This window comes from Seriola dumerili, unplaced genomic scaffold (genome assembly GCF_002260705.1).
Source record: "Seriola dumerili isolate Sdu_G_001 unplaced genomic scaffold, Sdu_1.0 BDQW01000040.1, whole genome shotgun sequence".
NCBI classification, from domain to species: Eukaryota; Metazoa; Chordata; class Actinopteri; order Carangiformes; family Carangidae; genus Seriola; species Seriola dumerili.
Window position 1 is genome coordinate 145317 of NW_019174295.1, and position 144179 is coordinate 289495.

Below are 144179 nucleotides of genomic sequence, written 5' to 3' on the forward strand. Positions count from 1 at the left end.
TTTACTTTATATTGAAAATGATAATAAACAGAGGGCATATTATCGTCAATCGTTAAAGTGTATGCAAATGAATACATCATTTCATTTGGAAAGATATATTCAAACTAGCTTCAGCATTTTGAATAAGAAAAAAAAATTTGAATATAATTTTTTTAAAAACACTTTATTTTGAAAATCATAACGGAAATCAGTATGTTGTAAATAATTTTCTGCTTTACACTTGTTCCTGTTGATGCCCTACGGTACACCTCTGTCACTGACTGCCACCTGTTGCCACAGTGATGCAAACACATGGTTTCACCAGGTGAGTACAGGTGAAAAGGGAGTTTTTAAATTTTACTATGATTATGATTATGATTATGATTATGATTATGATTATGATTATGATTATTATTATTATCATCTTCAATCCTTAAGTAAATTCGTTTTGCGGTGCGGTCACTAAACACATTCTCATAAATAAAACAACAGCAGATCAAACCAAACACAGAAACACTACTACCATTTCTGTATATTAAAAAAGTCATCCTTTATGGTGATAAGGACCTGTTCTTTGTACGTGTATAACTGAATTATCTGTAAGATAATTCCTCTTTGTGTTGATACATTGATGTAAACCTTTTCAAATTAAAGCTGAGACTTGGCACTAGAGTTTAATTACTAGGAGCACAGTCTCGTTGATAAAGTATTGTAAATACTGGTGGTGACCTCAAAGTTTCACCATGAGTTTCAACATGTTTAAATATGAGTTCCAACTTGTTTCGATATGAGATTAAAGTTTCAATATGAGCTTCAATATGAGGAAGAGGAAATTGATAGACAAGGTTTCATAATACATCTGGAATATTTCATTTTGACGTAATGGTGTGTAGGTTATACACACAGACAAGGGCGTAGGTTTGGATATGGATATAGGGACATGTCCTTACCAATAGTTAAGGAGGACAAAATTGTTCTAACAATATTTGAGTGAACTTGTTCGCACTATGTTTAGAGTGAAGTCATATTACACAGTGGTACCCAATGTCACCAGAAAAATGTCAACTGATGTTATTTAACCATGTTAGCCAGTGTTGACTAGCAAGCTAACCCAGTCTTCTGTCTTCTGTACAATATCAGTCAGGTTGGGTATCAAAGTATGAGTTTAATTTCTGTTGAAATATCCCAAGAAAATGTGACCATGAATACTATGACTTTTACATGCCTTAATATACTATGATATTTTTATGGCTTCCTATAACTATGACGTCTTTTGTGACTTACTGTACTATGATGTTTTTATGTCTTGCTATATTATGACATTTTTGTGCCTTACCTTACATTGATGTTTTTATTCCTTACTATACTATGATTAATTTATTCTGTGCTGCAGTGGTTACAACTGCCTGTGTAAAGTTTGCATGTTCTCCCTGTACTCTGGCTTGCTCCTGCATTCCAAGCAATGCACATTAGGTTTATTGGCGACTCTAAAACCTAACTATACAATGACACTTGTATGACATTTTATGCCTTACTATGATGTTATTAGGCATTACTATAATGCTTTTATGACCTTTTATGCCTTCCTACACTATGACATTTTTATGACTTTCTGTGCCTTCATATATTATGACTTTTTTTTATGACTTTTTAGGCCTTACTATATTATGAAGTTTTTTTTTACTTTTTAGGCCTTACTATACTATGACGTTTTTTATGACTTTTTAGGCCTTACTATACTATGATGTTTTTATGACTTTTTATGCCTTACTATACTATGACTTTTTATACCTTACTATACTATGACTTTTTATGACTTTTTATGCCTTACTATACTATGACTTTTTATACCTTACTATACTATGACTTTTTATGACTTTTTATGCCTTACTATACTATGACTTTTTATACCTTACTATACTATGACTTTTTATGACTTTTTATGCCTTACTATACTATGACTTTTTATACCTTACTATACTATGACTTTTTATGACTTTTTATGCCTTACTATACTATGACTTTTTATACCTTACTATACTATGACTTTTTATGACTTTTTATGCCTTACTATACTATGACTTTTTATACCTTACTATACTATGACTTTTTATGACTTTTTATGCCTTACTATACTATGACTTTTTATACCTTACTATACTATGACTTTTTATGACTTTTTATGCCTTACTATACTATGACTTTTTATACCTTACTATACTATGACTTTTTATGACTTTTTATGCCTTACTATACTATGACTTTTTATACCTTACTATACTATGACTTTTTATGACTTTTTATGCCTTACTATACTATGACTTTTTATACCTTACTATACTATGACTTTTTATGACTTTTTATGCCTTACTATACTATGACTTTTTATACCTTACTATACTATGACTTTTTATGACTTTTTATGCCTTACTATACTATGACTTTTTATACCTTACTATACTATGACTTTTTATGACTTTTTATGCCTTACTATACTATGACTTTTTATACCTTACTATACTATGACTTTTTATGACTTTTTATGCCTTACTATACTATGACTTTTTATACCTTACTATACTATGACTTTTTATGACTTTTTATGCCTTACTATACTATGACTTTTTATACCTTACTATACTATGACTTTTTATGACTTTTTATGCCTTACTATACTATGACTTTTTATACCTTACTATACTATGACTTTTTATGACTTTTTATGCCTTACTATACTATGACTTTTTATACCTTACTATACTATGACTTTTTATGACTTTTTATGCCTTACTATACTATGACTTTTTATACCTTACTATACTATGACTTTTTATGACTTTTTATGCCTTACTATACTATGACTTTTTATACCTTACTATACTATGACTTTTTATGACTTTTTATGCCTTACTATACTATGACTTTTTATACCTTACTATACTATGACTTTTTATGACTTTTTATGCCTTACTATACTATGACTTTTTATACCTTACTATACTATGACTTTTTATGACTTTTTATGCCTTACTATACTATGACTTTTTATACCTTACTATACTATGACTTTTTATGACTTTTTATGCCTTACTATACTATGACTTTTTATACCTTACTATACTATGACTTTTTATGACTTTTTATGCCTTACTATACTATGACTTTTTATACCTTACTATACTATGACTTTTTATGACTTTTTATGCCTTACTATACTATGACTTTTTATACCTTACTATACTATGACTTTTTATGACTTTTTATGCCTTACTATACTATGACATTTTTATGACTTTTTATGCATTAGTATACTATGACGTTTTTATGACTTTGTAGGCCTTACTATACTATGACGTTTTTTATGACTTTTTAGGCCTTACTATACTATGATGTTTTTATGACTTTTATACTATGACGTTTTTATGCCTTTTTGCGCCTTACTATACTATGACGTTTTTTATGACTTTTTAGGCCTTACAATACTATGAAGTTTTTATAACATTTTATGCCTTACTGTACTATGATGTTTTTATGACTTTTTGCGCCTTACTATACTATGACTTTTTATACCTTACTATACTATGACTTTTTATACCTTACTATACTATGACTTTTTATACCTTACTATACTATGACTTTTTATACCTTACTATACTATGACTTTTTATACCTTACTATACTATGACTTTTTATACCTTACTATACTATGACTTTTTATACCTTACTATACTATGACTTTTTATACCTTACTATACTATGACGTTTTTATGACTTTTTAGGCCTTACTATACTATCACATTTTTATGACTTTTTAGGCCTTACTATATTATGAAGTTTTTTTTTACTTTTTAGGCCTTACTATACTATGAAGTTTTTTTTTACTTTTTAGGCCTTACTATTCTATGACGTTTTTATGACTTTTTGCGCCTTACTATACTTTGACGTTTTTATGACTTTTTATGCCTTAGTATACTATGATGTTTTTATGACTTTTTGCGCCTTACAATACTATGACATTTTTATGACTTTTTATGCCTTACTATACTATGACTTTTTATACCTTACTATACTATGACTTTTTATGACTTTTTATGCCTTACTATACTATGATGTTTTTATAATTTTTTGTCCCTTACTATACTATGACATTTTTATGACTTTTTATGCCTTACTATACTATGAGTTTTTGTCCCTTACAATACTATGAAATTTTTATGACTTTTTATGCCTTACTATACTATGACGTTTTTATGACTTTTTGCGCCTTACTATACTATGATGTTTTTATGACTTTGTGTGCCTTACTATACTATGACATTTTTATAACATTTTATGCCTTACTGTACTATGATGTTTTTATGACTTTTTATGCCTCACTATACTATGACGTTTTAAAGACTTTTTATGCCATACAATACTATGACGTTTTTATAACATTTTATTCCATACAATACTATGACGTTTTTTATGACTTTTTATTCCTTACAATACTATGACGTTTTTTATGACTTTTTAGGCCTTACTATACTATGATGTTTTTATGACTTTTTGGGCCTTACTATACTATGATGTTTTTATGACTTTTTAGGTCTTACTATACTATGCTGTTTTTATGACTTTGTGTGCCTTACTATACTATGACGTTTTTAAGACTTTTTGTGCCTTACTTTATTATGACGTTTTCATGACACTTCATGCCTTACTCTGCTATGCTGTTTCTAGGACTTTTTGTACCTAACTATACAATGACATTTTCATCACTTATTATGTCTTACTATACTAAGTTGTTTTAATGCCTTACTATACTACGATATTTTAATGACTTTTTATGACCCTCTTAAGAAAAATGTCCAGGGGACCACGCAGAGTAACATAAAGTTCCTGAGGTGATTTTAAGTGGCTTCCCTCTCCTGACTTATCTCCACACCTGTGACTCATCATTTCATCAAGCCTTCAGTACAAATACCTCAGCTGACAATCCACTCATCGCCAGATTGTTCAGTCTACATTACAGTAGCCTGCTCTTGGCCACTTTAACTCCTGGGAAGATCTCACAGTGCTCAGTTATAGTTTGTTTTGGCTATTTTTGCTATTTTTTTCTCTCCTGTCTTCAGTACTCTCGAGCCAGCCTCTGCTTGTCAAACCACCTCACCAGAAGATCCTCCGGCCTCCATTCCAGCCATGGCACCAGTCGACTCTGCCACTGCTTTCAACCCCCCTCTCTGCCAGTCTCTAGCCCACAACCGCCACCAGCCTTCCCTTTTCTCACTGTTGTTTTCATTAAAACCACTTTTTCACCCCTCACCTCTGTCTGTCTGCTTTCGGGTCCAGGAAACTGTCACAACTATACTATAACATTTTATGCCTTACTATATCATGACATTTTTGTGACATTTTGTGCCTTAGTATACTATGATGTTCTTATGACTTTTTATGCCTTAGTATACTATGCCGTTTTTATGCCTTACTGTACTACATCTTTTTTATGACTTTGTTACAACCCTCTTAAGAAAAATGTCCAGGGGAACACACAGAGTAACATAAAGTTCCCAAGGTGATTCTAACCAACCACAACAACAAAGAAAAGAAAGCAAAGAGGCTTAGACACATGGCAAGTGAAACAGGAGTTGGTGTTTAATATCAGAATAACACAAGAAAATGCAAAAAAATTACTAACATTAGATTAAGGGAAGCAAAAAGAAACAAACATTGGGGTCTCCAAGACCAAAATAACAGACCACAACAACACAACAGATAAGTAGGCAGCTTGGTGGCCAAAAAAGGGCCAAAACACCAGTTCTTAGAGGCTGATATACATGTCCAGTGATGAGGAAGTGGTGAACAGCTGACAGTTGTCTGGCACAGACTCCAGGTGAGTTGGTTCAGGACTCCAGTGAGGGAAAAAGTGGAGGGCATGACAGACCTGCAACACACTTGGAGAACAAAACAACCCAGAATATCAATGGATGTAACTGGCTTTTTATGCCTTACTATGCTATGACATTTTTATGACTTTTTGTCCCTTACTATGCTATGACATTTTTATGACTTTTTGTCCCTTACTATACTATGACGTTTTTATGACTTTTATGCCTTTCTATACTATTACATTTTTATGACTTTTGTGACTTACTATACTATGACATTTTCATGACATTTTTATGACTTTTTGTCCCTTACTATACTATGATGTTTTTATTACTTTTTGTCCCTTACTATACTATGACATTTTTATGACTTTTTATGCCTTACTATACTATGACTTTTTATGCCTTACTATACTATGACATTTTTATGCCTTACTATGACTTTTCATGCCTTACTATACTATGACATTTTTATGCCTTACTATACTATGACATTTTTATGACTTTTTATGCCTTACTATACTATGATATTTTTATGCCTTACTATACTATGACATTTTTATGCCTTACTATACTATGACATTTTTATGACTTTTTATGCCTTACTATACTATGACATTTTTATGACTTTTTGTCCCTTACTATAATATGATGTTTTTATTACTTTTTGTCCCTTACTATACTATGACATTTTTATGACTTTTTATGCCTTACTATACTATGACTTTTTATGCCTTACTATACTATGACTTTTTATGCCTTACTATACTATGACTTTTTATGCCTTACTATACTATGACTTTTTATGCCTTACTATACTATGACTTTTTATGCCTTACTATACTATGACTTTTTATGCCTTACTATACTATGACTTTTTATGCCTTACTATACTATGACTTTTTATGCCTTACTATACTATGACTTTTTATGCCTTACTATACTATGACTTTTTATGCCTTACTATACTATGACTTTTTATGCCTTACTATACTATGACTTTTTATGCCTTACTATACTATGACTTTTTATGCCTTACTATACTATGACTTTTTATGCCTTACTATACTATGACTTTTTATGCCTTACTATACTATGACTTTTTATGCCTTACTATACTATGACTTTTTATGCCTTACTATACTATGACTTTTTATGCCTTACTATACTATGACTTTTTATGCCTTACTATACTATGACTTTTTATGCCTTACTATACTATGACTTTTTATGCCTTACTATACTATGACTTTTTATGCCTTACTATACTATGACTTTTTATGCCTTACTATACTATGACTTTTTATGCCTTACTATACTATGACTTTTTATGCCTTACTATACTATGACTTTTTATGCCTTACTATACTATGACTTTTTATGCCTTACTATACTATGACTTTTTATGCCTTACTATACTATGACTTTTTATGCCTTACTATACTATGACTTTTTATGCCTTACTATACTATGACTTTTTATGCCTTACTATACTATGACTTTTTATGCCTTACTATACTATGACTTTTTATGCCTTACTATACTATGACTTTTTATGCCTTACTATACTATGACTTTTTATGCCTTACTATACTATGACTTTTTATGCCTTACTATACTATGACTTTTTATGCCTTACTATACTATGACTTTTTATGCCTTACTATACTATGACTTTTTATGCCTTACTATACTATGACTTTTTATGCCTTACTATACTATGACTTTTTATGCCTTACTATACTATGACTTTTTATGCCTTACTATACTATGACTTTTTATGCCTTACTATACTATGACTTTTTATGCCTTACTATACTATGACTTTTTATGCCTTACTATACTATGACTTTTTATGCCTTACTATACTATGACTTTTTATGCCTTACTATACTATGACTTTTTATGCCTTACTATACTATGACTTTTTATGCCTTACTATACTATGACTTTTTATGCCTTACTATACTATGACTTTTTATGCCTTACTATACTATGACTTTTTATGCCTTACTATACTATGACTTTTTATGCCTTACTATACTATGACTTTTTATGCCTTACTATACTATGACTTTTTATGCCTTACTATACTATGACTTTTTATGCCTTACTATACTATGACTTTTTATGCCTTACTATACTATGACTTTTTATGCCTTACTATACTATGACTTTTTATGCCTTACTATACTATGACTTTTTATGCCTTACTATACTATGACTTTTTATGCCTTACTATACTATGACTTTTTATGCCTTACTATACTATGACTTTTTATGCCTTACTATACTATGACTTTTTATGCCTTACTATACTATGACTTTTTATGCCTTACTATACTATGACTTTTTATGCCTTACTATACTATGACTTTTTATGCCTTACTATACTATGACTTTTTATGCCTTACTATACTATGACTTTTTATGCCTTACTATACTATGACTTTTTATGCCTTACTATACTATGACTTTTTATGCCTTACTATACTATGACTTTTTATGCCTTACTATACTATGACTTTTTATGCCTTACTATACTATGACTTTTTATGCCTTACTATACTATGACTTTTTATGCCTTACTATACTATGACTTTTTATGCCTTACTATACTATGACTTTTTATGCCTTACTATACTATGACTTTTTATGCCTTACTATACTATGACTTTTTATGCCTTACTATACTATGACTTTTTATGCCTTACTATACTATGACTTTTTATGCCTTACTATACTATGACTTTTTATGCCTTACTATACTATGACTTTTTATGCCTTACTATACTATGACATTTTAATGACTTTTTGGTCTTACTATACTATGACATCTTTAGGACTTTTTGGTCTTACTATACTATGACATTTTTACGACTTTTTGTGCCTTATTATACTATGACATTTTTATGCCTTACTATACTATGACATTTTCATGACTTTTTGTCCCTTACTATACTATGACATTTTTATGACTTTTTACACCTTACTATACTATGACATTTCTATGTATTTTTGTGACTTACTATACTTTGACATTTTTATGACTTTTTGTGCCTTACTATACTATGACATTTTTATTCCTTACTATACTATGACATTTTTATGACTTTTTACGCCTTACTATACTATGACATTTCTATGTATTTTTGTGACTTACTATACTTTGACATTTTTAAGACTTTTTATGCCTTACTATACTATGACATTTTTATGCCTTACTATACTATGACATTTTTATGACTTTTTGTGCCTTACTATACAATGACTTTTTATGCCTTACTATACTATGACATTCTTATGACTTTTTGTCCCTTAGTATACTATGACATTTTTATGACTTTTTATGCCTTACTATACTATGACATTTTTATGACTTTTTATGCCTTACTATACTATGACATTTTTATGCCTTACTATACTATGACATTTTTATGACTTTATGCCTTACTATACTATGACATTTTTATGACTTTTTATGCCTTACTATACTATGACATTTTTATGCCTTACTATACTATGACATTTTTATGACTTTTTGGTCTTACTATACTATGACATTTTTAAGACTTTTTATGCCTTACTATACTATGACCTTTTCATGATTTTGAGGCTTTACTATACTATGACATTTTTGTCCCTAACTATACTACAACATTTTTATGACGGTTTTCGCCTTACTATACTATGATATTTTTATGACATTTTATGCCTTTCTATTGTCAAGGCCTCATTTCGTAATGGAATTTTTTCATGGTCTAATCGTTAGTTACACAATTCAATTACAGATTCTATGATCAACTTTATCTTTCAGTGTCAGTGACAAAAAACTCTGTCAGAAGTTGACAGAGGGATTTCCCCCTCCATTGTACAAGTACATCTGTCCAGATCTTAGCACTTGAAATTTCAAGTATATACTTGTGTAGTTTGTGAAGAAGAAACAGCGTTTCATATTACAGTCTATAACTACAACTATAAAGTAGCTACAATCTCAAAAATTACCATATTATTAAGTTGACACACTAACAAGTATCAACAAAAAATTAACATCAACAAGTAGAGTCACTGGGAGCCACTTTTTGAAGCACTTGGATTTTTCTGCATTTTAACTTCTTTACAGCCCCAACTTTAAGAGCCCTGTAATGACTAAAATAAACTTCAAGACATCATATTTAATATTTGGTGTCAAATATTTTAAAGTCTCAAGATAGAGGGGGTTTGTAAAATCCTTGAGGCAAATTTGTAATTTTGGGTTCAAAAACTCTCTTCTGGATTGTTTCAGAGGCTCTTTGTGTTCAGCCTGGTCTTCAGTCAGTCCGTGAAACACATGACAAGAAAAACTTTCCCCCTGTAATGTTGTGAAATAATAAGATGTGCAAGGAAGATATATATTGCCACTACTGTGGTAATTGGTTGTGTGGAAGGTTCTTGGAAAAGTTGTCAAAGTGAAACTGCGGGAATTTTTTTCACCCTGGACTGAAGCAATTATTCTGTCTGCACCCTGCCCAAACAGGTTCAACCACTTCAAAATAAAGAACTGCATTTCCTGTTACAACTTCCAAAACATTCTGAGCATCATTGCCCCTTCAGGAAACTTAAAGGAATATTCAACAATGCTTATTTCCCCTTCTTAAAGAGTTATGTGAGAGGATCGATGCCACTCTCATAATATTACAAAAGATGCGAAGCTACAGCAAAGAGACAGTTTAACTTAGTATAAAGACAATCGCTGGAAACAGCTAGTCTGGCTTCGTCTAACGGAACAAAAAAGAAAATTTTGTTTCATTTGTCCATGTTTTGAGATATTCATATCCATATAGATTTAGTATTAGTAGCATTAGTACCATAAATCTACTCTATAGCAAGAGCTGAGATTAACCGTCGCGCTTTTATTTTGAAGGCTAACCCGCCCCGTTTCCTGTTTGACAGTGAGGGGTTTAACGCGGCCGCGTGAGTCAACTGCACTTTGACGCCGAGAAGTAGGGAGACCGGGTAAAGTTATCTCCCTCAGGAGGAACGGTTTGTACCTTAAGGTCAAACCGTCGGTGTGACGCCGAGCAACCGGAGGAATGGCCGACCTGTGGGTTTCCTTGACGGTGCTGGGAGCTGCGGTGCTCCTCAGCGAGGCGACACGCCGAACCGCGGCGCGTCTGTTCCCCGGAGCTTATTGGATTTACCTGCTGGAAGCGGCGTCCACCTTCCAGCTCTGCTGCTGCACTCATGAACTCAAACTGCTGGGCGAAACGGCCCGGCTGGAGCTGCCGCTGAGCCTGGCCCTAACCTACACTATGACGGTCATCCACCTCCTAACTTTCCGGGGGGCGACGTGTAACCCCAGCGGGGCTCTGGAGAGCGTTTGCCGCGGTACCAGCACCGGCAAGGCGGCCGTCATCCTCATAGCCTGCCAGTTCGCAGCTGCGGTAGCCGCGCAGTTTTTCGCAGCCTCCGTGTGGTCGCTGGGTCTGTCCGACATCCACGTAAGGCACCAGAGGTTCGGCTTCAGATGTTTCGACCCCCTCGGAGGGACCGTGCTGGAGGCCGCGGCCGTGGAGCTGGCCTGTGCGTTCATAGTCCAGGCTGCGGCCATGCATGTGCACAAAGTGGACGAAAAACTCCGAGTCCACTGCATCGCTGCTGTCATCACCGCGCTGGTTTACACAGGTGTGTTGATTAACGGCGGGTTAAACGCCACCATGTCTGAAACAAAGGAGTATTGGATATTATTTAATTCTGTCATGCACCACACACACACACACTGGCTTTTCCAAGTTTTGTGGAGATTTCAGTTCAACTGAGATTAAAATTGCCCTTAAAGAAAGTCCTGCAGTCATGACACCTTGTCTTGTGCAGGAATCCTGAGTCAGAAATCAAGTTTTTTAGAAATGTCAGTGTTGAAATTGTGCCAACATGGTGCTCATCAGTAAATACTCACATTACCAAAAGCTCTTTACACAGGGTCATGTGTTTCAGCACAAGAGCACTGTTTGTTCACTGGTTGGTTTCCCAGAAAGAACTCTGTTATTTGAATGTAATTATAGGGAAAATAGTAATACTTAGAGTACAAGTGTCAGAGGAAAAGCCATATTAAAAAGCTGATTTTTAAGATATATTTAACTGTACTTGACTGTAGATATATTTCCAATGAAGCGTCTCAGATCTTTGTCACAGCAGGTTTCATCACAGATGAAGAGACTCGGTCAAATTGATGCTGTTTCATGTTTCACACCTGACCCTCTGCTGTTTTCCTCCCCCGCTGCAGGTGGGAGTATTTCAGGGGCTGTTTTTAACCCCGTCCTGGCCTTCTCCATCCAGTTCCCCTGCAGTGGTCACACCTACCTGGAGTACTGCTTTGTCTACTGGCTAGGACCAATCCTAGGTAAGGAGCCAGAGTGACAGATAATGGGTACATCCCAGTACACACACTTGTGGTATTTGGGAGTTGGGAGTGCTGAAGCATCATATTTCTGGTAATTGCCACTGACGCCCATCTTCCCCTAGAAGCATGTGGAGGTATATCAGAGACACAGTGGATCAATACTCATACAATACAAAACATTTTAACTTGTTTTCAATGATTCATACCTGAAATATCTTTGCTAGAAGTCCGACTGGCTCCCGTTTGTCCACCACAGTAACCTCCTGTGTTTCTCCACATGTGGTCCCAGGTGTGGCGAGCTGCATCCTGCTGTTTGAGAAGGTCATCCCCTTCCTCTCTGGAAAAAGCACCATTGGGCTGGACGTCCCTGCTGCCCAGAAACAGAAGACACAGTAGCAGTGACGTGCGGACGGGCCAGAGTTTAAGTTTTTTTTTTTTAAGCTTTTTATTCCCTGTGTCTGAGAATAATACCAGCGTAAATAGTTTTTTTCCCCCTTGTCATTAACACTTACGACGGCAGCACATTAAGTCCAGTCATGACTCGTACTGCACTTGTGCTACAACGTGGCTGTTGTCTGCAGCTCCTGCTGTCTGTTGTACGGCAGGTTTACCACACACATAACGATATCAGAGTGAACAGCACTTGTACTGATGTTTTCCCAACATATGCTAACCTAATTATGATGCTAATATGTAGCATAGGGGGGTGGGGGGGGTTACAGACAACGTGCTCAAATCAAAGATAGAACAGTTAATGTTGTCGGCTTCCTAGCTGGTGTCTGAAGTGATATTACAAACAATTTTACCAATCAAATTACAGTATTGACACTTGACAATATCAGTCAGAACCAAAAAGTTAATGCCAAGGATAGCTGCTGATTTTTCATAAAAAATATTTTTTATAGTTGTCATGAAAGATTTAAGGATATGCAAGCTTATAAATGCACCTGTACTTAAGTTTTGCCAAATGTTTTTCACATGGAGACTGTGAGAAGCACAACACTAAAGAAGAAGTGAATGTAAGCAAGTGTTACTGTTGAAATGGAGAGTTGCTACATCATTACTTTATGTGAGACTACACCAAATGGGAAACAACATGAAGACGGCTGAAAGCACTGTGGTTTGCAAAACGGGCTGGTTGCACAAATCACCTTAAGTCTCCTCCTAAGGTTTCCTTAAAATGTTAGTATTTAAGCTTTTCTCCTTATCTTAGTCTTTAACTTCAGGAATCACTTAAAGTCAGTTAAATTGTTGCACAAAAGACCAAAGTTCACCGAGGTGAAGTTCCCGTCGAAACTACAGGAGGATGTGATAGCAGCTTCTTTAACGTTACGAGCTTCCCAAAAGTGATAACAGGTATCACAAGTGCTAATGTCAGCAAATCAATGGTCTCCATGGAAACAGTATAATTTTACTGCCGTTAATTTCTTAACTTTTTTCGTTCACTGAGGAAACCTTTTGAGAGATTCTGTGCAAACCAGAAACTTAACCAAAGCACAGCTAAAGGACGCAGAGCAAAAGAAGAATAGAGGTGGTTTTTAAAAGCAGAGGAGTAGAACATTACAGCCACTTAAATTAGTCATTTTCTCTGTGCAGTTTGGTTGATCTATGAGCTTAAAAAGTTTCAGTAAATATCTTCAGTTTTGCAAGCAGGGTGCTTCCAGATGTATTTGTGTTGTTTCTGTCAGCCCTTTTTATTTTCACTGCACGACATAAAATAAGCGCACAAAGTGGGACAGAAGACATGTTTTTTCAAGTGACATTCCTAAAAAAAAGAGAGAAAGATAAACACTATAGCCAAACCTGATGAAAGGCATGTTTTTATTATTACACTAATTCATAATCTTTTAAATCCCACAGTCCTGAAGCACAGTTATTTTAAAGGTGAAGTGAGACAGCACAAAAGGTTGTAAGGTTTGGTCCGTGTACTTTGCACAATTATCATAGCTTTACACTTTCAGGTGTCTAATTGCACAGAATATTTTTTTCTAGCGCACTTGGTACGTAAACACAAGTTAAAGAAAACTGGATTTCACTGTGAACTCTGTGACGCTGACACTGAGTTTTCCCTCTTAAGTTTAGTTGACCAAAGCTTATACTGTTGAATCTTTGTTTTCCTGCATAAATCATGTTTGACTGTTTGTTCTGCTGCAGGTGATAATTTACTGTTTATCATTAATATTGACAAAGAGTTGAAAGTATACTACTGTAATATTTGCATTGGGATTTTAATAATATTCTGTAGTTTTTGGGGGTTTTTTTCTCTGTCAGAACTGCACAAACTTCCATTTCTCTGTGAACCAAGGACAAGGTCATTTACAGCTTTAAATACCTCGAGAGTCTGGATGTCATAATGTGTTGAGACTTGATGATTATGTTGAGAATGTGAATAAAAATTGATTTTCTCTTACATTTCTGACTCAGTGTCTCAGTAAAATGTTGTAATTCAAATTCGTTTCTAAAATTTACTGTTATTTTCAATATAGCAATATTTTGATTAAAAACAGTTTTTATATGATTGTCATTGCTTGGTTTATGCTCAATAAATCACTCATCAATTGAAGCCACTTACAGAACCCCCCCCCCCCCCCCCCCCCTAGACCACAATCTGTTAGTCCGCTTCTTAATACTTAATACCATTGGCTCCTACTGAAGAGGTAAATCTTTTAATTAAAAAAAGTAAATGAAGTAAAAAGGAGGAAATGGTGCATTTGTTGGGGAGTTTACTGATGCTAACAGAGGAGCTCTATGGGACAGAGGAATAAGAAACTATCAGGCTTTGGATACCTTAGACAATACTTGATCAAATACAACTGTGCAATACAAACTGTATTTGTAATTATTTAACATTTATGTTATATTGACCAGGGATGTTTAGTTTTGTTTTATTCCTCCAGGAGGTTTAGATGATCCCAAAGAGGAAAAACCCATAAAATCCCGTCCACCTCTAGAGCACCTGTTACTTTGGCCTACATGGCATCTGTTACATAACATGACCTTTGTGCCCTCTCCTCCCCCCTCCTCATGTCGACTGACTCAACAAAATACCAAGCTCACTCTGCAGCATAGATAACATTCAACACATAAACAACATGGGACAAACATGAGACATGGTTGACAGGGATGTGTCAAGAGGTTGTTGATTTTGAACATTACTCTTACTTACACACTTGCACCACTGTCAGTCTTATGTTACATGCATAGCATTGTAATTGTGGGTATGTTAGCATGCTCATGTTAGCATTTAGCTCAAACCAACGCTGTGATATATTAATTTAGTCAGTATTAAACTAATGACATTCTATTAGCATTTAGCAACTGTTAGCATGCTAACAAGCTAAATTAAGATGGTGAACATGGCAAATATACTAACTTAAACCTTTTCTTTAAAAAAAAAGAATATTACTTTGTATTATCTGAGTCAATACTAGGATTCATAAATATATTCATGTAGAAATACACAGCATTGTTATTACAAATATGTTAGCTTGCTATCATTAGCGTATAGCTAAAAACACTATTCTCAAGTACATAAACAAAGCCGCTGGTGTAGCTGACTGTTGGTCAAAGAAAATGTTTTCCAGTGTATGAGTGTTTTTCAGTGATGATGCAACAAAAACAAATCCACTATTTAAAAAAGAAAAAATCATGAATTAATTGGTAAGAATGGATTTAAAAATCCTGTATTTAAAAATCATAAGATCATCCAAAACACTGGATGATCGCTCCACATCAAAAGTCACACAAGAGTGACATGAGGATTAAAACCCATTTTATTATGACAAATGTACAAGATCAGATTCATAAGAAATAACAGTAAAGTTAACAAAAATGTAAGGAGCAGACAAAACACCAACAACCAGTCTACTAGGGTCTATACACAGTGGACAGGGTGTCTTTCCTCCCAGATTCATCATGAGGTAAATAGGAAACTCTGTTAACACTTCAGTTATTGGCACTGACTTAAATCCTCTCTTAACCCCATCGCAGCCTTTTTGTCGCTCCTCTCTCCTCCGTTCCTGTGCAGGTCTTGCTACTGGTTATTTCATAACCGTGAGATACATATTAATACATTCTCCTTATCTCTGTGGAGAGTATAAAATGGGGTTACTTAACAGCACAGACATCCACATTCCTGTACTCTGACTCAAACCACCAGAACACACACTTCTATTAGTAGAATTGGGTTTGCTATATTCTGTCCGACTAATCTAAAAGCTAAATAATGTGTATAGAAGCCTATGTTGTGTGCACTGCAAGCAGCACATATAGGTTTTGTCTTGAAAGTCATGTTTTGGCCATAGCCGGTATCAAAACGGTATGATAAATAGAGTGGTTTATCCTCTGTGAAGACCATGCTGAGACTAATTTACAAAATATTTTACATGTTCTCTCTTTAATCAGATTCAGCTGTCCTAGATTATTTTCTACGATAAGTCCCCATCTCCCCAAGTTTTTCTGTAACATGCCTTTAGTAGGTCAGCGCATGCTTACCAATGCAGTTTCACTGCAAACGACAAGATATCCTGCAGCATCTACTTCACGAGTCCTTCAGCACTAATGCAACAGGTCAGGAGATAACAGACATCCTTAAAACATGCCAAAGTTTTCTGGTTTTGTTACAAAAAATGTTCCATTTGTGCCAATATTAGTTCCCTACAAAAGAAAACTATTAGAAACTCATGCAATCCCAAAGAATTGCCCAATATATTTTTCCATGATTAAAAAAATGCCTCTAAATATATTACAGCAAAAACTACAGATATACACACAGACTGGTTCCAGCAGAGGTCAGTGAAGTCATTGGTTTGTTTTTCTTTTTCTGTCCATTTCCCTCCGTCCAAAAACCGCATCCTGATGCTTCAAAACTAATTATTTCATGTCAAGGTGTTTTATTTTTCACAATCTTGATCTGGGCTGAGGTCTTAAAGGACCCAAACGTCAACTCAAGATTATGAAAAAAAGAGGATTTGAATAGAAACATAGATTTTGTACATAGGAAGATCCGGGGGAATAGAATAAAAAACAAAAATGAAAAGAAAAAAAGGGTTGTTGTGGAGCTGAGTGTTATTTTAGTTAATAAAAGCCAGGGGTCTGCAGGTTTTTGAACCTTCTATGAAGGATAATGTACAAAGAAAATAAGACACTTTACATTTCAGACAGAGACAACAACAAATAAATGTTAAGATATACAAAAAATACATCATTATTTAAAAAAAAAAAAAAATCACAAAAGTTAACATAGATGTAATGCGGGGAAGCTAGACTAGATCTCAATTAGGAAGGACAAGATAGTTTTACTTCTGATTCTGTTTCCCCAAACAAATTGGGAGGTCACCACTGATACTGATGGCAGCGCACAGAGTTAAAATAATTATATATGTTTACAATATACAAAAGCTACTCTATCACTCAACAAAAAAGTCCAAGGGGAGGGCTGAGAAATAAAGGCTGGTCAACTGGTTGATCACATATATACATTCACACCTTCACATGATGCAAGGGGTTGAATATATATATATATATATGATATATATATATATATATATATATATATATATATATTTTTATATATGCATAACACTTCAGTATCCAGGGTAGAGAACTGGGAATAACGTGTTTTTTTCATCTACAATAACCAGAGCACACACACCAATATCCTAGCTGGGGTGTGTGAAGGGTTAGCTTATCTTATATGTGATCCAAGTGGACCCGATCACCCCCCCCCCCGAAAAAGATTAATAAATAGTCTCATCCAAAGCTTTCGCAAATTAAAAGGAAAATAAGCCAGAACAGTTTAAAACAAAAGTTTTACATTAAGGGAAGTTGCTTTGTGGAGGAGAGTGAGATGAGGAGATTGATACCACTCTTAAATAAGAAGCTTCAGTCACCTACCGACACATGTAGTGTTGTTAATTTGTTAATTAACATGTTAAATCTGTACAAAACTGTAAATATGAAAAAGACAAGATGTGACTTTGTTTTCACCTTGGGAGGGGGGGAGAAGATATTATCAAATTTTCATGATACAAATGTTAAATGTCAAAAATATCACAGAAAACAGTATTAAATACTGAACAGTGTTCAATACTGCAGCTTTGTTGGACTCGATTCAAAATGTAGGAGGTTGGTTGGTTTAATTTAAAAATGGCCGACCAGAAATTACTTACCCCACTGGAATTTGATTGACAACCACTGTCGTTATTTGCTTGTAGTTGGCAGAATTTAGTATTTCTTTTGAACAAAGTGGATTATATTCTAGAGCATGAAAAATTTAGGATTAAACATCTCAGTGCTCACCAGCCTCAGGATATTGTTAAAGACCAAACAGCTGGTAAAAATGATTGTGCATTTAAAGTGAAACTGCTAAGTTAGCTTACCAAATAAGCTGTTTTTTTTGCCTCTTCAGGGATGATACCTGGGGAAGACCTCAGATTATCACCTGTATTAAAAGGTGAAAAAATAGCAAATTATCTCATTGTAACATTGTGTCCAAAGCTGCTTTTTCACACCTAAAAATGCTACTGACTGTGCCACAGTGCAGCGCTATTGGGCTTACCGCCTTTAAACTAGCTTCAGTTTACCAACTAGCTACTGTTAGCATAGCAAGTCATAGCCGCAGCAGGCAGACAAGCAGACTGGTTCTCCCTCTGGTCCTGCTGTGGCTGCTCTCACCAGTAGAAAGGTGCTCCCTTGTACCGAATCAAAAGTAAAATCAGTCACTGTGCTAAGCTAAGCTAAGCGGCTGCTGGCTGTACCTTCATATTTAACAGACGGACATGAGAGCGGTATCAGTCTTCTCATCCAACACAGCCAGAAAGCCAATAAGAATATTTATCAAAATGTGAAATCTTTGCAGGATAAAAAGGTAAAACCAAGATTAATTTTGATGCCCAGAACTTTGTCAGTTATGGAATGCCTTGCTTTACTCCCATAAAACGTTAAGTCCAAGTCATTCAAATAAACAACACATCTTCAACTATTTTCTACACAATAAACAACTTCAGTGCCAATTTTCCCTACATGTAGATGGGTAACGGAGCAAAACTTGTAGAAATCTTGAACATGACAATAAAAAAATTAAAAAACAAAAAGGAGACAAGAGAAATGATGAGTGACACGTTACTAGAGGAAGGAGCTGGTTTGGCAGTGGAGCTGGATGATGTGGGTGGTTTGCAGGTAAAATGATTATTACCAAACTAATGAGACTTGATAAGTTGGTGCCCGTATTCATTATTGTACAATCCCACAGTGACAGCATTCGACTGGCGACAGATCCAGTTCTTACTGTGCCGGAGATTGTTGAGAATCAAGCTCCAGATGACACAAGTAAAAAGGACGACAAGGAAGTGTTGGTGGGGGAGGGAATAATAAAGTTAAGCAATATAAAAATACAATACCACAAAAAATGAAACAGTACACCATTTTGTTTTTACAATTGTTCATTATTGCAGACGTAGTCCACTAGGTCTGTGACTCCTAACAGGTCGTCTTCGTCATCCTCCTGCGTCGCCATCTCCTGGCCAACCAGACCGTTTGGTGCAATGGCGGCGGCTGGTGTGGCGCTGATGTTTTTGGGCGGCTCCATATTTGGGATGAGGCCTGGAGCGGCAGGGGCAGCAGGCCGGCTGATGAAGCCCTCCAGGCTCTTTATTGGGCTCTGTCCGTTGCTAGGTGGCACCTCCACCACATTGCTGTCCAATGGATTTGTTCCCTTTGACTCCTCCTCTGCTTTCTTCTCCTTTGGTTTCTCCTCCTCTTCCTCGTCGTCATCGTCCGAGTCGATGCGGTTCACCCGCTTTCGGATGGGACGATCCTCCTCCGACGAGTCGTCCGAGTCATCGTCCGAGTCGTCGTCCTCGGACGCTCTCCTGCGTTTTAGTGCAAGACGTCTGCGTCGCTGCCGCGAGTCTTCCTCTGAGGAGTCGGCTCTCCTCTTCACCCTCTGATCCCTCGACTCCTCGTCAGAGTCTCTAGAGAAACTCGCTGGAAAAAGAAAACAAGGAACACCTTCAACTGCCTGTAGCTCTGTCACCAACACCCTGATATACTAAATGTATTTATGCAAATAAGATGATTATTTAGAAAATATTTCTGCCAACACCAGGAGTGATAGAAATATCACCTCTATCCTAACGTTGTATTGTAATATTGTGTATGATGATATCGTTGGATCAGTTTCCTCAATTTTAATGGCGTCAAGAGTCAAAGTGTATTAAGCCTAAACAAAGAAAAATCAGCCTGGAGTATTTGTCAAGTAATTTCACACTGCAAACACGTCTGTGTGACTTAATGTGTAACATGATGTGTCAATACACGATCAGACAGAGCTGCTATAAAATGTCATATAAAGATTTGTATTTGGAGCTTTAGGGGCTGTGAGGAGCGGGCAAACTTTCTCTTCATGACCGTTTGGTTTGGTAACCTGACCTCAGTTGAAGACAGAATAACAGCCTGCATTAATAACAACATTTCTTTAGTTTGTTTTTTTAATTTTCCAAGAAATTTTAACAGTCGTTAAAGACAAGTAGTGGCTCTGCCGTTAATTCAGTTCAAAGGTTTCATGTCAAGTGATTCTGAAAGTCTCTGTCCATGGTACTGAAATGGTTCGTGAATTATTTCTAAGCGAGAAGATAAATTATTTCATCTGTAAGGATTTCATGACTCTGAGAAGAGGCAAGGAAAGGGGGACGGGACTTTCTATGTTCGTGCCAATACATTAGAAAAAGGTATTATTATTATTATTATTATTACTAGCATGTGTGACATCAAAACAAAAGGTCAAAATGTCGTTTTAATAGTGTGCGGCGTGTTTCTGACTGACCCTCGCTTTCTGAGCTGTCCTGGCGACGTCTGGGTTTCATTTTTGCCCGGTTGGTTTCTGCCTGAGATCCGTCAGACTCCGACGTCTCACAGTAGTTCACCTTCTTCTTCTGACTCCGCCGAGACCGCCGTCGACTCACGTCAAGATCACTGTCGCTGAACTCACTGGAGCCTTCAGTCACTGGACACAAACAAAACAAGAACAACGGGTTACAAAATAATAAGGATATTCTGGTCGAAAGGACGTAGACTCCTCTGCAGTGGAGTGTACATGTTGCTTGTGTGCTGCTAGAAACACTAGTAATTGTTTAGAAATGGCCTTTTGTAAGTTTCCAGAGCCCAACAAGAAGAGAAGATGTTTGAATGTTTTCATAATAAATTATTTTAATAATCTGTTGATTATTTAAAATGTTGTGGATTCATTTTCTGATTCAGTTTTTTGTAGTTTCAGCTCTAGTTTCATGCTAATAGACTGAAATCGGTTTGTCCTGATTGGTGCAGAGTAACAGTAACATGCCAAGAAAACAGTGGTGTGATAGACAGAGGGGAGCCAGAAATCCAGACTAGGGGTCAGTTTATTGTGTCTCAGGTCTAGTTCTTCAGACGTGCTGTCCGACCACTTTAGAAATCAAACGTGTTTCAGACGTCCACGCTGGAAGGCAAGTTGAAAAGCTGCCTGTGAAGTTGAGGTGGAGATGAAATATAGTTCAAAAAATGGGGACAACACAGTCTCTCCGGATAGACATTCACAGTGTTGCACTCAGTTGCTCATATTAAAAGTGACAGAAATAGTTGTGTAACAAATGAAAAAAAAAAAAGAAAAAAAAAAAAGAGTCTGGCTCCTCTCTCACCTCTGGCTGAGGCGCTGGCACCTGGCCAATCACGGCGTGAAGTGGGTGTGAATGTTGGATCCTCGATTTTGGAAAGTTACAGAAATGGGTGGACAAACAACCCCGAATCCGACATCGGAAAAAAGTGTGGGTGGGATGGGTTTTTTTGTGTGACGCTATTCATCCATTCAATCAGCAGTCATGAGTCATGACATTTATGTAAACTGTGACGTGAACAGCTACACTCTGTAATACAGCCACGGCTGTCGCTGTCGCAGAGCCATAACAAGTTAACATCTCCGGTTACGACGAGTGAAGCTGTGAGGGTCGACTGAAAAGCGAGTCTATCCCTGAAAATCCATCAGCAAAATAAAATCTAGATTTTATTTATTGGCTACATGGTCCAGCCCTCGTTTAAAGTGTACAGAAATAGATGGTTGCCAGCTGCACAGCGGCAGTTGACAGTGCAACGTGCCGTCTGGATTCAATGTTCATCTTCATGGTGGTTTCTACAATTTCCCTTCTGTCTGTCTATATTTATTTATCTATATGTATTTATGTATAACAGAGAGGGGGGAAAGTGAAGTAGAACCTGACAAACATAAATCTATATACCTATTTCATCTTCTTCATCCTCCTCGTCTGACTCTTCTTCTTCATCGTCCGAGTACCCTCTTGGTCTCCGCCGCTTCCGGGAGCTTCGTCGCCGCTTCGGTGGCTTCTTGCTCCGCGAAGATGTACGATGCTTCCCGCTGCCGTTGCTGCCGAAGTCGCTGTCGTTGGAGTCCGCCTCCGATTCACCCTCCGATTCGTTCTCCGACACTACAAACTCTTCTTCTGAGCTGCATGCAAAAAACAAACAAAAAACATACATGTAAATAAATGTAAATGCATCTTTTAAAGTCAAACTCTACTGTCAGTGAAGTTGTGTCTGTTCTTACCTTTCACTGAGGCGAAACTCCTCCTCGCTCTCCTCCTCGTCCACCGTGCTGTCGCTGTCCAGGTCATTGAGTCGCCGGCGCTTCTTCTTGCGCTGACCAGCGCTGGGTCGTGGCGGGCGGCCGTTCTCCTTACCCTCCTCCCCTGCTTGAAGGATGGCGGACATATCCTTCCCTCTGTGGCCTGTGATGTTGGCCATGTCTTTACCCCGACCTGCTCCTGCAGACAATGAACACCCGTCATCAACACCTTAAAGAAAGAACACTTTCTCTTATCTTAAAGGAATAGTTTGACATGTTGCTTATTCACATTCTTGCTGAGATCTTTGTACGTTAAATATGAAGCTATACAGCTGATTAGCTTAGCTTAGCATAAAGACTGTAAACATGGGGAAACGGCTTCGCCTATAAGCACCTCTAAAGCTCACTAATTAACACATCCCATTTTGTTCGATTAAAATGTACAAAAATTACAAAATGACAAAAATGAAATGTTGCGGTCCTTCAGGAGTTATTATGTCTCTCATCTAACTCTCCACAAGAAAGCATATTTATCTTATTTCAATGCACAACTATTGCTTTAAATCACTTTCCCCACAGTAAAAAGTCATGTCTTCCTACCTCCGCCCTCTGCTTCTTTGATGTCTTCTTCAATCGCCTCCTCGATCGCCTCATCAAATTCATCAAATCTGTAAAATTAAAATTAGCACAGACAAGGATCACATTTCACGAGTGGTTGAGCACATTGTGCTTCTCGAGTACATCAGCTGTCTCCTGCTAAGAGAATTTAAAGCCTGCTCAAACTCTGTGCCAAAACCTGACCGTAGGAAACTCGCTGAATCGCTCCAAGTGAAAAGAAAACACAGCATGCTTAATAAGCACCGGGGTACTAACAAGGTTCATTACGCTTGTCAGATGTGATAGTAGACGGGATACAGTCACCCCCTGCAGGAGGAAGGGATGTGTCAAGTGTTATGGATCAAATAGTTTCCTGTTAACTGAGAACTTTCTGAAAGTCTCAGCGGTTGTTTGGCAGATGTTGACAACATTTATTGTCACTGTAGATTAACACATACAAACATATATAACACTACATGGCATTATATTATTCATATTACTATATAATATCATAGGCTATTTCATGAACTTACTATGCGTACTTATACCTACTTACACTACTACACACATCAGTCACACTAAGTCTCATCTTACAAGAATCACTGAATCTTAAAGACAGACAAAAATCAGAAATATGTCTCAGTGCACAAACCTGTAGCTGATGGTTTTCTTCGCCCTCGTTGACCTTCGACCCCAGCTCTTACTTCGTTTTGTTTCTTTCTTCTCTTTGATTATGATCTCTGGCTTTTCCTCCTCTACCTCCACCTGTGTGACAGCGACAGTTTGTCATTCACGGTGCAAACATCAACTGGTGAATATTTTTCCGTCTCATTTCAAAAGGTGTACAAACACACGTTGCACTCACCGAGGGCGTGATGATGTTTTCAACACTGATTCCGACATAAATAAGACGCTCTTTCCTGGAGGAGATAATACACATGAAGAAGACTTAGAGCTTCATTTCAATGTCAATAAAATGCATAACTTTAACATAAGACATTTTAACCTGAACCAATATACTGTTTGTTGTACAAATAATTTGCATATGTCTTTTAATTTTCAAATGTTGGCAGCACTGCAAGACTTTTAATGTGAAGGAGCTGCAATTTCACAGTAAAAGCACTGATTAGAGTTAATCTAAATCTACAAGGAGTGGGCAGAATAATCAGAACATTATAATATAAAGAAATTCAAACAAATATTATGGCCTACAACGGTGTTTCCCAACCCCTTTGGGCTCAAGTCCACTTGTGACTTTGCATCACAGGTTATAGACAAAGGATTTTTCTTTTTCAGGTAGTCTAATTCGAAGGATTTTCTTCTTCTCTTCTTTTTTTTTTCCACAATAAAACAAGCCAGAATGAGAGAAAGGCAAGAAAAAATAAACTTAATCTTGTGAAACTTTATTCTGCTTTCCTTTATTCCCTTTAATCGTCTGGTGACCCCTCAGATTTATCTGTGGACTTCTGCGAGGGGACACAATATCGAAGCTGGGAACCACTGTCCTTAACAATTACCACTGAGTTGAATCGACCCCTCTGACAACAGACACTAATTTAACAATTTGACAAAACGTGGTAAAAAGACGTGGAGCAGGAAACGGAGAAACAGTTAAACCCAAACAGGAGTTAGGAATGAGTAACAGAAGGTATCATTTGCTGCTGGGTGTCACTGTTACAGCTCCTATCACCATATAAAGCACAAGATGTCTCACCTCCTCTCAGCCCGTTCCTTCTTCTTCAAAGCAGCGTCGAGGTTTTGCAGCTGCTCTTCTAGTTTGTCGCAGAGCTGCTTCTGCAGCGGGGAACAAGGATGAAAACATTAAAGCTATGTTGACATTTCATTTACTCTTTCATATCTCTCTTTTTTCTTTTTTTTCTCCTGGTACGTACATGTTGACACGGTGGACAGAACCACTCTCCGTCGGGGATGATCATGAGTGGAGGCCTCAGACAAGCTGTGTGGTAGCCGCTGTCACACGAGTCACAAAGTAAGATCTACAAAGCAGATGTGGACAGATGTTACCATCAATTCTTACTTATTACAAAGTTATTAACACATCTAAATTAAAAAAAATATATATATCTGAAATATTCCTCCACAAATTTTCTGTAAGTTTGGCAAATAAATACTAAATAGAATGAATAAATAAAACCAGTCAGCGCTTTGGCAAATTCAAAATGCTTCATTGTTTCAGCTGCAAACAAAACTAACCCAAAATTAATCTCGAGTGCATGTGTATTGATTTTGGCTGCAGAATGTATTATCTCAGCACTGTGATATTCAGCATCTGTACCCAGTTAACGGTGCCCATCTCACAATCTGAAGCTCTGTGCTTGGATGTTAGTTGCCGAACTGCAACTTTGGAGCCGTAGTGGTTCACCTCTAACTAACTGGAGCGCTTCCATGACTTCAAACTAAGCCGTGGAAGAGCTCCATCTGCGAGTCACATAACTTTGTTTATGGAGAAAAATAATTGGACTTTTACTCCTGGAATTGGGGGCGCCAAAAATAACTCCTACCACTCTCCTGCAACTCCATTAGTCTGTCTGCCAAAAATGTTAAACCCAGTGTGAAAAATCTTTCTGTGTCTGTGTTACTGTTAATTCCAAATGCTGAGCTCCATATGAAAATCACCAATTCGGTCCTACTAAGAAACACTGCAAAAATGAGACCCTTTGTTCAGCCTAAGTCATCCACGCTCTGTGCTTTTGCTGTTGTCGTCTTTCTGTTGATGGCCTTCTCTTGATTTTTTATAACTTTTACTTGTTTTATTGTATATTGTATAGTTTTCTCTGTCTCTTCTATTTTCTTTCTGAACACCACCTGCTAATTAATTAAAAACACACAAGTGCGAAATACAGATTTGAACTATGAGATGTTGTGAGATCCTGTGGGGACCCACCAGCTCGGGGTGATTTGGAAGACCACAATGTTTGCAAGGGTCGTCGTTGGGAGGTAGGTCGTCGTCTGAGGATGTCGAGGAGTCTGAGCTCCGCCTTTCTCGGTTCCGGTTCCGCCTCTTTCTGCTCCGCTCGACCTTGTAGTCTTCGTCGCTGTCGTCCTCATCCTCACTCTCCTCCTCGTCGCTGGACTCCTCGTCGCTGTTGTCTTCCTCATCTTCAGAGCCTTTCTTTTTACGGCGCGTTCGAGTGTTGGACCACCGGACCTTCCGTCTCTTTCTCCCCTTTAAACAAACACAACATGTTCAGCTCAGTGAATCTTATTTGCTTCACAACTCAAGCAGCTGATAACCACTTCGATATTCATGTGTTCATGTCAGTGCGCTATCAGAGTCGACTTGAGAAACACAGTCGAGTCAAAGCGTGATCCGTGAATCCGTCACAGGCGAAGGTCTGACGACAGAGCTTCTCCACTCAGAGAACACAAATAATTTCCAAACATGAATTTTGTAAAAACGTGTGATGAATTTGTAATAAATCCAGAAACGTGGTGGGCTTCACAGAGCAGAGCCCGTCGGATCAGAACCACCTGCAGGCAGGACGTGTTTAGAAAGGTGTTGATTGGCTGTGGCGTCATTTTGAAAGGATGTAGTTTGTGCTGCTGTTGGATTATATAACATTATAGTGAGATGTTTCTAACAACTCTCATTGATATAAAAGGGGGCGTGGGCAAAATAAGAGACACCTGTCTAATATAATGCAATACAATCCTATAGCAACTGAGTGCATGTCTCTGCCATGGAAATTAAACAGAAGATTTAATGAGTGAAGTCATAATCTCTCTGAGACATGTGGGCAATGAATTTTAATGTGGTTGTATCACCTCAACATTTTATTTTGAAAATGTTTCAAAAGCTGAAATATGGCTGCATATATTGTGAATATTGCCACCTGGTGAGCAGTGTTACCTTAGGTTTGGTTTGACCCTCCTGATCCGCCTTTTTCTCTCTTGGTTTCTTCTGTACAACCTTCACCACCTCCTCCTCCTCCTCCTCCTCGTCCTCCTCGTCTTTTTCCTTCTCGGCTTTGTTGTCCTCGCGTTTCTCAGCCGCCGGAGCGGCCTGCGATTTCTCCATCTTCCTGTCGTGGATCTCCACGGCCTTTGGCGTCGGTCTAGAGATCCTCGGCGATCTCCGAAGAGATCTCCCCGTGTTCGTGTCGGACTCTGAATCCGCCTGCCTCTCCTCTCTATGAAGCTCAGCTTTCCTTCGGTGGGCCGGGGGCTTGACTCTCCGACGAACACCCTCCACCTGAGCGCCTGCCGGAGCTCCGCCACCGTTTGCCACCTCTTTTTTTGTCGCAGACTCCTCTTCTTCATTTTTGCTTTTGCTTTCCTTGTCAGAGGGTTTATCAGCGGACGGTTCTTTGCTGGGGCGGACCGGTTTTTCGGTTTCCGCCTGGGGTTCGGCGTCAGCGTCTTTGCTCGCGTTTTGGGAGCCGGATTTCTCCTTTTTGGTCGAGGCTTCGCTCTCTCTACGAGCATGTTTCTCCTTCTTTGCTCTATCAGTTTTTGAGGGTTTATCTACCGTAGAATCCTCTTTACTTTCTTTGTCTTGACTCAGGTGTTTCTCACTGTCCTTTGCAAGTTTCTCATCGTCTTTATCTTTTTCACCTCCCTTGTCAGCATCCTTTTTACTTTCTGATGATGGACGCTCTTCCTCGATTTGTTCGGGCTGTTTGTCAGACACCTTTTCCTCTTTTTTATCAGATTTTTTACCAGTTTCTTCGGAGGCTTTCGTCTTCTCAGCTGGACTGGATGATTTATCTTTCCCTTCAGATGCTTCCTCTGTCGTCTTATGTTCGACAGAGTTCATCTCAGTTTTGTCATCCTCTTGTGGCTTTGTCAGATCCTGTTTAACGGCCTCTGCCTCTGCCTCGGTTGGCCCTGACGTTAAGTCGCTTATCTTGGTAACATCACGTATCGTACTGTCTTCACAGTTGACACTTTTCTTTGTATCCTGAGGCTTTTCCATCTTTTCAGGCTTTTCCGTTTTTTCCGTCTTTTCTGTTTTTTCAGGCTTTTCCATCTTTTCAGGCTTTTCAGGTTTCTCTGAGGCTGCGCTTGTTTTCTCTGGAGTCACCTCTGTGTCTTTTCTGTTATCGGGCTTCTCGGCAGGTTTACACGATTCGGGTTTATCTACCTTTTCAACAACTGAAGACGCCGCACTCTCCTTGACGTCGGGTGTTTCCTCTGATTTCTCACTGACTGACGGCCTGTCGGCTTTTTTAATGACAGTAGATGTTTGACTGACATCTTGAGTCTCTGTATCGTCGCCGTCTTTTACCATCTCTGTCTTTTTAATCACAGATGGCGATACAGTGTTTTCAGAGTCATCAGATTTCTCTGGGGGACCCTCGCCAGCAGGCTGCGCCTCTGTTGTTTTAATGACGTCTGGCTTCTTTTTCGGTGCCGAGTCATCAGATTTTTCTACATTAGTATCAGATGTTTCCGTTTCTTTAGCAGCTTTATCACTAACTTCTGTTTTCTTCATGTCTGTTACAGCCTCTGTCCTCTCTGCCGTCTTAGTTTCTTCAGCCTGACTGGGCTCTGATGTGTCCATGTCTACACAGGCTGGTTTTCCCCCTGCATCTTTTGATTCAGCCTCTTTGGATGTGACTTCATGATTTAAATTTAGGTTGTCTGAGTCATCCGTTGTTAATGTTTTATCAGGTTCCTTTAATGCGGTCTTCTCGTCGACAGTACAAGACTCTTCTGTATTGGCTGGTTTCTCTTTGACTCCTTCAGACTTTTCATGATTAGAAGACTTCTCAAGTGCATTATTTACATCTTTAGGTAAAGGTGGCGACTCTGCTTTCGGTGGCGGGGGAGACTCGTGTGCTTCCTTCTTCTCTGTTGCTGCGGTGCTTTCCTTTTCTACCTGCAACGCTGGATCTTTCTTATCCGAGTCCGTTTGTTGTGACGCGACCGCCTCTTTGATCTTCTGTGCACTGCAGGCTTCGTCTTTCTTATCTTTCGCGCCCTCCTTGTCTGTGGACGGGGAGTCGTTTTCTCTCACTTCTACAGATTTACCTGCGGCTGCTTCGGTCTCCTTCTCTTTGTCGACGGCGGCGTCTTTTAGTGACTCGCTCAATTGACTCTGGACATCTTTCTCTGACGCAGGTTTAATTTCACCGTTAACATGATCATTTACGCTCTGTGCTTTCTTTGTCTGATCAGGAGTCGCGTCCGCTTTAGGAGCGTCCTTGACCTGAGAAACAGATGGGATTTGTACTATGATAGCACTGTTTTTTTCAAAGTCTTCACTAAACTTCATTCCTCTTTTTTTCAAAGGGATTTTAGCCTGCTGGTCGTTCTTCAGAGCCTGCTGGATCTCCTCCGCACTGCTCCTCTTGGCCTCCTCTCCCTTTTCTGCCTTTACTGATAAACACGGTGTTTCAGGGGCGGCTTCACTTGTTGCTGTGCTTGTTTTAGTGTCCGACACCTCCACTGGCTCTTCTTTGATGTTCTGGGCTTTTGCGCTGACGTTTTCTGAATGGAGCTCCGCTTCAGCTCTGCCTTCGACGATGCCATTCAGGGACGATTTGGCCTCAGACGCTTCTGGTTTCAAGTTATCTTTCTGTGTTACTTTCTCACTGTTTTCTGTCTTTGGTGAGACTGGGCGGGCAGCCTTGTTGGAGTCTTTGCTGTCTTCATCTGATGTTACGTCAGTCTTTTTAACTTCACCTGTAATACAAATAAAAGATCAAATGAAGAAGATCAGGGCTGGAAATCTTTGGGAATTTGATTCAGAAACAATATTTTGATTCAAACAATTGTGTTTTAAAGGCAGCAGAAATGGCAGTTAGGCTTCTGACGCAGCAGTGATTATTACTGCTCTCAGTGATTCACACTGTGACCAAACTAAAAATGCAAAACCTAAAACGTTCTAAAAATAAAAAATGGTAAACTGTGACAAAACCATAAAAGAAAAGTGACAGTAATAAATAAAATAAGCTGAGATAAGTAATTTAAAAGAGTTTTACCACCTTCTGATTTGTCTTCATCGTCTTCACTGTCGGGTTTGGTTTGTTGTTTTTGCTCTTCGTCCTTTTTCAACAGCGCAGGGTCGATTTGTGTCTTGAGCAGAGCCACAACCTCAGCCAAGTCGTTTCTATCTCTGCAGGGAGAAAGGTGTGGAGGAACAACACAAGAGTAAATAACACGGTGTACCTGCTTTTATTGAGAACATTAACATTTAAAGTTCATTTCATTCACCGGTGCCTGCAGCGTATTTTTTTTTTTTTCCTCCATGAAAACATCTTTTGCCCGTTTACCTGACGATGCATTTCCACGTCGACTCGTCCAGGTCGTCCTGCTCCTCCACATAAACGCGCACGTTGTCGTCTTGGTCCAGTTGAAACCAGTACATCTGCCCGTCTTTGTCTCGCCCAATTGGCTGCAGACGCATCTTATCCGGGTCCTCCTCATTGATGGCGGTTTTAAACTTCACATTTTCATCAAACTGACTCTCGCACAAATACTGGAGAAAAAAAAAAAAAGAAAGGCAGAGAATGATTCTTTATACCACACCAGTTATCACAAGATGTACTGTACATAATTATCTTCATTGGTTTCGGTAAAATGCAACATACTTAAACTGCGGGAGAGAGAAAACTAAAGTATAGAAACAATTATTGTTGCTGAATGGACGATTCACGGCAGGCAAAGAGGCAAAGATAAGTTAAGATCTGATAGTAAATGTTAATTTCACTGTCAAGAACATTCATTAACAGTCTAGAAGATGTGTTGCCAATTAAGCTGATTATTTTTACTGGTTTATTTGCATTTCTACAGGCAAACAGAATTATTCTATTAATAAAGTTAAACATATGTTGCTGTTTTGACACCGGGCTGCTCACATCCGGAGGCAGGATTTTACACCACAAGCTGTTTATAAATCCTTCACAAAGTTTTTTAGTAACTCCTCAATCTAGTGATTCGTGAATATGCTTTAAAGTGACAGCCCTGGCGTTTTATCATTAACTTACTCTCTCGTTCACTCACTCACTACCGAACTGGGTGAGCAGTGAATTGAGATTTAGGACACTTACTAATCATCATCACTTTGTGTCATCGTTGCAGGTTTTGGCGGCACGTGGCTGTAATCTCGTCTCATCAACAAAATGCTGCACGGTTCAGGGCTTTATATGGTGGATAAATTTCACATTCGGACGCTCAAATAAAATGGCGGATGTGACGACCCTCTCCACCCTGTTGCTTCCCGTGTGTGGGGGCTTCCCTTTGCAGGAAGGTAGGTAGGCAGGTGGGTGTTGCGAATGGTTGTCAGTACCTGGCGCGCTTTGGTTTTGGTTGGCGTTTGGTTTGTGTTGTTTCTGTTGCGCCACCATCCAACCTTGCACTCGCACACTTCTCCACTCATGCACTCACTCACTCACACAGCTGATCCTACAGATGACATACGCCACTGTTAGTTTAAGTTCTCCTCTTAGATTTTTTTTTTTTTTTTTTTTAAAGAAAACATTTGTTAATTGGCTTGTTTGTGTGCGCCTCTCTCTTCTGTCATGGCCGTGCAGCTCAAATCAACAGGCCACCATTGTTAAGCAAGAACTTACTTTAAGTATCCCCGTCTTGGACTCCAACGGCATCTCCTTGTATCCTTTTTCTTCGAGTTCCCATGCCCATGTTGTGTTGAACTCCTGACACACCTGCAAGGAAAACAAGAAATTAGATATTTAATTTTACAAATCAAGGGGTTAATTTTTTTTTTCTGTTTTTTGGTAGCATTTTAAGACTTATTCATACAGACTCACACATTTATGGTGGTCCGGTCAAAGTGTGTTGTAACTTGTAACCTTGACGCTCTGCCATCTTTGTTGTAGTGTCAACATCGTTTCATACTAATCCATCAAAACTCAACAGTTACCAAAGTTATATCAACACCTCTGAACGTCACAGGCTTCACAGTTGTAAAAGATATCGTCTCCACATGGTGAAGAAAACTTATGTCCAATTCCATAAATACACGCTTCAGTGTTACAGTAATTGTAAGCAGAGATTCAACAGACAGTCAGAGTGTCCCATGAGGGTTTGAATTCAGATACTTCATCTCTGGTCTAAAAGCTGCACAAATCAATATTTTTCATATCAACTATGGTTCAAATGGCTGATGTGAAAGGTGGCTTGTAGTAATGAGCCCACAGAGACTCATCACTCGACTGTAGTTCACCTAGATCCTTGTTTTGGTTTCGTCTGAATCGTAGTTTGCTCAGAAGCATTGCGTACATATGTTTAATAAATACAAAAACTGCAAATTAAATATTTACCTTGACTAGATACTTCTCCCATCTGTCTGCTGACACCGACTTGCCGATCTTCCTCAGCAGCTTGACGTGAAGATCAACCAGCAGCTTCGGGACTGAGGAAAGAGTCGACAAAGTGGTTAGTGTCTAAAACCAATTTCAGATATAACTTGTTGAGAACCGTTTGTGAGAGAGATAATGATCTTTATCCTTCTCCCAGCCCTCAAATATTCCTTTTACACAATAATATTCCATAGAAACGCAGATGTAACATGGTACAACAGTAATGCAAAAAATAATAATAATAATAATTTCAGTATCATATGGTTTTCCCTTCCCAGCCAAAATAAGCTTGAGATCATCAGCTTGATATCAGTGAGTTGATTTGTGTCCACTCATATAGAAAGACTCCATAATGATAATAATAATAATAATAATAATAATAATAATAAAAATAATAATAATAATAATAATTATTATTATTATTATTATTAAAAAGCATCTAAAAAAAAACAGGTAAATTTCACGATATAGGGATTATCTTCCCTACCCACACCACACTGGACCAGGTCTAGGTCAAAAACCACTGCACATATACTTGGCAAATCTGGACTAAATTACCAAGAAGAACGTAAAGACTGTTTCAGATTCATGAAAACAAAACATACTAATTGAAAAAACAAAACACACACAGACAGGGCAACTTCGCTGTTCTTCATCTGGTCTGTTTAAAAAAACTCTAAAACACACAAAACATTTTAACAATATTTTACAATATAATGATTTTTCATCACAATGGACCAGGTCTAGATCAAAAACCACTATACCTATTAAGTCTGACCCTATTAACCCCAAGAAGCTCCAGACTGTTTACAATCTAGTTTCAGATTTGTGAAACCTCCTTCACAAATAGTAATGCAGATGTCAATGTGAGGTGAAAATTATTGGACACTTGGCGCATGCGCAAAGCAACAACTGTATAAAAAACTGTCAAGTCAAACACAATAAGAAGGATAAACGGAAGTACACCGACTTTAACCTAATTTACACCTACAAGAAGCCTAATCTGTGGCGTATACCTGCCAACAAAGGTGTGGAAATCACACAAGTGTGCACGAAAGAGTTACTAAATGCACAGCGAAGCAATAAATGTGGATTAAATCATGACAGGATCATCTTTTAGGTGCCAAAATACGTTTTGTTTTGAAAGCTTGGACCGGATGTGCTCGTTGTTGCAGGTGGCTTGGCAGAAGCAGTGCGAAACACTACATGACAAAATATTTTAACTGTAAATAAAGTGCACAATTTCATGTCTGTCTCACACAACGACACCTTTACCGATTAACGACCGCAATCAACTATGAGTTGCATGAATTATCACTTCCTTTGCCGCCTCGTAGACACTGTTTTCTCCGCACATTTGTGTCCTGTGTTGTGTTACGAAGAGCGTTACAGTGGCAGATAAAGGCAGCTTGGAAAAAATTAAGCCCAATTCAAAAGCTAAAAAGTGACAGAAAACCTCGACTAATTCGGCACCTTCGCACTTGGAGAACCGTTAAATTACACACAGACACATTTTCCACTTCGAAGAGCAGCTCTGGGACGCAGTTAACTCACATTTAAGTAAAGAAGAAGGTTAGAAAACCACACAATAACACACAACTAGCTAACATAGCTGCTAGCCTGCTAGCACGGTACCATTATCATTAAAGCGGCGGTGAAGTCTGGGGGGTGTTTCTGCCCTACCTGAGGATGTGTCCTGCAGATATCTCTCCAGCTGAGGAAAAGTGAGCTCCGGTAAGTCCAGCAACGCTCCGTACCGCTCGAGGAAGGAGCAAATGACGGCGTAATTCGGACACAAACCGGGGGAAGAACTCGCCGTTGCCGCCGAAGCAGCCATCTTTTCCACACCACTGTCAAGCTAGCCGGAATCAATCCAACTGCTTCCGGTGTTAACAAAATAAAACGTCGGACAAAAGAAAAACAAACAAACGAAGAAAAATAAATGAATGAATGAATGAATGAATGAATGAATGAACGAATGAATGAATGAAAAAATAAACTCAATTGCTACAAGTAAAGTTGAAAAGTAAATTTCCCTCACTTTTACTCCTCACAGACCTAAGACTTGTGGTAGGAAATTGAAATACTTGAGTAAAGTACAAATACTTCAAAACTGTATTCAAGTGTTGTACTTCAGTAAATGTACTTCACTAATTTACAACACTGAGTTAATGCAGATATCAGAGCGTTTGCTCATTATCTAGACTAATACTGTATACAGCTGTGGTCCATCCTGCGGCTGTCCCATAGACATGGGACAAGATGGGTCAATAACAGCAGCAGTATTTGTATTAAATTGTATTAAATGTATTTACAACAGCTTATCCATCTAAACCTAAACATTATTGATAATTAATACTGATGCTTTAATGTGTACACAGCATGTTACTGTCATAGCTGCTTAAAGTGGAGCTAGTTTTAACACATTTATATACACTACTGTATTTGAATACGCTATTTTATTTATGTACAATTCAAAGGAAAGTATTGTACTTCTTATTCCGCTACATTTATCTGACAGTTACCTCACAAATTAAGATTTTACATATAAAACACAAAAGCATGCTCATGAAATATGATGCTTTGTAATAGGTCAAACTACCCAACAGAAAATACTAAGAGATTAATCGGTGTGTAAAATGTGAATATTTTCTGGTTTCCTTCATTTTCTATGACAGTAAATTGAATATCTTTGGGTTTAAGAGTGTGGATCAGAAGACATCATTCGGCAGATTAATCAATAATGAAAATAATCTAAAATTGCAGCCGTAGTTACTTTATTTAGATGGCTGCAGACTCCACTATTTGGTTACTGTTTGAAAGTCTGAGTCAAAAACAGACAATTTTTGCGTCTGCGATGAACTCATTGATGAAGTTATTTGCTTTACACACAAGAATTGCTTAAGACTGAGCGTTTAAGAGCTCTCAGTGCTTTGAGCTGAACCAGTGGTTCAGAAAATGAACTCCAACCTGCAACATCTAATTTTTTGTCTTCTTCTTTCACATTGATATTTGACACATGGTTGTTATAATAAAATATTGATTATAGCTGCTTTAAACTGCTGAGAAAAGCTGTAACACAACAGAATTCATCAAAGACAAAAAGGAGCGAAAGTTAAAACTGTGACATAATTCAAACAGAGTCTTGTTCATTTTATGTAAGCTATCTTTATTTCACATTTATTTGTACACAATAAATACAGTTAAACATCCACTGGTGTGTAAATATGTCGCTCGACAGCCTCTGCAGAGCTTACATTGTAAAACGTGGGCAGTTTGTCACTGAGTTTCAGATTCAGACTCAACGAGGAACCAAAACCAGTAGCAAGTTAACAAAAACAACTTCTCTGTTGGGAAAAGAGATCTTTCTTTTTTCTTTTTTTTCTTCTTTCCTTTTGTTAATACAACAGGGTAAATGCAAACTTCAAAAATAAGTTTGATGTCATTCAGATCTCAAGGAGATCAACGAGAACACAGCAACATGGCTGACAGATATCTCTTTTTCCTCTGATCGAATCGAACTACGGTTTAATAGGTTTTTATCCTAATTCTAAAAAAACAAAAACAAAAAAAACAAAACAAAACAAAAACAAAAAAGAAAAAACAAAAGCTGTGCTATTATTTATACAGATATCCATCTCCAAGCTCTCTGTAAACTATTAATATTTCAAAAACAATACGATCAAAAGGTCATATCTCAATCTCAATCAAAGACACTACAATGGCTATTTAAGGCTAAATAACGCAAGAGCCGATAAAAGAAAAGTATTCATACCAATATAGCTGGTAAACAAAACGTCAAACAAGAAATATTGAACAAACAATGTAGCATCCACAATACTGAAAAGGAATAAGAAGACATCAAAAAGTGCTTCACTATGACAGTATAAGATTTTTTTTTATTTTTTTTTTTTAATTGGACTAGCTAGCAGCTCAGGATGGTTTCCTCCTTAAAAATAAAGGCGTGTTTAAACTGCACATTACCTCAGTGTCAACTGTCACCAACTGCAACCTGCTCCTCAACAAACCACCAGCAAAACTTTACTGGCAACATTAGAGTCATAATAACATTTCTAGATCTTTATTTTACAACACGAGGAGAAAAAAAAAAAAAAAAAGTTAGACTATGCATGTACGCGCTACTTTTCTCCCTTAAATGTTCAGGAATTTCTCAGCATTTTGGTGCAAAGAAAACTAATATAAAGAAGCAGGGTTTAAAAATTAACCATAAAATGTAAAAGGATCTATTATTTTGTTCAAACGTTTCTAGGAGATTCCCCCTACCGACACAACAATCACTCAACTAAAAATTGCCACTTTTCCCTTGTTTGTGTAACCGTGTGCAGTTACAGTCCGTGTGTGTGTTCGAGGAGAGGACCAGCCTCGCCCGCTGCTGGCGTTTTGATCGAGTGTGGAGACAACCAGACATTTGGTTTTGCGTTGGGAGCTTAACGTGCTGCGACGTCCTGCCAAATATCAACTCTGTTGCATAGAAGTAATCCAATTGTGAAAGCTGTCGACAGCTGGACATCAGTTCATGGAAATACGAGAGAAAGAGCCACACAGTCATTGATATAGTGAGACGTAGCGGTCGGATACGTTTGAAATCATTATTATTATTATTATTATTATTATTAATAATAATATTTCCAATATCGATGAATTTACCACAGAAAAAAAAGACTCATAATTCTGGTTTTGAATATGATCTCATTATTGTGTGAATGTGGCTGTAAGACGTGATGTTGAAGTAATAGTTCGACACATCTCCGCTTTCTTACAAAGAGTTAGACGAGAAGGTCGACGCCCCTCTCGTGTCTCTGTCTGTTTAACATGAAGCTGGAGCCAGGAGGCGATTAGCTTAGTTTAGCTTAGCATAAAGACTGGAAACAGGGGGAAACGGCTAGCCTGACTCTCTCCACAGTTACAGACCTATTAACGCCTCTTAAAGTGTTTTTTGATTCATAAATAAATCAAATCAGTAAAATGGGTGTCAAATTACACCAAAGTAGATTTGATGATGTTTTAAATGCTGGTATGACGAGATACCGAGCTGTTTTAAAGGCATTTTAAACTAATCTCCTCACGGCTCCAGGTCCACACTTATCACACAGACATCATCTTCTCTTCTGATACTCTGCAACAAAAACTTCCCAAAATATCAAACTATTCCTTTAAAACGCTTGTGTCCAGTAGCTGATAATGATCTGTAGTTAATTTCTTACATTAACAGGTTTTACTGTACTTTTGTCGTCACATTATCTGGCACAGTGTCACTATATCAATTTGAATAGTGTGTGTGTTTTTACCAGGACTGATGCTTGAAGCCGGTGACAGTGAATATTCTGTGTAATTATCAACACACTTGTTTAGGACTGAAATAATTCATGTCTTAGTAGAAGAGCTGGACAATAAGGACAAGAAGGTGTGTACTTTTTAATAAACATTATATAATATTGGTCCTATTGATCGGTCTTATTCGAATACGAGACAAACTCTGTGTGAGGGACTAAAGAGAAATTGGGAACAGGAGAGGAAGTTAAACAAGAAAGGCACAATATTCCTCCGCAGCACACTGACCCAACGAGGACAGAGCGGAGGGCCTCTCCCGGCCTCCGGGCGTCTTCAGGGGAAGTTTACGTTTCCTCAGGTTTCCTTTGGGAGTGCGTTTAGAGGCGCAGAGCCGCCAAGTCCCAGCTGCTTTGAACAGAGCCATCGCTGCCACCGCCACCGCCGCCGCCGCCACCACCAGGGCGCCGCCTTCACACCAGCGTGATCTCCACCTCCTCCCTCCGCTTCACCTGCCCACGAGGATGCTGCTTCGGGGGCGGAGGAGCAGCACGAACCTGGACACACGATGGCTCAGTTAAATACAGCTAAAAATGTTTGTGTCAACACTTTGTATTTGATTTAATGTGAAGTGGAGGAAAAAAAACAAAACAAACTGAATCCGTCTCCACCTCTTTGATCCAGACTGAAATAACTCAACAAGTATTTGATAAATTAATTGCTTTTATTTGCTTAAATGATTAACATCAGAGCAGACTCCCTCTCTGCGTAGCTGCATTATTAATCATACAACTCGTCATTTTGTGGTTTATTTTCATTTCAATTTACTTTTATCCTAAAATCAGTTGGATGAAATCTTAAATTTAAATTAAAAAGCAGCTCAGTCTTGGTCTGAACTAAAACCAGATGTTCACAACATTTTCATCAACTACTCTTATAATGACTAAAGAAAGGTTTATATGTCTACAAGTGTTTGTGTTGACTAAAACTACACTGAAATATTTCTGGTTTTCTAAAATATCCAGAGTTTTGATCGACTAAAAACTGACTAAAAATTGACTAAAAATAAAAAAGATAAAGTTGACAAAACATGGACATGGAGTTTACTCACAGGTCGAATGGTTCCTGATCCACTCTCTGGGTATTTGGGGGGTTGTGGGGAGCCTTGCGCTGGACCTGAGGATGACACAGATAACCGTTCAGCTGAGTTACCTCATCGCCGTTAAACTCTCCTTCCAGATATCACACTCCCTTCCAAATACTTCCATGGATCTTACTCTGAAAGGGGCTTTTGTGGGGGGCTGGTGGCGGCCTGTGATGGCCGTTGTGATAGGCGGGTGGTCGGCCGATGGGAGAGGCTGTAGCGCTGCAGGGACTCGCCAGAGGGGAGGACATGGTGGGCGTCTGAAGGGGGCTGCTGTGGAGGGGCCCCGGCTGGAAGGGACTGCGAGGGGATCGGTCGCACTGGGCCAAAGTGGAAGGAGAGGCCTTGAACACAGAAATACAGAAATTTACAGGTAAAAATACGAAACTTTGGGGTGAGAGATCGTAAATTAACTGGTTAAATAACTGATTTTAAAACCACTGGTGGAACTATATTTGAGAGGCGTGTATTTCCTGTTATTCTCCCACCTATAAGTTAAGAAGGAGTGCAGATGAATTAAAGAATTGTACGTATAATATGTATAATAATGGAGCATCAAACATACCTGCGCACTGCCGTCTCTTTGTCCGTCTCCGTTCTCGCTGGCGCCGGCGAGATCCTCCACCAGAACGGCGGGGAAGACGCCGACGACGCCGTTGAACTCTCCCTCCCAGAAACCGTCGTCCTCGTGGGTCTCTCTGCTCAGGATGCGGATGATGGCGCCCTCCGGAAACGACAACTCGTCGTCCGTTTGCCCCGCGTAGTCGTACAAGGCCTTCGCGAACGACACTGCGAGAACGACGGGAAAAGTTCAGAAACTACAACGTAGCGCAACATGGTGCAAATGTTTGGACACCTCTGAGGAAATGACATATTTTGTTGATTTTTGAAGTGAAAAAACATTTTTCTTTAAACTCTTACTTTTTATTTCATGAACTTTAAAAACTGAAACAGTAACTGCAGCATGTGAAAAGTTTGGACATCCTACTGAGTCAGTACGTGCCCCCCCCCTTCTCTCCCCCTGCAGATACCACAGCAGATAACACTTCTTGCAGCAGCAAAGAGTCTCTCTGTTCTTGATGAAAGTTTCAACCTCTCTTTTCCTGCCTCAACTTTTAGATATTTTTAGTTTGTCTCGCACTCAGCATGTTTAACAACCACCCACAGATTTCCAGTGATGCTCAGGTCAGAGGAACTGTGAGGACTTTTCCAAAAGCTCCGGCTCGTGTTTCTTGAAGCGGCTCGTGGTGGATTTTGAGTTTCTCTTTTCAGTTTCATATGCATTTGAATCAATTCTTCCATTCCTAATGTCTGCATTAACTTCTTTTCACATCACGGATCAACAAAAATATTTAGTACAAGCGTCCCTCACCGCTGGAGTCTCCGTTGACAGACCCGGTTGGTAGTTCAGTTTCAGGTTCAGTGGAGTTACTGGAGGAGTGGGATCGGGCGTCGAGCGCAGCCAGAGACTGCAGCATACTCAGCAGGCTGTTGGAGGAAGGCAGCTGCAAGTATTTCTCTGGGACGTAGCCCACCTGCCCGCTGCGGTTTCTGGCCTGGAAACGCAGAAAATAAATACTACCGATGATGACGAAGGATTGGAAACAAACAACGAGCTGAAACACTGAAATATGTGTCTGTGGAGATGTAGTGTACCTTGACCCAGTCCTCCATGTCTCCATCATCAATGACCTCCAAGATTTCCTGCTCCTCGATGGTCAGTTCATCTGGCTGAGACGCCTAAAGACAAACAAACAAACAAACAAACAAACAAACAGTCAGTTTGTTTGCATGAAAATAAGGTGAAGCAGGAAGTAGCAGCTAAACGAGAGTGAAAAAGTCACTCGATCACCTGTAGGTCGGTGTCCTTTCAAACACCCTAATATTAACAAAGTGAATTCGACACTCTCTCACGTCATCACTTCAATAACAGTCTCATTACTAGAACACGACAAAGACGTCTCTTTATCAGTGTATATATATATAAATGGAAGCATTTGTCGGTGGTGTCAAGTTTAAACCTGCAGGAAGTGATTTTGGTTTTTTTTTTTTGGCCACTTGGTGGCGACGGAAACAAGTTATCAACCCTGTAAAGTCGAGGGGAAGACATCGACTACAGTCACTTAAAAAAGGTTTGCAGGGGTTTTAAGATGATTTGCAACATTGCCAATTACACTAAGGATCATTTTCACTATCGATTATTCTGCTTAACGTTTTTAGTGATTAATCAATTAATAATTTCTTTCTACAAAACATCACAAAACTATGTAAAAATGCATTTCACAATATCTTAAGAGTGCATTGATATGTCATTAAATATCTCGTTTCGTCTGTCCAACAAAACAAAACAAAAAAACATTCTATTTACATTTATTTAAGATCAAGAAAAGCAGAAAAAAAAAAGATCTGTGGCATTTCTGGCTTGAAAATGACTTAAATATTTAAATTAGCTGCAGATGAAGAAGTTATGTGTTGTAATAACAGCAGGTTAAAGTTTGTGCACAGTTTGTATCCCGCTGGCACCTTGTAGGAGTAGAGCACTTTGCAGGTGAGGGGATAGTTTTTCAAGGTGCTGGAGGGACTGGAGCTGCTGTCGTCCAACACTTCGCCACTGTCCTCCATCTCCTCCTCGTCCTCTCGATCCAGATCCGCTGTCCCCTGCAGGAATGATAACAGCTAGATAATCTGTACTCTGCTCCTAACATGTAGATAAGGTTTGGACATTCGTGCTTGGTGCGTCTTACAGAGAGCGAAGGGTCGTGGGTGCTGAGGTTGTTCCAGCGCTCGTTCTCCAGCTCCTCCATCACCTGGTTCATCGCGCTCTTCAGCCACGTTTCGACAGCAACTCCCGCCTGCCGCAGCAAGTCCAGGCGGGCCTCTGCTTTCACCTTCACCGTCTGCCGTCACAAAATAAAACACAGAACAAACATGATAACGCTGCTATACGTTATTGACAAACGCAGAAGATACGCCACCTTTTTTGTCTCGGTTTGTTTCTGGTTGTGGGAAAACTGCCGGTAAAACTCGGCTGTGGATTAAACAACCGAAACATAGATCGCCTTAAGAGGAGGGTATTGCTCCGCCTCCAACCCGACACTGGCAACCACAGTATTTTCCGACAGTATTTAAGTGATTTTATCATAAAATTCCCCGTTAAATGGATCTTCTGTCAACAAATCACTTTTATAAGAGTGATGTATAAATATTTGATAAAAAACAGAAATGTTTGAACCAACTGCAATAAAAGTCAGTGCACCCCTTCACTTGTGAGATTCTACTTGTTTTCTTTTTAACAATATTTTCTATGTTATTTTGATTGGACAGATTCGATCCTCCTGGACACGGACGATTTCCGTCTTACACGAATCTGTAGAGAGATGTTTGATTCTTTTCAGCTGCTCTTTGCCGGAGGGTTTGTTGCTCTACCTTCTCCTTTATAAAACACCACTGCTATTGGATTCAAATCCGGGGGAAACACTCAGCGCGGTCATGGTTTTCAGTTCTTTACAAACTCACTGTGTGATTTTTGCAGTGTGTTTTGGGATCATTGCCACGTTGGGAAATTCCTCTTCTGCCAAGCCGCTTGAGTCCGGGACTCATCTCTTCCATCAGTATTGCGGTTATGCAAACTTATATTCAGAGTGCCGTCTATAAATGTCGTCTCTCTAACATCCTTTTACACTTTTGCATCCTCACTGTGCCGTCCCTGCGGTAGTCCGGGCCGGGTCCACAGCGAACGTGCTGGATCCCATCTGATCCAAACAAGTTTATTTTGGTTTCATCCGACCAAAGAATGTGCTGCCAAAAACTTTAATCTCACAGTTTTGTGAACAATGGTTTTCTTCTTGGACGCCGTCTGTAGAGGTCGACTTCATGCACTGTCTGCTCAGTCACAGAAACGCAAATTTCCACAGATAATCCCCGCGCCAAGTTAGAAACACTAACCTATCAGTTTTTCAGTGGAAGTTTTCGTAAATAGAAAATTGTATGTGGCGTCATTTTTTTTTTTTTTCGTGGACGACCACTGCGTTCCTATAACCTCCTAACCACTGCTGCAAGCGTGCTCCGGCTCATGTTCAGTGTCCTACTGATGCTCTCACAATCGGGTTTGTTCAGGCAGTTCCTCTCCTTGTGGAGATGTGTTGCATTAGACACAACCTGGGCTCAAAGTGAGAAAGCTGCAGTGTTCACAGGTTATTTTATAACACAAAGTCACAGGTTTAATCACTTTTGTAGCATTTAGGTTGTGCAGTAAAAACTCTTTATATATTTATGTAAAGATCAAATACCCTCCACTTCAACTTAAAAATAAAACAGTTATTATAAGATGGTACACATTTGAATCCTTTAGCATTTTAGTGATATTGCACAGGGGTTTTGTTGCATACTGTATCTGGTTCATCTGGTCATTATTAGATTGCCTCCTGAGCAATACACAGTCAGCAGATGGATTTAATTTGTAGTTCCGCTTTTAAAATTCATGCTCAAATCACTCATCAACTATCACAGAAAAATGTAAATACAGAAAGGTTTTCCCCCTCTGGAGCAGAATAAATCTCTCCACTGAAACCCAGGATGATAAAAACCCTGACGCTCATTCACCGTCTCAGGGTTTTAACGAATGATTATCTTCATTATTGATTCATCTTAAGAATCTTTTCTCAGTTAACAGATTGATCCTTTGGTCTAGAAAGCACCAGGCAACATAGAAAAACGCAATTCCCTCATACGTCTTGTTTTGTGTGACCATCAGTCCAAAACACAAAGACATTCAATTTAGGAAAAGTGTGAATTCTCATATGTAAGTGCACAAAACCAAGAACTCAACTGATTAACTGATCATCTAAAGAGCTGCAGATTTATCTTCTGTTTACTGACTAATCAATTAATCGAGTAATCGTTGCAGCAATGAATACTTGGATTATTACACTCTAATGTGTCATTTCAGCTTTTACACCAGCAGGTGGCGCGCTGGAGCCACCTTCAGTAATAAGACGGTGATTGAGAAAACAGAGAAACCCACTTCTTACTCCATCTCACACACACACACACACACACACACACACACACACACACACACACACACACACGTTACCTCTGCCCTCCGGAGACTCTGCCTGGCCACCTCCATCTTCGTCTCCAGCTCACTGTTGTTCTGCTCTGACGACTCCTGCGTCCCATATTCCTCCAGCGCCTTAAAGAAAATAAAAAATAAATCTCACATTAACAAAATTGTCTGAGCATCATCAGAAATAAAATAAAAATAGAAATAAAATAGAGACATTATCTGAGAGTGAGTCATTTCCTCATTTCTGGAAACAGAAACGTCGGATCCTGGTGTGCTGGAAACATGAAGGTAATGTGATGTAGTGGATGTATTGCTTCATCGCCTCTTCCTTCACACGCGGTGGATTGTTTTATGATCTCCGGGTTTAATATTATCAAACTGATCTGCTTTGTTGTTTTAAGGCCAAATTCCAGTTCACTGACAAAAGCTTCCTGTTGGTCTTTAACCACTCAGTTGAACTCTACGACAACTTTACAGTAAAATATTATGACACATCTGATTAACTGTGTGTTATACACTCAGATCGACTGGTGACGCAGAGGCAGATGTTTTCAAATGCCGTCATTTTTAGGATGAAATATTTTACATGATTGCATTATAAATTATATTTATAACAGCGTTTCTGTTTAATTCTGACTTTGTGGCTCATTGTGTGTCATCTATTTAATAATGTTGTTGTCTCATCTTGGCCAGGAAGGAGATTACTAATCTTTACTAGACGAGTAAATAAATGTTAAAGAAAAGAGTAAATGTTATTTTTTGGTTTCTACACATATATTTATATATAAAAAATATTGTTTCCACTATCAGAGATCCTGTTACCTCAAGATCCCTTTGTTCTGTTCCTGGTGCGTCGTTTCCTCGCTGCACAAGGAAATGATGGTGTTATCTTTAATGGATTATGGACTGATTTATTGCCTGATAACATCCTTGTAAAAAAAAAAAAACTTGGCAGGTTACTTGTTCTTTACGGCTTTGTGCTGATTGTTCTGCCTGATTTGTAAACGTTATTTGAAAAGTCACAGGCAGGTAAAACGATTTCAGAGCTAAATCCTCGAGGGGAGAAACTGAGGAGACCAAGTTTCGTGTCGACCACTTGAAACTTAAAACAAGAGGCACCCGGATTGCCTTATGTCCCGCCGTGACCTGTGGAAACAATAATTGTTGCATGTGCAAAAGTTTGGGCCCTACCGCGTCAATAATACCCCCCCCCCCTTGCAGAGATCACAGGTTTTCTTGCACACACAGCATGTTTAAAATCTCGCCGCAGATCTTCAGTGATGTTCAGGTCAGAGGACTGACAGCTTGTGTTTCTTGAGGTAGCTCAGTGTGGATTTTGAGGTCTGCTTTGGATCATTGTCCTGTTGTAGTAGCCAGGCTCTTCTCACTTTTACTTTCTTGGTGAACTTCATGACATTTGCCTCCAGAATCTGCCGATATTTAGTTGAATCCACTCTTCCCTTTTGTCGCATGTTTTAATTTGTCGTATGATGGTGGTATAATGTTTTTTTTTACTCATATTAATATTCTCTTTGTATTTATTTCTGTGTGTTCTTATAAATGATATAAAAAATTAACTTTTGCAGCATTAATTCTTCTTAGGGGGTCTTTGTAATATCTCTGCAGGGACTACAGACCTTTTGACCGTCTCTTGACACACGTATATTAATGCGCAGTGTTCCTGTTAAACAAAGTAATAGCTTCACTGTGTCACTGAGTGACTATCATGTGTACAGGATGTGGAGGCTTTATCTCTGGCAGTGAAGCTTGCCCACAACATTATCTCTTCATCGTTTTCATCTGGTTCTCACCCTCTGTGTGTGGATGACGCTCTTGTATTCTCGCGCCACGCGACTCGCCCATTTCCTCGCCTCCTTATCCAGGCTGTGCTCCTCCGCCGTCCCACTCTCCTTCTGCAGCTGCATCACCTACAAACGCAGAGAGAGAGAGAGAGAGAGAGAGAGAGAGAAACGGGGCCGGTGAACGAAGGGAAGATAAAGGAGAAGAACAGAACAAGACCATAACAATACTTATGTACCAAGATAACAGAGATACTGTCTATCAAGCTGCTGATATATGACGGTTGAGACTCTTGTTTTGACTCTTGATTTGTTACAGTGAACAGACAGAAATATTACTTAATGCATTTTTAATCATTGCTTCTCACCAGAACACCTTTAAGACGCCCTTGTGGTTTCCTAAATGCCGCCAGTGTAAGTTATATTTACCATTTCTGTTACGTCGATGTGGCAACTTCCTCTTTACATATTACACGGGCCAAGTTTAAAAAGCGTATTCTGAGAGAGATATTCACAGGGCCGGAGCTTGAATAGAGCATTTGTCTCAGCATCAGCACCACATCTTTTACATGTACGAACCCTGAAGACCCGTAATGTAAAGAAACATCAGGCGGCTCTCAATTATGTAAGAGGGGGAGGGAGCACCGAGAAACAGCGTCACTCAGTCCGTGGAGGCATGTTGGTGGGTTAAGTAAAAAGTGAACGTGTTTGCCAATATGCTATTTATACATTCAGCAGATACGGATTAACACTATCATTCATTTGGAGTCGTGTTTCCAACCAAGAAAACACCACAAGACCAATTTCACTCTCTCTTTTTTTTTTTTTTTAAACTCTGCTTTGGTCTGCGCCAAGATCCTGAGGGAAATATCTGCTAAATACTTTTATACTGTTCACCAGCTGGGCTCGGATGTTTCCTGCCAGACGTTCGGTGCTATGTTTCTAAGATAAAGTTGATTCATCAGTGGAAAAAAAAAGAAAGAAAAAAAGGCAGCTATCTGCTGCTGGAATGAGGTTGATGAGAGTGGTGCGTCGACCCAAAACAGTAAAACTGTGATGTGTAAAACTGAAACAAAACAAAACAATGACTATTACTAAAACAACCAAAAGCCTTTAAGGTGTTACTTTCATTTCCATCAAAGTTTAGCCTGAGTCTCCGATCTGGTCCGAGCCAGTCACAGCTTTGTAGGCAAGATTAACAACGGGATCATCACAGTCTCACGCTGGATCCAGAAACATTAGCTACACCCGGAAGAGAGACTGTTTTAAAGCAAAATAACTGCTAAGCTACCAGCTGCTAGCAGCTGCAGCTTCTGAGCCAACTGAAAATGATGACGGCAGGATGGATGCGTGACTTTCTACTGGCTGTTTAGGGCAAAACAAGACATGCACGGCACATCCTGAACAGCTGTTTGAAAGGTGAAATACTTTACGATGAGTCAGTTCCTTATATTTCTAGTTAAGGAGCAACATGAGCTTTCATCTGGAGTCCGGTTTCTGGGCACCTTGCAAACGCAAGTCCAATACTCGCTCCGTTTTAGCTCTAGTTTTTGGTCTCTACCGCTCTCCTGAGGGAAATATTTGTCTCTTCAGCTGCTAAATGCTTCACCGGCTTCTCTCTAGACGTGTCAGTCTGCTGTTCGGTGATGAGCAGGAGGGCTACAGTGGGTGACAGTGAACCTAAACACTGAATTTACAAACCGGTCATCGTCACCGTTATTATAAAAACATGGGATATAGCTGCTTTAAAGATTAAAACACATCCCTAAACTTTGAGTTAAGAGGTTTCCACATGACAACAGTAGTGTGTGCGCATTTGTGTATGGAGGGAAAAGGGCTGGGGTGGGGAGGGTCAGCGCACTCTGATGAGGCCCACTCACAATGCCTCCTTTTCACAGATGGGCCGTTCACAGGGCCCGGCCTACCTCCTGCCCCTCCCTCCCAGTTCAGCTCTATTCCTTACCGGATCCCTCTGTCTGGTGCAAGTGGTATGGGGAGGGAGGGAGGGGAGGAGGAGGAGGAGGAGGGTGGTGGTGGTGGTGGTGGTGGTGGGGGGGGACTGGGCTCTCCACCACTAATGTTTTCTTTAGGAACAGGCTGCTGCTTGTTTGACTTCCAATGAAAACAACGCCGGCGTTTGCAGTTTGAACAAATTGTCCAGTGTTGTCCCGAGGAGCAGAGGGCCAGTGCAGAGGAGAAAGGGACCTGCGGCTTGGAAAGACGTATGTGTGACATGGACATTACATTACATCCATGTGCAGCAGCCATCAGTAAATCACTGGCAAATATAGTCACCAGGGGCGTCTTAAAAGGCCGATAATAAAATATCTTTGGACTGAAGTTGACATTTATGCTGATATTTAATGTTTGTTTTATAGAAAGCAAAATATGCAATAAATGACCCGTATGGGTGGAGAACTGTCAGAAATAGATTTGAGTCCACGTGGAGACAATAAAGGCTTCATGAACAGGTGTGCAAAAGTGCAGTGCGGAACAGATTGCACTCGAATTAGCGCCTGTGACTCAGGTGGGATTTGACACGGTGCACAAGCTGTTGTACGATGCAAATTTAACACACAAAACCTGACTTTTATAGCCCCAAGTATTTAAACATGGCAGCAGGGAGAGCAGATTTTGATACGCCCAAGGCAGGAGATTCAGGCTGAAAACAACACTGCATTGAAAAATAAACACACAGGGGGGGGATACATTAGTGGAGGCCAGTAAGTCCAGTTTAAGTAACAGATCCATGAATTTCCGTGAAACTTATCAGATGCCAAAACGCTCCACAGCAGTTTATACTTTATAGCACTGCTTGGAAAGATTTTACAACCCTGGAAAGTTGTTACCGTTCACGTTATTTCATCAGTTGTGTTGCAGCAAGGAGGTGAACAGCGGAGTTGTGTCATTCATGTTCATGTGAATTTGCGTGCGTTTAATTGGCCATTGTAGCACCTTGCTGGATGACGTGGCACTGATGTTGACTGGCCTCCCTCATGGAAATGAAGGAGGCGTTGGAAGCGTCAACTCTTCTAGATAACAATTCAAATTAAAAAGGCCAATACCGTGTGTTTGCAAACCGGTCAAAGTTCACGTCCGGTTGTGCATGAGGTTAGTGGAAAAGACTTAAAAATGAGGATGTGTGGACAGAGACGTAAGACTCTTATGACTCAGACAAGAGATGACACAGGTGTGCACTGCATGTAGAACGTTCCAAGAACAATTCAAATGGAAAAACCTTCATTAATTATCACTACATCCATCCGTATTTGACATTAAACAAAGTCGTTGAAAAAAAAAAAAAAAAAAAAAAAAAAGGGAAAGTACTACACTCAACTACAAATTAAAAGCAGGGATTATCTGTTGGGCAGGTTCGTCTAATTTTTCACATTCTTATGTCTTAAGCAACCAGAACAAACTATAAACAAAAAGCCCAAAATAGCGCAGCACTGAGGAGATGTGCAATAATGATTTTTTTTTTTTTAACGGCAGCTCGCAGCTTTGTGAGGCTGTACGACACCAACACGCTGATGTCAAGCAGGTATAATGTTTACCATGTTCATATGGTAATAAATGCTTTAGGCTCATTTCAAGTGGGAGAACAGTGTTATATTAGTGCTGCACGATACGCAAAAAAGAATCATAATGATTATTTTGGCAGATATTGCGATTTAAATTGGAATGGTTGCTTTTTCATTTAATTTTCACACATAAAAAAAAAAAATAAAATGATAATGATGTGATTTTTGTTGTTTCTTGTACCAAACAAACATGTTTCCTTACATCTGAAGTATATAGTATATATTTCGATTAATTGTGCAGCCCTAGTGTTGTATAAGTTCTCCACATCTATGTGAGTAACAATACATGTGATATAAAAATAAATATAAGTGGAGTTTCTGACTAAATATCCATTTATATTATCCCTCCGCCTTTTTGTATTAAACATTATAGTGTGTTTGCATTAAACACTGAACACAGATTGGGAATATCATTATTTTCATGACCAAATATCTGCAAAACTAGTAAGAGACCAAATTAAAATTTTGACCTAAAGTTCATCCTGAGGGGAACATGAATGTCTGAATCAAACTTCATGGTAATGCATCCAGTGAATCCACATCCCGCTCAGTCATCAGGATGCCCATGAACTATTTGTTCCACTTGAACTGATTTAGTCTAAACAAATTAAACTGTCAACTCTTGAGCTTTGTTAAACGTCGGACAGATTGTTCCACTGACCCAGCTCCTCCGGTTTGTTTTAATTGCAGTGTTTTACATCGGTGGTTCCCAAACTGAGGGTCAGGGCCCTTCAAAAGAGGTCGCAAGATAAACTTGAGCAGTCATGAGGAGAAAAATGTCAGGAGGAAACTTTGAAAAAATTTCTTTTCAAACTTTTCTTTCACAATTCCTGTTTTCATGGGTCACACTGGGTAGTTCCAACATTTTTCAAGCCTTTCTAAACTTGAACATATTGAGGGAAACAAATCACATTGTTGAACCGCTCTCGACAGAAATATTCAGCTTGCTGTTTCTTGGTTGAGGAACTGCCTCCCTGAAAGATCCCGAGCTGTATTTGTTGATGGTGTAAATTCTAACATCTTAAGGATCCGTAAAGCTGTACAGCAGGGATCTGTCATAGGACCACTACTGTTCTCCCCTGCACATTTATAATATCATTCATAATATCATGTTCATGCAGTTAATACAATTTTATATTCAGCAGCTTCCTCTTGCGTCCAATTGATTCCCTGGTCTTACAACAAGCTCTTATTGATCTCAAACTGGTGTTAAACCAAGACAAAACAAGCTCCCAAACATTGACATTGTATTGATTTTCTACTCTGTCATGTCTTTGCCACGTCACTGTTTACAGAGATGTGGTATCAGTAGGTTATTTTTGGCAACCTAAAAGCAAGACTTTTAAAATAAATAACCAAGTGTTAGATAACTACAGTAGCTGACTGCCAACAGCTCGTGACACGTAAAGCTGAGCACAAGTGGATTGTACTGCAGGAATGGTATGAAAAAGTTTTCTATGGATTTTTTGGTACCGGTTCACAGTGGAAAACAGCTGTTGTCCTCCATGACAGATGAAGCAACAGTATGAATTTTTCCACAATTTAAAACAAATGATGGTCCAGATGTGACAGTCAGAAGTGGAAGAGGTTTTGATTTCTGTGGATGTCGAGATAGTGTGTTGTCTTTGTTGCCATTAGTGTCTCATAGAAAACACAAGACACCATGGACAACTGTATGTAACACACCATCTGCTGCATCAGCAACTTTGAGCTGTGATAATCACCAAAAAGATATTGATCGCTTGTGAATCTACATCCATGTTAAACAAGTCTGGGGACCAAAGGACAAAGGGAGAAAGACAGAGAAAACCTCTCTCTTGTGTTGTACAGTTCACATCTGACATTTTATTCATTGAGCAATAAATAAATGCAACAATAAAACATCAGGATTTACCGTATCCGAGTCGATGGGCTGGTATGAGAAGTCCGGGGCTTGTTGAAACATGGGATTCTTCTGTGCAAACAGCTGCTGGTGAAACTCCTGCAGCACCTACACGTGTGTTTTTCAGGGGAAAAGAAAAGAAGGAAAAAGTTTAAAGTCAAGAAACAACAACTCTATGTGCACACATAATGCAAAATAAAAATAAAAACTTTTTGCCTTTATTGTGAAAAGTTGCTCAGTGTTTCTAGTTTCACAGTAGACCAGCAGCAGTTAGTGCAAAGCAGACAAGACTAAAAAGGTGGGGCCAATTTAAAAAAAAGATTTGTATCGGATGCCCCCCAGTTTAATATATCTTTATCTGCAAAACCTCAGTTCACCACTTCAGACAAATATTTGCCTCCGGCGGCTGACATTTAGTAGCTCATTTAACCAAATCTATTTCAGCGTGCAGATAAAACGCCTAAACATGAAATTTGTTATTGATTGTGTCCAATACGTTTCAGGGCGGCAGCAGTAGATGCGTGACATTATTCAGCAGGACTGCATGTAAAATGAAGGCAGTATGCAGCTGTGAAACACTATGAGCAAGTACTGAAAACAAAAAACAAACAGCTAATGCAGCAAACCCAGTATATTTCACTTTCAGCCCTGTATCATATTCTTATCATATCCCTACATTAACTTAGAAACACTCTGATAGGGTTCATTTTACAGTTAGCATAACATACTTGTGTGTGATTTGTGACATAAACAGTATAATATCTTACACACTATGCACTAGTATTTTATACTGCATAAATAACAGCAGTATTTCAAATTATTCTTATAAGATTTCTCCTCAGCTGCAGAGTTTATTATTTTTTTCCATGATATCAAACAGAGTCTCAGTTAAATAAGGTAGTGAGTGCGTTCAAAGGTTCTCAAGATAAAAGGGGAACATAGGTGGAATATTCCCAATGCATATCCTGTTATCAGTTCCTTATTTAGTGTCTTTATCCACATTTATCTTCACTTTAATCTATCACTTCATTTAACAACATAGATTCTGTTATTCGGCGAGGAATAGTGAGTTTATCATATTTCTCTCATGATATCAGGACCGTCAGTTTTTTGCGTTCTGTTTGTCTGCTTCAGTCAAAACTGAAATATCTGTGAACACACCCTGTCCAGCAGTGTGGACCAGTAAAAACAAGAAAAGCCTGAGGCTACAGAATTAAAGAGTGATGCAAAAAAACAAAAACAAAGGATTTTACTAAATAACAAAAGTCCTCTGGAGAAACATATTGGAGCTGATATCTTGTTCCCATTAGACAACTGGAACCAGAGGAGGAGAAAGTATTTAGATTTCTATTTGCTGTGATGAGAAATAGATTTTGAAACTGACCACAAAACACAACGTATTAAAGAAATTATCACATTCATGGGCGCTAATCAAAATGTCACTTTACACAGAGCGCACTTGAGATCTGTTCCAGGGGGTTTGTGTTGACACAGGAAGCACATGGGCTGAAAGAAATGTGAGCTCTGTTGAAAACCCCTCTCCACCCCACTGCTTCTCTCTCTTAATGATTTGTTCATATTCCTGCCTGTGCAGAAACAAAATGCCGCCGCAGCTCCAGAGAAAGAGGCAGGATGACCCGAACACAAACAGACTCAAGGAGGCCGGCGGCTCCAGAGCTTGTAACCGAGGAGCACCCGAGTAACTCAAACCATTTCAATTAATTAGCAGTCGGCGAGGCGGCAGAGTTCAGCTCCTCCAACATTCACAGAGAGTCTGAGTGATACTGATGGATTAGAGACGTCCTGAACCTGCCGCAGGATCTGAGCTGATCCGGGCGCATTTTAATGGATCAGCTACAATAAACCTGATCAAATGATCCGATCCTTCCTTTACTGTATTCGACTGTGTTTTGTCCTGCTCAGCCTGCTAGAGCTGCAAAGCTAATCTACTTTACGACAGCAGGTCTCGACAGTGCGAATATTTCATTGTGTATGTGAATGACAATTAAGAGTAACTCTGAGTTTTAACAACCAGATGGGTAAAATACATGGATTTGCTAAAGTCAGAACTTTATTAATCCCAAAGGAAAATTTGCTTATTATTAACATTTTCTGCCGAACCAAACCGTCACATTAAAGGAGCAGCTTCTCGCTAATAAACATTAACTTTAAGCCGGCAACTTACTATTATTTTCATTATCAATTAATCTGCAGACCATTCTCTTGATTAATCAATTCTGTTTGATGTTTCGATCTGTAAAATTACTGTCACAGTTACATTTTACAATAAAACAGAGACAACCAGGAAATACTCACTCTGAAAATAGTTGGTTCATTTTCAATCAGTCAATCGACGAATCGTTACAGCTCTAGTTAATTCCATGAATAACTTGACGACAGGCTAAAATTAAACTCGTCTAGTCTGGTTCAAGTAGCACAGGTGAGAGAGAAGACATGAAGTACATTTAGTCCAGTGGGTTTGAAGACTTACCCCATTTGAGCTGTTCAACAGCTGGTTGAAGGTGTTGTGTACAGCCTGGTAGGTCTCCAGCTCAGTCTGACACAGTGACACCAGGTAATCTTTTACCTGCTCGTAGATTCTGCCGTCTAAGACCTGCAGACCACGACAGACACACGTTTTTAGCTTTACAGTACGTATCCCACCGTCCACCCTCTCCTACTCCGAGAGCGAGTCCTCACCTTGATGCAGTCCATGAGGTCCGTGTCGTAGTAGCGCTGCTGGTGAGCGTTAGCGGCCGCTAGTGTGAGAAGGTAGTCGTTTCTGGCGTGCGTGGCTTTGGAGTTACACTCGCTCCTCTTGGCTTTCAGCTGAAACACAGAGGATCACACCGCTGACTGACTGTGGAAACCAGAATGTGGAGCAGATTATTGGATGTAAAGATCTCACACCTTTACACTGGCCCGCTGAAGACTGGATCTGGACTGGAAGAGACTTAGCTTGGACCTGAACACAAGAAAAGACAGACGATCAGCACATCAGCAAATTTTGGACAAATTCTTGAAAGTTGGGAGAAAAGCAAGAAGGTTCACTGTTCGCAGAAGACTTAAAACAGTAGACAGGGTCAGTTTTCCCGTTATTTAACCCACATTAATTAATTTAGGTTTAATATGGAGACAACACAGAGAAAAGTGAACTTAAAAATCGCACGTTTCTGCAGAATAATAACAGTTTTTGCAGTTTTTTTCGACGTGTAGATTTAGTGTAAATCCTTATGAGTGTCTGATTGCTTCTGGAGAAATATGATCTTCACGTATAACCAGGTTACTGTTTCAAGTGGCAGCTGAATGAAAGGGGAGATCAATACACCGAGCGATGCCTTCTCACTTCTAAAACAAGTCCCAGTCAAACTGACTGAAAACAGCTTACATAAGTCAGTTTCCACTGTTGAACATTTGACTATTTGTTAAATTCATACACTTTTTCGCCATGAGGGAAAAACACTGTTCTCACTGGACTGGTCTTCATCTCACAGACACACAAAGAAAAACAGAACAGAAAACTGAAAGCAGCATCCTCTTTCACTACTGCAGTTAAATACAGGAAAGTTAAAACAGATTTACAGCAACCAGGTTATTACAGTCCATGTAAACATGTTCTGATTAGCCAAGTAACCCGGTTTCTCTGAGTGACCTCGTTACTGGTTAAGCGCGTGTAAACGTGCTAATTAGCATGAGAGCTGCAACACACACATGTGGGAAGTGTCACAACAGAGAAGAGGGTGAAGTAATTTTGTGTAAAAACATTTTTAAGCCCATCAACACTGAGATTAAATTATCCAACTTTACGGTCTTGCACCCTCGTGACCTGCAGTCTCTGGAACGGTTTAATTCTGCAGACATTTGGAAGGTTGAGGCAAACACACCTGGAAGTTAATACCCGTGTGTGTGTGTGTGTGTGTGTGTGTGTGTGTGTGTGTGTGTGTGTGTGTGTGTGTGTGTGTTTACACATAAAGTAGTATTTGTAGTATTAGAATAAATGCCAATCCAGCTACTAATCCTTTCCAACAGCAAAACTTCACAGAGCTGTGTCTGGGCTCTATAATAAACTTTCCTGACGGGCAGAAAAATGTCTGCAATGTGGTGAGTCAAAGTGCCAGCTGTTCATGTTGTGCCAGGACAAAGTGTTGAGAATGAGGGGGAGAGGAGAACGCTCCCTCAAAACCAGCAACAACAGTCTGAACGTTAGTTGTTTGACGACTATTTTCACAATCAATTATCACCCTGAACTCGAGAGTAAGTTTCGCTTATTGTTACTTCCCTTGTGTGTTTGAAACGTCACTGCAGAGTCATGTTTTTTCGCAGAGACTGAAGCTACAACAGCGTTTTCACGTTCATCTGCTGAGGAGGGGAAGTACGAGCATGATTTGTGACATCACAACTAATTTGGAAACCAACCGTGGTACAACAGGCAACTTACACAAGCGTGATGTGGAAACATGAAGCCTCCGGCGCACAAACACTGACAGACGACTTGTTTCAGTGAACTAGGAGAAATCGTGTATCCAACAGTTTGAAAAGCAAATCATTTGGATATTTATAGATTCTTGATTTTCCAATGAGGGAGAAGGAGTAGATGTAATTTGAAAAATAAATAAATAAATAACCAAGTAATTGAATTTTTATGGAGAAACCATATCATACACAAACTATAATTAAAAACAGAGACTATTTATATGTCTTTAAACATGTTTGGAGAGGATATTTAACCAATTAATTGTATGGAGTATGAAACGTCAAAAAACTGTAAGTAAATAAATAAATAAATAAATTTTCAAATTGGTCGTTTTGTCCGACCAACCGTCCAAAACCTAAATTTATATTGTTTATTATAATTAACGACAAGGAAAAGCAACAAACCCTCACACTTGAGTTGCTAGAACCATCAAACGTTTGGCCTTTTCTGTTTATCAGATGATTTTCAGCTCTAGTTGTTTGCGTAATGTATTTGCTCCGAGGCGCTTCCAGTGACAGTTTTACAGGCCAATATTAGTCCAGAGATTAAACAAGATTCAACGTCAACTGATTGGTATTTGAGCTGCAACCATTAGTTGATTTGAACTGATCTGAACAGAAAATTAAATCAGGAATTGTTTTGATAACAGATTAATCATTTAAGTCAATTTTCAAGTAAAAATGTCACAGATTTTATGGCTCCGGCTTCTCTGATGTGAAGATTTACCGCTTTTATTAGACTTTACTTTGTGCTCTGGAAAATCATCTGATGTTTACACTTGAAACGTTAGCTTGTAGAGCTGTGAATAACACCCCCATAATAATAATTTGGATCGTACTTGGCGTCCAGCTCTGCCTTCTCCCTGACAGCCTGTGCCATCGTCTCAGCCTCCTGGTATTTCTTCCTGCTCTTCGTCAGCTCCTTCACCGACTCCTGCAGCTCAGCTTGGACCACTGTCAGCTGTTCGATACACTGAGGACAACAAGTTGGAGACACACGACAAAAAAAGAGAAAAATTTACATGTATGCAAATAACTTTTCCCCCGAAATGCAACTCCTGAAAAATATGCAAACACCTCTTAATAATATCTACAGAACGTGTGGCGTGAGTAATGCCGGCGTGGCATGCGCTATAGAGGAGCAACGATAGCATCTCCCGAAGGGTGAGGGTGAACAAGAGCAGCATTGTGGGCTGCAGGCGGTGGAACGCGGCCAGCAGAAACCAGAGAGCAGCACTGGTTACGTTTCAGCACTGAGTCACGGCAGCCTCGGACCTTATGATCAGGGAAACACGCTTAAACCTCCAGACGCCACCGTGCAGTAAATTGCTGATTATTTATGACGAGAGCAGCTGCTGCGACTTCTGCCCTCCACTGGCAGATTGCTTATCACAAAGCTTATCAGTAATACGCTGGTCGTTTACACTGAGCTCCTGCTGTAAACGAGTCTGAAGTGACACTGAAAGGAGGACAAAGAACGTGTAAATATGTCCGCTACTACTAACAATAATAACTCAGTCATTATGGCTTTCAGTGGAGCTCAGTCACGGCTCTGTTGCAGGTCTAATATCAACAGATACAGATATATCGTTTTGCTCTGCTTGTATAAACACACACAGTATCTCTCTTTTTATAAAAACCATGACAGCCTCGCCCAGAGTGTTGTCATTAACCTGTATTTTATCAGTGCCGGGGAATGACTGATTATTAACAGGTAGTCACTGTTAACTCACTATTTTATATTTGAGTAGTTTAGAGGCTTACCCACAAATCAGTCTGACTGGTATATTAGCCGATATTACCTCAGCAGATACAACTGTATTAGAATATATGTGACAAGATAAATGACATGAAACTGAAGTCGAGAAATGCCAACTCTAGTTCAGTTATCTGACAACAGAAACAGAAAAACAGGTAAATAAAGCTGCACTGAAACACTGAAGTTTAACAGACTGTCACTCTCCCTTCTCTCGCTCAGATTTCTCCCTAAACACAAACATGAAAAACAAATTTTGCTGTGTATGTGTTGAAACAACTTTGATAGCAACTGAGATGTATGATTAAATATTAATCTTAAATCAATTAGCAATAAATCCAGGCGTTTATTCAGCACACAGAATGCGTCTGTTTTCACAAATCTGGTTGCAAATCTGTCTTTGTTTTCCAGGACTACAAGACAATCAGGATCCAGTCCAGAGGGTTTTAGTGATGCAAATGAAGTTGTTTGGTAACTGACGGAGGAGGAATAACTTGTGCAGCTCTGGTGCACTTTACCAGCTTAGTTACAACAATAACAGTTTATGTAGCTTTCTAACAACTATTCATAACTTCCACAAACACGCAGACGACTCTCATGAATGAAATATAAGTGAGGGTTTTGCTCATTTTTAACCCAGGTCATTGAATTATAAGTGGATCAGATAAATGCTACTGCATCTTGTTATATGAGAGAAATCAGTGGCGCCTCTCTCTTCCTGTTGCTACACACTGAGACTGAGACTGAAACAAACAAACAAAAAAAAAAACGTCTCTTTTCATTGTCACCTCCAGGGGCTTCTTCCACAGACTGCTTAATGACTTAGTGATGTTCGGGAGACGTGAAGATTACGTACACATCTTTTTAACATCTGGCTAAAACGTGTCTCACAATCGGATTTCAATCTGTCTGGAATTCCTCTTGGATGCTTCGCTTTTATGACACTGGATAGCTATTCAATCTGCCCGAGACGCATAAAGTGGCTAAATGTACGCGGGGCGTTCGGACCAAAAACTTTTAAACACTGTAAAAAGATCATCCTGACATTTATACGATTCTGGGTAAAGCTTTAAACAGCTTAATTCATCCCAATAAAATGAAACCAAACACCTGAACGAATCTGAAATGTTATGATATACGCAGCTCTGGTCCAAAATAATGTCAGTGTTATGTTTCAAAACCCATTTTGTCAGACCTTCCATCAGATTCAGACCGACTTCCCTATTGCTCATACTGGGGAAAAAAAAAGAAAAGACACACACTGGATGACATCAGTGGAGCCGTGCACATGGTTGTGTGTATTATAATAAAAAAAAGAAAAAGAAAAGAAGGACACAGGTGACTGAAACCTGAGCAGCGATGTAAGATTGACCTGCATTACCTTCCTCAGCTGCTGCTCCTTCTGCAGTCTGGCCGTCTTGGCCGGATCGGCAACCTGGACTTTGTAGTTGTCGCAAGTGCTGATTCTGGACTGGGTGACCTGGACTGTGCCCTCCAAATAGGCCCTCCATACACAATACATGTTCCTAAAGAAATCGGAAACACAAATACACACGGGTTCTTTCACACAACAGGTCTGAGATTATTGTCTCACTCTGACGAATTTAAGTTTTCGATCACTTTGGAGCTACGGCTGCACGATTATATCAAAACAAGATCACGGGCCTCTAAGAAATCAGACTTATGTGATATCGATTCTGCAGTGTTGACATTAGAGTTGTTTTGAGTGAGTCAAGTGTTTGTTTTGATTCTTCCAATGAGTCAAAACAAACACTTCTGATTTCCTCCCTAAGCTCCGTCAATTACTCCATGTGACGAATCGTTTTCTTGATTAATTCTTTTGTATATAACATTTCAGAAAGTAGTGAAAAATCTTTGTTTAGGAGAAAGGAAAAACATTTAAGAAGCTGCAACCAGCAAATTCTCATATTTTTGCAAAAATAATTATGCAATTATATAAAAAAAAATTGCTGCCAATTAATTTTGTGTCCCTCAACTCTAAAACAACACTAACATATACGGTGGAGAAAGAAAAAGCTTTTTAGGAACAACAACAAACACTGTGTCAGCGTCTTGAAATATTTTTTTCATGACGGAAAAAGTTGTTCTTAATAATTGAGGGAGAAAAATCAAGAACACAAATCTGAGAAGTGACTAATGGTTGCTGGTTATTTTCTTGATGAATTGTTTGGTCTACTATGAGAAAACAGTGAAAAACACACATCTCAAAACCCAAAAATATTCAGTTTACTACAACGTAAAAACAAGAAAAGGCAGCAAAGTTTCACATGTGAGAACCTGACTCCGTCACGTTTTAGCTTAAAAAGATTATTTAAACAATGAATTAACTGATCGTTCCAACTCTAAATACAATGAATGTTTGATTTGACACTGAAAATGTTAAATTCAAGAAAACAACAGGAAAGAGTTCGAACAATCGTCCCAATCGTCGAGGACTTTACCTGTGGTCTGCTTGTTCTTCTGTCAGACTGTCTGGCCATTCCCTCTTTAGATACTGGTTTGCCAGCTTCTGGAGGGCCTGCAAGAGCAGAGCAAAGAGACAAAAGCGAGGATGACCTTTCAACCTTTGACACCGACACACATTTCCTGCGTCTCATCTTCACATGGGACGTGCTCGAAAGACTGTGACCCCCCCCTGACCTTGTCCCTATAAACCACCAGGCGGCCAGAGCGTGAAGACAGAAGCATAAGGAGACACTTTATTCTTTCATCCAAACATAGGAGCAGTAAAGTCAAGACCCCCCCCCCCCCACACACACACACACCAGATACACCAGATACACCAAACCAATTCAAAATACACACTCATTAAAAAGTACTTTCTGGTCACAGTCAGTTGCTCTTTCAGTGTGATTCAACGCTGCATGGACTCGTTCACCTGTTTAGAGGTCGGCTCACTTGCTGGTTTTTTTTTTTTCTGGTTTAGGTTCAATTTTGGAAGAAAAAAAAAAAAAGAAAAAAAAAAGTAATTCATTTAAACCACATTCACCCTTGGAGATATATTAGGTTGCTCCACCTCGGGCCAGCAGTGAGGTTAACCTTTGAAGAACCAGAAATAGTGGGACAGAGTAAACAGCAGGAGACACACACACACACACACACACACACACTACACCACACACACACACACACACACACACACACACACACACACACACACACACACACACACACACACACACACACACACAAAAAGGAGGATATCTGGATGAGTGTATTTTTGTTATGTCAAATAATTCACTTCTTCTGAAAGAACTTAAATATTTTAAGCACTCTGCAGATGATCTAAATTGAATTGATTTACAATCACAGATTGACGATTGACGTCTTGCTAAGAATTTTAAAAAAAGGTTATAAACGCTTCTTTTTTATGCCGCCGCACCGCGCATATTATTTTTGGGTTGTCCGTCCATTCGTCCCATTCTCGTGGACACGATATCTCACTCTAATTTGGCACAAACATTCACAAGGACTCAAGGATGAACTGATTAGATTTTGGTGGTCAAAAGGTCAAAGGTCAAGGTTAATGTGACCTCACGAAACACCTTTTAACACCTTTTATGACACGATTTCACACAAAATGTTTAATATTTTATGTGACTCTGGATAAACAGGGATGTAATCTGAAACTAGTCTGAGTGGGCGGAGTTTTATTCTGTCTCTTGAAATTTCTCTAACTTTACGAAAGTCAGGGGAAGGCCGAAATGGCCAAATATATTACAACATTTACAACTCTGAAATATGTGGGGAAAGGCCATTCCAGATAGAAAAATGGTTTTCCACCTCATGATATCAATTTTAATTAAAAAAAAAAAAAGACACCACTTATTTATTTTTTGAGCCTTTTGTTTGTTTTGTTTTTTTATTGCTCACTCAAGTGTTTTTTTTTCTTTTTTCTTTTAGGCCCCAACAAGTGCCCATCAAGGAAATGAGCCCATCTATCCTTCCTCTGTCCACGGTGAAAAGACAACCCTGTTAAGCTGAACTCGTTGGTCTTGGTGATCTTGGTGCCAGAGCTTCCAAGCCGCTACAAACCCGTCCATTGTGGGACTCAGATAGAAAGAGAATCGCCAAACTGAGCTAGCCTAGCGGACGCGCCTGAATAGTGTGATGGGAGGGGGGCAAGGGAAGGGGAGGAGGAGGAGGAGGGATGCGAGGACGCCAGAGGAAGAGCCGCACAGAGGAGGACATTTTAATCACACAGTGTGATTTGAATAGCAATCGGCTAATGGCTAAAGCAGCTTGCAGGTGTAAGAGACCCAGAAAAAGGCGCGTAAAGAGAAGAGATTCAAAAAAAGGAAAAGAAAAAGAGGGGTTTGTAACGAAGGGGAACGAAGTGTTCCAGAGACACTCTGACCCACTTTGATTCAACCATTGGCAGCGGGTGTCTAATTGATCACATAACTAGCAGGCAGAACAACCCGGACACACAGAACACCTTTCAATGAAGACATTTTCTTCATTTTAAGGGCTGCAACAAACACTTATTTTCAATTATCAATTAATCTAAGGGTTATTTCTCAACAAATCAGTCAAATGTTTTGTCAATCAAATGTTAGAAAACTGGGGAAAAGGTCCATTCCAATGTCCCACAGCCAAGATGATGTCTTAATGTCTTTTTTTTGTCCAATCAGAAGGAAATTTAAGAAGCTGCAACCAGCAAATGTTTCGGTATTTTACCTGAAAAGTTACTCACAATATCATCTAGTACATAAATTTTTCTATCGATCGACTGATCAGTTCAACGAATTGTTTGTATTGAAACTATAGTGAAATAAACTGAGATACAACACACAATGCCTTCATAGATCAACAGATATCATCTCATCCCGCTTCGATAAAGACTCACAACATACTAATTAAGCAGAAGAGGACAGAACTATGTCTCATTGCTCTGTTCTTACAAAATCTGCCTTTCAAAACAACAGTATAACTTGGGCATGCATATCCAATAAAACACACATGCACAGTGTTACAAAAGCTAGCCTGCAGGCTGCACATGCTTAAGCCCGACTGTTCTTTTTCTATTCTTTTCTTTCCTAGACCTCAAAATAGGTGACTAACATTTCATATATGTGAAGAGGAAAGGTCATTTAAGTTAATTTAGAAAGGAAAACAAGCATTGCCTTTCCATTGTTTATTCTCCTCCTAGTACGTTTATGAACCAGCTGATAACTACAGTGATGATTCAGCTGCCAGACACATGCTCACAATTTTAAATGGACGATGTAGCCAATTAGGAATTAGTCCAAGAGGGTGTGTACCATAAAAAAAATGTGAGCCCAAACACAGTTCAACTCATGGTAATAATTACAGATGCATTATTGTGCTGGATCAATGAAATTATTTTTGTTACAGTACTCTCCAGGGTTCTCCGATATGTGCAGAGGTTACTGCAGTGCTCCTGCTTCTCTTTCCTCGTCCTGAGACAACGTAAATCTTTTATGCCAGGTGACATGATAACATGGACGCAGCCGAGCCGTTTAAATAATGCACAAACAGGTATCAGAGATTTTACAACAGCAGGAGTCAGAAAGAGTAGCTTCTCTTCACAGGAAGACGAGTACAAAGCTTAAAATCTAAGTAAGACTTTGACTGGCTGTGATCAATTTGAGGTGTATGATTAACCTCATGTGAATGCAACCCCATGATTTCTGTTTAGATACATGCTGTATTTAATGTAACGTAATGTATTTAAGATGGGGGGTTTCAAAAAGCAAGATTACAAGTTAAACCTTCGGTAAATCAGGCTTATTTATTGTAAGTGTTTTCTACGAACGCTCTTAAGTTTCTACATGTGATTCCAAAAGCAGCAAAAGCCTCCAAAGGTCGGCTGTCTGTGGTGGTGAATGTGACACTGAATACGCTGCAATAAAAGTTTGCATACAGCCCAGACTGTGAATATTTGGGAGAGTTACACAAATTTTTTGCTCTTCTGGCTCATTTGAGGCAGATTTCTCGCAATAAGCCCTGGATTTCTGAGCCGCCTGTATGAAACACCCCTCAGGACCAGGGCCCTGCTCTTCAGATGCAGCATAACACTCTGTTATCAGGCTAAAATAATCCTGGTAATTCTCAGTTCTAATGTGGAACTTATGAAGGATGCTTGAGGACCTCTGGTTGAAGTTATTTTGCGCTCGTGCTTTCAATTAAAGCAAAAATGAGTAGAGATTTGAAACCATGATCAGTGCTCATGTTTGGCTGCGTGCTGATCATGTGATTGCACTTACATGAAGCAGCATCCAAGACGGCAACGGATTCACAACCATAAGTCTGATTTCTTTGTGCTACACATTGTTTCCGCACTTAAATAACAGCTGTGAATGTGTGTTACACCATGAGTTAAGTTGGTGCATGACTTGTGGGGTTCTCCCCAATGGACAGGCAAGGAACTTCCAAGAGTGAATCATGAGGAAAACATGAAACACTGATGTCTCTTATAAAAGTTATAAAAACAACAATTTTCAGTAAAGCGAGTTCAGAGGTTTTAGTATTCGAATTACGAATTCCCATTTCATTCCCATGTCAAATTAAATGCCAATGAAGTTTTACTGCATGTTGTCATCTAAAAATCATAATTATATCAACATTTGATTTAATTATATCTCTAAGAGAGCGAGCCATCTGTCTCTAAAAATAAGTTCATGTGACCATGATGCAGCTAAGTATCAATGGCTTTAAGGGATAGTTCGGGTGATTTGACGTGGGGTTGTGTGAGGTAGTCATGCCTGGTAAGTGTATTACCTGCACTAGATTCAGATCAGCGCGCTGCACGTAATGTAATGTGTCACTTTCCTTTGCCACTACATTTTGAGTGCGCTCTGTAGGTGCTCGTGCGTAGGAATACGGTAGTTCGGCGGTTGAAAAATGTAGTGCCAAAGGAAAGCGCTGTTTTCACCGGAAGATAAACCGCTGAAAATATCCCGGATGTTGGATTGTTTCAGTCAACAAGCAGTGCACTGATCTGAATCTACAGCAGGTAACACACCGACTCTGCATGAGCACTTCACACAACGCCACGTCAAATAACCCGAACTGTCCCTTTAAGGACTTGTTGCCCTGAAAACAGTTCCAGATGAATTTTTAAAAGCAGCTTCAAAGAACCAAAAAAAAAAAAAAAAAATCCAGACTCGTCTCCAATTGTCAAACATTATATCCACGTATGAAGAACCGGAGCCCGAACGCACATGGGCAAACAAGACACGCAAGGCTGCTAGTGGGATAACGACAGACGTGCCCCATCTCTTCACAGTGGTGGTGGACATTCCTCACACGGCTGCAAAACCTGAACACAGCCAAGGAGGAGAGAGGGACTCTGAGACCGGCTATTGACGTCTTCAGGAAGCTGTGGGCAGAAAACAACACAGCGAGGAGGAAACGAGCCGGCGGATCGCTCTCTCTGTTGTGGTGTTTTTCTTCTCTGCGGCTGGTTACGATTCATGAGTTATCTCGCCACATGAGAACGGCGAGCTTTCTTAGGCCCACATCCTCAACCTCACTGTCACATGGTGTCCTTTAGAGGACAATGTCATTAAAAAAAAACAAAAAGAAAAAAAACTAAACGTATTTTTAGAAACGCAAATGACAAGGCAGGGAAGTGAGGATGTTGACAAGCATCAATCACACGGTGAGAAAAGACCACATGCAGTCGAGTTCAGATTTACTTACCTGGGCGTAGTCTCTCTCCACAGCTGCCCTCTTTTGGCTAAAACTCCTGAGGAGAAGGAAAAAAGTGAATGTGAATGATAGTAAAGCTTCAAATCTCAACAAAGGATGAGACTGTAAAACAACATATTTCTATGTAGCACGAAACCTAATAAGTGTATTTCACACAATGTTAAGGTAAAGTTCAGATACCTCATACAATATATTTCTTTCACCTTTCTTTGATTTATAGGGATATTTTGGGGGGGGGGGGGGTTTATGCGTTTATTAATGAGGAGACAGATCACAGGGAAAGTGGGAACGATAGAGAACGTGAAGCAACAGAGACTTGAACCAGGGACATTGCAGTTCATGATCAGCGTCTTTAAGCCAGAGATCACCAGGTTGCCTCAGCCAAAGGTTTTTATATTCATCACCATAATTCTGGCTATGATTACAGTACAAATACATTTTTCAAACTGGCAAACTGACTTGTCACACAGAAATGGAAAATGACTTAAATTTCAGAACACGTTCTCAACTACAAAATCCCAATAGAAAAACAAAATACTCCCAGTAAAACCAACACAGAATCGTACATCGTACATGTAACAGAGAGCCACCGTGGTACAGTGGTGTGTTGCTGCCCCGCTAAAACACAGTTTCCCTCGCCAAACACAACACGGCTGCGGTCCTGATGTCAGGTGGTCCGTGCCACCAAACACCCACATCCAACAGGAAATCAGTTGAGCTGTAACTTTAAAAAGTATAACCGTCATAACTCAAGAGGGTGTAAGTATCTTGTCTCTCCATGATAACAATGTCATTATCGTGAGTTTGTTCTCCTTCACATCAACCCCCGTCCCAAAACGAAATCGTCTGTGAGTCAGCGAGGAAAGTCCAGTTGTCTGTCAAAGCCAATTGTTTATAATTTCCGTATAATTTCCGCTTGTTTTCCCTCTTCCTGTGATGCTTAACATGGATGTTTGTAATGACGCAGTCTGACAAAAGTCCTCACTGAGGACTAAACAATTTACTGCGGCTACAGTAGCTGAGGGATTTGCTTTTACTGCCTCTTCTATGATGGATTTCCCTCTGCGTCATCATGAAATGTTGATGCAAAACAGTGATTTTATAAAGAAGCACTTTTCGATTCTCACAAACCGGTAATTTTTTTTTTTTTTTTTTTTTTTTTTAAATAGCTGAAAATGTTTGGCTGGTTTCGTAAATACATATACAACATGTTGAGATATGTGAGGCATGCCAGTAAATATTGTTTTTATACTTGCATTTAACTGTCACAGGGTTGATTTACAATAACAGTAACAAGCTAAATTGCACTGCAAGTTAAATTTACACAAAAGTCTAAGAAAAGAAGAGAGGTCAGTGCCCTGGGAAAAACTTGACGGCAGCCAAATCATCATTAAGTCATTAAACATGTCCAGACTCGACTGTCGTGCTCCACCCGGGCTCTAAACAATCTGTTGTACTTCCTGGGAGCTTCCCTCTCTTCCTTCGCTCCCTTCCTCTTGTCTACATTTCCATGGCCCCCCTCTCTTCCACTGACCCCCGCCCCCCCGCCCCCATCCTCCACGTTCACTTCCTGTCATTTTCCCCAAACAGAGCTTTTGCTGACAACCAGATGCAATTTCCAGTTTGCTGAATCATTTCTCGTCTGAGATCAGGGACTGACCCTTGCGAATTCTCCACCGGGCAAGTTTCACATTGTGTCTGGCAGAGTAATGTTACTGAGCCTCCCACAGCGAGCGATTCGGGGCAGTCAGAACATCTGGCAGCTCTCTATGACCTTAACATCCAGCTGTTTGGAGGTTCAGAGCTCTGCCACCAACCACAGACAGGAAGTGGGGAGCCAGGAGGCTGTCAACTCAACCCAACACTAAGGCTGAAAATGCAACCACAACCTTTGGCTTTTCAACCCGTAACATGCCTACGCATCTGAACACAGTGTTAAAGCTGTCTGTCTGTCTCTTAAAACCAGTGTCTACTCGGCCTGATCCTCCAATTTTAAGACTAATACACTCCCATCTTTGGATTTAAGAGGCTGATAGCTGTTCTTCAAATGTCCAACAATGTTCAGACAATCACCGAACACTATAACTAAACAAACGGAGAAATATTCTTATTTAAAAATCAAAGGGGCGACGGAGAGATAGTGCAGAATGAATCGATTCTACAAGGACGTAAGAAAACAAACTTCATCCGATGGTAGGCGGATAACACCAACTGTCTGGCTTTTAATTGAATGTAAGCATAAACAAGTGTGACCCTTTAATTAACTGTTGTAGGATGTTTCAACATAAAGACCAAAATGACCGTATTGGCCGGAATATAACACGCTTTTTTGTTTGTTTGTTTGTTTGTTTGTTTGGAAAGAGCGGAGGTCATATGACATCCGAGGACAACAACAGCAGATAACAACACCAGCTTCTTCTTCTAGGCTCGATGTTGCTAAGGCTAGCCAGCTTCGTTAAGTCTCGTTATCGCACATCATTAGCGCAACAAGTGTTTTATTAAACCCACTTTAAGCAATGAGAGTTTGTCATGGTTTGTGTTTGACAACAAGGGCTGAATTTTTCCACTAAAAGAAACCTTTCGTACATTTGGAAATAACGCTTATTTTCATGGTGTAGACATTTCACACATTATACAAAAACAGAATCAGGAGTTCACTGAAATAATTTGACGTAGTAGACGCATATCGAAATAATTGTGACTGACGGGAGAATGTGAGTGATGGAAAAGTAACACAAATTTACATTCTGCTTTAATGCGTTATAAGTTGTTTTACTTATTGTTTCACTTTTACAAGAGAAAAAGTACGAGGACTCGCTGTTGGTTTAGAAACTTAGAAACTCCTCCACCGGGATCAGTCAATGTTTTGTTCCCTCAGAAAGTTTTTTTTTTTTTCTTCTTCTTTCCAAACACAGGTGTTGGGAAAGGAGGGTCCGTTTTATATTCTGGCAAACACGGTACTCTTCGCTCCACCTCGTCTACGCGACTACAGATTGACCTCTGACTGCTCACCTCAGGTCTTCCAGGAGGTCACATTCTGTCTGGTGTTTGATGTGTAATCTGCTCATCTGCTCTGCATGAGTGTGTTTGAGCTCCTGGGTGACCCGGACCTGAAGGAGAAGAAGCAGAAAACACGCCGCATTAGAAAGGAACCCGGAGCGTCGCACACCTCTCTCTCCTTCAGCTGACACACAGACACCGAGAGAGGGGATTTCTCACATTTGTAAAAACCACAGAGCCGTTTGACGAAGTGTCCCTCGCAGGTACAACGGCGACTCTCGAGGCCTGTGTTGATTCAGCTGAGCTCATAATTGGTATTAGTGAAAATGAGCTCTACTCATTATCACACAACTCTGACCAGATGAGAGTCAAGTCTCTCTGGGTTTCTAATTGGCCATTAGATAAATTATGAAGTGCAGTGACCAGGTCTCATTACTGACAGCTCGGAGACTTGTCAACAGTCGTTTGTTTTTTTTCTTCCCTATTTCAATCAGGAGTCAGATTGCAGTTAAATACTCGAGTACTTTACTCTAACTAGAGCAAAGATTAAAAAGAAAAACATTAATCATCAACTATTCTATTAGTTGTGGTCTTTTCATAGAGTTTGCTAACAATAAGAAAAATGTAGAACATTTCACATCCTTTTACATCCCCAACCTTCAGCCTGTCAATCACAGATCAAACAGTTACTGCAGCTGGTGGTGGATATCAACCTTGGAGTGCTGCAGATATTTTTAAACCACTGAGCAGTGCTCAGTCACAGTTGGTACTCATTAGTCAGGAAGAAATATGTTTTTATTAAGATTAGAGATTAAACAATTAGTCAATTAATCCCTTAATTGATCGACAGAAAAAAAATAATCAGCGGCAGCTATTTTAATGATCTTTGAAGTAATTTCCAGGCTGCGTTTTTGTCTTACACGATAGTAAACTGAATATTTGTAAAACAATCAATTTCATGAAATGCTCTTTGCTTTTAGGAAATTGTTTTCTGATGTTTTATAGATCAAGCAACTCATTGATTATGAGACAGGACTCATCAGATTGATCAACAATGAAAATAATCATTAGCTGCAGCCCTAATCAAGTTTTGTTAAAATGTTTAGAACACCTTTTAGTCCATATGGCACAAACAGGAATAGATAGAAACAGCTTGTTAGAGTCTGCTTTAAGCCTACTTCAAAACAAATACAATGGGTCATTGCCAGTAGCATATATACACACACACACACACACATATATATCTATATATCTTTATATAGAGAGATGTATATGTATATATATCGACAGAGACCTAGCGACACCTGAAACTGAACTGTTCCCAGTCCAAAATGTAGTACACGTGATAAACAACAACATAAGGGCGAAGCACGATGAACACAAAATTAAAAACAGGTGAATTACATTTGCAAATTAAATACTTGAAGTCACAAGGGCGACTTCACTCACCCTCTCACGGTAAGAGATTATGCAGTAAATATATCTTGAATATTTTAAATATTTTGTGGCTTTGTGACGATTGAACGAGGCTAAACATCTTATCTTCAAGTACTGGTGAAAATGAGCTCTAGTCATTATCAAGCAGCATCTCTGGCCAGGTGAGAGCGAGTCTCTCTGGGTTTCTAATTGGCTGTTAGATAAACTATGAAGCGCAGTGACCAGGTGTCATTACTGATAACTGGGACAGCTGTCAACAGGAAATCACTTTATGATCCTTATTTTCTTCATGATCCAGATCAGAGTTCAATAATCTCAACTAGAATGAAGATGTAGATATTAAAAAATTGTGACTTGAACACTTCACTGGGCTAAAAACTTTAAAATAAATGTCATGTCACAAGCAAACTTAAATCACAACTCACTGAAATCGCAGCTAAAATCTAGGTCTGTTAAAATACCTACAGCTGGAAACACCAATCAATGTCAGCCAAGGCAGAGAGGCAGGGCATCTGCTTTAACTTCATGATATTCACAGGAAACTATCAATGCACTTTTAGGGAAAAAACACAGATTTATAAGTATTTCTTCGGGCATTGTGGAGATCAATAAAAAAAAATGTCCATAAACATATTTAAAACAGCCCATGTATGTTTTTGACATTTAACAAAACATGCATTATTTGTTTGCAATTAACAGCATAGTATTTTCAAAACGTACTGGGGAAGAAATAGTCAATTTTCTGTGCTGCTGAGCCATGTTATTGAAATATGATCCCACATCAACATTTTTTCGCACAGAAACCAGACTTTGCTGAAATTTGTGTTTTTGCGTTTATTTCTCCAACTAAAACACTCAAAAACAAATCGTGTACTCCTGGACTGAGTCTGTTATTTTAAGCTATAAATACTCTTTGACGACAACGATTGTTTTTCTTCTTTTCCACCAGACTTCCCTTGCACACCAAACTACATAGAAAAATCTGTCATTTTGCTGTTCCGCAGCGTCAAAACACACTTTAAAGACAGATCATGGCTTCATTTTATATCTTTTTATTGAATATAAATCCACTATCAAAATCGGCATAGACAAAAAAAACGTAACTTTTATTTACTTTAAGTAAAATCGTAACTTTTTTGCCCGCTATTGCAGCAATCCTTCTCCTCTCAACTTGGAAGTCAGACCGCCGATGGCACTGGGACCGCTGTGAAGCAAAGTGGTATTTACTTGAACTTAAGAGTTGCTCTGTGGATCATTTGTGCGCCGATGTAACACAACACCTCGGTGAAGTTGTTTCTTACAATATGTTAAATTTTTTTCCAAGCGGTGCGAGCTTCACCGACACACAGATAGCGGGTTATAGTGTCAGATTTTCTGGCCGTGTTTGGCAGGACATTCGAGAGGGAACGAGGGGCACGTTAACGGAGCTATTCCCCCTAAAAATTGTGGCACATGGGACTTTTTTTTTTTTTTTTTTTTAACAAGTTTTCTCCCTTTGCTGCTATTTAAAGAAACAGCAGAGGCGAATTAAACTTGTAAGGCAACACGGTAAGCACACATTCGCAGAATAAAAAAAGGTAAGTTCATCGTTTAAACCAGCCGACCAGCAACAAAGCGTACACTTTCAACCATTAAATATGCACCAGTTCGTCGAGAGCGTTTCCAGACAAGTAACGTTAGCTTTGGAGGCTACGACGGGGAAAAACTCACCTTTCTCGGTGGGGGTTGCATCCTTATTTCTTGACATAAAAACTATACAAAAGATGAAAGTTTATCTGGAAAAGTTTGTGCAAATGTCTCGGGAAAAATGATAACACAAGGAGGATATTTCAGCCCGGGTCAAGCGGCCATGGCGAGTCCAGTAAGTAGTAAGTTGAGTCCCGTTGAAAACACTGTGGCCCCAGGGAACAGAAAACATTAGCGTCAAGCACGCCACAATAGAACAACGCACTTCCTGTCACATTCTCAAAATAAAAGCCTCGAGCCGTCTGAATAAAGTGCTACTTCCGTACATAATATCCAAAATAAAAGTATTCGCAAAGATTTTATAACCATTATCATAATTATATTATAGTTACATATATATACATACATATGTATATAATTTATTATGAAATTGTGAGATTTATGATGAATGGTGGCACTTTTGCAACGATTTACCTCTGTCATTTTCTAATCCTTGTCCAATCTTTTGATAGAATGATGTTTTAAAGTAGAAACAAATGTGTTCTTTACCTAATTATCTAGATGACGGTGTGTGTGCTGACTCAGGGTTTTTTATTCACCAACTACACTTATTTCTGTGGCTCCATGATTGGATAATTTAGCCAGCATCAATGTGTATATATGAAATTTTATTCAAGTTGTCCTTTCCTCTGACACACCTGCTGCATATTCACAATTTTTTTTTCTGCAAGATTTTAATTGCCATTTATCCTCCAAAAAGAATTGGGGAAAAAGATTTTGGTAAGAGAGACTCACAAGCCATTCTTACAAATACAAATCATATTGATCCAGCTTAATGTCTCACATTATGCTTTTTACTCTCCCTTTATTACAGCAACCTTAAGCTTCAATATCTTCCTGTGTAAACCTGTATAATAATGTACCATGTTAGTTGTGTTCATAGTATACCACTGTTACAGACTAGAATGACCTTTTATTGACTGAGTGAAGATCTGCTCACCAAATCATCTTTGACAGGGAGCCCTCTAGTGGTCATGTCCTGTTTACAAACTTAGATCAATTTAAATATGTTTTTATGTGATGATCTTTTGTATATTGTCAGTCATACTTATCAAACCCTAACCCAAGCCAAAAACTACCATTTGATGAAGGTTTTTATCTGTAGGAGAGAGGAAAACACTAGGAGTCAGATGCATAGTCCTATTTTCTGCCATATTCTCATTTATTGACTAATATTTTCTGTTGGTAAATACTGTTAAAAATTGCATTTCCCTGACATGGTTTCTCTTTACCACAAAGACTTGAGCTTGTTATAGACAGCTTTTATTGCCATTTTAACTGTATTGAATTGGAGGCTGGATGGTGTAGTGTGGTAGACATGAGTAAAATCACTGCACTTTCAACTGTATATTCTGTGTTCAATTTTGATGCTAAAAAACAAATTTAACTTAAGATCCACTCACTAGCTTTTATCCCCTGAGCTTTAAACAACTTCTAAAAGTCTTCCTCAGCAGCTGGAGTTTGCTGAGACTGAGTAATCTCCATCATGACCAGATGTTGTCATCACATAACAGTGAAAATACCCAGCAGGACAATCTGCACCTAATACAATGTAATCATTTACACTGATTTGTATTCTTATTTTACACTTACGGGCAGTTGTTAGTTTTATTTAATTCATAAATATTGCAAACACAAACAGGAGCTATGTCGCAGACTTGATCCCCATCTCCTAATCTTCAACTAAAATCACTAAGGAGCTGCTGATTTCCCCATGTTGCTCTTTAAACAATAAGTAAAACCTTTTTCAAGTTCCGTCTTATATTTCTACCCACATTTCATTGTACATGTTCCTCTAATTATGCCCAGCTTCCTCCCACCCTGCCTGTTATTGTGTTGGCATCCTGGACTTGTTCACTCAATCTCAAAAACAGATCAGAGATTAACAAGGTTCGACCACAGGTATATATAATGTCTGTTGATTTTTAAACTGGATGTAGTTAAATAATGTTAATCGTGTAAAAGCATATTTCTACAAAAATTTTTTTTTTATACTGTCAATGTTAAGGCTGGTTTATCCAAGTGTGGCCAAATTTATCCATCAACCATAAATCCTTTATTTCTTATATAACTCACAGTCTTTCCACATACCCCCTGACAGCTGTAGAAGCCCCCCCCCCAGGATACAAGTACCCCTGGTTGGGACTTTGTAGGCTACATGACTTTGTAATCACCAATTTTAATCACAATAATATCTTTTTCTCTGTAATCATATCTAAAATAACAATCTAATCCTAATTTCTAATCCTCAAGAGGAAAATATCATTTGTAGATATGAGTTAGGTGTATAATAACAGGTTTCCCCTCACATCCCTTACACATATTTTATGTATGCACTAAGGTCTAACCAAAACACAACGTAGACACAGTCCTACATGCAAAACATCCAAATACCAACTTGTAGAACCTGTTTAGAAGCCAGGAACAGAAAGATTATTTCACAACCCAACAAAACATCTTTATTTTTTTCATTTAACCTTTCAGTTTTGTACTACAGCAGAAAAATCTTCAAGGTGATTTTGCAGCTATAAAGCATTGTGGTGTTTTATCCTCTCACTGCCTTTAAGTGGATGCATTTCTGCAAGAGGAAATGTGCAGCTGTGGTAGAGGATGCCACATTTGAATGCAATGCCACAGTTCAGAAAGGCAAATCAAGAGTTAGAAGGAAAATGATGTTGGCGTCAGTGCTGTTAGAAAACAATCAAATATTCTCATCTGGAACTGGTGAATCAAATTCCTATTGTTGATTAATTTTCTGCTGATCAACTAATCAATTAACTATTTCAACTCTAATTAGTAGTGAATGTGATAGTACACATGGTTGACTAAACAAGACCAAAATATATTTGGTACAGGGTTCATGTTGATGTTATTAGGCTATTACTCATGAAACACAGTTGAAATTGTACTTAAAGTACAATGTAGTAACTCATACTGACATAAATGTAAGAGGTGTCCCTCCTCTCTGACTGGTCCTGTGTGGTCACATGACAAGCCTCTGTTTTTAATAAGACTCAAGTTTACAGAAATATGACTAAGGCTCCCTGGGCAGTTTTCAAAATAAAATACATTTTCACAACGACACCATATTTTCTTGTGAGCGGATCAACAGTTTGTCATTTCTTGTTCAGGTTCAACTTATTCCAGTCACCCCTATTTCGTCCAATGTATTATACAAAGTGCTGCATACTGTATGACTACAAAATGCTTTGAACAACAGTAACTTCAATCTGCAAAAGAATACAGTAGAATTAAATTTTTGCAATGCTTTCCAAGTCACTCACTCACTCACTCACTCACGCACACACACACACACACACACACACACACACACACACACACATATATATATTGTAGGCAGTGCTGATCGGACAAAAAAGACATTTGAAGATGAGAAAGGACAATGGACATTTTCCCCCGGTTTTTGACATTATAAACTAAATAAAGGATTCATCAAGAAAATAATCAGATCAATTTACGATGACAAACATGTAAGACGCATCCCTAAACATGTATATAGCAGACAAAGTCTTCTGTGTTTAAAATACTAACTCAAACTTTTCATGTGGAGCCGAATTAAAACTTTTATTTTGAAGGACGGCACCGTGCATCCGGTCTCGCTACGTCTTTCTGTTTGGGTTAACTCAGCTTTCCATTTGACCGTCAGTTTACCGATTTGACCTGCGTTTAATTTAAAAAAGAAACTGAGACATGCAAGTTTGTTCACACTGTTGTTGTTTTCGATCTACACGGCGGCTCGGAACTGTTCGCTTAGCCGACTAGCTAGCTAGTTAGCCCGCAGCAATGTCAACGTGGCGGAGGCTGCACGTGAAGGTGCGGACGGCTCACGGACTACTTGCCTCCTCCAGACGCGTGACAGACCGGCACACACGGCTGCTCGGAAATGTAACGTTGTATCAGAGCCTGAGTACGGGCAGACCTCTCCGCAACGACTTCTTCAAAGGTGGGGGAACATCAAGGGGAAAGTGCTTGTTTACTCTGACATACGGAGAAGACGTCAATATGACTTAACGTTACCTTCAGAAACCCCCCAAATTATGTAATGTTGTGTTTACCACAAATATAGTCAACTTGTATGTCACAACTGAAACTCTAATGAAATATTAGAAACCTATCTACAATTCGGCTTGTATGTAATCTTCCAAGATTATTTTTAATGTCAATTTTCACAGCTGATCCCGCTGCACCTTACACGCCAGTACGTCATTTGGCGGACGATTTAAATTTAACATTAGAAGTTTTATCAAAATGTTTTTCTAATATGTGAATTGCTATATATGCCGAATTAGAGAGTGGTAGCTAAAGATGCAGAAAATATGTTGCGTTGTAAAGTGTGAGTTAAAATATCCAACATAATGATGAAGGGAGAATAAAATTTCTGCTTTTCTGCCTCAGATCTGGAGGCCGAGCTGGCAGCCATGAGGAAGAGGGCGGCGGACGCGCTGCCCGGGAGCAGCTGGACCCCCTTCGAGCTCAACCCGCACCTTCCTCCGGAGAGGGCCGACATTGTGATCGTTGGCGGCGGCGTGGTGGGCTGGTCCATCGCCTACTGGCTGAAGCAGAAGGAGAGGGTGCGAGGAGCGCTGAAAGTTGTCGTGGTGGAGAAGGACCCAACGGTGAGGGGACCCAGTATTGTAAATTCTAGCTGTGTCATTTTTATTTCCATCCATAATTTACAGCCCATTTCCATAATTGAATCAGCTTGAAGGAGGGCAAACAGGAATAATGAATTAAAACCACCCTATCATTAATCCTTGTTGTCAACAAAGACGTACATCCAACTTTGTGAAAGAGAGAGAAATGAAGAGGGAAAAAACAGTAATATACAGTTGCTGAAGTAATGATGCAGCAGGATGACAGAACAGAGTATCTCCATAAATATGTGCAGGCATATGAGATTGCTGAGCTACAGTTTTATGATTTTGAAATGACATTTCATATAATCTAATTTTGTCATTTGTCATTTTGAGTCAAATGTTGAATATAAGTCTTAAAGGGCAGTCTGCTGTCATACAAAGAAAAAAAGTTCTATCTATTAAAGGTGGAATAGCAGATTTGGTGTTAATGAGGGTCCTGTGGGCCGAAATACGGGCTGAACAGCTTTTAAGGCATCCTTGGTGTTGACATTAGCTCAGCGATAAGCAGCATAATATACACCAGGCTTCTGCTCCTACACATTTCCTTATTAACTGCCTCCTCCTACATGGAGCGCCATAGGAAATCATTCCTGCCTACAGCAATCAGACTATATAATGCATCTCTATGACTCATCCAAACACCCTTGCACTCTCACACCTGCACAGTCCATATGAATATATTTATTTATGTACCTCTCATTTTTAATGCATTCTTGAATCCTGTGTATTTTTTGTCTGTGTCTTTGTATTTCATTCTATCTATTTATTTATTTATTTATTTATTTATTCTCTCCAGTACTCCCAGGCCTCCACCGTGCTCTCTGCTGGGGGGATCCGACAGCAGTTCTCCCTGCCTGAGAACATCCAACTCTCCCTGGCCTCCGCAGACTTCATGAGGAACATCAATGTAGGTCACACACTGAAGTCACTTGTGTTGTTGGAGCCTCTCTCAGCTCACTGCACACTGGCAATGAATGACAATGCCTCAAATCATTAAATCTGACAGCGACACACGGTGCTCACAGTGTATGTTACGTTAATATGTGAGCATGAGCACCTTGTGTGCCCGCTGTTTGACCAACACCAGTTACTGATATTGTTTTTTTGTCTAACGTTACACAACAATTACACCATACTATCAATATATATATATTAGAATATGTAGAATGACAAGTATACTGTAAATGTAGAACATCAAAACCAAGTTATTTCATATATAGAAATAGATATTGTGTCCTGTAGTTGAAAGAGTGCTCTCTGTGGTTTGCAAAGAAGAGAACTGCAAAACTAAATATTTGCAGTAAAAGCTGAATTTTTAAATAAAATTAAAATAAACTTATAAAATATTTAGTTAAGCTAAATAAGTTAGTTCTGACTTTATAATGCAATCCAACATAACAACACCACAAACTTTATCCGGATCTTAATTTTTACAGTCTTTTCTTTTGAAAAATACCCACTTAAACCACTTCTGATAAATCTCACCTTTGTATCACCTGTCAAATTAGTGTCGCTTCTCACCAACTGTGAAGTATCAGTGGGTGTTTTCAGCCCTGCAGCCTCAGGGGGGCAGTAATGAGCCCATTACGGTTTTCGCTTCACTTCTTGGAGCTTTTCCACTGAACCCTCTGGGACTGTCTCCCACGCAACATCTGTCTGTACAACAGGTACAAAATCTGCCTACCAGCACCTCTGAATCTCCCCAATTAAAATAATACATCTCATTTGTTTAAAAATGATTCTACAGTGGGGAGCAGTAACTTCTCGGCTAAGCCATAGTTAGGCCAAGAAATATGCAAGTTAGTTCAGTTAAGCTAGCTGGACTATTGGCTGTAGCCTTATATTTAACAGACTCCTATGAGAAATGTCGAACTTTTCCTTTAATGACCCTGTTGTCTTTGCTCTATCACCACCCTGAGGACAGATTTAGTTTTAATAGTCCCAGCACTGCTACAGCTCTCAGGAGCACACACTGTACATGTGTTTGCTGGAGGCAATATGATGCAAGCCCTTTACATGATTTTTAAATCTTACCAGTCACACTCCTGTCTCCTCGCAGGAACACCTCGACGTGTTGAACGAAGACCCCGTGGACCTGCAGTTCAACCAATCAGGATACCTCTTCCTGGCCAGTGAGAATGTGGCTCACATCATGGAGGAGAACTACAGCACCCAGAGGTGCCGACTCCTTTACATTCAGTAGAACTGTGTGATATCAAAACGATTGTAATCAATTCCACCTGGGTGAAGTGCTCACAGAGAACATTTCCATTCAGAAATTCAAGTAGCAGGCTTTCACTGGCAGAGCTGAGGCTTCAGGGAGGCAGTTTAGTGTCAATCATTTATCTAATTGTGATTCCAGGTATGCTGGAGCCAAAGTTTCACTTCTCTCTCCCACACAACTGAAGGACAAATTTCCATGGATAAACACAGATGGTGTGGTGCTTGCTTCCTACGGTGAGTGCAAATAAAAGATGACCAGCTATTTAGTTACATGTTGTAGGTGTGAGAGTACGAGGTGTATGGGATTTCATATAATATTGCAGAGCTGGCTGCAAGTGTTTGTTAAATCTGTGCCTTACGAACCATAGGAAGTCAAATCTTACATTCAGCATTAATCTGAAATGGATGCCACATTGTAGTTGCTTATTTAGAGAACAAGTTTTTGATCACTTCAAGGTCTTCTTCATATTATTATGACCCCAGTAAGTCTGATGTGTGGGCAGCACTGACTTTCATCTCCACTTTGTCCTGCCCTCCAGGGCTGGAGAACGAGGGCTGGTTTGACCCCTGGACTCTGCTGAACGCCTTCAGAAGAAAGGCCATCTCAATGGGAGTCATCCAGTGCTGTGGAGAAGTTACAGGTTTGTTACGGCCTCCAGACACAAAAACCTCCAGATGTACATGACCATGGATGAAGTTTAATTCTGCTTGTTTTTAACATGGGTCTTTAGAATATTAGTAGCACTTAACATGTCAAAATAGCAACAATCTAATATGTTTGTCTTTATAGAAACAGGGTAGACAAGGTGCACTAGAGAAATCATAAGGAGAATTTATTACCACATTGACAAGGGCAGACAGTGAAGATGCATAGGTGCAAAGTAATCAATGCTAGCTTTGTTCTTGTTGTTTACACTCCTGGGTCTGTATTTAAACAAGCAAGCAAACACTGGCATTGATTTCAGCTGGAATAACTGTTTGAAAAGATTCCTCTGACGTACTGTGTCTCCTAGTTTGATTAATTCAGGCCGCGATACGTGCAAAAAATAAATAAATAAATAGATAAAGAAAGAAAAGAAAAAAAGTGTGTTACAACCTGTCAGAAGGTTTGATTAATGTGCAAATAATGGGCTTAAACTACCAGACTCTGACTGACACATTACTGTTTCAGCTAGTGCACTATTCATCATGACCAATGATAGGTTGACGTGATGTGTCTCAGAAGGCGTGTGCCATCTGGGATATTTTAACCAACTCAAGAACATTTTTAAGTTATAAGAAATGTGACAAATGGGAGTAAAAGTGAAGAATTTTTACTTCCATTAACTTGAGTTCAGAATTTTAGCAGTTTGATAAATTCAGGCCCGGGACTTTATACGAGTACAGATCCTAAGGCAGTGGCATCATTTTAAAAGTGAATATTTTATGTTCTGGTATCTGGTCAAATGTAATTTAATTGACATGCAGTAACTTGTCTGACAGTTTTACATAGAGGATTGATAGAAATGTATAAAATCTGACATCTACACCACTGGATGCACATTGAGTCTTTTTTACCATGTGGTCTTCCTTTAGGACTTTGTGAATGCAGAATGAGGTTATTGATGTGTTTTCAACAGCTGCTGGCTGATGATGATGTTTCTCTTCCGCAGATTTTCAATACACAGTAAACGTGATGACAAATGCTGCTGGTGACAACGTGGAGTTCAGGAGAATAAAATCTGTCAAAGTAAGTGCAGCTATGAGTGTAAGTCTACATCTTTGACAACAGTATAAACAAGTGTTACCAAAAACCCTTTTTCATGTTTAGTTAACGTTCTGTTTGATCGCCAACGTGTCAGGACAGTTTTCGTCTTTATACTCACTCAGATTAATAAATAACAGGGTTGGTGAAGCAACACATTTACTTTTCTAAACTCAGTTTTTTCAAAAAGCAGAATTAAAATTTTTTCAGTTGTTTATTTATGTGTTTATCAGCACTCACTCGAAGAAAATACAAGATTAAAATATAAAAATAGTTTATAAACATGCAGGGCAATAACAAGAAAACTAAAAATATCATACAGGACATAATTATACTACATTATTATGAATAAGGAAAAAACTTGGTCTACTACTAAGTGGTTATTTTTTATCATCAGTGAATCTTTTTTTCAAATTAATTAATTAATAGATTATCTTATAACAAACCAATCAGAAGTTGCAGGAGCCCACGGTGACGTCTTCAAATAATTGTTTTGTTTGACCAACGGAGCAAAACTAAAAGATAAAGATATACTGAAAGATATTTAGTTTACAATGATATATTTGTCACTTCGGCTTGATAAATGACTTTATCAACTGATTGATTTAACATCTCTCTATCGATTAATTAAAATTGTCTGATATACTTAGTCCTCTTTTATATTCTTCCCATTTGGCCATCCTTATATCTCTAATTTGGTGTAAAAAAAAAAATGTATATATATATATATAAAAATTTAAAAAAATTCCAGAAAGCATTAGAAGCGTTCTGAATTTGCATATTCGTATACTAAACTGCTACTGGTACTATGACATGAAAGTTTTTCATTTTTCAACTTGTAAAATGTAACATCTCTTTGAAGTCTCTTGGTTGGGTTGATATGGCTAATCCTCCTTCAAAGAGCCACAGGAGCCGCATAGTGTTGTAACTGATGGGATATTGGCTGGTGTCGAGCAGGTGCAGATGCCTCACAGCCTGGAGTACCAGCCAATGGAATGTGCCATTGTGGTGAATGCAGCGGGAGCCTTTTCTGGTAAAGTGGCAGAGATGCTGGGAATTGGCTTCGGCCCCAAAGACACCATCGCTGGAATTCCTGTGCCCGTTGAGCCTCGGAAAAGGTGGGGCATTGACTTAATGGGCATATTTTTCCTTTAAATAACAACCCGAGTGCTGTGAAAATGTGTAGTTTTCTTTGGAAGGGGCTGCCTGGGCCTCATGCGGTGCAGTTCATTAGTATTCTGACAGTTTTATCTGGACTCCACACTACAGTAAATTGGAAAACTGTCTAACTTCATAGTGCCGGCTGTCGGCTTTAATTTGAGTGTGTTTGCTTCCACATCCAGTGAACTGTGTGAGAATCGTGGCCCCTTTTTTAAACACACCACTAAAGGTAAAAATGTGATTTGAAAACGCTTAAACACACCATTAAGTTAGCACTTTAACCTCAGAGTCACTGCTGGAGAAAAGCCAAAGCAACCAAACACCTCATTTTCCCAAAACATCCAGGTAGAATTTAGTCATTCTCTCCATACACAGTATTTACAGGTTTTTCTGCATGGTTCTCCAAGTTAAATTTAAGACTCTTCAAGGCCGTTTTAAATACCTCAGAATGTAAAAAAATAAGGCTGAGCTTGAGCATGAACTGAGATGAGCCGTCACAATTTGCTCTGAAAATGAACCAATAATTCAAAAGCGTCACAGTTGTCCAGACGAGTGAATAATAACAGTTTTCTGATCCACGCTTCAGTTTTGTTAGAGACAGAGAAGAGCGTTCATTTTTACCCCCTCAGTCTTACATTGAGAACATTAATATCGTATTACGCCCCAGTGAGCCAGTTCCAACTGAGAGGCACATGCTGGAAATTCAATGTCACGTTTAATTGGAAGGATATTGTGAGGAGAAAACCCAGCTTTGTTTGCATAACATAACTCAATGGAAACACAGACAATTAGCAATTGTGCTTTGTCAACTTTTTTAAAAGAAAAGAGAAAAAAAAACACCTCTATTTTGCGCAAAACTGCAATGGAAACCCGGGAGATACATTTCCTCCGGTGGTTGCAGCAAGGACTACAAGTTACAACCCATCATAGCTTCCAATACAAGACTACAGAAGCCATAGTCAGCAGGGCAGCCAGGACAATGATCGCTGCCCAGCTGAATCATATGAGCTGATATCTGTGGTGAAGGAAATTAAGGGTGTTTTTTGGTTTTGTTGATCTTCTGGCACAAGACAATTAAGTTGGCCTGTTTTGTGAAGACTGAACGCAACTTTTTGAAAAAAGCTCCTGACCTTCCAAGACATCTCAATTAATAGCTTATATATAAATACATGGAGAGGGGTCCAAAAGACTGATACCACTTTCCCACACTGTATATCTGGTAAATTTAATACAAATTTATCCTGTCATTTGTCCTGTATCTGTTCCTTGTATTTTGCTCAAACCCAGCTTCAGCTTCTCTGTAAAACCTTCATTAAATCCTTCCTCACGCTGCCCCAAGGAGCTCTCTGGATGATCCAAGTGCTGTTGTATAAGACAAGAGTAAAACCTCAGGGAAATCACTAAAACTGTTTTCATGCCAAAAACTCCAACACTTAAATTAAATTAACCCAGTGGTAGCATGAAATACTTTATCAGCAGCTTCAAGGGCAGGAAAGTACAGTTTAACAGGATTATACTGTACGCAATATCACTTAATGTTGAAGCCTGTACAACTCTTTTTCAGGTATGTGTATGTAGTCCACTGTCCTGATGGTCCAGGTCTAGACACTCCATTCCTGATTGATTACTCTGGGGTTTACTTCAGAAGAGAGGGCTTAGGAGGGAACTACATCGCTGGGGCATCACCTGAAGAGGTTTGTTGTATCTCTAAGTTATTTCCCCTCCCACCTGAGCATAAACAGTTTGATGGATGACCCAATTGTTTTTTCGATTTGTCTCTCCGCAGGCGGAGGAGCCAGATATCAGTAATCTGGAGGTGGACCACCAGTTTTTTGAGGAAAAGATTTGGCCCAGTTTGGCCTATCGTGTTCCTGCTTTCGAGAGACTGAAGGTGAGGGTTGGGACACTTTGCTTTACAACTGCAGCACACAGTTCATTAACAAGTGAAACCAGATACAATTTAACTGTTTTATGGGTCCATTACTGGAGCATTTGAAGCCATCAAACAATGCAACATGAAGTTGACACTGGTCCCTGTTCTCTTTTTTCCTCTCCTCAGGTGACCAGTGCATGGGCAGGTTTCTACGACTACAACACCTTCGACCAGAACGGCATCATCGGTATGCACCCTCTGGTCAATAACATGTACTTTGCCACCGGCTTCAGCGGCCACGGCCTGCAACACTCCCCCGCGGTGGGTCGTGCTGTGGCAGAACTGATCTTGGATGGAAACTTTAAAACGTTGGACTTGAGCGAACTCAGCTTCAAACGGATTCTGGCGCAGGAGCCCATGCTGGAAAGGAACATCGTGTAGATGATCCAAACTTGGTCTTATTTTCATAGCTGTGAACATTATTCCTGTCAGTAATAATAACATTGTACTCAACATTGCAATTGCTGAGATCTGGGAATGATCGAGACTGTTTTCCTAAGGAAAGCGACAGCATCGGTGTCAAGACTTCTCAAAGCCAAAGCAATTATGATTCTTCATAGTGTGACATCGGTGTACACCCTTTGGTCCACAGAGGGATGATGGGTCAACAAAATGTCAGACTTCAACACTAGAGATCGCTGTTCGTGCCCCGTTTCGTTCCTCTGAGTTAGACATGTCGTCATCCTCCGGCAGCCAACACTAGCTGGAATCCTGTATGAGAGGAGCAGTCGACCAGACTTGAGTTCATGTATTGATTGACAGCCGTGAGCTCCCACTGCTGATGTTGGCCTTCTCTGATTGGTTCGAAGTAGTCATCCAGTTGTCAAAGTAGTCTCAAAGTAGTTTCAACCCAACCACAATCATTTTCCAAAGTCAGAAAACAGTTTCATTTTTGCAGCAGTGATACGTGTCGCTCTGATGGGCAGTTACAGTTAATTTTGTTGTTTCATGTCACCTTTTTCAGCTTTTACATACTGACCATTGTAGTTATCAGCAATTCCCATTCTGTGAACTCAAGTTGATTTCTAATGATATTTATGTACCATTTTATTTTCTTATAAAATGCCCTTTGCACTTGTCTTGACTTGAAAGTCTTTTCAGTGGAGGTCATGGAAAAGTGTTTCGGAGAGGTAGATAGTTGCTGACGATTCAGTTCCATCCATGTAGTCTCACTTAGTTTTAGACATTGTTCATGATACACTGGTCCAGGGCTGAGTGACTGTTGGAGGAATCCATTGATGTATTGAGAGGTAGCTACATTTACCTTTAACAGATGAGATGAAAGACGGGACTTGGTTTGGTTTCCTGTGTAGAGTACTACTGACTTCAGTGAGTACAGCAGTTTCATAACCGATAGAAATTATTACAAAAATTTCAAAAACAAGACTCAAGTTGTAGTAAAGAGGGCTTGTCCTTAATTTTTTCTTTTGTTATCAGTATATTTAATAGCCTGTACATCTCTCAGGACAAAGGTTTTGGTGACGTTTGGCTTTTCAAGGATGATATGATGACGATAATGTTTATATAATCGATCAGCATGTCACATTGGAGACCTGGAAGCCTTTTCTGAAGTTCTTCAGTTGTTCTATGAGGTTAGTATTAACGTGGAGGAAGATGTTTTCTGAAGAAGTCGGTTAAAAGAAAATACTGTAAAGGAGGAGCTGCATCTTCATTTAAAGAACTGTTTGCTGACAAGAAAAAGCCGTTACATGTGTGGGTGATGGGGAGGGGGGTGAGCCAACCCCTGATACAGTATAAACTAATTACCAAAATCCTGAGTTCTGCTTTGCAGATTTCCACTGAAGCTTGGTGTGTGGTGCAATACATTTGAAAACATCAGAGACAACTTTGTTTTCAGATGCAGTTTATGCATGTACGATGCATAATGTATACTCTATTACAGTATAATGCAATCCAGTACAATAGCTTTACAATGCAATGTTCAGTTTTTGATAAACCTCACTAATGTATTGACTTAAATTACACTTTAATGTATTTGTTAGTTTCTGGTACTTTTTAAATTGGGGGGGTTATTATTGCATCACACTTTTTATGATTTACTCGTGAATCAATAATTGCTGAGTATTCATATACATGAATATGATCACATTTTATTAATAATAAACATTTTTATAGAAAAACTGGCTTCAGTTGTGTCATCTATGTCTTCTATAGGTGTTACTACTCACACAGATGAGAGATCAGATCCAGTTTATTGTAAATGCATCGTACAACAAATACAATGAAAACGTAGCTGCCTGGCGGTGGAAGTAAAAGGTCTCCGTAAATTTAAATTTTTTGTAAGAAACTCGATACTTCATTTTGAAATTTAAAGAGTTCTGAACACTGCTACAAAAACTACTTTCCCCATTTAGAGCACTGAAATATCTTACTCTATCTGGATTCATGCGGTTTCCTCTGACAGTAGGAGTGCTGTTTCGTTTTCTGAAGAAGACTCAAACGAGAAAATGACCCAGTTTTCCTCAATATGATTTACAGTCAGGAAACCAAAACATAAGGCAAGTATTTGATCTTCACGTGTGGGTGGTTCTTCTGGTAACACTGGAACCCATGTAAAAATAAGAGTTTGTCATATTTTACTTGTTTGATTCGTTGTAGAAAAAAACATTTAATAAAATCAGTCAACAACAGATATTTTCAGGGGGGAAGTATATAAATTCATTTCGATGGTTTTTAAAGTACTGCATATGAGGCATTGTACGATATTACAGGTATTTCAAAGAGTTAAGGTGTCGTATAGAAACCGAGCACCAGATGGTGCCATTTCTGTGGTGATTTTTATGTCAAGTAGCCGGCGTGGAGCATCACAACACTCCACACACTGAAGGCAAATTGTCTTTGCAAAATGTGATTTGGGAGTCAAAGAGTGATTATGTTAAGTCGGTAACGGTCTCTAAGAACAGAACAGATCAGGTCCTGTATCTTTAGTATTTTAGTAATTCAAAGAACAAGCCAGTAATGGATTTGTTCATTCTAAATCTATTTTAAAAAATTAGCCTTTCACATTGGAATATGAAAATGTCCCAATGGAATGAAAATGCCATATGTGGCTGTTATAACTGAAATACTCTAATCCAAAGAGGTAAAATAAGATGTTCCTGTAGAACATGAGTAATAAAAGCACCTAATTCAAGACTGATACCCTTACAATATTAATGTCTTTTAACGTCCTGGATGTACGCTGGATTAGTGAGGTGCATGCATATTAAACTGTGATGTCAGTTGGTCTGAGCCATGAGGTTACAATGTTTATCCAATATTAGTGTTGACAAGCTTGGCTGATGAAGCTGTCAAATTTAATACTGTAACTCCACACATATTTATTTGGATCATGTTTAGCATACCAACATTTTTTCTGCTCTCCGGATCAACTTAAATCCCAAATGTGTTCATTAAAGCCGTGTCTTTGTTTTTTTCACAGAGTCATGACTTTCTGTAAAGCCCTAAATTATGACAAATAATAAGCAGAAATGTATTAGATCAATCTCCAAAAGGGGAAAACACTGAATATTAGAATACACTTCCAGGGATGAGTTTTCAGGATACTTCAGTCTGTTTTTCTCAAATTATTTCAGTGGTGGAAGAAGTTTTCAGATCCTTCACTCAAGTAAAAGTAAAAACACAACGATGTAGAAGTACTCCATTACAAATAAAGTCCTGCATTCAAAATCCGAAGTAAAGGTACAGAAATATTATCAGTAAAAAAATTAACCATGTGTATGTTGCACTAATTATTTGACATTTTGGGAAATTTGCTTTCTTCCAGAGAGTTAGATGTACATAAATGCCAGTTTTCATCATGTTTTCTACATTGTTTTCCACCATTTGATGTTTGACTGGTGCTGTTCTAATTACATAACAGTAGTGTATGAAAATCTGCATAAATTCACACTTTATTTTTTCAATCTTTTTTGGAAATTTGATTAAAAAAAAAAGTGCTAAATTTGGTTGAAAACCTATCTATAGACATCTGAAATGTGACAAGGTGCCTCAACTGCACACGGCACACAGAGGAAAAAAAGGTAAAGTAACTGCTGCCGACAGATAAATGTAGTGGAGTTAGTATTTACCCTGAGATGTAATGGAGTAGAACTATTAAGTAACATTAAATAGAAATACTCAAGTAAAGTTAAGGTGGCTTATTTGGGATTTTACAAACAATTAAAAATCGTTTTGTGTAGGTATGCTTTAACATAAACTGGGTGTGGGTTGTGGTTTTCTCTTGCAAATAAACATTCATTTCTGAACCCTCCTGCCCATATCACACATAGTGAGACCAGACTCCTCCACTTCCCCCACATCTTAATTTCCTGCAGCAATATGCAACGCATTAGCAAAACCCAAAAATGTAAGAGTGAAACCCGAAGAACATAGTCATCAGCAAAACCACAACAGATTTACTAGAGGAACGGTGTCTTTATTTTTGAAGAAAGTGTGAAAGTACCACTGCAAAAAATCCCCTCACACTTACCCCTCATAGGCACTGAAGTGGATTATGTTTGCATTACAGAGACATAAAAAAAAGTTATGTCTGCCCACACTAAGCAGCACTTCTGAAGCTAAGGTAAACTCTCCTCCTCTTACAGCTCTGACCACAACCACAAAATTAAACTATCTGGGCTTTAAAAACTGAAATGAGCATTACATGAATCCGACAAATCATCTCCTGAAATGTTAAATTAAAAACATCAGAGTTCAGATTACAGGTTCTTTAGATTTTTAGTGTTGCAGATAATACTGAAAATTAAAAAGCTACTCCTCTTTGATGAATGTCACGTTGGATAAACATTTTATCAGCTGTGCGGTAGGCAAAGCGCTATATTTGAATTATGTTATAGTGACAGTGGAATATGCTCTGCATCTCAAGAAGGAAACCTCCCTTTCAGCTCAAAGTGCAGAATTAGCCATTAGCATTGAGCGATCTGGTCAGAGTTGTGGATTTTAATAAGGTGGTGGGTAGTTGTGCACAGAGACAGGCGAGGGAGAAATGCCTCATCAGGCTTTTTGTCAGGCATTGAGTTAAATTGAGCTTCGGTGTGTAACAAGTGAGACAGCAGTGCACACGGTTGTGAATGGAAACTGCATGATAGTTAAATACTTAAATCTTGTATTGACAACTGACATGGTTCATTTTGTGTTTAATTTTGCCTATAGTAGCCATGCTGCTAGGTCTATTTAGTGTACACATCTAGACTCTAAACTTTTCCTTTAAAGAGTTTGTAATATATTGTCTGAAGTTCTTAAATTTACAGCTTGTGCTCAAAACACACATATTTATTGATGCACCTGACCAGAGACCACTGTGTAAGTTCCTATAGTGGCCTGTAAGATTCTTGCAGGGTCCCTGCAGTTGAATCAATAAAGCAGGAACACTGTCTGCATCTTGAATCATCCCATCTTTCCATCATTTACATGCAACTAATGGCATCTGCATCCATCGCTGGGAGGCATCTTATCAATTCAAGACCTCTCTCATATCATAGCAGATCCTGGAAATATGCTCCACAGATATGAAAACGCTCCTTCTGCAGCCAGCAGGCTACGGCAAAGACACTTTGTCCCCGCAGCTCTTCATTTTGATGCAAATGTGAGGCAGCCTTGCAGGTTTGAAGGGGGAGGGGAATTGGGACCAGGGGAAATGCAATTGAGGGATTTCTTTGTGAGGCCCGACGCAAATCCCAAATGTTCTCAGGGTTGAAAACAAAAACAGCATGGGTGCTCCACCGGGTACGTTAGCCCCTTCAATAGATGCACCTTCTGCCACACAAAAGCACTGAGGGCTTTCACGCCAAACTGTGCTTCAGGAATATTCCGCTCCTCATGATGGAAATTTACAAATCCAAAAAAACTGCAGCCATCATGAATCCAGCGCTGATCAAGTCCCTGGTTGTGTTATAAGACTTTTTTAGTGGTGTGATGAAGGGAGTCGCCCTGTCAGTCAGGGAGAACTAACGCCCACTGGGAGATCTCTGGCTGGCTCCTGTGTCTGTGTGAAGCCAGTGTACATGGTGGCATGTGGCTGGGATTAAGAAATTTCACTGTGGATTAAAATCTTTCCAACGCCTCCATGGCCACTTGCGTCTGAAGTTCCAGGAGAGGTCCAGTGAACAGTCTGGGTCCATGGTCTCAGTTCGCAGGTACGTTCAAACAAAGTTTTTTTTCTGCTAAAGTTGTAAAACTTTACTTTTACTATACTTTGAGTGTGTTTTGAAGTTTTGAGACATCTTTCTATTCAGTTCTATAACAGTATTTCCTTTAGTTAAGGATAAGACAGAAATGTTGCTTAAACATTTTATATAATTAAGAGACAACACATAATTGTGAAAATGCTTCTTTCTCTAGTTTTCTTGACTGTATGTATCTGGTAATGAGGATTTGGGTTAGTTAATTTAGTAAATTAATTTAACTTTTATGTCATCAGAAACTTTGTTGTTAACAAAAGATATATAATAGGTTATTAATAAGATTAATATGTGATAACCTTTTTATTTTTTTACAAAATAAGCAAGTTTCTTGAATCTCTATTGAGTCTAATCAGTAGCTGTTATGTAACGCTCAAAGTGAACCACGTGGTACATGCTGCACAGTACAATAACTACTCTCAAATAACATACTACATTAATCTGTCTTTATTGGGTTTGTCATATCCTGTTGTAGGTCGGTACTGAACAAATGTACTTCTATTGTAATGAAGAAAAAGGAATTTTAGATGTCATTGATTCACTGCCTGTTTATTTGCATGCTCTGACCGACATGTACAACTGTATTCTCGTTTGTGAAATGGATGTTATTCAACAATGTCTCCCATTAATCACTTGAACAAACAAATGCATTTAGTGGTTACCATTTTCCTGCAAAATAAAACAACAGAAACATCAGACACATTGTCGTACTAAACTGCAGAATCAAACGTTAATGCACCTGTTCTGTGTTGAAGTCTGTTTTCCCTCTGAATAGTGTTTCCTGTGTACTGCTGTTTTATGGCTGGTTGGGATGGGTACTAAGGTTGGGTTCAGGACAAAGGATAAGCCTGGCGATACTCTATATTTTTATTACTTTTAAAAAGTATTAGTATTATTACTATCAGCCCCAGGACCATTACTTCCTACTGAAGGTGTGACACTCTAAAAAAACAGGTCACGAATATATTTTCATCTTTTAAAAAGGTTTAGTTATTTCCAAACACAGCTGGATACTGTAGTGTTACTCAGACAGGAATAAATAGTGCATTTGTTTGGGATTTTTTTTTTTTTTTTTACTATTTTCAGCTGTGGATTAATACAAACTTAGTGCAGTAGTGAGTATTTATGGCAGCAAGACGGTGAATGTGGAACTGACTGAAAATAAAACAGTGCCCATGTTCATGTTAATGAAGGAACATGTCACCCAGTGTGACAGTGTGATGATTGATGCGTTTTTGGAGATAATGCAGACAAGGCTTGTTTGTTGGATCAATTCATTGTTAATTTTGGTCTTTTGATGGTATTTTCTGACTTAGAAATATAGAATATCACAGACTTACAGGTATGGGGACAGTTCGAAAGGAAAACAGTCACGACACTTTAAACAGATTCCTCTGGCTTAACTTTGTGGTCATTAAAGTGAATTGAATTTAATAATAATAATAATGATAATAATAATCATATATGTGAAAATATTTAAGGCTCAAGGAGCTGCTCTCTTCTTCTTCCTTTTTATTCCCCCGCTAAAGATTTTTTCCTTATCTGAACCAAGAGTTTAAAGATAGCGAGTGTCGTACGCTGTACGGATTGTGAAGCCCTCTGAGGCAAGTTTGTGATTTTTGGGAAAACTGACTTGACTGGTATTAGATAAGTTTTTGCTCTGAATTACGTAGATACAGCTTTGCACTAATCTTTGCCTTTGTTTCCTCCAGCTCCAGGATGTTCCAGCTCCCCCGGGGTCACATGAAGCCAGCTGGACACCGAAGTTGCAAAACCCGCCTGGTCACCAAAGACGGGCGCTGCAACATTGAGTTTGGCAACATTGAGTACAGTAACCACTTTGCGTACCTAGTGGACTTCTGGACCACCTTCGTGGAGATCCGCTGGCGCTTTGTTCTTCTCCTGTTTGTGGCTTCATTCACAGGCAGCTGGTTTATTTTCAGCCTGCTATGGTACTGGATCGCAAAGAGCAACGGGGATCTGACTGGACAGAACCGTACAGACGGACACGTCCAGTGTATAGACAATGTTAACGGCCTCACGACGGCGTTCCTCTACTCCTTAGAGACCCAAACCACTATTGGGTATGGTGGTAGGGCACTGACTGGGCACTGTGCTGGCACAGTGGCTCTAATTATCATCCAGTCTCTAATTGGAGTCTTCATCAACTGTTTCATGTGTGGCGTCATCTTGGCCAAGATCTCCTTACCCAAAAAAAGGGCGAAGACTGTCACCTTCAGCAACACAGCTGTCATCTGTTTGAAGAAAGGCAGTCTCTGTCTCCTGATCAGAGTGGCCAACCTTCGAAAGACCTTATTGATCGGCAGCCAGATCTACGGCAAGCTGCTCAGGACAACAATCACACCAGATGGAGAGACCATCATTCTGGACCAGGTGAACATTGACTTTATGGTTGACGCTGGTAAGGATAACTTGTTTTTTGTTTGCCCTATGACCCTCTACCACGTGATTGACCGATCGAGCCCATTCTACGAGCTTTCGGCCGACACGCTCCCCCAGCAGGACTTTGAGTTGGTGGTCTTTTTGGACGGGACGGCCGAGTCCACCAGCTCCTCCTGTCAAGTCCGAACCTCCTACATCCCACAGGAGATTCAGTGGGGGTACAGTTTTCTGCCCATCGTCTCCCGCACTAAGACAGGAAAGTATCGCGTGGATTTCTCAAACTTTTCCAAAAGCGTCCGGGTCACCACGCCACACTGCATCCACTGCTTCGAGACCGACACAGACCAGAGAAACCACAACAGCCACAACCAGCAGAAGACTGGGATCGACAACATGGGGTTTCAGGTGATTGACATTCACGATTTTGTTGATATCACTAAAATGTGAATGAGCAGGAGAGGAACTTGTACTCAGACTGAAAGTAAAGTGAATCAGGATGTGGGACATATGTATGAAAAAGTTTGAAAAACATTTGGTATTTCCTTTTAAGCAAACTTTCACTGTTAGTCAGACTATCTTTGCACAAAAATGAAGAAATATTGGGTCACACTGCTTCTTCCAGTGAACATCTGAATTACTGTCAACTCTTATGCCTTGAGCAGCGACAACACTCAAAGTTGTTCAACTGTGTGGATAAAAATTAAGACATGGGCAAGAGCTAAGCTGTTCATTTCAATCAAAGCGTCTTTGGGACTTGTGACTTTGTCTAGGTAATGTGTGGAAGCCAGAGGAAGAGGGATTGAAGTTTTGACGCGTAGAAAATGAAAGGGGTAAAATACTGGATGGCACAGTGGGTACTTCTTGAGGAGATTAGGGCCTGAGCCTGTTATAATGAAAAACTGTGTGCTATAAAGGCCGGGGGAGGACAAAAAAGTAGGACAGGCCTTTTGAGTTTTCTCATTATTCATCCTAATTTGCTAACTTTATGGTGTTTTTTTTTTTTGTCATGTTGACACATCTTGTGTGCCTTGATAATTAGGAAACTGTGAATGTAGCTGCTAAATGCGATGATTATAATTTTGACCAGTCTACATTTTGTAGATCATACCGTGTAACACTGAAACTTGTTCTCAGGGAAAGTTAACATCTTTAGTTGGAATAAACCTTTTTTTTTCATAATGAAACCAGCTTACTGTTATTTCCTCTTCTTCTTCTTCTTTTGTTATTCTCCACACTGAATATTTCATTAGCATCTGCTGGAGGTACATCAGAATTTTTATTATTTTAGAGTTAGCATTTATTCTGCTACACTAGCATATTTCAGAGGGAAGTTTTCATTTTTTGTGACATTGTGGGAATTTTTTTGTGTCAACCTATCGGTCAGAAATAAGAAAACAATCAAATATGAATATATACAGTACATGGATGAAAAGCTGTATAGGACTGTATAATACATTATGAACATGAACAATGGTGTAACACAAATGAAGTTCCTTTTTTAATTAAAAGTACCAAAGCATAAATGTGAAAATACATTGTAAGTAAAACACCTGCATTCAGATATTGATTCAAATAAAAGTAGGAGGTATTATCAGCAAAACATACTTGAATATTAAATGTACTAATGCAGAAAAAAGTAAATGTATATATTATATCACTGAAATAATTGTTGCTGGTGCATTAGTGTTTAAGCAGCATTTTGATACTGTAGCTGCGTCTAGGTGGAGCTCATTTTGATCACTTTGTGCTGTTGGTAACTTAATTCTATAACAATATGTCATACTTTCTAAGATTATTATAAATTATGTAAAATCTTAATCTGCAAGATAACAAGTTCCTATAGATGTCAGATAAATTTTGCAAAAAGTAAAACATACAAAATTTACAACTGAAATATAGTAAAGCAGAGGTTTTGAATACTACGATACAAAAATAAAATAAAAAGTACAAGTATCTAAAACTGGTAGTTATGCACAAACCATTCAGTGACCCCTATGGATGGTGGCCTTGTCATCCTGTTTCTCCACTCATTTATTCAGGTTTTTCCTTTAATTTGTCACCCATCTGTATATATACACCAACATAAATAGCAACTGAGTGTATTGTGACAAAAATAGTCAAAAATGACCCTTTACTGCATGTCTCTTCTCCCATTCTCTCTCCCCTATTTCCTGTCTCTCTCATTGTCAAATAACGGCATAAAAATTCCCAAATAACTTTAAAAAATAAAACATGGAACAACACTCACAGAGGCCATAATACAGCATAATGAGTACTTTTACTTTGGATACTTCAAGTACATTTTGCTGGTGATACTTTTAGCTCTTTCAAAGAAGGTCTCTTACTTCTACATTGTAGTATTGCTACTTTTATTTGTGTAAAGGATCTGTATACTGCACTCATCTGTTGCCCATGGTGAATTTTGAATGTTGTCACCATTGTCAGAAGTAATTACACATCTACAGCAAAAAGATAAAACAAATTCTCCCCAAAAATGTCTGGGGGGGGGAAACGTTAATAATGACTTCAACATTCAATATCTCTGTAAAAGAGATGGCTCAGCATGATTGTCATATCGACATATTCTCAGAGATTTCAAAGTATTAAACAGTGGAGAAATGTGACTTTGCATTTGAGAGTTAAATCAGCACTTCTCTGACACAGTCTCAAAAAACCCTGAAGTTTATTCACTTCATAAAAGGTTTTATTGTATCTCTTGTGTTGGATTTCATTAGACTAGACTGATGTGCAGCGATGTGTTTTCTAAGATCACATGCAGAATTGTGCTGATGTAGCTACGGACTATAAACATTCATGTATGTTTACATCTATGGCCAAGATGCTTCCAACAGAGGCTGTGTTGTTCTCACTATGAAGCAAGAGATGAACTAAGAGGTTCTAAGGTCGGATTAAAGAAGCATTAAGAGATTTCTGATGCAAATACACTGCGTACATTGTTAGTAAGTATACAATACGCTGCAACTACCTGCTGCTGCGAACACTGATGTTTGGATAAAGGGTTCATCAGTTTGTTTATGATTCAAAATGTGTAGTTTCCTGAGCAGATACAATGGTTATCTGACAAACTGCCATTCTGCATAATTAATACTTACACATATTTCAATGCTAATACTTTTGTACTTTTACTCATGTAAAATCAAAAAAATTTCAAATGGAAAAATTTGACACCTCTACTTACACTAGATTCTAGATCACAAATATATGATCAACGTATAAAATATGATCCAGTTTTCATAGCTATAACTACTTTTAGTCTTATTTAATTACAAATGGTCCCTTGACATAAAATTAATCAGCAACTTATTTGATGATCAATTAATGGTTTTGGTTCACTTTTCAGGAAAAAAAATAACACCAATTTTTGTGGTTCCAGCTTCTCAAATGATACAAATATTTTATGTCTGTCTTTTATGATCGTAAGCTGAATAATCTTTTGGTTTTAGACTGTGGTTTGGACATAGATATCACCTTAAGCTTATTGAATTTGTCAGTTAATCAAGACAGAAAAATAATCATTAGTTACTGTCATAGTATAAAGTTAAAATGAGCTCGCTCTTGACCAACAACGCTAAAATGCTTCCTGCATGTTTATGCATCACTGCTGATGATCTAATAATATAACATCGAATAATAAAACACTAACAGCAGCCAATCTTACCTAATTGCTTTTGAAATTTTGCTGATAATACTTTTGTACTTTTACTTCAGCAGCTGGAGTATTTTTACATGGCTATATTTCTACTTTTAACCACAGCTGGTTGTTATTTTCAGTATTACAGGGAATGAAAGTATTCAGTATGAGCCAGTGGGGACTCATCCTGATGATTCAGCGGTGTAAGACTTGTATCATGTAAACACAGCATCCTTGCTTGTTACGCACCACAATCCCTGTCTGTCTCCACTATTACATAAAGGTGGTAAACAAATGCGATAAAAAGAAAAAAAAAAAAATCTGTGACAGCTGGCCTGGCCACTAGAGAGCATCAGAGTGCTACTATGATTATGACTCACATAAAAAATATTATAATAAACAATTAATTCTGCAATAAAGATGTTTTTCCAAACTGTCCCAGTTCTGCCAGCAGTCTCTCTTTCATATGCACAGGCATGTTTGAAAAGGTTCAGCCTACAAACTTTTGATGTTCCCACTTTTCCCCAGTGCCCTGCAGTTTACTGATGACAGCAGACAGCAGCAACAAAACAACCCCTGATAAAAAACCATCTACTGCATCGTGTTGGAGTGATGGACCTTGTTATTTAGCAGCAGCGTGTCTCTGAGGGTGTTCCAGCAGGGAGTCAGGTTGTTCATTTAAGACTGGCTCTAGCATTTTTCTCAGTGAGAGAGAGACTTCTGAAATGGCTTTCATCCCATTTGGATTTACATAGGCCGAGTTAACTGGGCTTCATCTGCATAACAATGAACAGAACTGTTGAGAGGGATTGGCACAGTGAGTCTGAAGCAGCCGAAAAGAAAAAAAATAAGCCAGATGGAGATGAGAGGACTGAGTGGAGGATACAGCAGTATTTGTTAATCTGAAAGAGCCAAGGGCTGGTAGACTGATAACAATCACACTTTATCCCCCATGTGGTGGAGACGGGGTAAATATCCACTCCAGACTGTAACTATTTGGACAGTTGCACATTTTTCAGGCTCTGTGTTTCAGCACATTCGGTTTGAAGTAAATTAAGAACACTGCAATACAGACAGAACTGTGTGGGAGATAAAGTCCTTTTTGTTACGGAGCAGATGGTACCAGCACAGGCAGGGAGGACCTTTAATTGATCTTTAATAGATCTAATAAGGAGGACAGATGGAGGGATAACAGGTAGGCAGGCAGGTACAGACAACAGGTTACTCCAGGCGAGTACCAGGTCCATACGGAAACATGCAGGAACATAAGCAGAAGATCTCAAGTTTGTTTGCTTCGGTCAGATTCAGTTGATGAGTTTGTAAACTTGGAGCATTTTCCCCTTGGTTTGGTTTGCTTTCACACGGAGAAAAATTTCAGTGGACCAAAACGCCAAAACAAATCATACCAAGGGGGAAAAAAGAACGGTTTAACTGGACTAAACAGTGCAGGTGTGAAAACACCCTCCCAAGGAGCTGGTGGAAATGGCTGGTTTAAGTACTGGCTGGGATAACGAGGAAAGTGGGAAAAGGTGTGTGTGCAGGACAGGTGGATCTGGCAGTCAGGTGACTAGGATGGGGAGGAAAGTCTGAGGACATCTGATAGGTGGATTGAGAGTGACAGGATTGGGAAGACCTAAATATCCAATGTTGAGACAGGAATCGTGACAGCAGGATGGTAGGTCCAGTGGAAGGAGCGAGAAGAAGACTAAATGCTTTTAACACATAGTGTCCAAAGTTTATGGGTTCAAAAATAATTGGACAGATATGCATGAAGTCATACTAAATTCTATTTGCATTTTTTTTTAAAACACCTTTGCAATTGATGTCTGCCTGAAGTTTGCGAGGTCTCTGTTTTTAGTTTGGTCTTCAGCAGGTGGATTGAAATCAGGAGAAAGACTCAAGTCAGTCAAGGATATTCTGCCTCTTCACCCTGAAAAGCTCCTTGGTTGCTTTGGCCATATAGTTAGGATTGTTGTTCTGCTGAATGATGAAATATCTTGCAATGAGTTTTGATGCATTTGGCTGAATCTGAGCACACACAATGCTCCTGAATACCTCTGCATTCAATTCCATTGCTTCATCATCAGTGAATTCATCAATAAATGCCAGTGAGCCCCTTCCATTGGCAGCCACACTTGCTCAAGCCAGAAGAGAAGCAGCACCATGTCTGACAGATGAGGCGGTGGCTTTGGGTCATGAGCTATTCCTTTTTTTTCATTATCATTTTGATAGCAGTTTATTTTTGTTCCAGGACTCTACTGGTTTCTTTTTGTATAGAATAGAAAGAAGAGCTGAAGAAGCCTCTTGAATGAGAGGTGAAGTATCTGCAATCATGTCTAGTTGCCCTCTATTCAACTGTTGTTGTATAAGGGTGACCTGAATGATTCAGACATCTTTCTTTTAGTATGTCTTTGCGAACTGCAACCTTGCCTTTCTGTTTTTGAGGCTTACCAGAGGGTTGCATCCTCTGAGGTTGTGGTCATGAAGTCTTCTCTTGATCACTGACAGGAAAACATGTCTTTCTACATCCTGGAGCGCATTCTTGATTTTATCTCTCTGATAGATTTTGGCTTTTTTTTTTTTTAAGCCTCATTATTATCTTCTGATAAAATCTGTCCACAGACAGATAGACATATTTAAACACCTGCCAAAGTACTAAAGTACTGCCTCGTCTCCATAACCACATTTTGCCATGACTACAAACAAACACACACACACACACACACAAGATGAAAACAATACCAGTCTCACGTTATTGTGGTTGGTAAAAATAGTGTATAGTATAGTGCAATGTGCAGTATACCATAGACTGAATACCAGTTGTATTAAAGTGACAAAAGTTTTTTGAAAGGAAAAGTAATCTACACAGTTCTCAAAATATAACTATTTTCTCATAATATGCAAATTAAATTTTGCATATTAAATTTTTGCTCAGGAAAATTATAACTTTCACATAACATTATGACATTTCCTAAAATTTTATACTTTATTATGATAAAATTTGTTTACGTAACAGTTGCCCTAATATTCCACATTAGTTCTGACTAATTCAGTGGGGCTAAATTTGTACATATCCTTCATAAAATGGAAACTGACAAACTTTCCCCCTTTGCTTTTCCACGAGCTATTAATGAGATTATAATAAGTTTCACCGCTACTCCTATTAGAAAAGTCACTGCCAGGAAACGTGTAATTTGTTTGCATTATCAAAAATTTCTTTCTGACTGCTAGCTTTAGTGTTAGCAAGATGGCTACCGCTCTCAGCCTGGCTACTGTCCAAAGAGACAACCATAAGAATCCTAAGTTTGAACTGCGAACGTCGACCTCAGTGCTATGATAAGAGCAAAGTAAACACCTGGTTGGATTATAAGTAGTCTGTTTTTGTTACTTACCGATCTAGTTGAATTAAAGCCAACTGAATGCCTGGTTTCGACCCTTAAGTCCCGGAGCTCTCTCCATAGTCGGACTGACCACAGGGATCACCGGGACAAATCCCGATGGCCCGCCGCATCGGTGAACCGTTGCAAAAACCATGAAGTCGATCTCAGCGGAAAAGTCCATGGCTGAATGGCTGTAACACATCATGGCTGTCTCCATCGAGTGAACACCAGTCCGAGATTCGTTCTTGTTTTACCTCGGTTTCTGTCACTCTCCCTCTTCTCCTTCTTTACCGCTAACGACAACTGGGCTCTCTCTCGTTTACTGCTGTAGTTTCTACTGTTTCTCCGGTTGTTCCACCGTCCGCCATTTCCGCTACTTTGGTCGCGCAGTGACAAGTGCACTTCTTTTGTGCCGTAAATCGATCCTTCATTTTTCAGCAAAATTTCATGGCCAGTTATTTTAATTGTTTTTATTAATCTTTTATTAATTATCATGTTAGAAATACAAAATAAGGCAAAAAAAGTAAAAAAGTAAAAAAAAAAGTATATTAATATGTTAAATTAAAAACATTTCTTTTACATTATTTAGATAATGTTCGAATACAGGATTCTGCTTCCTTTTTAAAGGTACAAAAAGGTACATATATAGATACTTGGCTAGTAATATAATGAGGTTGCACAGAAAAGTTAGTTTTCTAATTCTCTTCTATAATTTATGAAGCCAAACAATACATCCTTTAAGCAAAGCACAAAAGCATCTTAGAATTAGTCCAAAATTAAATGAAGAAAGAATTGTATGGTGAAAGTGAATGTTTAAAAGCAATGGTTTCATTGTTCTATAGCCATCACACTGTACAATCAACATTTATTTCAATATAAGTTAAAACAAAAAGGTTGTCTATTGTCACTTTAACTTTATTATATTTCATCATATTTAATGAATTATTTAAAGCTTTTGGTGTCCCTTTTTTTTTACTATGTATAAAACCACAGCAGTTACAGGAGAAATTCCATAGACAAGAAAAATTACAATAATATCTAAAAAGTAATGGATAAAACTACTTGACTTAAGCTCAGGACAAACTAGAAGACAAGTTCAATCACAGTGACAAATGTATTTTATTGACAACTCGTGGATCCATATGGGAGGCAAATGGAAGTCATGTAAACATGTTGATTAAGGTCACTTGAATGCTAGAGTACTGGCAGGACACACATTGTGGAAGAAGAGATGTTATTACACCGAAAGTCTTTTTTAATAGAATGTCACCATGATCATTTTAGTAGATTGCTTATATAAAGCTGAGCATGCATAAGGACTTTCCCAGCAGCCTCCATTTAACCTGCTAAAGCAATTAATTAGGGTCAGAGAAAATGTATCGACTGCACAACCTTTCTTACAGAATAACATTTAGGAAATTTCCATCACATCCTTCCAATCGATCATGTTTTACACAGCAGAGGCCTCGGAGATAAACAGTGATTATGTGCAGAAGTATGCTGTATATCACTCTTCCAAGATGATTTCGAAGTTCATCCAGTTCATCCTCAGAGGAAAATTAATTTCAAAATCACACTTAATGGCGATCCATCCAATAATTGTAGAGAATTACAGAGTATATAACAAAACTGACAGCATATTATTAAAGTTTATACACTATTACATTACAGCAGCAACTGGTTTGCAGTTCCACACCTCTGAGATGACCTGACAGTGAGCATAATGTGCAGCATCCGAGCCAGACACTTTTTTGGCTGACATAAAAACCCCCACAACATGCTGACAGACACACAGTGCTTACATATTATTGCCCTTTGGCTAAAGTGTTGGAAAACAGTTGCTTATTTACACCTCTCACAGACACAGAGCAACATTAGCATTCATTTTAAATCATGTCTCTCAACTCCAGTGTAATGTCTCCTTTTAGTTTTGGTTTGGTCTTGAGTAAAATATCCAGGTCTGGTTGTGTAAGTTTTCTACTTAAGTGTGACACTTAAGGTTTTATTTCTCCTTAGCTGAGGGAGTTACTTGAGGGCATTGCACAGTTAAAAGGTTTCCCTAGTTAAGTACAAAGTTAAGTATTTTTACAGCAATGATGGACATTTTACAGCGGTAAAATTCTACCATTTCCATGGAGACTGTTGATTTGTTGCCATTAGCACTTTGTTACATTAAAGAAGCCACTATCTCATCCTCCTTTGGTTGCTAAGGTCTTTTATGCAACAATTTAACTGACTTTAAGAGATCCCTTAATTATAAGACTAAGATAAGGAGAAAACCTTAAATACTGTTTTTATTTTAAGAAAACCATAACTCAGACTTGAAGGAAACTCTTAACTTGAGGTGTTTTGTGCAACTGTTTTTACTTAAAGAAAGCTGTAACTCAGACTTTTTGTGCCACAGGCCCCTGGTTAAGAGATTTTGACATTTCGAAATCCTCTGGCTTGTTAAAGCTCCAGAGACAGGGTAAAAAAAAATGCTGCACAACCCCCTTTACACTATTGTTCTTGAAATTATGTCTCCACTGAATAGGTTCAACACACACATACACACACACACACACACACACACCAGTTTTTGCTCCTTGTGTTTCAGTAAATCAGATGTTCAGGCGGCGTCTCAGTCGACCAGCTGGTCAGCTGCCAGCAAAAATGTTCATCACATTTGTGGTCGAGCAGCTACTCAACCACAAATGTGATGAACATTCACAGAGAGAAGCTGATTATGGCCTAATGTACTTGATATAAATATTTTAGCATGATTTTTGCTCAGCTGCTTCTTAAAGACTGCTTTAATAATGTCCCACAGGAAGCGCTTAAGGCTACATATAATAAATTATGTCTAAATATACAGTGGTTTTAAATCAAAACATAATTTCTCCCCGAATGACACGACGTACAAAACCCAAATCTAATAGAAACTGTTCTGTTTGAAGCGTTTTTATTGGTTTTTGTCCCACTTTAGAGAACAGACGAGGTTACCGTGCTCAGGGTCACCACAGGAGGTCTGTGAATTTCTCTCCCAGCTGGACCAGTTATATAAACCATTGACCCTCCAGTCGCACACCTGCTGCCTTTGAGACAAGTGCTTTTAATCTTTCCCCTATCTAACAGTTATTGCCTCTGTAAATCTGAACTAATGTGGCTTTACTTTTATAGTTTGCCTCCTGAAAAAAAAAAAAAAAAGAAGGAATCCATGGACAGGTTTACTGGTGATGGGTTTGATTTGTGCGTTATTGTCTCATTTAAATGTAGTGTGTTTTTGGACGTCAGATGTAGCTACATTCAGGAATCACTTCCTGAAACCGAGCGTCTGAGGTCTGGGTTTCTGGAGAGCTGTGTGCTGTCGCTGAGGCTGCGCTCGCTGCTGTTCGGTCAGTGAATGCCTCCAAATTGTAGGGCTGCCTGCTTGTTAAACTGCAGAGTCTTATTGTCTGTTTGTACATGTGTTAAACACAAAGGCTGTGACATGTGGTCGTGGAGGTTTTGGAGTTGTTTTAAGGCACATTTGATGGAACTGACGGTAATTACTTTTTCAATGAGTAATGAGTAACTGATTACAGTTAAAGTGACTTACCCAGCACTGTAGATTGTAAACACATGAACATGACTCCCTCCTGTGACAGAGTCGTACTCAAAACAAACCAACGCAGAACTGGAGACATTTGTCTTTTTTTATTCCATTCTTCCTTGTCGAAACTTGGCGTCTACATTACCCACAATGCAGCTAGATTGCCAACACTTCTGTGAGAGGTTTGGGTTTGTTATGTGAGAAGTGGCTAATGCAGCCTCGAGCCCCAAGCACAGATGCAGAGCAGGCTACAGAAGTCTGGTTAACTCACTGCTTTCTAACAAGATATTTTCCGTTTTAAACTTTGTAGTCTTCGGCCCCGAACGACACTGATTCATGTGACATCACTTGAGGACATTCATCGGTTCCCTCTGGAGACATAAAAAGATTCACTTAACTTTTGTAACTATGTCCATCTGTCCCATTCTTTCCCACTCTCAAAGGTCAAAGACCAGTGTGACCTCATAAAACGCGATAATGGCCTTGTGAATGCGATATCTCGAGAACACAAAAACAACCGCGAGATGTTAGTTCTAGTTTTAACATCGTTGGAGTTCCCCTTTAATTATCTCAGGACCCTTCAAATCAATCCTGTGACCACGTGTGGGGTCCCAACCCACATGTTACCACTGTGTCTTTGCTACTTAGCAGTAATTTTATTTTAATCACATTTCAGATGCGTTTGCTGCTTCCTCTGTTTCGCTCTGAGGTGTGTGTGACTTCTCCTGTGTATTTGTAACCTACTTAACTTTTAGTGAAGTGCTTTCTTAACTCACAGTTTGAACAGCAGCCCAGCACATAAATAAGGATTTATTTCCAGCACTTAGTACTTAGTTTTGACAGTGTTGACAGAGTGTATCACAACAAGAGTTGTTCCATTATATAATGTTGATGAGTACAGCTGATATCCTGTCCATCATGTGTGCGTGGACTGTGACATTTTCATCTTTAACAAAGCGCTGCGACTCCAAAGCTTCAGTTTCAAGAGTCTGGAAAATATAAAAGCTTTAGATGGTTTAGTGCAATTACTTTGATTTGGAAAGTAGCCACCACAGCACAGTAGAGCCATGTGTTGTGCAGCACAAAGCCTGTCTGACCAGCCTCGAGTGACAACATGTATTCAGGATCACAGCGCTGATGTTTTGTGCATACATAAACATAAAACTGTAACACAGTAAAAACCACATTAACATTTTCTGTTCATAGACATCTTGATACTGGCAGCGCGGATTTTCCCAAAGGCTCAAGAGTCTTTGTACCATTTTTGTCCTTTAACCACCAGTTGTGCCTCAGTGTGTCACGCTGACTCGTTCTTTCATGAGGAATTCAACCATTTTATTCTCATTGTCTTCCTATAAACCCACAAACAATTTACATGAGGCCCCTGCAGTATCGTTAACCATCATTTTAATTTGAAAAGACGGTTGAAAAGGAGAATACCAGCCACTTATTACATCACCAAAATGAAAGAAAAAAACAAAACAAAAACACAATGCATTCAAATGTTAAATTGGTGATTTCCTCCTCTTAGTGTAATCAGGTTGAAGATCAGAAATTCTCACTAGGTAACATTTCCTTCCTTCAGGCCGTTTTATTCTGAAAGCCTCTGACAGCCACGTGGGTCCAGTCACACACACTGTAGAGCAGCTGCTGAGCACATGAGCTGATGTGGCTCCGTGCAGCGATGAAAATGAGTCGACTTGGATATTATTAGCTCATCTTCACTCACTGCAGCGCTGATCGGCTTTGACATCGCTCAGAATCATCTGGTACGAGCGCCTGCAGCCACACAGCTCCTTCATCTGAGACACCGCGATGCAAATCATCTCAAATGTTTGAGGGGCGTTTGGCTCAGCGAGTGGCTGCACTTGATTTCAATTTAAATATTGAAAGCAACATTCATTTATCTGTTTTATCACTGCTCTTTTTTTTCTCTTTTTTTTTTGTAAGAAGGCTGCTGGGATGAGTCCCTGATAGAAAAGACACACAATATAATAGACTGGACAAACAAAACCACAGTTGCAGAAACAAGCACTTTACATTTTGAGATATTTCAAACACACAAGTGTCCAATCTTAAATGAATCATCTGGGCCTGAATAAAATGAGTTTTGGTTAAGGTGGATTCAGACAGCACTGTTACAAAAAAGTCAGGTAACGCTTCATTTTACAGGTCCCGTGTTTCCAGATCATTTCCTAAAACTTGGCTCCAGGATATTTGCGTTTTTAAAGAAAAAAAACGAAGATATTATGTAGTAGGTAAGTGAAAAATAGTTCATACACAGACGTCAATAATTCTTGATTAGGTGTGAAATCAGGTAGAAACAAGTTTCTTTTGTTGGAATATGAACTGCTGTTTGTTCAGTTACCTGTTCTGTAACATGTCGTCTTGTGCTGGATTATGTTTGAAAGAAAAAAAAGGTGAGATTTTACATTATGTTGTGTTTTACTTGTTGCTCGTATTTGTCTGAAACACAAATCGATGCAGCTACATGCAATTCAACCAATATAGAATGAACGTCAAATATGACAAGCAGCAACTGTGACTGCAAATAACACTTTCCCCACTTCCTTTATAATCAGCACCAAACTGCATTGGCCTGTGTTTGTCATTTGCAGCTAAATACCAGGTAATTGTTTAGGAAATTAGGAATTGAGGAAAGTTTCCAGGAAATGATCTGGAAAACACGGGCCCTGTGAAATTAAGCCAACAATAACAGTATTACAAACTTTTTATTATTATTATTACAACATTCGGTCAAATCTCAATGCAACAATGGAATGTCGAGGGTGACTTGGTGTCACCATTGTGGTCATGGTTAGAGTCTCTCTGGCATGCACCTGTAAAGGTGTGTGTGTGTGTGTGGGGTTAACATGTGATCCATAGGTACGACGTCCCCGGGTCCAACTGTGCTACAGGTTAAGGAGCAGCACTGCATTTCTTTCCTCTAAAGACCCTGAGTGGACACAGAACTGCATGTTTGGTTGGAGCCAGTGCCCAGTTACATCAAAGGTTCACGTCCTGTGTCTGTACTGTCAATATGAAGCTACAGCCGTTAGCTTAGCTTAGCATAAATACTGGAAACAAGTAGAAACAGCTAGCCTGGCTCGTCCTCACAGCACCTCTAAAGTTCACTGACACGTTATGTCTTGTTTATTTAATCTGCACAAGTATTTTTTAATAAAAAAATGGCAAAACGAGGTGCTGACGTGTGGATTTTTGTTATCGTCAGGCAGAGCCAAGCTAGCAGTTTCCCTCTGCTTGCTGTCTTTATGCTAAGCTAAGCTAACTGTCTCCTGGTAACTTCATATTTACTGTACAGATGTGTGATTAATCTTTTCTCAGAAGTTAAGGGACTTGCAAGAAAATCTCAAACAGATGTGAGTTAAAATTTTTTCATTACAAAATCAAACTTGTTTTCTGTTGTTGAACTAATAGTTCGCACATTTAAAAGACCGAGTGTCCTTCACTGATTTTGTAAGAGACTGTGAGTAAAACCCTGTGGTCGAAGGCATGATATGAAATAAAAAAGTAAAAACAATAAAAAGGACAGTTAAAAACAGGTTGAGTTGGACAAAGGAGGAGAAAGAGTTTCTCCAAAAATATCATCCAAACAACATGGTGAAGCCTCCACTGGGTTTTAACTGTTACAAAACACCATTTTGGCACATTTACATCTTGTTGACCAATAAAAACAGGTTCCTTAACTGTATTTCTCTATTTTTCTTTTACCGTTTAGGATAACTTTTATTATCAGAGTATTTTTATACCAACACTGTACTCACCAGTGTAACTGCTGAGATCTGTCGACATGGCAACACAACAATCAGACGGGTTGTAAATGTAAAAGTTTGGGTGATAAGTTTATTGAACTTGTGACCTGGAGCTTTGTTGAGAACCCGTCTGATTGTCTGACGGCTCGTTTTTCTTGCCTCGTCCGATTTTGTTTTTGTTGTTAAATTGATTTGTTGAACTGTTGATCTGATAAAACTTTCATTTTCTGACATTTTATGGACCAAACAAGGAATTATTAATTGAGTATGAAGACAATCCAGGTTAGTGGGTCGGTTTGGTAGCTTCACTTTCCGAGTAATGAGTGAAACATATATTTTTTTGGGAATGTCCTTATGTGTACGACGTGGATGCAGCTGAAGAAATAATATCATATAATATCTGGATTATTTTTTACCAAGATGTTTTTCATCTCCTGGCACTGCCACATCGTGTTCGTGATGTAGCTGCATGTACAGATCTCAGCAGTTGACTTTGAGTCTTATTTGACAGAAATGATGAAAAACTAGACGCTGTAAAAAAAATAAAAAATAAAAAATAAAAAATAAAAATTGGAGCTACCCTTTAAAGAAATCCTCAGAGCCTTGAAATTGATTTACAGTTCGACTTATTTAAAGACATTTCATGAGAAAATGACATAAGTTAAATTAGAACAACTCTTTTCTTTACAATATTTTCTTAAAATGTTTTATGCAACTGGGCACCGGCCTGCAAAAGGCATTTTCATGTACTTTGTCAAGCTGTAGTAAGCATGCACTTATGAGTTATTAATGAGCAAAATGTGTGTTCAAGAGCACAACCAGTAAAACTACAATCCAGAGATTTTCCCTTTAAACGCTGAAAGATGGATGATGAGAAAAAAAAAATGAAAAGAGAGGAGCAAAATGGGAAGAACCTCCTTATGCTCGACTGTGGACTTGCAGAGCGCTGGCGTTTTCTCATAGAGATTAAATTCCCCTCACTCTGCACCTCAGTTTTGGGGGGAGAAATAAAAAACCGGTGGCTGCCACGAAAGGAGCAGCAGCTCCTCATTTAGCACGGTAAACAAGAAGCTTTGAAGTCAGCCATTTAAAATAGGATTTACATGAATAAATAAATCGCTCACTGATGTGCGAGCTGCAACACTGTTCGTGAAATCGCACAAGAAGGCAGAAGGCTTTGGGTAATCGTCTGTGATGCTAACACACACACATGACACTGCAAATACTATTGACAGGTTATAGTCTGGGAATTATTAATAAATACCACCTGCTCTGCTTTACAGTACGTCTTTGTTTAAACTCTGCAATGATCTCATATTAGCATTCATTATCTTGGATCTCACCAAGGATGAATGTCTTTGCCTCATGTGATGGATGACAAACAGTGAGAGTTTATATTGAACACTTTATTGATGTCATCGTTCATTGAGATGAGGCATCTCACAAAGCCTCTTGCTGTATGAATGAACAATGAGATCCTTTTTTTGTTTTGTTTTTTTTTTTTATTTGTGTCACACGCCTCAGTATAAAAAATATAATAAAATTAAAAATAATAATGAAAACGCTCGTGTCCTCACGAGGGATGGGGCTCGATAGCATTTTATTGAATTCAAATCCACAATCTGAATCCTCCTGAATCCCTTAGTGAATCTCATCTTATCTCATGTGAGTAAAGAATAAAAGATGAAGTGAAGTGAGTGGCAGCTGGATTAACCTGAGCAGCAGAACATAAGAAATGTTAATCAAAAGGTATCTCACACATTTACTTAACGACTGTCGTTTACTGTACTTCACCAGCTAATTAGTCCAAATATTGAAGCTGCTACCTACAGACGAGTCCGACTTGTAGACAAGCTGAACCTTAAAGATTTGATTCTTTAAGTGCCTTTGCCAAGAAATATGTCCAGGAGATGCTGTAGATATTGAAATTTCATCATCAGATACCATTAGATTAAAATGAAGGTTTTAATCTATAAAATTAAAAACGCATTTTATCCAGTTTTTCTTTTTTTTTTTTGTTAGACGGTTAACAAGGTGTCTGTTCCTCTGCTGAAATTCTACTTTTAAAGTTTTGTGCGTTTCTAATTTAGCTTTTCTTCTGATTACAAAGCATCTTAATGCATGTTTGATGATTTAAATAATGAGTTAGAAAATGCTTCCTGCTGAGCTTTGCTACTTTCACATCCACATTGTAGAGCTCGGACAGAAGTGGTGCGTTAATGAGATTTTGCCCCTAAGCCTTTGTCATAATAAGAGATATCAGACTGGTGTTTCGAGGCTGAGTAACAGTAACACTGTCAGTGTAAACGTCTTCATTTCCACTGCAGTAACAGCAGCAGCACATAAGGAAGCACGTCAATCAGCTGCCAGATTCTTTTATAAAGCTGCTTTTGTGTTAGACGTAGATCTAACCAACCACAAGGTGTGAACAGCTGCCTGAAATCTGCACTAATCTAAGATCTGTTATAGTAGCTGCTTCCTGCGTCTGAAAATTTTTAGATGTCAAATTGAAGAATGTGGAATGAATTACAAGCACTGCTGCAGAAACGTTGCTCTCTGTTGATGTTTTGAGGTATTTGTAATTTGTAATCTGTTGAAAAGGCTCTTGTGTTGTTTTAGGTTGTTGAATTATTTTACATGATTGTGTTAGAAAATGTTTCATTTTGATTTTGTGACATATTTTGTGTGATCTGACTGTGTCACTGCTGCTTGTCTTGTAAAAGTAAATGTCCTCACATTAATACTGACACCAAGTGATGTAACACAGTCAACGTTACCCTTATTCTGTTCCTGTATGTGTCGTTTTTCCACTGCACAAAGGAGATTATGACGTTATTTAATAAATGATGAACTGATTTATGGTCTTCAAACTTCCTTCGCTCTGTACTTTTCATCGTTCTTTTACTGTGATGTGAGATTCGTGAGCGTCGGACCTTAACGACTGTAACTTTCACTGGATCCAAAACGGACCCGGCTATCGAGACCCACCCCCGGTCCTCCCTGTCTCTGTGTGCCGCCTCTCTCTCTCTCTCTCTCTCTGCTCTGCTCGCTTCCCTCTGGTGGTTACATTTATGTGTCATGGATGGAGAACAGAAACGGACGTCTGCAGTGCTGCCTGTCTCTGGATCAGTCTTTGCTTACATGATTGTGACAGCCACTGTTTGGTTCCCCGCTTGGAAGACCTCTCAAACCGGCCATTCTTCATCCTCCACCTCTTCCTCCTCCTTCTCCTCCTCCCCCCTTCCTCGAGCTTATCGGTACGGCGGCTCGGGCTGTTGAGGGTTCGGCCTGTAAAGCTGCTGCACTCTCACCGGCCGCCCGTTAGCCGGCCAGCCCCCCGATAGCTGTCCGATGACCCTGAGGCCGACCGGCTGGCCGTGTCCTGGAAGCGGGGTGCTGGGGCTGAGGATGTGGGTCTGTCCCAGCTGAGGTTCGGGTGGGGGGGTACTACTTTGATGGACTGGGGCTGAGGCAGGGGGAGAAACGGGGTAATGAGGGAGGAGGATGGCCGGCGTGAGGCCGTAGCGGACCTGGAACACTCTTAAAGGTCCTTGCGCTACGAAGCCGTTGGGCCGGTGCGGCTCCTGAACCTGCTCCGAGTCCTTCCTCACCTCCGGGACTCTACTCTCCTCCTTGGTTTTGCTCGGCTGCCGCTTGGCTTGAGCGATCTCCTGCATCTTCTCCGCTTGCGCCCGGCGGATATGATACGTCTTCCTGGAGCTTTGGAAGGAGTCCAAGAACTCATCCAGGCTTACGTTCCCCTCCATGAACTTCTCCAGCAGCTCCTGTGAAGCAGGGCAGACAAATAAACCGGCATCAGCAGACAGGACAACACACAAAGGGAGGTCCAACCGCGGGGAGCCGTTCAAACAAACTCCTCTGAGTATAAAGAGGATTTAATCAGCTCTGGGATGTTTACCCACGAACTTTGGCACAGTTTGGCGGCTACAATATTTCACTGTAAGACCATTTTACACAGCTAACAATGATCCATGTGCGGCAACTGTTACATTTGGCCGAGCTTGAAAGCCGTGTGATCCGTCTCTGTATGTGTTCCCAGGATGTGAGGAGCTGAGTCTGGTTGAGCTGAACACCGAGAGCAGAAGTTATATTTGTGAAGTAAATCACTGCATTAACCACAGTAACTGTTTCAAAGCCAGTTCTGCACTGGACCGGACCCAGTGTAGAACTGGACTGGGACTGAAGAGAAGCAGATTGATGTATTCACATTTTGGATTCAGATTAAATTCAGCGTGAGGCTTGTGGCCAAAATACGAAGTTTTTCAGAGTTTTTTTCAGTCATACTGGTCACAGAATGATGGAGACCAGTACAGACATTTATGAATTCATTGACATTTATGCCACATTTTTGTCAGTTCTTCCCAGCTGCACATCATAATTCCTAGTAACATTCCCTGGACCTTGTTAAGCAGTAGAGAACTGTTGGGTGGATTAATAGATCAATCAACAGTTCAATCAGCAGCGAGCGTCCCGCAGCGCAATCCACCGTCAAAACAGTCTCACTTTTAAAATCACATGCCAAAAAACAGTGAAAGTAAGTTCCAGTGAAATTTAGGACTTTTTAATTCCTCCTAAAGACCCTTTTAAAAAGGAATTTAATATGATGCTTTATAAGACTTTTTAAACCCTGCAGATACCCTGAATGTAACGCTCCATGTGTCTTTGATTCAGTCTATTTAGACGCACTTCTGTAACCGGATAATGTCGACTTTCTGCAGTAACGTAAAGTAGAGCGACACTGTTCACACAGCTTTATTTCTGCTGGTGGAACCTGGACTGTAAAAAAGAAAAAGTGGAGTAAGTTTAGGCTTTGAGTTTGTCCAAGTCGAGCAGCTTTCACATGTTCACTGTAACCCTGACCTTCTCTTGACCTGACCTGCAGGATCTGTATGTGTGAACAAAAACGTCCCGATCCTTTGAATCAGATATTAAACAGCCTTTGCCCTGAGAACTCCCCAGAACCGAGTCCTCGATTGAGGCGATACGTGAACAGAGCAGGTCATTGTCCTCTGAATTCACCACGAGGGAACGGCAGTGTTCACGGTGTTCGTGTTGATGACGCACCTCCTGCACGATCTACTCAGGTGTCACCGTCACATAAACTAAACAGAGTACTTCCACCAGGTGAGAACACGTCTCACACGGACATCCTCCTGTTGTGTGCTGCATGTGTGAAAGGGCAACTGTCAACTGTAGTCTACTCTCCAGACGATCCAGTCCGCACACTGCTCAGAGTTCATGTGTGAAGAGTTAAATAATATCTTATATATCACGCCTGTGTATCATGAATATTGTATATGGAGAGAACGATAATAAATTAAATTATTCAAATGAAGCCACATCTTATTTGAAAGTGAAACTGGCACAACAAAGTGTCTGTGAAAGTCAGACACATTTCCACAGGAAGGAAATCAGTTTAACTACATCTCTTGTTTATACGACGTGTTATAGATCAGGCTACTGTAAAGAAAGGTGACATATTGAACCCAAATAAACTCAGTTTACTACCACATAAACACAAATAAAAGCCTTAAATGATTAATCGATTGTTATCATGGTTGCCACTGATTTTTCAGTCGATTGACTAATGGATTATTTCAGCTCCATATATGTTCTGTACGTCTGCTGTAACCTAATTTCTCCCGGTGACCTGGTTTCTTCTGCACATTATACACATTATACTGAATGGGAAACATTCTGTTCACCTGTCACAAGTGATGGAAATATCTTGAATCAAGTGTAAATTGTCTCGATACTATAGATCTGTTTCACATGGTTTTGTTTCGAGATACAAAGCATCAAAAAAAAATTGGGAACAAATGGAGTTTCTTTTCACCGATTTAAAGAATAGGGCAGTTGTTAATCTATATTTCTCATATTGTTAATAAACGTCTGCTCGTCAAACCCATTCATAATAATAATAATAATAATAATAATAATAACTTTATTAACAAAGTTAACAAAATGCTTTACAAGAAAAGGAAAACCAGACCAAACAAAAAGGAATAAAATCATATAAATAAAACAGATCAGATTTGGGATTTCCACACATTCATTCCCACTAAAGATGTAATTCTTTAAAAACACCTCACTAAATTGTAATTTCACTTTAATAAAAAAGGCTCAGTTATTTCATAAAACAGCTGGGCAATGTAGTTTTTAGCAGACTTTAGCAGCATTTGTTGGGGACTATTTTCAGCTGCGGATTAATACACATTTACTGCTCTACTTCTACGGCGTGGGACTGACATTTGTTAGTGTAGTAAAATATCGCCAGACTTACTCTTTAAGAAAAGACGCTTTGAAGCTTCAATCTGAGACCAAATATTAATGCAGATGTTTGTTGGAGTGTAAACTCTCACCCGGCCTTGTTTACTGTTCTTGCATTAATTGACACTGGCCCTGGTTAACAGCACCATGTGATTGGTGGAGTTTCTGCTTTATTACCTCTCCTCCCACTGCGTCTTCCCCCACCGTGACGTGCGAGATTCTCCATCTGGCACGGACGCCATTAAATAACCTCAGGTTGCTGTGAATTTATTGGCCTCACCGTCAATAGACAACAGCTGTTACAGGCACAGCTCGTTTATTTTCATGTGGGGTACACAAACAGTCATCTGCATCCAAGTGTCATGTTCTTACTTTGTAATACAAACAAAGTGTACGAGTGCGTGAAATCAAATAAAAATGTAGCACAAAGCCACAGCTGAATCTTGACGTTCATTAATAATAAACTTGCAGCTTCGCTTTGAGTTTGTCTGACAATTAACCACGACTAGATTTTTATCTAAGGACATTAAGTTCTTCCTTCAGTGTTTTGACACAAGCTTGATGCGTCTCTCGCCTCCGTCTTTGGTGCAGAAACATTTCTACACTACGTCTAAGAAGTAGCTCGTTAAGATCTTGCAGCTGCACTTTTGCTGATTTTCTCTTGGTTAATATTGACGTTTATGGAGGGGAATAAATTGCAGATACAAGTACAGCCAGAACAGTTAGTCTATCAATCATTCAGTGTATTGAGAAAAATTAACTGGCCTATGTTTTTATAAGCAATTTATCATTTTAGTCACGTTTCCTGCAAAGATGTCAAATATTTGCCGGTTCCAGCTTCTCAAATGTGAGTATCTGCCACTTTTATTTGAGTTACATGACGGTAAACTGAGTATATTTGGGTTTTTGGACAAGACACTTCAATATGTCACATTTTGGCATATTATAAAATTCAGCAGATTAATCAACGATGATCAAAACTTCTACTTAAGTATGACACTTAAAGGTTTAATTTCTCCTTAGCTGAGCGAGTTACTTAAGAGTGTTGCATAAAATCTCTTAAAAAGGTTTCCTTAGTTAAGGAGCAATTTACAGCAGTGAAAGATTTTACAGAGGTTAAATTCTACAGTTGATGGTTAAGGTATTTTTGTGCAGCAATTAAACTGACTTTAAGTGATTCCTGAAGTTTAAGACTAAGATAAGGAGAAAACCTTAAAAACTTAAGTGAACATTTTAAGTAAATCTCATCTTTTACCTTTTACTATTCATGCTGGGTTGTTACTGCTTTAAGAAAATATTTATATATTTATATTGCCTGTATTTAATGAATTGATCTCTATAAAGACAAACAGGCAGACAGGGTGCACTGTCATGTCTCTGATATTGTGTTTTTGTTGATGAAAATGTTATTAAACTTGGTTAAAACTTTGCCCTGAAGAAGCATTTATTCAGATTAGTGCAGAGAAGTTTTAACAGTTTATGTCAACAAAATGTATCCTTATCAAAATCCAGTTATTTTTTTATTTCACCGGTTTCTTACTGTTTACTTGCACTCTCTTCATTACAGTAACCTGATCAGTTTGACGTCATATAAACGGAAAATCTGCTTTCCTTTATTCGATTAAGGAAATGAGAGAAGCCCAGTGCTGCAGCAGGATCTCTACTGGGAAATCCTTAATTATTAGGCCTTAAATACAGTGAACCAGTTAGTGTGTGAATGACAAAGACCACTACAGGGAAAAGCATCAGTCCCCTCTTGGCTGCAGTCCAGCAGCTTAAACACATAATCAGCAGACCCTTGAGAAGATGAGGCTGTGAACTAGAGTTAAAGCCTAAACCAACCCGATCTGTGTGCCCTCAGCTCAGCTCATATCTGCGCAAATAAAGTAAAACGAGCTCTGTCTGAAGGCTGGAGGGGGATTTGAACCGCAGCGAGTGATTCAAACGAGCGCCGAGGACAACAACAAGTTTAAATTGCCTTTTCCTTCATCAGATATCTTTGTTCATGTTGGTACCTGACAAGGAATCCTCCTAATAAAGGAAGCTTGTTTGACTTTAGGCAACAGAGGAAGAAGAAGAAGCTGTTGGCCAGAGTCTTCAAAGGCAAGGATTTCCTCCTGACACAGAGGCCAAAACAAAAAAAACAAAAACAAAAAACAAACGTCACAGCACCACCGCAGTGAGTATATCCAAATTCTGAAAGATGTTCAGCAAACTGCTGTATTTGACGATGTTGCTGAAGAATTATCCCAAAAATCAAGGCGGTTTTCCACTGAACCAATAAAGACCCTCTGAGGGTTTAATCTGAAATGTCTGAGATCAGAGGTGATAGTCACAGAACACAGAGACTGCAGAGAGAAGTCTTTGTCTTTGTGTTGAAGTCTACTAAATCACAGAGCTTTGCTTTAACATACACCTACTCACTGAGGAATTTCACTTTGAGGATTATTTCATCATAAAATAATTGTAAAAAAATCACGTTATTTTTAAAAAGGACATTATATATCCTACATATATCCTATCCTTGCACCCAGGTGTTTTCTCAGTGTTCATTCCGTGTGGTCGTTTGGCTGGTGCTGGCTGGACCTTAATCAATCAGTGGACGGCCACTTTAAAGACTGAGTCATGGACGTATTGATTGGAGCCATGTGAGGTGGGGGGAGGTGCGCTGAGCGGATCAATCTGAGCCCTGAGCAGCAGCGTGGGTTTCATCTGTGAACAAGACTCCCTCACTGCGCTGATCAAGGCCAAAGGAACAGGGAAGACTTATACAGGCTCTGTGCATCACGTTCACAGAGGTGAATGTTATGAATTATTGTGAGACTGCAGCTCAAGCTCTCTGTGTCGACTGCAGACCATAAAGGGAGAGATAAATCATTGTGCTGCTCGGACATAAACACTGTTTCACTCCAACAAGGATGTCCTCACGTTTACTTGTGTGTTTACACAGTGCATACCAGGAATATGTCAGACACTGACAGTATACACACACGGTGACATGATTTGATCTTTAAAGTACAGTTGAAAGCTGCTGTTTTTGCAACTAAACTCATCGTTAAAGTGATTTTCAAATTCATTGTTAATATTGTCAATATCTTTTTTATCCTTTAGCCTCCAAACTTCTGACTGGGACTGTTGATTTTAAGCCGTTTAAAGTTATAATCCCTCAGATCTTCATCATATCAAACCCAGTCTTTGATATTATTCATGGCTCTCTCATTAGTTACCTCTCTACAGAACAGTTTGCTTTGTCTGTTCTTCCACTGCTGGATTCAAACGGCCCGGACATGGACTGGGAATTCAAAAGACACAAGTTTGTACTGGACGAAATTTGAAAAACAAGCTGGTTGATTCGCACATTATTTGTGCACATGCACTTATGTCGTGTTTAGACTTATCTAGTCAAGCTGAACAGTCGGCTCTTGAAATTTTGAAGAGAACGATTTGTGTTGGTGCAGGTAAAGGTGCGGCTGCAGATATTCCTAAAGAAGATATCAAATTTTCATTGTGTAATGTAAATGATGTGTTGCTCGTCTTCTTCTTTAACAGACTGGAGCCTTTAACCTAATAAGTGTTCGTATTTGTATTTCCTGTATTTAATGAATATCTTAAGGTGCACTATTATGAAACTAAAAAACATACTTATGTATAAATTTCCCCTTTTCAGGAGCTAAGTTTTGCTCAAAAGAGAAAAAAAAGTTCATCCATACACAGAGACTGATATCTTATTAATAAAAACAGCCTGGTGTCTGTGGTTTGATTCTGCCTGCAAACCCTTCATTGATTGCCGTATCTCTTCTCTGCTCATGTTTCCTGTCTCCCTCTGCACTTTCATCTATCACATAGAGGCAAAAACGCCAGAAAATTATCTTTAAAAAAAAAAAAAAAAAGAAAATCCACCTATAATCCACCATGAGCTGACTGAGCATGCGATTATGACTGATGCTCTCAGAGATACACTCACTAAACCAAAAACCAACAATGTCTATGAAGATATTTGAGGAACACATAATTAAAAGATAGTTTTCTTTGTCCAAAAATCTCGACAGCGCACAGAGTGAGCTCAGAATTGTGTGTGTGCTAGCTGTGCACAAAACTTGTCATGTCAGTACATGCATGTCAGAGAATCGGCGCAGCTTTGTGATGGAAGCCTACAGGCGAGTGTCAGCGAGCTCGCGCAGGTGAATACGTAAATATGAACTTGCAGCTTTTGTGCTGTGCTGTTTGTTTTGTTGCTGAAGTGAAGCTACAGTCATGATCTCATTATGATCATCCGTTCACAGCTTGGTTTATCACACACTCATAAATGCATTGAGGTCAAAAGGTGAATTATTTTGTCGTAGGCTGGTCAGGGTTTGATGGCTTTCCTGACAAGTATAAATAATTTTTTTTTTTTTAATCCTTTTCAGTGAAAACTATTTCAAAAACTGTGAAGAAGATGATCCACAGTGAGCCGGATATTGTTTTTCAAAACAAGTTTTTTCAAAATGTTGTTTTGCCAAGGAGCACAAACAAAATGTTTATCTCCACTGTGGTAGAGGCAAACATCACAAAACCCTCTGCAAATAAAACCAAAGCTTCAGTCTCTTCATGGATAGATGGCACTGAGGGTTTGTTGTGATTTAACACTGTAATGTAGAAGCCAAGAAGGAAAATTAATATCTACTCTAAGCTGCTCATGTGAGCATGTGATGTTTTCAGGCCTGGTGATTATCGCTTTGGAACATTGTGCCTGTAAGTGACATTTGCCTTTATTCACAAGGCTGCACATTTCTGGTTTTGAATCAACCTGCGACGGAAACTGATCAACGGTGATTCACGTAGAACTGTCTGGGATCAGCACACCGACAGCTGATCTGTTCAAGCAGGCAGGAGCATTTAGTCACCTGCAGCAGTGGCTGCCGACTTTGTTGCTTTGGGATCCCTTAAAAGAATAGTTCAACATTTTGGGAAACGTTTGCTTTTTTGCTGAGAGTTAGATGGAAAGATTGATCCCACTTTCATGTATGAAGCTACAGCTAGCAGCCGATTAGCTTAGCATAGCTCAAAGACTGGCAACAGAGGGGAAACTGCTAGCCTGGCCAAAGGTAACACAATCTGTCAAGCAGCATCTGTAAAGCTCATTAATATATACATCATTTATTTAATTTGGACAAAACAGTCCAAATAAAACAGCGGCCTTAATATGGACACAAGCTTTGAGCAGTTCAAACAAAGAGTGGTTTTTCCTACTCAGACTGTGTCATCTGAAGAAAATTTAAAAGCCTGAAAAGCTGAAATTATCTCCTATTTCACAGGAAACGGTTCATTTTTCATCTTAATCATCCTGTGACCCCTCAGATTTATCTCGGGGTCTCTTATCTCTTTGTAAGGATCCACTGATCTACAGTTTATGTTAATATCCATTTAAAACACGGTCGCTTTTTCACTACTTCCCTTCCTCCAGTTTTCTAGAGGAGTCAGAAAAATACACTCACTAGAATGCTTTTATTCAAACCAAAACATTTAAAGTCTGTCTTCAGTATTTAGTGGCACTGGCACACTCTCTGAACTAGCGCTGCTTCATTCCCAAGGGAAATCTAAACCTACTCTAAGAAGCAGAGGATGGAAACAGAGAAAACTCTTTTTGCTCCTATCTCCCGAAAGCTGTCACATCTGAACACAGAACTGACAGAACACATGTACAGTACATATATATATATATATATATATATATATATAAAAATATAAGAGTTTCTGTAGAGGCTGCTATGATGGAAGCAGGTTTGATTCCTCTCAGATGTCGGTAGATTGCTCACTGTATGTATATTCCTCATGTCTTTAGGGATCAGATTGCACAGAAGTGGGTGGGCTGTCAGCTAGACAGCAGGCTTTTCAGGAACCATCCACAACAGTGCTGCCAACATGATGAAAGACCGTTTTATTCTCAGCAAGGAAAAGAAAAAGAAGAAAGAAGCTCTAGTTTAGGAGCTGTTGTTTTTGTTTTGTGTTGTCTTTTTTACCTCTGAATGCTCCTCAGCACGTGCCACCTCTTCCTGCAGGAGGTTCTGCACCGTCTGCAGGCCGTTCTTCTGGACGCGAGCGTCTGCAACGACAGAGAGACATCACTGATGAATGCGGAGGGAGGAAGATGAGGTATGACTTCACTGGAAGAGAAAAAAATCCAGTAACCAAGTAACCGCAGCAGTGAAAATTATTTTCCAAATCACAAAGAGCCTTCAGGGTATGTGCTGACGAGGAGATGGTGGTGATGGGCTGGACAGTTGTTGGCTAGAAAAAAGGGAAAACAGGGGCTGTAAATATTCAACTTTGAGCTATTTCGGGAGGCTGGTCTTAGTTTGGTTTGACCACGGAGTCTCATTTTTGCCATCTCCTCATATTACTTTCTCAGATACACCATTTAGATTTTCTCCTGTTTGCAGCAAAATGATCGATAAAGCTTCAAGATACAAATAATTACGGATAAGTGTTTCAATTAAGCTGACTTTTCACAGAGCTGTCTTTGACATTATATTCCGCCAAGGAGCTCATTGTTCATGTACGTACACACACACGCACACACACACACATACACACATTTTAATTATTTATGTCCATGTCAATACAATAAAAAATGCAGTAAGCCTTAAACAAAAAAGATTCAACAGCAGCAGCAGCAGCAGCTCACAAACCATGAGAAACTGCCTCAACTAAATTCTGCCACCGAACATTCAGACCAGCTCGTATCAACATTAGATCAGGAACCAGCAAGCAGTGACATGATGGCTGAACTTTGTCACTGTGACACGTTCAGTCAGCAACCTGAGAGGAGACGATGATGAAAACTGAAAGCTCCCAATTTTTCTCTAAAGAATAATTCCATGTTTTCTTACAACTTGAGGCTTATTTTTGTAGTTTTTCACCATCATTTCTATCAGTTCATAGATAGTTGTCTATAAACCCATCACAAATAGAAGCTGATAATATCCAATTCTACACTTTTAATGGTGCCACTACAAATATAGACAAAACAAAATAACAACAAGGCTCAAGTTGTAGCACACAGACTAACTCATGGCATCATAGTAAGACTTTGAAAACCCCCTGTAATAAAGACATAAACTACCCTGGAGCATAATTATTAATAGAAAATAAGAATATTTATCTTGGCAATGTTGAAGGTAATGAAAGCCCAAACTATGACAATAAGACCCAAGTTGTAATAAAATGAAATCATCCATTAAGAGGTGGCTTTTAATTGGATTTCTGGTGGCTTCGTGTTTGCTTATGTAATAATAAAAATAAAAACCCCTACACTTGCTTACATACAGGAAACACCATTAATGCCATGTCTAACTGACACCCTCCGGATACAAGCAGAAGTGTACACATCCTGCCTGATAAATATGTATGTAGTGCAGCGCACACACACAGCATGTGTTCACCTCCTGGGGATGGCGGTCGGTCATCATTACTAACAGGCTTTGACCCAGCTGACTGCAGAGTGTGTCTTGTCGCTGCAAGAAATGCTGTGGTAGCCACACTAACCCCCCCCCCCTCACACAAGTCAGACTGGGTTCAGTGGAAACTGTGGGGCAAATAAAGGTCACAGTAATGACTCTAATAACTCTAAGCCCTCGGGGGAAATCTCTACCCCCCATCTCAACAGATAGAGAGAAAATGGACAACGTGTGCAGGCAGCTGCATTTCCACTCAAGATGTTCTTCTTTAAATGTTCCCTGGTGTCACTGAAGTACGCTAATGCAGTTTCTTTCGCAGTCAAATAATTCACCCAGATCTTTGGAGGAGATAAATTCACTTAAAAAAGAAGAAGCTTCCTGAGCAGAAAACATTACGGCTGCAACAAACCTCTTCTCTGATGCTGCCCAGTATGTTCTGCTTACTTTAACGCCATCACCTTAGCATTAATAATCCATTATTCTAGTGTTCTGGCCACTGTTGTGTGAACATCGACTCTGTTGTAGTAAAAAAGCGAGCGTGCACTAAGGAATGGCCTTGCTCATGACCTCACACTGCACATGCTGGGAGATGGGGGTGTAATGCGAGGTGACAGCCAGGAAAACAAATACTCCTAGAGCAGCTGTATGTGCCCTACATTTTAGGGAGGTGGGGAATGACGTGGGGGGGGCGGGGGCGGTGGAGCTGGAGGCTCATGCTAACGAGTGAATGGTGTTGGTGATGGAGTAACACATTTTGCCTGGGAGCAGATATGAGACGATGAGGAGCCGAGGCGAACACACTGCTGCTGCTGCTGCTGCCGCCTGGGAGAGGAAACAGAGTGGGCGACAGTTTGACTGTAAAATAATTCCTAAAAAGCTCCCTTTGATTTAAGAACTGACCCTCTGCACTGTTAAAAAAAAGAAAACGCTGAGAAAACTCAAGGCAACAAACTTATGTTTATTAAAACCTGTCAAAAGAAGCGACGACAGAGGAACTTTCTGACACCTCGGACATGTATAAAATCTTTAGAGACACACAGTGGAAATTTTTCATAATAGAAATAAGAAGGATTTCTGGGAAATTTTAAGCTTATGAATGCTGGGAAGTATATTTATATTAAATGGTTTCATACAGATATGTTCAAATTTTAGTTTTAATAGGAATGTAACTTATCAAGGTGAACAGGATTGGGTTAGATATTTCTTCTAATGTAAAATATATTTATAAATTGGAGCCGTTTCATTTTCTTTCTCTTGCCCTTTGAGATGAACCGTGCCATTGCCTGTTGCCAGCCCCGATTTCATGTTTCAGTCCTGTGCTGTGACCCGGCTCCAGCCTGGACCGACCACACCAAACATGTTTCAAAAATCATGCGGTTGGGCTGTGACAAGTCTGCCGTAAATAAAAAGCTGAAGAGACTGTTCCCGACAATAAAATAATCGGATCGACTGTCAGGCACGGACGTCCCTAAAGCACCGACTGTCAAGGTGTCCGGTCTGGTCAGGTTCAGAGTCGGCATTAAAATCCTCCACGGTGATCTGAGACAATGTGGAGTCAAAACCTACAGTGTGTTCTTGGAGGACACTGATCGATGTGACAGTTACTGTGAATGCACGGCGGACTGAGCAGCAACCTCGCGGCAAACAGCTGATGTCAACATGTTAATGGAGCCTGGCAAGGCTTCCACCGAGATACAACACAGCAGAAACTGTCTTAGATGCAGCTCACAGAAAGAAGCTGAAATTGGCCCAATTTAAAGGCATTTTTGCTCCTTATAATCACCTGTTTCTGTTGTAATATGGTCCCTGAATGCAGCTGCCTTGTGCCATATGCGCTGTATACCCAATGCCATCAAAGGCAGTTTCATGTCATCATAGGATTCAAAAGAAGTGATTGCCAGATTATTGTAACTTTACAAAATGACTTTACGTAGTGGCTGAGCAGATGTGCAGAGGTGTGAAAGTAGAAAGGGCTTGAATTTATCTCATGGGCTGTTGTTCCTCATACAATCACTTCCATCTCTTTTCATGGGCATCACCGTGGAAGAGAAAAAGCTGTTTTTACACACAACATGTGTATTCCTGGAAAACTCACCTGTATTAACAACAGTCTAGTCATTATGCGTATCCCCTCCATACATATAAAAAACGTGCTTTGAATAATAATTTGTGTCCAATTTGACTTTATCTACAAAAAAAGTTAAATTCTTGTAATTAATTTCCTCCTCCATCAGTGAAAAATCTTGAATTTTTCATTTCAGAAGTTTAACGACTGAAGACTATTTCACTGTGTAGTTCATTCTCTGAGTTTCAAGTTTACTCACTGTGGATGTTGGACCATGAATGACTCCAAACTAGTTGTAATGTCACAAACTCATGCTTGTATGTACTTTTATTTTTTAAACCTGCAACAACAAAAATGTTTGGGCCACTTAGGGGCGGCAGAAACACGTTGTGAACACAAGACTGACATATCATCACCTTTTAAGTTGATATTATTTCTGTTTTTGGTCTCTGCCAACTCTTAAGGTAAATATCTGTTTCTTTATCTGCTACATGCTCCACTTTAGCCCCTTCTACACTGGCTGATAAACCTGCTAAGACCTGCTAACATCTGGCTTTTGTTGGCACTGAAAATGGCACAGTCGGCATTCACTCCCGGGTCAAATGACTCTGTAGTAGACGTGGGTATTTATTGGCTCACCCGGGTGAACATGCTAATTTTAGCCCCTTTTCCATGCTGTGACATCCATCAGAGCACAACACAGTAAACAGACCTGACACCTGCCCAGCACGGTGCTGTTAAACCAGAAAGACCGTGGCTACACTGCTCTGGGATGAAAGAATGAGCTGCAGCCCTGAAATAAGTTTCAAAAACGCACAATCACCTATCAAAGCTTCTCACAGGCTGCAACACTTACAGGAGCTCCAACCCGGGAACGAGACGTGACGGATCTTTTTTAGCAGTTTGCATGGCGGCTAACAACTCACTCTTCCTCTCTTGCGTCTGTGCGTGTGCTCTACGTCGATGGCAAATTTGGCAGTGTTAAAGGAGAGAATCAGCTTTTTAGCGGGTTTACCCACGTTTAAATAATACGTGCTAATTTTGTTGTTAAGAGGGTATGTTCACCAGCTACCTCTGTATGTCTGGAGTTTGTTTGTTTGCTCTGGATTTTTACAGCTTTTTTGCTGAACACAGCTGAGAACGACACTGAGTTTGGTGAGAGTGAATAAACGCATTTAAGATGTGGACCAGATAGTTCAACAATGAGCTGACCTGCGGCTAACATCAGAGTCAGAGGCTGCTACATATCAGTGAGTGACTGATGGAGCGCAAGTTGGAAACAGCACAAACATGGAGATGCCATGGGTCGATAATTATGAACACAATTGTTTCCCCCTTGAATAGCTGCTAACTCTACTGTACTGGATAGTTCTGAGAAATCAAGTGAAGAAATGCAGTTTCAATGTGCCGGGCGAGCGATCTGCTGCTGATTATACACAAATAGGTCACGGTATTACAGATGGGGCCTTGAAGGGCATGAATGTATGAAAGGCTTGAAAATTAGCCAGCGAATCAGCAGTGAATTACACCCCTGCAGCTCTCCAGCCTCACGTTAGTCTTCTCCACCACAGCGTCAGAGCGCGGCAACCTGAGAGCGTTTCTGTTACTTCCAACCCTAGTGTGATAACAGCTTCACAGCTTCACGTGAAGCGCTACAAACCGAGAGTAACACTTTGGCGATTTTAAGATGATTCAGAGTAATGCCACGCTCAATAGTGAGAAAAAAAATCTGAAATCAGAATGACAGACAATATCAGCCTCTGTTTTTTCCACCATCTGTTCCTTCCATTTACTCACTGCTGTGGTGAGCTCTGTCAATCAAACACTGTGATCAGCACCATGACATCTTTTTTTCCTTGGACTTTGTGTCGTTTTGAGTTTCTGTGGGTTGATGAGGTTTCCTCAGCGTGTTCAGTCATGGTCAGTGCTGCTCATGGGATTAATACTGGCTTTAAGACAACCGTCCAATGCCAGGATCTATGTTTCTTCAAGTGGAAGATGTCCTCTGACAGCTTTATATTCAATCCATTTTAAGGATTCTGCCCCGTTTTCCTCCCATTTGGAAATCCATAGTCCCCATGCACTTTCGTCCATGTCACTCTATCGTTGATCGGGGAAGGGCCGTGTAGAGTACATGTTATCCCATAAATGATATCCCCACTGTGCAGTAGGGCTGTTGCTTTTTCCAAAAATCAAGCTCAAATGAAGTGTGAATGATGTGCAATTTGTTGCGCTGCTCGTCTGTGGTGCCTCCACTGTCTCATTTGGGTGGCAAGCTAGCAGGTGAGTCCGCAGATTTCTACTGCGTAGTAGAGCACAAAATATTTCCACACACTGCTTCTCAGATGCTGCAGTGTTGCAATTGTCCACTCTGAAGCACAAGAGACTCCTTTCACCTAATAACATTACTAGCTGCTTAGTTTACTGATGGGCCACGCCATAAACACCTGTAATGGCACTGGATGAAACACGAAAGCTGAGACATTTCACTCAAAACATCATCAAAAACCTCATGGCGGTTCTACAGGAAAAAGTCAGGTGATAATCAACATCAGTAGGATTCATTGTCCTGGCACCATGAACATCTGTACCAAATTTCATGGCAATCTATTCAATGAATTTTGAGATATTTCAGTATGAAGCAAAGTGGTGGACTGACAAACACTGCCACCCATACAGGTACACCATTAGCGTGACCAGAAAACAAAAAAAGCCCTTAGCAATTCACACTGCTTTAATGCGCTTTATGCTTTAATGTTTATTTGAAAAGGGCTGCACTTCCAGTTTTAATTAAATAACATCCAGCTCTTTTTCCCTTTGAGTATATTTATTTTCAGTCGTTTTGGACAAAAGCATCAGCTAAATGAATTCAATGTGACGTAACACGGCCAGTTGTGTTCACTGAGCTGCACACCCAAGCTGAAGGTGTCTGTGCTGAATCCTGCCTCTTTGCTGCAGTAGAAAGAAACTCTACCCCTGTGCTTTGCCTGTCAGCTTCACCTAACTGCTACCAACTGTGAGTAACACCCTGCACATCTTCACTTGCTCCGTGTATCCTCTGACACCACTTTCAGTCTGAGGCCCTAAAATATGTATCAGACACTGAGCTAACTCATGGATTCAAAAAGTGAATCTGTCCTGACGGAAAAACACCTCATAAATGTCTAAATCTACAGCACACAGTCTGTATCAAACACTGAGGAACAAGAAGGAACATTCAAGTCCTTTTCACCCTTCAAACCCTGATGTGATATGTTGACTTTTAGTCAAAGGGTGTAATCCTTTTATTCAAAAAGTCCCCAACAAAAACGCTCAGTTATAGACACCATATGCACTTTGTTCTCTGGCTGCAGAGGTGCCGGGTAAAAACGATCCCAGAGGAAGTGAACATAAAAGCCTTCTCTCACACCTCCCATTCACTTAGATCTGGTATGATGACAACAAACAAACCCTAAATCCCATTTTGATGACCACACCCAACATCACAAATGAAAGTATGAAAATAAGGCATAGCAAGTCCGGTCCTGTATCAGGATCTACAGCTGCTGACCCCAGTTTGTGCAGAGCTAGTGGGTGTGAAGAACATTTGCTGTGTGGTCAGTGGGTAAAGGTTCAACTCCATTTTTTGCACTTTCATGCTCCTTTAATGCGAAACACAGATTGGCACATGGATTACAGGAGATTAAAGAAGAACTGTAATAGACAAAAGGTGCAGGTCTAGCCGCTGTCAGCAGACTGCAGCAGTTCAACAGCTGAAAACAATCAATAGCATCAAACGATATTCCACAGTCTACCTACACTGGTTTCACTAAACCGATGCCAGGAGCCAAACACGAGGCTGTTCTGCTTACAGAGCTGACAAATGGTGTTAAAGTTGTTACAAAGCTGCCAAAGTCATGCCTCATTTTCATGTTTTGTATGACGGTAAAAGCCCTGCTTCCTCTTTCAAATGCAACCTGACACTGAATTCAAACATCTGACAGCATTAACAATGGGTTCGGAGTTTGATCTGTGCTGTTCCTCAGGTTCTGTAAGCCTCAACTCTTGATCCTTCCTCCTCATGATTATTAGTGACATCAGCGGACTGGCAGCTGATCAGTTCACCTTGACTATGTAAGGACTGAGGAGCTGCATGTGGTCAAATTGTTTAAATGATTTGATTTGTAGTGGTTAGAGCCTGCCAAGAAGCCCTGCGGGGGAGAGCTGCCATTTTGTTTTAACCCCTTTTTCTCCTGTTTTTGAGACGGTTGGGGAGGTCAGTGTTGTGACCTTTTTCTTTTGTGTTAGTTTCAGAATTGTGGTTTTTGTTCTAAGTAGGGTCATTGTGTTCCAGAAGAATGCTTTCCAACACCCACTGAGGAATCAAAAGTGGCCACATGCACATAAATACAGTTAACTAGCCACTTATTTTGTGAGCACTGATGTGTGCCTGTGATTGTGGACATAACTCAAAGCTTACTGTGGCTGCACTTGAAATATTGGTATCTTACTGTTTTCACATGGATTTCTAACTGTATAAATATTCAGTGCAACATCTTGAAAGAGGCTCTTGCTCCTTGATCCATAATTAGTGACACACATTTTGACACTGTGTATTGATGTTTTAAATAGCACTGTAGCCGTGCTGAAAATATCTCACAGTGATCTGATGTTGTCAATATTTGACCCATTATCCAGTCAAGTAAGAAAAAAAACATAGGCATCAAGACTAAATGAGAAGTATTAACACTGTTTTTTATCAGTTTGAGTGTCTTTGTTCTGTCTGTTTTGAGCTCATTGACATGAAGGAGGTGGACAGTAAAAACCAATACATGTCAACAGCATCACAAACTAAAGCTTTTTCAAAACGATTGCCGCCGCTGCAATGTCATGAATCACACAAGTCTGCAGAGGGATTTTAATTTGAAACAACGGATACAGGAAGTGGAGACATGTGGCGACACCTGGCTGAGGTAAGAGGGAGAGAGGGAGAGGGAGAGAGAGAGAGAGAGAAGAACAAATGGTTCATCATACTGGAAGTATTGCCCCTAGCATCAGCCACACGTGTTGCACAATGCTTGCACACAGTTTGCCGTATTTACCCCCCTCTCTCTCCCCCCCCATCATTGTCATAGATGACACTTAATCCGTAATGCTCCCCATACAGCAGACTGAAACGCTGGCAGATCCATTAAAAATATGCATGAAGATGACACCTGCTTAGATGGTGCAAGGTTTTATTATTCTTGCCCAACAGTTTTGCACACGTAGGCCTAAAGGGTGTAGATGTGTCATGTTTTAGCCGTTTTGTATTTGATGAGGAAAATAAATCCTGAAGATGTGTTTACAATTTATACACAATTTTATATTCAGGGAAGCAAAAGTCGAGTCACAGATCACCTTAAAACAGATCACCTGTGGCTAATACTCTGGTGTCTGCAGCTGAGAGAAGCACTGTGTTCTGTGCAGTGTAGCCCCGCCTCCCACCTTGTTCCCTATAACTGAATCATCGGGAATCGAATAGATTCTGTACTTTGTGTTTAAAATCAAATAGAAGCTCAAGATCAACATCAATATCCAGTGTCCTTTGAATCAGTTCGTTAAAGCGATGTTTACAGATTTTTCATTTGGATGAAAGAGCAATGGCATCAATAAGTACAAGGTATTGGCCAACGCCCCAGGTTTGTGTATGGGAATCAGTAATGGGAGAAAAACAATGTCGGTTAAATGCATCACTACTCAAAAGTTTAAAAGCCAGAGCCAATGTTTAGCCATCAGTGTAGCAACAGGAGGAAGCAGAGAAAAACAGATGCCAATAATAGTTTTGAGAAACAGTCTGGAGTAGACGTTAAGAAACACTCAAGGTCTCAACTCCACCTGGGAACCACAACACACTCTGCCAGCTTTCTCTGGTCACAGCGGCCATCCACCAAACAGCAGGATGTATCAAACAATACAGCTGTCGGCCTTGATCCACTCCACAGTTTTTCTCTCTTTAGATTACTCGCCTTAAGCAAAAGCCTCTTCATTCACCTTTTTTCACCCTCTCCCTTGTTGCGCCAAATGAGAATCAGATGTTTCGCAGAGGAAGGACGGACCCCCGCCCATCCTGCTTTGCTGGGGAGGTGGGACAGCATCTGTGTAAGGCGCGCACATTGACAGGAAGTTTAACATTCTTCCCAACTTCCATCACACTGGCCGGCAGCTGAGGCAGGAACCTGGCAATGACTTTTCATGAGTGTAAACCAAGCGCTGGGCCTGCTCCATTAAAAGCACACACTCGCAGTTATAAATAAGTAGCAGTTGACATTACCTCTGGAAATTAATGCAGATGGATTTATTTTATCACCTGCTCTTGGCTTGGCTCCTACACTGTAAGGAATTTCTACAGTTTGCCCATGAGGCTTAAAAATTTAGGGCCAAGGCTCAGAAGACATCCTCTGGTGCTGCCCTATAGCCACCCCGTCAAAAGCATGACTTGCCTAAACAAAGACAAGGCCCCTTTCACCCCGCAAATTCCTTGACAACTGCTGCAAGCTTCCTGCTGGCATTTGATATGCTCCATTTCATTCCCATGACCAAACTCCAGTCATGCTGAGGCTTTCGCTGAGCAGTTGAAGGCTCGTCTCACTGACACTCTGAAGCTTTCTCTGTATTCTGATGTGAAACTTCTCCTGCTGTCTGAACTAGCGAGAGTGTCACAGTGAGTCAAAAGTGATTTACATTTATTTTTGCTTTCCATGCCTCAAATGTTTCAGTAGAGAAGGCTGTGCGTCTTACTGCAAATGACAAGGGAAGACAATGAGGAGCCACTGTGGGATATCACGTATAATTAGTTTTAACCTTTAGCGGCTGGGATGCAACCTTTTCTTGGGCTTTCTGCGATTTCTTCTTTTGGTTTGTTTTCATTGCAATCTGCATAAAACCTTGTGAAAGCTGTGTGGTCATTTGGAGTAAAAAAGGACTGCAGCGATAGTCAGCTGTTTAAGGTCAAATAGAAAGCAGTGCCATCATCAGAAAAATGAGAGATTCCTGCCTTTCACTTAGCCGGGACATATTTACCCATCCTGTCCTGCAATTTGAACCAGTGACCTTGTCATCACCACCACACTCCTCCTGATGTATGTCTTGACTGGCATCCTATCTATATGAAACCAGAACAAACCCCCTACCCCCACCCTTCCTCTTTGTCTCTGTAGTGGTGGGATAAACTCACCAAGCTGACTCTGTTTCTCCCAGCATTTGGTTGCCAGGTTGGACAGTTCCCGGTATTTCTCCGCCAGCTGGAGTTTGCCGTTGTTAAGGCGGGGTCGTTGGGCAAGGCTCTCCTCGGCCAAGCTCCGGTTGGAGGTCATCAACGTCTCCCTGTCCACTTGAAGGTCCTGAAACTGAACACAAGTACAAAGTCAAAAAAGTAATTTCTTTCTGTTGATGAAAATTCAGTTTCATTAGTTTATCGTGCATGTGATACAGCTGGGTAGTTGCGTATGTTGTTGTGCTAAATTGTGACCTGGACATTAGAAAGTCCTGTAACATGCACGTGGACTAGGCAGACTTTTATTTTGGAGGGAATATGTTCAATATTAATCCAATAGTCTTTTTTGAGCAAATATATTTAAATAATTTCTGTTTCAGCTTCTCAAATATAACTGCAGGAGAGAAAAGTTTTTTTTGGACAAAAAAAGACATTAAAGACGTCATTTTGGTCTGTGGGACATAATGACATAATTTTCTTCAGCTACTTTGAGCTCTTTGGGAACCACAATAGAAATTCTTCTTTTTCACAGACTTAACACACACACACACACACACGTGTATATATGATGTAAAATTAATCCGAACAAGTGTAAAGTTAACGTTATCAGTTCATCAGAAGAGAAGTTTGCGAACATGTGTGTAGCACGGGACTGCAGAGTAGCTTGCAACGCGACAGTTTACTGTTCAGACCATGTTTGCTAGTGTGGTGCATTCAGTGACTCTGTTCATGGTGTTAAACATGAAGAGAGAGTATTTAACTGTCGGCTTTGTATTCAACAACAGGAAAGTTGTGATGGTGCCTTACGATAAGTTGCTGAAAGTCCCTGTGGTTCTTGTGCCCTTTACAACACAACACAGGGTTACACCCACTACAGCTGCATGAGTTCATACAGTCTGAATCGAGCCAGAGCTAAGAGGGAATCACGGCTAAATGAGTTTTCGGTGTTTAAAAGCCACTTAGCAGACTGCTTTATCTTCTACTGCTGACAGAAGAAAAAGATTAGAACGATTAATCAATTAACGAAATAGCTGCAAATTCATTTTCTGTTGACTGACTGATTAATCGACTAAAGACACAATTGCAGATTACAAGTACATTGAATGGCTCCTGCTGAAAAAAGATAAATATCTTCAAATACGGGTTCAATATAATCGGATTGTTACTTAAAAGGTGTAAAATAGAAAAGTCATTTCTGGTAAAAAAAAAAAAAAAAGGTCACAATTCTGACCTTTTATGGCTTCAATACATTGTTAGATGTAGGCGCCATGCTGGTTGGGGTACGTGTATAAGGGGGGAGAGGTGGGGAGTGTCACATGGACCATAACAAAACCATACATTATTAAAAATGAATGCCACTTCCTTCAAGTGTTGCCAGACAGTGCTGTCATGGCTTCACTGTAAAGAAGCGGTTCACTATCTCATCCTCGGACACAATGTCACTTTGTGAGCTCCACACTGTAAAAGTCTGAATCCTCTCCGACTACTCCATCAGTCTCAGCATTCCTGTGATTCTGCCCAGCCGGATACATTTCTTGCTCAACTGCTTTCTTTCAACAGTCAGTTACTCTGAGCCTGAAGGCCATTTCATTGAATTCAGTGTTGTACGGTGCATCTGTCTCACATTTTACGGGTCATCAAAAGGGATGTTTGAGTCCCAAGTTCAGAGGAATTTGCAGAATGTGCCCTGTAGTCAGGCAAAGGGCTGTGCAAGTGCAGAAAGAGATACTACAGATCAGCTGTTCATTCAAAGAATGAAGATAACACAGCTCGTTTAAGGCTTACGGCCAAGTCATCCGTCCAGTTTCCTTAAACAGGAATCAAAATGGACAGTCCATTTCCTGCTTTGGCTAGTCCGATCATCAAACAACTGCTGCAGTCTTTGGGGAATGAATGTTTTCTTTTTGTGTTTAGATGCATTGGCTGTAAAGCAGGGCTGATTGTGTTTACCATCCCCAACAAATGACACTTAAGGAGGACTGAGGTTCTGCTGTGGAGAGGACGAGGAGCAGCACTGTTGTTTTCTGTGGTTCAACATGTCTGACCACATGAAATGCAGTAAATAGGTGTTTCTCTTTTATCTTAAATGAGGCCCAGGCCTAATGAGGCTTCTGCAGACCGAAGGCATCAATTTAACAGTCAGTCTGAGATGAAATTGATGGGGTGCAAAGTCTTTTCCATGAAAGAGAATCCTTCATGTAATATAGGGCCTCCACTGAAATGAAGGGATATGTACTGTAAGTGTCTAGTGGATGGCCAGCTCCATAACTCTCTCCTTGCATCATTTGGGGTGATTTTAAAGAGGCTATGATGAATATTTTCATAACCATGTACCAAATGACCATGTGCACTGTGAATGGGGTCGCGTGTGGCGTGAATGATCACCACCGGACTCTGCAGTTCCTCTCAGCTCCACAGAGCTTTTTAGCAATTAATTTCCAGCACATTGTTTTTGATTTTCCAGATGGCAAATTTACTGTTCTGGTTCAACAGTTTAACCTGCTCAGCACCAAACAGCAGACAGACACACAGTTAGAGACAAGCTGCTGAACATATGAAGCATTTAGCAGCTAAAGAGTCAGATGATTCCCTCAGGAGTTGGTGGAGACCAAAAACAAGGGTTTAAAGAAAAGGTATAGCCAAGTTACATTAATCAGATGTTCTGAAACATGACTCTAAGGGCTACGTCCACACCACTATGTTTTTTAAAACGCATCTCTTTTGCCTGTTTTCGCCTCCTGTCTAAACTACTCCGGCGTTTTCAAGCCCCAGAGACCTTTGGAAACGCTGCTGGCCTCGTTTTAGTTTCAAAACTAAAGGGTTGTGTTGTAGTCAGTACAGGCGGAAAAACTCAGACCTTTGGAAACAATGACGTAGACACCCATGTTCGCTCCCTGGTTGGGTCTCAGGGGAATCAGGGAGCCAATGGTGAATACAACACATAATGAAATACAAGCATTGCTGACCTTGTCTTCTTTGCTAGCAGCTGTTGAGTTAAATTCTCCATTTTAAAGCTACAACTGTCTTTGCTGCTCCTGGATCGTAGCAGTTTTCTGCAACTAATCAACTGCAGATTAGACAATCTGCTTCCTGTTTACACCGGCATCCGCATGCCCAGTGTATGTGATTGGTCATGTATGTATGCATTTTCAGGTGCGATAGTACGGACGGAGATTGTTTTTGATACGGAGCTAAAGCACTCATCTGGACGGAGATTGCTTTCGTTTGAAAACGCCATTTTAAAATGAAAATGTCATAGTGTGGACGTAGCCTAAATGAATGAAAATGTTACTCCATATCTACAGGATGTGAAGTTTACCATATTAATGTAAGATATTAACGTCAAATATTGCCATCGAGCCATACAAGAACTTAGCCTCAAAAGACAATATGCTGATTTAAATTCAAGCCCATGTGATGAAGACTTAGTAAACAACACTATGAATCTGAAAACTCTTTCAATGCCAGCTTTCAGTAATCGACAGTTTTCAATACATGTTGCTGCAGACACTTTTAGGTCTGCACCAAAAATATACTGAGGTTTGATACCCAGCTCTACCGTGGAAGTGCTTCATGTTCATTCTGCTTTCTACCCAATCTCATTTTGTTGTTGTGATTCTGAGAACCACCTAAGCCTCAGCAAAGCACTGCAGCTGCAGTGCATTTGAGGTCACAATGAGTCTTTTCTCCTTTGTTCCTGTCTCATAGATTTCTACCTGTAAACTGGTTTTACCTCAGAGGATTCTTAAAGACATTTATCTACAAATTCACACAACTCTAGGAACGAAGAAACTCCTGTAGCACTGAAAACAAAACCTGATGTTTCAGATCATTGTAGTTAAAATACTCATGACCTGACATGTAGCTTCTTCTGTGGACAGTTATTAATGAGGCTGCAGCATTCATGATTGTGAATCACCATAAATGATTAAACTCTGGTTTACGTAACATTCATCATTTACATGAGATTAATGAGCCCAGAGCTCATATGGCGATGAAAGAAGGGTTGTGAAGTCATCAGTTTGTACAGCCACGACAACATATGCTTCATGTTTTGATATATTCTGTCTGCAGTAACGTAGAGTACATCGATGGGAGCAAAATGTCCAAGTTTCATATTATTACATTAAAGGGACCATGGGTGAATATTCACTGAAACACCCCTAAGCTCACTGGATTGTGGCTCTGAGTCACTCTGCTCGGCTCCCTGAGGGGAGCTGTATGACCTCTTAGTGAGATTCAACCACTTTGGCTCCATCGTCCTAATTCATTCACAGAGCCAGGTTTCAAATGTCACATCCTTCGCCAAGAAACGGGCAAATAAGTAATGCCTTTCTTTTGTTTCTATGCAAAAAAATCACACGACATCTCTCTTAACAAATCAAGGAAGAAGACTGTCGTTGAAGAGAGCAACGCAAAAGGTTAGTTCAACGGTTCTCAAAGTGGGGACCAGTTATTTAATTTTCTTAATATTTTCACTCCCTAGATGTTAGCGCAGTGTGAACATGTATGATGATGATCTGCCCACACTGGATTTGTTTCCCTGCACCCTCTGTTGCCATCACCCCACCCACAGCTATTAAAAAGCAATGCAATTCTATACAGACTACTGAATCCTGATTGAGAGAGTCATTTCTATTTGAGCACCCCCAAGGCAAACCTAATGAAAATGGGGCCCCTGAAAAAGTTTGGAAACCCCTGGCAGATCTCTCGTGTGAGAGAGAGAGAGAGAGAGAGAGAGAGAGAGAGAGAGAGAGAGAGAGAGAGAAAGAAAGGGGGGGATGATGTATATTGGTTGACGCCAGGAAGGTCATCATGTAGCTCCGAAACGTGCATCTCTGACACAGGGACTAATGCACGTGGAATTCCTTTAAAAAAATCTCGCAATTTTTATTTTCTGTGTTCCTATGCGAGCCAACACTCATGAAAGAAACTCACTTTAGATGTTTTCTAAAGCTCAGAAACCAATCTTCAATTCGGCATAAATCTAGTACAATAGGACGCAGCTCACTACAATAGAAGTGTGCTTTTATTTGGAAATGAACTACGCTCGCTAACGCCATTCAGAGCATCCTTAGAGGGAAGCAGGTCTGAGGACAACTAGTTGTAAAAGTTGCATTTTTATTCAAATGGGTGTTGCCAAATGTATTGAAGTAACGCCGAAATTAATAGTATGTTGTAAAAAGTCAAATGTTCTCTCAAGTCATCTTCTATCTCATGTACAGGTCTACAGACAGGTGAAGAAACTGCAATGCCGGATGTTTAAACGGAATTCGGCGCTAGGACTGAAACCACATAACGGCGCGTTTTGGGGTCTTCACCACAACGGTACGATGGTTCCTGCACAATAAGAACGGTTGTAGAGTAAAATAATCACTTATAAAGACCGCGAAAATTAATTTCTTTGTGTTTTTTTCTTCGGTCCAGTAACTAATAAATCACTGAAAATATTGGGAGCCCGGGGTTTACGGAAAAGAATTGGAAATCCGACCACTCGCCACGCAGACAATCGATGAGCCATGTAAAGCGGATTTGCGTTACACTCCACACATCAAACGTGATGAGCCTAAACACCTTAACGCTCATTCTTTTCAGCTACGACAAACAAACATACCGCTGGAAAACGACAGAACCACGTCGTTAAAGATGAAAGAAGATATTTAATACAGCCGTTAGCACAGCGCAAATTCCTCTAGGCACTTTGGCTCTTTGGGGAACAGAGGATACCCACCGTCTCATTGAGGCGAATAATTTGGTCCATTTTGTCGTCGTTCTGTAAAAGCTCCGTCAGCTCACTTGTATTCAGAGCCCTGTAGCCGTCGGGACAAGTGCTGGACTCCTTCAAGCTGGACATTTTATTCCTTCAAAATTGTGGCTGAAGACGGTTTGGAGACGTGCAGCCCGCACAGCGGTTACATCTCGCTCACATCGGAATGCGTTGCGATCTGCCCGCATGCAGCGTCAATCGCAGCAAACCGTTACACTTCCGGTCACCGCCTTCAAAATAAAACTCTTCTTCTTCTTCTTCTTCTTCTTCTTCTTCTTCTTCTTCTTCTTCTTCTTCTTCTTCTTCTTCATGCTGAATTGAAAGACTACTTATTCTGGATATGGAAATTGTGTATTTTTTAGTTTTTATACAAAGCTACAATGAGTCGAAATTCAAGCATTCACACAGGATATTATCACGAGCATGGCCGGATTAACGTGGTACCGTGCCCTAGGGGCAAAAACAGGCCACCTTTATTAACCCCCAGTCCTCTTCTCTTTACACTGCAAAATTAGTACTTCAATACTTAATCCCAATACTTGTCCCCAGGGTTGCTGTGTGGTAATTAGCTGATTAATCAATTAGTCAACTAACAAAGAAATAATCAGCAACTACTTTGTTAATGAATTAACTGTTATATTTAATCAGGCAAAAAAAAATTGTATGGATTTGCTGATTTTCTTTTGTTCTTATGTGACTGTAAATCTATGTTTGGATTGGTCCATGTTGGTCAGACAAAACAAACAATTTGATGACGTCACTTCAGGCTTTTGGAAATCGTGATAGGACTGTAACACATGTTACTGCCTCAGTAAGTACAATTAGTGAATGCAAGACTTTGAAGACATTTGGTGGCATCCAGCAGTGATCTGAATATGGTAAAGGGAGTGGTGTGCTGTTTTTATGTTTTGGTGGGCTAAACACAACTGTACATGATTCTATTTTATTCTATTTTAGAGTTAATACAGGTTCTATGCATTATTTCTATTTGACACAAAAGCTTATTGCTCATTTCACACCAGCTGTCAACAGGAGGCAGGATTTTTTTAAATCTCAAAATAAAGCCTTTAATGCATTAATACACATTTTTAGATTATGTTTTGTGACAGTTTTTTCTTTATATGTTTTAGAACTGGCTGATAACTGACTGTTGCCTGTCTGTTGTCTGTATCAAGGCGGCAACTTTAGCTTTAACCCGGCTTCCGGTTTTGCTATTTCAAAGTTAAAGTCCTCATGAAAAACTTAAGCTTTTCTTTACTGTAATTTTAGATGTTGAGAAACTCTTGCTCAGAGCAACAGGATACTCTTGAAAAGATCCACATCTTATTTAAGACAAAGTTCTTTTAAAGAACTTTGTCTTAAATAAGTTCTTTAAGTTCTTTTAAAGAACTTTGTCTTAAATAAGATATGGATTTAACAAATACCTTTCCTAAATGTGTGACTGAACAACACCTAATTTGTCGCTTGAATTATTCATAACAAAGTAATGTCAGTGCTTTACTTTAACCCCCCTAATTTGTCATTTATAAGCAGTACCTAAACACTGGATAAAGTGATCATAACCAAATATAATGTAGTCTTTGTCAACAGCTGTAACTCCTCCTGTGGACACCCATAAGTGGAGGTTTCTGTATAAACAGATAATGAATGAAAAATATAGTAAAACACAGCTGCAATATTATGAAATGTGTCTACATAGGAGATATTATCATCGTCTAATTGTGGTCACATTTGATTGTCATTTTACTGAAAGTGTTTGATCTGTTTTGTGCACAAATTTCCAAGGCTTCATCTATACTTTTTTGTGTACTTTTTGGCCAGCATCATCTCTTTCAGTTCACTAAACCCTAAACTGCGGCAGAGTCCCTGTATCCAAACCCACTTATATCCATTAAACGTCTCAGGACCAAGCGCAGCAGTGACTGATGACTGACAGCGTATTATTATGTGGTCTGTGTGAGGGATTATTAGATGTATGTAGGTCACCAAACTATTGGCTTAAGGCATTCTTCATAAATATGTCCAAGTGATTTTTTTTGTGCATTTTCTTCCCCTGTCTGAAATCTAATATTTGGACTCAGCATGGCCAGCCTGAGGCACTCGGAGGCTCCACAGAGCCATGCAGCCACCAGGGGGCCCCCAAGGAAACCGGTGTAAAAAAGAAAGTGAAAATTGATGGATGGAGATTAAAATAACTAAAACTGTGCTCAGGGACCTGAAAACACTGGAAGCACCAAATGAAGCTGAAAAATAACCACATGATATTTAGTCTGTAGATCAATCTATTTATGGCAGTGGTGCAAAGTCACTAAGGTTTACTCAAGTCATTTTTAGGTACTTTCATCCAACAGCTGTAGTTACTGGATACTTTTCATCTTGAGATTTTACAAGAAATATGTTAAACTTCTTAAATACGATGCATTATTAAAGATTAAACCAGTTGTTTCCTTTTCCTTTTGCCTCCTTAAAAAGTAAAATATGTAGTTGGAACCCTGTATCACATTTCTCTTTGTTATGAACTGTTAGCTCTACCAAAGAGGCATTTATGTTAGGGATTGCTTAAATGGCTTCATTTAAATAACATTTGTAACTGCATGTAGATATCAGGAAACTTATGCTTCTTTATTAATTTCTTATTTCTTGTATTAGAACTTTGCTTCATGTTTCTTCTTTCTTCACTTATTCATCATCATCATCAGACCCTTGGAGGGGCCAAATCCCTAGTTGGGAACGACTAAACTAAATATACACTCACTGAGCACTCTATTAGGGAACACCTGTGCACCTGCTTATTCATGCAATTATCCAATCAGCCAATCACGTCGCAGCTGCTCAGTGCATAAGATCCTGCAGATACAGGTCAGGAGCTTCAGTTAATGTTCACAGCAAATATCAGAATGTGGAAAAAATGTGATCTCAGTGATTTTTGAAGATGGAAACACCTTGTTGATGAGAGAGGTCAGAGGAGAACGTTCAGACTGACTGGTTGGAGCTGTAACTCAGATAACCACTCTTTACAACTGTGGTGAGCAGAAAAGCCTCTCAGAATGAACAACACGTCCAACCTTGAGGCGGATGAGCTGCAACAGCAGAAGACCACATCCATTCCACTGCTGTCAGCCAAGAACAGAAACCTGAGGCTGCAGCGGGCACAGACTCATTGAAACTGGACAGTGGAAGACTGGAAAAATATAGTCTGGTCTGATGGATCTGGATTTCTGCGGCGGCTCACAGACAGTAGGGTCAGAATTTGGCGTCAACAGCACGAATCCATGGACCCAAGCCTGCCTTGTGTCAACAGTCCAGGCTGCTGCTGGTGGTGTCATGGCGTTGGGAAGGTTTTCCTTTGTGGTGACAGTTCACCATCTTCTCATGGCTTCTTCTTGCATTATAATGCACCATGTCCGAAAGCAAAAGTCGTCTCAAACTGGTTTCATGAACATGACAATGAGCTCAGTGAACGTCAGTGATCACCATGATGTTTCACTCATAGGGGCCATTTTTTACGTGTAATGTATTTTACATTATTGTATTGGTACCTTTACTTAAACAGGATGTGAATACTTCAGCACTGATTTTATGTTATTAGAAGTCTCTCTTCCACGGACTGTGACTGCCTTTGACAGCGCTTTTGACTGTTGTGCTGTCAGGAAATGATCCCCAGTTTGGTTTCTGCCTACACGGCTGGCAGCAGGAGACCCACATCACCACTTCTGCTGACTGTTGCTGCAACTGTTGCCAGACGGAGGTTATGTGAATAAACTCTGGTTTCAGCGGACAAGGTGCTTGTTTACTTTTGTGGATTGAATAAATGTGTCGTGGACAAGTCAGCCATGAACAGAAAGTACTGCCTTTCTCACCAAACAATACATTATGGGAAGGTTTGGCAGTTATTGCAAACAGACCCCTCGTCTCCCAGAATATGTGAATTATCGTTTGAAGTGACTCTGCGACTCTCAAACTCTCTCAAACCACCTGGAGATCACATTTACCAATTTTATACTCTTAAATTCTTCATAACTCCAATGCAGGCCTTAATTAAATCTGCAGTTTGTTCCCATATGGTCTTGCCAATAACTCGAGACAAGAATCCTGTTTAGCATAATTTAGTAAAACACAAATGATTCTGACAAGGCTTAAAAAAGAACTGGCAATGAAAATGAATTTCTACCAACTAAAAGCAACAAGAGGCTAAAGAACAAGCAGAAAGCAAAACAAAAAAAGGCAATCGCATGAGGCAAATTACCCCCGAGAACAGAACATATGTTATTAACTGTAAAATAAAGGATATAAAAAAATGGTGTTTTTAAACGCTGACATGTTTTAAGTTGTTCTGGTCTTGAAAGATGCTTTTGCGTATTTAAAAATGTTTAGATTGGTTCAGAGAATTTTAGATGTGAAATTCACGTTAAAGAAGTTGTCCATTCACAAGAAATAAAAAATAAATAATAGGAAGACTATGGACTGTTTGGTTGTGATGTTAAATTAGAATAAAACCATTTCTTCCCTTTTTGAATCAGTGAAACTCTGATGCCAAGATGCTGAGCGGACAGACAGCAAGAGGCGTGTGTTTGTGCAGGAGGTGCAGAGTCAATAATGAGGAGCAAATCCACAGGAGATGGCACATTCTCCAAGTGTCTGGTGACAGGAGAGGAGGCATCCATCAGAGAGTCCCTTGACCTCTACAGTTCTCAGTGGGCATTCATTACACAAAAGCAAGGCTTATTTTATGCAAAAGCAATGTAACGCATATACCCATTCATAAATTTCCTTTATAATATTCAAATGTGATATTTAACTTTGTAAGCTGACATTTCACAAGTTTTTTTGTTTCTTTTGAGAAATTTATATTAAAGGATAAGGTGAATATTGGAGATAGACCAAAAACAACATATTAGCTTGTCTCTGTGCTTTCCAACTACCTGCAGAAATCAGCCCCAAGCCTGTTGGTAACTATGGAGGATTAATTCTGTCAAAAATATACACTGAGTTAAAGAAAAGGCAAAATAATCATTTGAAACAGCAGGATACTGCAATTTCAAGCAAATGGTGCTCAAACTGGAGTAAACGGTGCATTTGTTGGGAACTATTTTCAACCGCAGATTAATACACATTTGGCGCCCTATTGAGTATTTGGGGCAGCAGGATGATGTAAAAATAAATTACAACTTGTGTGTTTATGGTAATGAAAGAACTGTCACCCAGTGCAACAGTGTGGATCACTGATGTGTTTTTAATGATTTAACAGAGCTCTATTGCAAAGAGGGATAAGTTAAATCCGACGAAACGTGTTCAAATCAAATGATTGTTGGTTTTCATGTGACTTTTTAACAGTAAAATAAATACAGTCACACAATAATCAAAGCTTCTTCCCATGCAGCTTGGGTATATTTCAGTCTGACCAGACTCCAGTAATTCACGCTGACATGGAACTTGACTGGTTCTGTGCTACATATACCCATTTATCATACATCTCATATCCAGATAATGATGACACTTTTCTTGCTACTTCAGCCAGCTCAAGCCATCACACACTGGTTAAATTTAAAGTTAGAGCACTTCCAAAACTCCCTGCTGTTTTTCAAATTGGTTCAGGCTTAATTCAGCAAAGACATCAGCTACACTTCGCCCTAATGACTCTACAAAATTACTAAAAATCTACCCAAACAAGACAGTGTATGAGAGGGAAAGACTCCATTTGGCAAGTTTACTTCATTGCAGTTAGAGAAGTTGTTGCTGTCAACCAATGACGGGTCACCTAAATTCATTATTCTTCAATTAAACTTAATTAAATATTCACATTTAAATCCACTTAACTGAAATAAAAGGATTGCTGAACTTGAACTGCTCTGATTACAATCATGATCCTGGTCTCCTCTGATAGGTAACTCTTAAGAGTTTACTGTAAGAAAGTCAGAATTAGACTTTGTGTTAGTGATTCTGTGAAAAATTTACAGAAGCACAAACACTGTAAAAAAATCTTTTCTGCTCTAGTTTATTTTTATTTAAATATGTTGATTTACCTGCTCTCTTTTGTATGATCTCATGTTGATAAGAAAATGTCAATGAGATGATATTGGCAGCTTTTAGATTGATCACACAGAATTGTGAACCAAGTTTTAAGTCTGAAACATACAAAGTATTGATTTTATTTATTCATTTAATCTGCTGACTGATCAGCAGCAACAAACTATCATTGCTACATAAAGCATATGTTGTCTAACTGTAAGTTGATTGTCAAGTACAACTGGTTGAATAACTATACATAGACTGTAACATGTCAACAATGTTGGTTAAAGTTATGCTGACACATAACAAGCCTCTTGAAGATCAAACCAGTTGTTTGAATGCATTGCGTACACTTTAAGCAGATTTCTGTCACCTTGTGCTTTTCTCCCTATGATGATGTAGCCTACATAAAATACGAATATTCCCATCTGTTATTTCCTTGTTCATGAAATATATTAAAATACAAATGATCAATAAGAAATTTGCGGTAAGGCAAAGTCGTTCTGATCTCGCTGCTCAGCAGGATCCAGATAAGAAAGTCAACAGTGTCATTCAGGTTAATCTCGCTCCCTGTTCTCTTGTGGTTCTATCCCACATCATCGTAGTCCTCTTCACATGCGTTTTCATTTTCTTCTCCAATGTCATCGTAGTCCTCCGTGGATATGCTGTCCTCTGCTGGATCATGATTCTTGTTTGGTGGAAGAGTCGGGAGGACCTTCTCCTCATCCTCCACCTTAATATAGTCGGGCAGCCCGTCCATGGCCTCCTCGTAGTCCGGCATAGCCTCCTCGTAGTCATCAATGTTGTGTTCATAGTAATCAGTACCCTGTTCATAATCATCGATCTTCTGTTCATAGCCAGGTGCCTCCGCCAGGTTTTCATAGCTTTGGGCCTCTAAAAACAACAAATTTCACACTCAGGCAAAGTCCTTTGTAACATTTTAGAGTAAAACAAAATAGTAGATAGATAGATAGATAGATAGATAGATAGATAGATAGATAGATAGATAGATAGATAGATAGATGCAAAAATTAACAGTGGGATGGCAATTTAATTTGCTTATTGCATGATATGTATATATTGCTTTGGTTGTCTGATGCTGATATGTTGAGTTGGCTTTTAATGTGGAGACTTTTGTTTTGGCGAGATTTATAGAAGATGCTTGGCCGCTGAGAGAGACGACACTATCCAATATAACAATTAAAGTGAATGAATGAATGAATGAATGAATTATACTTAATACTTTAACTGAACAACATATATAATGCACTATTTGTGTGCCAAACATTTCATGGTTGTAGCTTTTCAAATTTGAGGATTTCTTGTCTCTCTCTTTAATTATTTTATTAATTTTGACGTTTGGACTATTGGTTTACCAAAGAAATTCACAGTGAAGGTTCTTGGTAATTGTAATGGATGTTTCTGACTATTTTCTGAATTTATAAACCAAACAATCAATTGATTAATTAAGAAAATAGCCAGGAGAAATGTACAGTGCTGCTTATACATTACTATTTGTGTAAAAGACACAGGGGGTATTTTTCTGCACTAAATGATTTCACTTTTAGTACTTTAAGTCCATTTTACATTTTATTTTCAATACACAACATTTATTTGTAATGGTGTTTTACAGAGTGGCATTATATTTGTACTTAAGTAAAAGATCTGAGTACTTATTCCACCAATGATTACAATATGTGGTTTGGTTTTGGATCTGAGTCCAGTTCACAGAAGGTTGATTTTCATTACCCCTTATGTTGTCTAATTTTATTGTCATCAGTGGTCATGTTTGTTTGGTTTTTCAAGCCAAACCTTTAGATTTTGGGTTATTGTCAAATGGCAGATTGTGTGAGGTTTTGTATCCAGTTCTTGTGATAATGTGGTGAGAGTGACTGGAGGACATGTGGTTTAGTTTGAAGAGGAAGGGAGATTTCAGGGGGAAGTATTGCATCATATGATCCAATCATAGTTCCAATGCAGTCTTGCCTGCTGTGAGAAACTGTGTCCTAGGAGGTAGTGGAGGAATGGTGGTGCTGAGGTTTCTCTCCTGGTATTTGTTGCTCCTGAGAAATTGAGAAGAGAAACGTTGAGGTCAGGATCCGAGTGTAAAATCTGACTTCAAGGAACAGTTCCACATTTTGTGAGACATGCTTATGCTCTTTCTTGCCAAGGGTTAGACAAGAAGATCAATACTACAGCCAGTAGCTGATTATAGCTGAGCATTAAATATTGCATTTGTAAATTAGCTCTAAAATAACTACACAGCTACTGTACAATACTTGAAATGGTAACACTGGTAACATGGTAACATGTTTAATCTTGTGCATGGTCCCTTATAAGTAAAACTACATAAAGACTGGAGAATGGGAAACAGCTTGCCAGGTTCTCTCTTTGACTAGATTTAGTAAAAAATAAATAGAAATACTAATTGTGACTATGACTGTTTGTAATCAGGTTCAAGTGTTTATGATGACAATGATGATTTAATATTGTCAATATTAATCTGAATGCTGACACAATTTGAGGTGACTTTTAGAGGCAGCTTGATTGCAAATTAAGTCAATCAAAAGATACAATTCGGGGGTTATGTGCACGATTATATCAGGCACACTCTATGAGGGATGATCGCTGATAGCTGTGTTAGCACAACTGCTAGTGAGCTAATCTGTTAGCATGTTTACAGCAGGCGGAAAACTGTTGGCTGTAGCTGTGTCCAAAATCAGGGGCTGTTATTTATTATATTATTATCATTATTATACATCCATGAGCTGCATCATTCCGATGCTGTGCTGGAAGAACGATTGCGTCACAGCGGCGCGACTAAACGGTCTCATTTCGCAGGCTCCTTCAAATGCGACCGGATCAAACGGGTGGATCCCTCGATGCCCAACCTATCCCAAGATTCATTGCGCGCCGGCAATCAAAGAAAACAACACCAACAGAGAGCCACTTTTAAATGTAAGTATTGTGTTTCAGCTCAGTTCAACATATAACGGTACAACTGTTAAAGCCATGGGCCCTAAAACCTCAAGTTTTTGTGGAAAAAAGTTACGTGTTGTCAAGGTTGCTAAGCAACAGG

The 144179-nt window shown here is 39.4% G+C and overlaps 6 protein-coding genes across 6 annotated transcripts; 3 read left to right on the forward strand and 3 right to left on the reverse strand.

Annotated features, from left to right (window-relative positions):
• The first annotated feature begins 10811 nt into the window (after positions 1 to 10811).
• On the forward strand, positions 10812 to 14637 carry LOC111217253 (aquaporin-11-like). Its single transcript, XM_022739035.1, has 3 exons — positions 10812 to 11510; positions 12109 to 12225; positions 12515 to 14637. Exons 1-3 carry the CDS (start codon positions 10919 to 10921, stop codon positions 12619 to 12621), a joined length of 816 nt encoding a protein of 271 aa, XP_022594756.1. The 5' UTR covers positions 10812 to 10918; the 3' UTR covers positions 12622 to 14637.
• A 4183-nt stretch (positions 14638 to 18820) lies between these two features.
• On the reverse strand, positions 18821 to 34558 carry LOC111217125 (remodeling and spacing factor 1-like). Its single transcript, XM_022738853.1, has 16 exons — positions 34405 to 34558; positions 32683 to 32774; positions 31972 to 32064; positions 30673 to 30878; positions 30385 to 30515; positions 27306 to 30046; positions 26340 to 26621; positions 25327 to 25431; positions 25149 to 25228; positions 24300 to 24354; positions 24087 to 24199; positions 23438 to 23505; positions 22820 to 23036; positions 22494 to 22720; positions 21050 to 21229; positions 18821 to 20211 (listed from the first exon to the last, which is right to left on the reverse strand). Exons 1-16 carry the CDS (start codon positions 34556 to 34558, stop codon positions 19658 to 19660), a joined length of 5298 nt encoding a protein of 1765 aa, XP_022594574.1. The 3' UTR covers positions 18821 to 19657.
• Positions 34559 to 35888: 1330 nt separating this feature from the next.
• On the reverse strand, positions 35889 to 71715 carry LOC111217251 (F-BAR and double SH3 domains protein 2-like). The gene is made up of 20 exons (XM_022739033.1): positions 71559 to 71715; positions 68424 to 68521; positions 65403 to 65448; positions 60176 to 60252; positions 59095 to 59239; positions 56797 to 56930; positions 54395 to 54449; positions 54185 to 54313; positions 53976 to 54098; positions 51497 to 51592; positions 46034 to 46150; positions 44250 to 44348; positions 41899 to 42051; positions 41678 to 41812; positions 40811 to 40894; positions 40527 to 40710; positions 39720 to 39943; positions 39288 to 39498; positions 39122 to 39186; positions 35889 to 38567 (listed from the first exon to the last, which is right to left on the reverse strand). Exons 1-20 carry the CDS (start codon positions 71577 to 71579, stop codon positions 38484 to 38486), a joined length of 2280 nt encoding a protein of 759 aa, XP_022594754.1. The 5' UTR covers positions 71580 to 71715; the 3' UTR covers positions 35889 to 38483.
• A 3530-nt stretch (positions 71716 to 75245) lies between these two features.
• foxred1 (FAD dependent oxidoreductase domain containing 1) lies at positions 75246 to 84391 on the forward strand. Its single transcript, XM_022739034.1, has 11 exons — positions 75246 to 75558; positions 76011 to 76231; positions 77049 to 77159; positions 78312 to 78430; positions 78615 to 78709; positions 79015 to 79116; positions 80128 to 80204; positions 81177 to 81337; positions 82945 to 83074; positions 83167 to 83271; positions 83440 to 84391. The coding sequence occupies exons 1-11, from the start codon at positions 75399 to 75401 to the stop codon at positions 83692 to 83694; spliced, it is 1536 nt and encodes a 511-aa protein (XP_022594755.1). The 5' UTR covers positions 75246 to 75398; the 3' UTR covers positions 83695 to 84391.
• A 5003-nt stretch (positions 84392 to 89394) lies between these two features.
• Positions 89395 to 93025, forward strand: kcnj1 (potassium voltage-gated channel subfamily J member 1). Its single transcript, XM_022738949.1, has 2 exons — positions 89395 to 89471; positions 91229 to 93025. Exons 1-2 carry the CDS (start codon positions 89455 to 89457, stop codon positions 92364 to 92366), a joined length of 1155 nt encoding a protein of 384 aa, XP_022594670.1. The 5' UTR covers positions 89395 to 89454; the 3' UTR covers positions 92367 to 93025.
• Positions 93026 to 109338: 16313 nt separating this feature from the next.
• LOC111217238 (vacuolar protein sorting-associated protein 37D-like) lies at positions 109339 to 135230 on the reverse strand. The gene is made up of 4 exons (XM_022739018.1): positions 135056 to 135230; positions 129286 to 129457; positions 118589 to 118671; positions 109339 to 110080 (listed from the first exon to the last, which is right to left on the reverse strand). Exons 1-4 carry the CDS (start codon positions 135176 to 135178, stop codon positions 109547 to 109549), a joined length of 912 nt encoding a protein of 303 aa, XP_022594739.1. The 5' UTR covers positions 135179 to 135230; the 3' UTR covers positions 109339 to 109546.
• Between the last annotated feature and the right edge of the window lie 8949 nt (positions 135231 to 144179).

What these genes read in the sequence shown, in the direction of transcription:
- LOC111217253 (XM_022739035.1), top strand. Translation starts at nt 10,919, where the DNA reads ATGGCCGACCTGTGGGTTTCCTTGACGGTGCTGGGAGCTGCGGTGCTC. An exon ending in CACCGCGCTGGTTTACACAG is followed by an intron (nt 11,511 to 12,108) that starts GTGTGTTGATTA and finishes CCCCCGCTGCAG; the next exon opens with GTGGGAGTATTTCAGGGGCT. An exon ending in CTGGCTAGGACCAATCCTAG is followed by an intron (nt 12,226 to 12,514) that starts GTAAGGAGCCAG and finishes ATGTGGTCCCAG; the next exon opens with GTGTGGCGAGCTGCATCCTG.
- LOC111217238 (XM_022739018.1), bottom strand. Translation starts at nt 135,178, where the DNA reads ATGTCCAGCTTGAAGGAGTCCAGCACTTGTCCCGACGGCTACAGGGCT. An exon ending in GGAGAAACAGAGTCAGCTTG is followed by an intron (nt 118,672 to 129,285) that starts GTGAGTTTATCC and finishes CTGTCGTTGCAG; the next exon opens with ACGCTCGCGTCCAGAAGAAC. An exon ending in GTGCTGAGGAGCATTCAGAG is followed by an intron (nt 110,081 to 118,588) that starts GTAAAAAAGACA and finishes CCTGCTTCACAG; the next exon opens with GAGCTGCTGGAGAAGTTCAT.
- LOC111217125 (XM_022738853.1), bottom strand. Translation starts at nt 34,558, where the DNA reads ATGGCTGCTTCGGCGGCAACGGCGAGTTCTTCCCCCGGTTTGTGTCCG. An exon ending in GGGAGAAGTATCTAGTCAAG is followed by an intron (nt 32,065 to 32,682) that starts GTAAATATTTAA and finishes TTTTCCTTGCAG; the next exon opens with GTGTGTCAGGAGTTCAACAC. An exon ending in AAGGAACGGGCTGAGAGGAG is followed by an intron (nt 24,355 to 25,148) that starts GTGAGACATCTT and finishes TATCTCCTCCAG; the next exon opens with GAAAGAGCGTCTTATTTATG.
- LOC111217251 (XM_022739033.1), bottom strand. Translation starts at nt 71,579, where the DNA reads ATGCAACCCCCACCGAGAAAG. An exon ending in AGCCCATCGACTCGGATACG is followed by an intron (nt 46,151 to 51,496) that starts GTAAATCCTGAT and finishes CTGCGTTTGTAG; the next exon opens with GTGATGCAGCTGCAGAAGGA. An exon ending in CCACAAAAGCCCCTTTCAGA is followed by an intron (nt 39,187 to 39,287) that starts GTAAGATCCATG and finishes TGTCATCCTCAG; the next exon opens with GTCCAGCGCAAGGCTCCCCA.
- foxred1 (XM_022739034.1), top strand. Translation starts at nt 75,399, where the DNA reads ATGTCAACGTGGCGGAGGCTGCACGTGAAGGTGCGGACGGCTCACGGA. An exon ending in TGTGGTGCTTGCTTCCTACG is followed by an intron (nt 78,710 to 79,014) that starts GTGAGTGCAAAT and finishes CCTGCCCTCCAG; the next exon opens with GGCTGGAGAACGAGGGCTGG. An exon ending in CTGCTTTCGAGAGACTGAAG is followed by an intron (nt 83,272 to 83,439) that starts GTGAGGGTTGGG and finishes TCCTCTCCTCAG; the next exon opens with GTGACCAGTGCATGGGCAGG.